General features: G+C 38.3%; 2 protein-coding genes across 3 annotated transcripts; one reads left to right on the top strand and one right to left on the bottom strand.

Moving 5' to 3' along the window:
• Nucleotides 1-3,259: 3,259 nt before the first annotated feature.
• LOC122750726 (olfactory receptor 2K2-like) lies at nucleotides 3,260-4,204 on the bottom strand. Its single transcript, XM_043997524.1, has one exon. It carries the CDS (start codon nucleotides 4,202-4,204, stop codon nucleotides 3,260-3,262), a length of 945 nt encoding a protein of 314 aa, XP_043853459.1.
• A 26,672-nt stretch (nucleotides 4,205-30,876) lies between these two features.
• RECK (reversion inducing cysteine rich protein with kazal motifs) lies at nucleotides 30,877-109,433 on the top strand. Of its 2 annotated transcripts, XM_043975561.1 has the most exons (22): nucleotides 30,877-30,992; nucleotides 42,156-42,214; nucleotides 44,916-44,990; nucleotides 46,202-46,238; nucleotides 48,480-48,565; nucleotides 52,429-52,476; nucleotides 53,712-53,753; nucleotides 67,267-67,300; nucleotides 71,532-71,729; nucleotides 74,358-74,625; nucleotides 77,122-77,301; nucleotides 78,405-78,617; nucleotides 79,383-79,519; nucleotides 83,715-83,855; nucleotides 87,134-87,322; nucleotides 87,746-87,868; nucleotides 90,157-90,328; nucleotides 94,110-94,302; nucleotides 97,953-98,163; nucleotides 98,427-98,500; nucleotides 101,365-101,520; nucleotides 107,782-109,433. In XM_043975561.1, exons 1-22 carry the CDS (start codon nucleotides 30,887-30,889, stop codon nucleotides 107,992-107,994), a joined length of 2,955 nt encoding a protein of 984 aa, XP_043831496.1. In that variant the 5' UTR covers nucleotides 30,877-30,886; the 3' UTR covers nucleotides 107,995-109,433. The 2 variants fall into 2 exon arrangements, with proteins under 2 accessions (XP_043831496.1, XP_043831495.1); XM_043975560.1 differs by lacking the exon at nucleotides 53,712-53,753.
• Nucleotides 109,434-144,179: the final 34,746 nt, after the last annotated feature.

Here is a 144,179-nt window from a genome sequence, read left to right as displayed (position 1 = left end):
TGAATGACTAAGCTATTCTAAGTATTATAAATATTCAAATCATCTACAAAGGACCTATGAAGGAAGACACTATCCACACCTCCAAAAATTGTTGTTGTTTGTCCTTTGTTCTCAAAGAGGACCATGACATCAGGAACTAATGTCATGACTTGCAAGTGAATTGGATTTAAGTGAGGCAGCGCTGAGCAAAGTCACCAAGCTCACTCTCTCTTCCAGAGCCATCTAGGTCCAGTGGCAAGATACACATCAGGAAGAGTGGAGATGGCCCCGGATGTTTAAGGCAATCAGAGTTAAGTGATTTGCCCAGGGTCACACAGCTAGTAAATGTCTGAGGTCATATTTGAACTCAGGTCCTCCGAACTTCAAGGTCAGTGCTCTATCCACTTCACCACCTAGCTGCCCATTCCAGAGAAAGAAACTGAAATATGCACACACACACACACACACACACACACACACCACATCTGTGTCAAAGAGTGGCCTTCTCTAGTGCAGGGTAGGGAGGGAGGGAGGGAGATAGTTCAGAACTTTAAAATGTAACAAAAAATAATAAAATTAAATCTTAAAAAACTCCTAATTACTGCCAGAGTGATCCAGTTTTCCAAGTAGTTTTTGTCAAATAGTCTTTACTACACTGGTGAGAGCCTTTGCATTAAGCTTTTTTGTGGTTTTTTCCCCTTCTTCAAGAACTCACATAGGATTTGCCCCCATTGTCTATTTTTTTTTTTTTGGCGGGGCAATGATGGTTAAGTGACTTGCCCAGGGTCACACAGCTAGTGTTAAGTTTCTGAGGCTGGATTTGAACTCAGGTCCTCCTGAATCCAGGGCCAGTGCTTTATCTACTGCACCACCTAGCTGCCCCCCGCCCCCCCCCACCATTGTCTATTACAAGTCCTTTTATTTGTTCCAGATTATTTAATTGGAAGAATATAGTACACCAAACCCAAGTCAGTAAATGAAGTTAAGTAAATTGCCTCAGGTTACCCAAAGTAGCAGAGTTGGGATTCAGCTTTGTATCCCCAGAGGTTAGCACATAGAAGACCCTTAGTAAGTGCTGCTTGTTGGTGACTCAAGAGGTCCCTAAAGTGCTTTGTGAGGTCCAGAGACAAAGCTGCTTCTGACCACTGGGGGCAGAAGAAGTATAGAGTGAGTGCAAGGTGGATCAGGGAAGACTCGATGGAGAGGGTAGGAATTCAGTAGGCAGAGTTGAGGAGGGAGAACATTGAAGGCTTAGAGAATGATATGAGCAAAGGCATAGAAGGCAAGTACATGTTATTTTTGCTGGGCAAAGAGCACTCTAATTTGCCCAGAGCAAAGAGTCTGTGGAGGAGAGTAATAACCAGTCAATTAACAAGCATTTATTAAGTATCTATCATATGTCAGATATTGTGCTAATCACTAGAGATACAAAGACAAAAGAAAACATTCTCTGCCTCTAAGGAACTTACACTCTAATGGGGGACACATCTATACAAAACAGCCACAAAGCAAATAGAAGGAAACCTTGGTGTGGCAGACACTAGCAACTGAGGAGCCCAAGAAAAGCCTTCTGTAGAAGATGGTCTTTGAGCTGAATCTTAAAGGAAACCAGGGATTACATGATGAAGAGGTGAGGAAGGAGAGGATCCCAGAAATGTGGGACATTTCAAATGCTATTACACAAGCATGGAGATAGGCTATGAAGTGTTCCATATAAGGAATATCAAGAAGGCGGGTGTGGCTGGACTACAGAGTGTACGGAGGAGGCAGAGGAAGAGTATTATTTCAGGGGGATGGAAAAGTAGGATGGTGCCAGGCTGGAAAGATCTTTAAATCATGAATAGAAGAGTCTGTCCTCAAGGTAATAGGGAGCCACAGAAAAACAAAGAAATTACATGACTGGACTTATGCTCTAGGAAAAATCACTTTGGAGAATAGATTGGAGTGCGGAGAGATACCGTTTAGGAAGGTATTGCATTAGTCCAGGCAAAAAGTGATGACAATCCGCAATATGATAGCCACATGAATAGAGATGGGCTCAAATGTGAGAGGTCTTGTGGAGGTAGGAATTGCATGAATGAATATTTGGGATGAGTAAGGGAGAAGTTAAGGATGACACCAAATTTACTACCTAAAAGGCTAATGGTGGGGGGCAGCTAGATGACGCAGTGAATAAAGCACCAACCCTGGATTCAGGAGGACCTGAGTTCAAATTTGGCCTCAGACACTTGACACTTACTAGCTGTGTGACCCTGGACAAGTCACTTAACCCTCATTGCCCCGCAAAAACCCAAAAAATTAAATAAATAAATAAATAAATAAATAAAAGGCTAATGGTGCCCTTGACAATAATAGGGAGTTCAGAAAAAGGAGTAGGTTTGGGAGGAAAGATACTTCATTCTGTTTTGGACATATTGAGTGTGAAAAACTTGAAGACATCCATTTTGAAATGTCTAACAGGCAGTTGGTAATGCAGGATTAAAGTTGAGGAGAGAGTCTAGGCTAGATATCTAGATCTGGAAATTGTCTAGATATCATAATTGAACTTCTGGGAGCTGATGAAGTCACCAAACAAGAATGAGATAAGGGGGCATCGTGGCAAGCTGTAGGGAGCCTTGAATGTCAGGCAAAAGAAGTAAGAATTTTATTTTAATTCATCAGGGAAAACATCTTAGAGGCAGTGACTTTTGAGCAACAAGTATTTTCTAAATGCAGGTAATACATGGATTGGCAGACACAAAGTCATCATAGTGAACATTACTGCTTTTATACATGAAACATACATGAAAAATAGGCAGAAAAGGAAACACTAATACATATGCCTTGGAATTTACTATTCTTTGTTTAAGCAAATATTCCATCGACTTATTAATAATTCACATTTTTATAGCATTGGGGATCTTACATACTTCTTTGCTCACAACAACCCTGTGAGGTAGGTAGCATGAATATTATTACGCTCATCTTACAGATAAGGAAACTGAGACCCCAAATGGTTAAGGGACTCAACCATGATTGCACAGCTAACAAGCATCTGATTCAAACCAGAAATCCTGATCTCAGATCCAGCATTTTTTTCTATGACAGCATACTGCCTCTGGGTATAACATATGTCATTTATATTGTAATACTGACCTCATTTGTTATCAGCTCATAGAATAAATATTCAAAGGTAGGGCTTTAAATGTTAAACAACTTTTTCTGCTATTCCTCAGAGTAGCTCTATTAGGGTGATCTACTCCTACAGGTGTGAAGAGATTCTACCCGCCATCAAAACCTTTCAGGTTTTTGACAAAGGAGAATTTCTCCTCAGTAGCTTTTTTGCAGCCTCCTTGACCTCCTTGTTCCTTAGACTGTAGATGATGGGATTTAGCATGGGGGTCAGCACCCCATAAAGTAAGGAGATGACTTTGTCTGTTTCTTGCGAGCTTGCTGATGAGGGTTTGAGGTACATGGATAGGGCAGCCCCATAGTACAAAATCACCACGGTCAGGTGGGCTCCACAGGTAGAAAAGGCTTTGTTTCTTCCCTCAGCTGAGTTAATCCTCCAGATGGTAGAAAGGATGAAAAAATAGGAAATACAAATTAAGAGCATGGGAATGGGAAGGAGAAGCACACTGACCACTAGCATGACCATGTCCATGAGTAAGGAACTGGTGCAGGCCAGTTTCAACATGGCGAGAATTTCGCAAGTGAAATGATCAATCACATTCCCACAAAGAGGCACCTGTAGAGCAGAGCTTGTTTCTAAGAGTGATGTGAGGCAACCAGTTATCCACGACCCAGCTGCCATCTGTATACAGACCCTTTGGTTCATGATGATAGAGTATCGCAAGGGGTTACAGATGGCCACGTACCGGTCATACGCCATCACGGCCAAGAGGACACACTCTGTGGACCCCATGGCAAGAGAGAAATACATTTGCAGAACACACCCTGAGGAGATGATAGTTTTTTCTGTGGCCAACAAGTTCACTAGCAAAGTGGGAATAGAGGAGGATGTGTAGCAGATGTCCATGAAGGAAAGGTTGCCTAGGAAGAAATACATGGGGGTGTGAAGGTGAAAATCCAGGATGCTGATGACAATAAGAGTACTGTTCCCAAGCAGCGTGATCAAGTACATTACCAGACTGAATGCAAAGAGAACCATCTCTAACTTCGGATACTTAGAGAATCCCTCCAAAACAAAATAGGTCCAAATGGTGTGATTTTCTCCTTTTACCATGTTTTTCCTCTTTCATCTGTGGATATGGAAAGAGGAAAGCATTTCATAAAATTGAACTTCATGACAGCAAATGCTATCCTTGGCAAGGATCATTTCTCCAGCTTAACTTAGAATTTGGCCAAAAAAGTTTATGTTAAATGACAAAATATTGTTGGCTTCACATCCTGTCTCTCATCTACCACTCCAGCCTTCTACCCTATACTCAAATTCCATGCACTCTACAATTCAGCCAAACTGCCTTCTTGTTTTTCTTTACACACAAAATTTCTTCTGCAATCTCTGTGTCTTTGCACAGACTGTCTTCCATGCCTGGAATACATCCCCTCTACTTCTTAGAATACCCAATTGTACAATGATCCAAGACAATCACAAAGGACTAATGATGAAGCATACAATATTGATTGAACACAGACTGAAGCATGCTCTTTTTCCACTTTTTCTTTTTTTTTCTTTTGAATACAAAATTACGAAAATGGGGATGTTTTACATAACATATATCTGATTGCTTACCACCTGAGGGAAGGCAGCAGGTGAGGAGGGAGGGATAGAATTTGGAACTCAAAACTTTAAATAAAAATGTTTATTTTTTTTAAATGAATACCTAGGGGCAGCTAGATGGTGCAGTGGATAATGCACCAGCCCTGGATTCAGGAGGACCTAAGTTCAAATCCGGCCTCAGAAACTTGACACTTAATAGCTGTGTGACCCTGGGCAAGTCACTTAACCCTCATTGCCCCACAAAAAAAAAAAAAAAAGAAAAAGAAGAATATCTAATTGCCTTCAACATTCAGTTCAAATGCTACCTGCTATATGAAGTCTTTACTTATCTCTCCTCCCCCAGCTACTAATGCCTCCTCTCTAAAACTGCCTTACATTTATATGGCATATGTTTTGTATGTGCTTTTATGTATGCATGTTATCTCCCCCCCCAAAAAAAAAGGGATGTAAGTTTTTTGAGGGCAGGGAAGTTTCATTGGGTTTGGGGTTTTTTGTATACCCAGTACCTAGCACGATACCTAGCCCATTGTTGTTGTTCAGTCGTTTCATTCTTGTCTAACTTTCATTACCTCATTTGGGATTTTCTTGGCAAAGATACTAGGGTGGTTTGTCATTTCTTTCTCCAGCTCATTTTACAGATGAGGAAACTGAGGCAAACAAAGTTAAGTGACTTACCCAGAGTCACATAGTTAGTAAATATCTGAGGCCAGCTTTGAACTCAGGAAGATGAACCTTCGTGACTTCAGGCCAAGCACTCTATCTCCTGTGCTACCTAGCTACCCCACCTGGCTCATCGTAGGAGCTTAAGAAATGCTTATTGATTGGATATTGGCCGCTTAATGAAAGTGACCTCAGGTTCAGTCTACTCTCTAGAAAATTGTGTTGTCATACTAAAATTTAAAACCCTTTAAAATGTTTCTTTCAAAATAATAATTGTAGCTAACAGTTATATAGTGCCTAATATGCACAAGGTGCTTTGCAAATGTTATCTCGTTAATCCTCACAATAACTCTGTGCAAAGTGCTACTATTATCCCCATTTTACCGTTGAGGAAACTGTGCCTAAGGTCACACACCTAATAAGTGTCTGAGGGAGAATTTGAATTTAGGTGTTCCTGACTCCAGGTCCCATCACTCTATCCACTTCACCATCTAGTTGACTCAGAGCAACTCACTAAGAAAATGAAATACTGGGGCAGATAAGTGGCGCAGTGGATAAAGCACCAGCCCTGGATTCAGGAAGACCTGAGTTCAAATCCAACCTCAAACACTTGACACTTAATATCTGGGCAAGTCACTTAACCCTCATTGCCCTGCCAAAAAAGAAAGAAAAGAAAATGTAAAATACTTTTGGAAAAGAAATATTAAAAAAATTCACGTTTATGATAGAAGCACATAAATTTACATTCTTCTCCTTCAGCCCCAGTGCATAGTGTCCTATGAAATGTCATATCTCAAGAAAAGGCACCTCCTCCCCTCCCTTCTTTATGACGGTGGAAGGCAATCACTGTGAAACATTACCTTTTTTGCCCAAATCAGTTGGTGTATTGGTTGGTCTTGATGAACTGTCTTTTGTCTTTCTCTTTTTTTTTAATATTTGCTGGATGTGACTCACTCAAGGAATGGCTCACTGGGTAGTCTATGGGGGAGGAATATATTAAAAAATGAAAATGGCATTAAAAACAAAAGATACGGGAGCAGCTAGGTGGCACAGTGGATAAGGCACTAGCCTTGGATTCAGGAGGACCTGAGTTCAAACCCAGCCTCAGACACTTACTAGCTGTGTGACCCTGGGCAAGTCACAAACCCCATTGCCCTAAAAAAAAAAAAGATACCCATAAAGAGGTTATTTTAAAAGTTTTCTCTAAGCTGTGACTATTGTTAATATGATTTTAAAAAATTAAGTCCTGGGAAGGAGGGATAGAATTTGAAACTCAAAACTTTAAATAAAAATGTTTATTATTTACTAAAAACACAAGTCCTGGAGTCTTTGTAAAAAAAAAAAATCAAACAGCAGAGGGAATCATGCTTTTCATAGATTTTACATTATTAATAAAAATTGATTTTGCTTCCTTAAGTTGCTCCAGGATTTAGAATAGTGTAAATCAAAAAAATTTGAGTTCAAAGGGACCTTCAAGGCCATCAAGTTCAACATTTCACCCCATTCAAGCGTCCTTTCTACAGCATCCCAAGAGGTGGTCATCCTTCCTCTGTTTAGTGACAAGGAACACACCTCAATCTATTTGATTTTTTTCCCTCTAATTGTTAGGAGAGGCTTCCTTAGATTGAGAGTAAATTTACCTTCCTGTAACTTCTACTACTTGATTATACCCTTCAGAATTACATGGAATAAATCCAAGCCCTGTTCCACCTGGTAGCCCTTCAGATATTTCAAATGATCAATCGTATTCTCCTATGTTTTATTTCTTCCAAAATAAATGTTTTTAAATGCCTTTACTCTCTAGCATTTTCTTTCTTTCCCTATCTTCTGTCTCCTTCCCTATTATATTGAGACTGGTACAAGTACATTGTCCTAAAAACCAAACAAACAAAAAAACCTGAAACTTGAGGCACTTTCTAACCACTATTCCATTTCTTTCCTGACTTTATAGTCAAATGGATAGGAGCACTGGCCCTGGGTCTTAGTTCAAATCCAACTGAGGACACTTCACACTTACTAGCTGTGTGACTCTGGGCAAGTCACTTAACCCCGATTGCCTCAAACATGCAGGGCCATCTCCAGCCCTCCTGATGTGTATCCAAACCACTGGACCCAAGTGGCTCTGGAGGAGAGAGTGAGTCTGATGACTTTACACAGCCCTCCCTCTCTTAAATACAATTCCCTGCAAGTCTTGACATCACCTCCAGAAGGACAAACAATAGTCACATGGTTGGTTAATACTCTTTGTTTCTATTTGCTCAATCCCAGTGTCCTATCTCAAGTGCTCTACTTCTCTGAAACCTCCTTCCCCCAGCTCTTCACACTCAAAAATTTAGAGGAAATATGTTGTATATTGAAACAACTTTGAAAATATGAAGTTCAATATTAAGGGTTCTTTAATTCACCTTTTTAATGTCATAGACATCTTTGGCAATCTGGTGAAAATGTAAGAACTCATTCTTAGACTAATGTTTTTTAGAAATCATAATTGCTGATTCTTGTTGCTTGAAAAAAATCAATTGTTTTAAAATCCATAATTGAAGGAAATACTGAGTTTCAGTTAGAGGTTAGTAAACATAAAGATGTGATTATTTTTTTGCCACTATGGTCATAGTTACTCTGAAATCTATCCATTGACCCTTCTCATGGCTTTGGATTCCTTCTTGATTGTTAGGAAGAAAGATAATGACTGAACCTATAATCTCATTGACATAGAAAACTCCCAGATGAAGACCTATCTATCTATACCCATGCAGGTCAGCACCTTTCCTACAACTTACAGTCTTAAAAAGTTTCCTGGAGCATTGAGAGGTTAAATGTCTTACACAGAGACACACGTCCAGTCTGCATCACAGGCAGAACTTGAACTTATTATACCTTTTTTTCCTTCCAGTTGTGGTTTTTCAATTCAACAAACTGCCAGAATCTCTTAAATTTCTGTGCTAAATTGTGCTATTTATGTGACTAGGTTTGAGCCTGACTTTCTGGGATTTGAGGCTCTGTGTAATTCAATAGCAATAAGTAAGTCAAAAGTGAAGATTACTTGATAGAGTTGCCCTCTTTGAAGTCGACAAAAATTTGATAATCCCAGGAAATAACATTCATCATTCTTAAAGGTTAAGAATATGAAGAAATTTAATGCAAAGACCAAACTCACATTTCCATTTCTTTCAAAACTGTTCCATGATAGAGGAAAAACTTCAAAGAATCAACTACTGAAGCTATGAGCAAATTTAAATCTTCTGTTGCTTTCTGGGGATTCCTTATAGTCCCCAAACAATTTAAAGTTTAGAGGATGAAATGTTCGAAGAGGAAAACTTCAGATGCTTTGAGGATAATATCCCAAAGAGCTCATTACAAAGAATTTCTGTTAATTGACACTGAAATAAAACAGTGAGATCCCCGTATTGCTTTCAGAGAATTCATGCTGAATTTCCTACCCATCAATCAGTCAATTGATAGGCATTTATTAAGCACTGACTATCTGCCTGTCACAGCAAAAACAGTCTCTGCCCTCAAGAAGCTTACAGTCTAATAGGGTGACTTACTGAAATATATAAATCAGTACATACACCAAAAATACATCACCCATCCAGAGTGTTTTGGTGAGTGTTTAACAACGGGCTCTTAATTTAGGGATAGCTAAGTCACAGGTAAATTACCCTAAATATATAGGCTACATGCAGGTATACTGTACATAACATCCATATTAGAGTCACATATAGGGGAATTTATAGATCCCATCAATGAGCACAGCCTGAAAAGCTGCATGAACTCCTTACCCATAACCACTGGAATGTTTTACGTCAGCCTGTTCACTGGCTAGATAGTTTTAACATTTCTGTCATGTCCCATTCACTTATACTTCTGTACCCCTAATCTACACAGATTGTGAATGGGTCATTCTTAACCATCAATCCCAAATAGCCCAACAATGGCCCAGACTAAACAGTCTTGAATAAGTCAGGATTTGTACTTGCTTCTGTTACTTTCAGTCTGCACATGAACTCAACAGTTTTTGGCAACATCTTGAATATGGGGGGGGGGGCGGTGAGAGATAGTAAGGAATCCAGGATGATTCCTAGGTTGTGAGCCTAAGGGACTGGGAGGATGGTGTTGTCTTTTACAGTAATAGGAAAGCTTGGGGAGAGATAAGTTTTGGGAAGAAAGATAATGGTTTCTGTTTTAAATATGTTGAATTTTAGATGTTGACTGGATATCCAGTTTGAGATGTCTAAAAGGCAACTGGAGATGTGAGACTGGAGGTCAGTGGAGTTTGGGGCAGGATGGGTAGATTTGAGAATCATCCATATAGAGATAGTAATTAAATTCACATGAGCTGATGAGATCACCAAGTGAAATCATATAGAGGGAGAGGAGAGCCCAGGACAGAACCCTGAGGACCACCTATGACTACAGGGTATGATCTGGAGGAGGATCCAGCAAAGGATATGGTGAAGGAGTGGTCAGATAGGTAGGAGGAGAGCCAGTAAAGAGTGGTGTCCTGAAAACCTAGAGAGAAGATCGAACCAAGGAGGGGAGGGGGTGAACAGTGTGAAAGGCTGGAGAGAGGTCAAGGAGACTGAGGATTGGGAAAGGACCTTTGGATTTGGCAAGTAAGAGATAATTGGTAACTTTGGAAAGAACAGTTTTTGTGGAATGATAAGGTTGGAGAACAGATTATAAGAAGTTAAGAAGAGAGTGAAAGGGGAGAAAGCGAAGGTACCTATTGTAGAGTCTTTTTGAGGAGTTTAACAGGATGTTCCAGAATGGTTTTTGTTTTTTTAATTAGAATTGTAAAAGCAGAATTTATGACCTGCTTAGCAAAAAATAAACAGCAGAATAGAAAAATTTAAATCCATAGTGGCAAATCTTCCCAAAGAAACCAAAGAAAGGATTAGGAATATACATATACAGAAGTGAAGGACAAGCTGCAAGAAGAGAAGCAACAAGCAATGTTAAGAAGAAAAAAAACATGGTCTCTATGTAAGCAAAATGCACCATAGATATCACTGTTTTTCAGTATTTAATTTATATTTTACAAATTTCTTAGGATCTAAATCCATAAAGAAAAAGTTGACTGAATTTCAAGACACTAATAAAATAGTGGCAGGAGGTTTTTCAGTTTTGGGTAAATCAAACATAAAGATAAAACAAAAAGGAAAATATAGAATTGTACAGAGAGCTAACAGCTCTATAGCATAAAAGCTAATGGTATCTTCTAAATGGGACAGCTAAAGAATACACATATTTCTCAGTACCACATGGAACTTTTATAAAAACTATGCATGTACTAGAGCACAGACATATTGCAAACAAATGTAAAAAGGAAGCAATAGTAAGCATATCACTTATAGACCATAATGCAATAAAAACTATAATCAGTTCAGGAAAAATAAAAATACAGACCCAAGTAGAGACTTAACAATGAAATTCTAAATAATAATGAAGTAAGGAAGAAATAAGAGAAACAATCAAGAATTACGTGAAAGAAAATAATGATAAAACAGCATACCAAAATTTCAAGGATGTAGCTAAAGCAGTCCTCAAGGGGAAACATCCCTAAAACATAAACTAACAATATAGGAAAGAAGAGAGTTAATGAACTAACATTAAAGAGCCAAAAAATAAACAAAGCTAACATAAGCATGAAAGTCAAGTATGAAAAAATTAGAGAAGAAACCAATAAACTGGAAACAAACAAACAAAAAAACCCTACATAACTGACAAAACTAAAAGCTGTTTCTTTGAAAAAACTAACAAAATTGGGGGCGGCTGGGTGGCACAGTGGATAGAGCACCGACCCCGGATTCAGGAGTACCTGAGTTCAGATCCCGCCTCAGACACTTGACACTTGCTGGCTGTGTGACCCTAGGCAAGTCACTTAACCCCCATTGCCCCCCGCCAAAAAAAACCCCAAAACCAAAAAAACTAACAAAATTGATAAACCTTTAACCAATCTGATTAAAAAGAGGATAGAAAATAAAATTTAAAAATAACAAATTTAAAAACAAAAAAAATTATCAGAACCTACATATGCTACCAAAATTGAAAACCAAAAAGAAATTGAATACCTTCAAAAATACTCAAACTAACAGAGAACCAAGTAGAAATCTTTAATTATCCAATCTCAGAAAAAAGAAATAATGCTAGCTATAATGGAACTGCTAAAGGGAAAAAATGGCCTCATGGATTCATAGGAGAATTCTATCAAACCTTTAAAGAACAATTAGTACCATTACTATGCAAATTATTCCCAAAATTAAGAAAAAATATTCTTTAAAATTGAGAAAGAAATCACCCTACCACACTTCCTTTATGAGACAACTGTAGTTCTAATACCTAAATCAGGGAAGGGATGAAGTACAATAATACTATTTCAATCAAATTATCAAAGGGATACTTTATAAAAATTGATAAAGTAATAGCAAAACTTAGTTGAGAAATAAAAGATCTAGAATATCAAAGGGAAAAATGAAAAGAAATGGGAACAAAAGCAGAGTAGCACTTCCAGGATTCAAGCTATATTATAAAACATCAGTCATCAAAACCATCTAGCGCTGGTTTTAAAAAAAACCAACAACAACAGAAAAATAAAGAGAGCAGATTAGAAATGGGAGACTTAGAAAAAAGTGGAATTCAATAACCTAAAATTCAATAAGTCAGAAAACATAAATGACTTGGGAAAGAAGTCTCTATTTGACAAAAATGTGGAAAATAGCCTGGCAGAAATTAGGCTTAAACCAACACCTTTCACTATATTCCATAATACAGTCTAAATGGATGCATGACTTTAATATTAAAGATCATACCAAGGGGGCAGCTAGGTGGTGGAGGAGGACCTGAGTTCAAATCCGGCCTCAGACACTTGACACTTACTAGCTGTGTAACCTTGGGCAAGTCATTTAACCCTCATTGCCCCGGAAAAAAAATCATACCCTAAATAATCAGAAGAGAAACAGATCATATATTGCTCACAGCCATGGTAGGATTTGTATTCTCAGCCAAACAAAGGATAGAGGCAATTATGAAAAGTAGAATAGATGGTTTTGAATACATGAAAATGAAAAGCTTCTGCACAAATAAAATTAATGTTCTTGGGATAAGATGGAAAACAGTGGAATGGGAGAAAAATCATTGTATCAAATTTTTCTAATAACAGTTTGGTATCCAAGATGCCTAAAGATAACTAAAAGAAAAATATAAGACCAAAACCAATTCTTCAATAGATAAGCAGTCCAAAGATATGAACAAATAGTTCTCAAAAGAATAATTGCAGACTTTTAACAATTATATTAAAGAATGCTCCAAATAACTAATAAGTAAAGAAATTCAAAACAAAAGAATTCTGAGGTTTCATCTAATAACCTACAAATTGGCAAAGATGAAAAAAAAGTTAATAGTATTACAGGGGATTGTAGGAAGAAGGGCACACTAGTACATTGTTGGTAGAGCTATGATTGGTATAATTTGGACAGCAATTGGAATTATGCAATTAAAGTGATTAAAATATCCATATCCTTTGACCCAGATATTCCACCACTAGGCCTATGACCCAAGGAGGCCATTGATAAGAAGAAAGTCCCATATAACCAGAACATTTATAGCAAGCATTTTGGGTGATAGCAAAGAATTGTAAACAAAATAGATGGCTATCAACTGAAGAATGACTTAACAAAATGTTGTACATGAATGTAATGGAGTTGTAAGAAAAACTATGATGAATACAGAGAAGCATGGAAAGATTTGCATGGTGGCAAGGAATTGGAAGTTGAGGGGATGTCCATCAATTGGGGAATGACTGGACAAGTTGTGGTATATGAATACAATGGAATACTATTGTGCTGTAAGAAACGATGAGCAGGAGGAGTTCAGAGAAACCTGGAGGGTCTTGCTGTGGGCTGATGATGAGTGAGATGAGCAGAACCAGAAGAACATTGTACACAGTATCATCAACATTGAGTGTTGATCTACTGTGATGGACTATATTCTTCTCACCAATGCAATGGTACAGAAGAGTTCCAGGGAACTCATGATAGAAGAGGATCTCCAAATCCAAGAAAAAAAAAAAAAGAAGTGTGGAGTATAGATGCTGAATGAACCATACTATTTCTTTTGTTTTTGGTACTGTTGTTTTTTCTATTTTGAGATTTTTCATCATTGCTCTGATTTTTCTCTTATAACATGACTAATGCAGAAATAGGATTAATGTTATTATGTATGCATGTGTGTGTGTGTATATATATATATATATGTGTGTGTATATATATATGTGTATATATATACACACATATATATACACACACACACACACACACGCACACACATATATATATATATAACACCTATATCAGATTACCTGCTGTCTAGGGGAGGGAGGGAGAAAAATCTGAAATTGGAAAGCTTGTATAAACAAAAGTTGAGAACTATCTTTACATGTAATGGGAAAAAATTAATTAATTAATTTAAAAAAAGAAAGAAAGATTTGCATGTACTGATTCAGAGAAAAGTAGGCAGGGTGCAGCTAGGTGGTGCAGTGGCTAAGGCATGGGCCCTGGATTCAGGAGGACCTGAGTTCAAATTCGGCTTCAGATACTTGACACTTGCTAGCTGTGTGACCCTGGGAAAATCACTTAACCCTCATTGCCCTGCAAAAAAAAAAAGAAAAGAAAAGAAAAAAGAAAAGTAGACAGAGCCAAGAAAATATATATATATATATATATATATATACACATACTGACTACAATAGTATAAATGGAAGAACCTCTCCCAAATAAAAAGTGATTCTTAAAAAAGTACAAAGAATAAGTATAGCTCCAAAAGAGAGATACAAGAATACACCCTCACCTTCACCCCTTCCTAGAAGTCAAAGTTCCACATGTATAGTACACTGAACAGATTTTCAGACTTTTGTGATGTATTGATCTATTTTGCTAATTTTTTCTCATTTTCTTTGATCTTTAAAAATATCATTTGCTATATTAGGTAACTCTGTGAAGAGAAAGGAAAGGGGAACAAAGTAAAATCAAATATAAAATTCTCTGGCATTGAAAGCCCTTCATGACCTGGTTTGTTCCTACCTTTTCAGTCTTTTTTCAATTTATTTCTCTCTGAATATTTTTTTCCAGCAACAGATGTCTTTTTGTTGTTCCTAACATGAAATATATCCTGACTCAGTGCCTTTTCACTGGTTCCCACCCCCCAGTCCCTACCTGCCTTCTGGTTTTATTCAAGCTAATTTAAAGTGTGGACCCAGTAAGTCTCCGTAAGAGCTTGGTGTTATTATGCCCCATATCCTAGGATCAGTTTCTTACAAGGTCATCATGGTCTCCTTTTCCCTGCCACAGCCTTAAGAGTGATGTGCCTGAGCCTCCTTAGGGACATCTCCACCTGTATCTTTCCCCTGTTATTTCCCACCTCTGTTAGCCCTTGTAGCAGGGTAAGGAGGTTGGCAGACTACTATGATGCCCCTCCCCATTGTTCTTATCTAGCTTCTTCTGAGCCCCAAGGACTGAAACATTGCATTAGCTCCTTTTCCACTGAGGGGCTGCTCTGCTCTGGACCTTATCTGATTAAGGCAGTGCTGAGTGAGCCTGGTTCTAATGAGAGAGGCAAGTCTCCATTTTCTTACACATTATATCACTAACTCTGGCACCTCAGGGATGATTTACTTAAAGTTAGGGTTTGGGCTTGTGCCCAATGCTTCTAATGAGGAAAAAGAAAGGTATTCAATTTATACTATGAATCAGGTAGTTAAATCTTACACACAAAAGAAATGCTAAACACAAATTACTTAAAAGTATGCATTAACGGAAAGATTCAAAATAGTCTCTAGTAACCTAACTTATAACTACAATTCTACTACATATCCCTGAAATTTTATTTAAACCCTATCTAAATGTAAGGCATTTGGGGGTACTGCTGAGTTGACATTTTATATCTCACCTTGGCTCTGCACTGTGTCCCTCCTAGCTGGTTTCTTGTGGAAAAGCCAAAATTAGATTTGAACTCATCCTCTTTTTGGTGATCATCTGTGCCAAGAGCACTGAAATAATTGACAGCAACTTCTCCTCTTCCGTCCAGTTACCTCAAACCAAAACATCCAGCACCACAGAAGCTTTCAAACTCATAAGGTAACCTCTAAACTTGGATTCATTGATCCAGAAATCAATATTCATTCATCTAAAATCAATAAAAAGCCATCACAGATGAGTCAACCCAAAACTCAAGATGAAGCTCATCTAGGTAGGATGTGAAATTTTGCTGCCATTCATTCACAGCCATATGGCAACTGGGGCTGGGGATAGGACAAGCTGTCTTTCCCCAACTCTTATAGGAAGGAACTCAAAACAGATTTAACACAATCCACAGCAGGGAAGGGTAAGGGATAAAAGGGAAGGGGAGCAGAGAGGGAAGGACAGAAGACATTCTCCTTTCAAAGGTCTACAGAGGCACTGTCTCTTCCAGATTATTAGCCAATAAGGTATTCCTTTATTATCTCTAAAGTGCCAAGCCCCTCTCAGTGTTGTCACATACATGGTGGGAAACATCAGGCTTCATTTTCCTCAAAGGGTACAAATGCATACCTAGTATATACCAGAATCAGGGACACCAGCATTGTACATACCCTGTTCAAACCACAGTTATACTCACCTTCCTTTCTATCCTCCCTTGCCTGCCTTTATAGTTAAGCTATAGAGCCTTCTCTTGAACATGCCAAATAAAAGGACCCATTGCTTTTTGTATCAACTGGACCATTGGATTCTTCTGGGAAGTCCTTTCAGTTCCAGTCACATACCTTGACTTTTGCGTTGTGAATACTCTTCCCCATCCTCTTTCCTCTTGGTTCCCTTTGCCCCATTTTTTCCTTTATTTCTCTGAAACATCTTTTTGAAACATTTAGCTATCTAGCTAATGGAGTACTCTAAGGGCTCTCCCATTTTGTCAGAGTAGCATGGGTAATCAAGAGAACTCCTGATCAATTTGGTGGGTGCTCCAATCTACATCATGTTATTATATGATATATAACTTTGTTTGAAGGGAGCATCTCTGGAAGAATTAAACAAGTCAATTAACCCCTGGCTGGAAAACAACCAAGAGGATGTGAGACACCTTGCTGAGAGGACACAGAAAACTTCTCTGGTTAACAGTGAAGGGGGGACAGGGTCTTTCTTAAAGATGATTGGGGGGCAGCTAGGCGGAGCAGCGAATAAAGCACCAGCCCTGGATTCAGGAGGACCTGAGTTCAAATTCGGCCTTGGACACTTGACACTTACTAGCTGAGTGACCCTGAGCAAGTCACTTAACCCTCATTGCCCCACCAAAAAAAAAAAAAAAAAGATGATTGATATCTGAGAATCAAGAGAAATAGACTCTTGTTAAAGGACCCTCCCTACTCTTTGACACATAGGAATGAACTAGAAGAAACAGCACTTCCTTTTGTGGACCCTTCTCCTTTTACCAAACCTTTCTATCCTTGGACTTCTAGCAAAAGAGGAATGAAAGGATTTCTCTTCCCCTGTTCCTCCAGCAGCAATGGTGACTTGATAGCAGAAGCACATGGCAATAGGAAACATATACTTGCCTAGGTAAGACTGAGAATAGAGTTTCTTGAACTTCCAGTTTCTGTCTACTTCTTGTGTTTCTGTTTCCTTTTTGGGGCACAGCTTAGCAACTAGAAATCCTGAAAAGACATTTCCAACTTTGGGATTACCTTGGGAATAATCTTGAATATGAGAGTTCCAGACTTTCTGACTTGGGCAAAAGTCAGCCAGAGGGAGAATATTTCCTTTTACATCCACTTTTCGAAGAAGAGAATGGACAACATTATCCTGCACCTAGAAGTATGATAAGACCATACAACAAAGGGCCCAGGGAATCTGAACCTTGCCCACCGTCCATGCTGGTTGCTTTGAATTGTTTAAATAGTACATGTTGTGTATAACTGGTATCATATCGCTAGTATTCTCAATGAGTGGGAGAGGTCCTGGAGGGAGAGGGAGAATCTAGAGCTCAAAATCTAAATTTTTATTCCTCAAAAGTATTTTTATTTTTTCCTATTACATTTATTTTTTTCAATAAGAAATATTTTTATTTAAAGTTTTGAATGCCAAATTTTATCCCTCCTTCACTTCCTCCCTCCCTCCCTCCTCCCTGAGGTGCTAAGCAATCAGATATAGATTATACATGTGCAATTATGTAAAACATGACCATATTAGTCATTTTGGATAAAAACTGAATAAAAGAAAAGATGAAAGAGAGTGAAAAATAGCATGCTTCAGTCTGTGTTTAATAGATATCAGTTCTTTCTTTGGAGGTGGATAGTATGCTTCATCATTAGTCCTTTGGGATTATCTCGGATCATTGTATTTCCAATTACATTTAAAGATTGTTTTCAACATTCATTTTTGTAAGATTGTGAGTTCCAAATATTTTCTCTCTCTTCCTTCCCTCCCTCCTCCTGAAGCCAGCAATCTGATATAGATTATACATTACAATCATGTTAAACATATTTCCATGGTAGTCATGTTGTGAGATAAGAATCAGAACAAAAGGGAAAAAAAGTAAGAAAGAAGAAACAGCAACAACAAAAAAGAACAACAACGAAAGTGAAATTAGTATGCTTCAGTCTGCATTCAGACTCCATAGTTCTTTTTTTCTGGATGTGGAGAGCATTTTCCACCATGAGTTTTTTGGCATGGTCTTTCATCATTGTACTTAGCTGAGACAAGCTAAGTCTATCACAGTTGATCATCACACAATGTTGTTAATACTGTGTACAATGTTCTCTTGGTTCTGCTCATTTCAGTCAACATCAATTCATGAAAATCTTTGCATGTTTTTCAGAAATATGCCTGCTCATCATTTCTTTTTTTGTTCCTACTCATCATTTCTTTCTTTCTTTTTTTTTCTGCTCATCATTTCTTACGGCACAATAATATGGAACTAAAAAATCGTAAATGAATGTTAAATTCTTTTTAATAGTGCATGTTAGGGGCAGCTAAGTGGCGCAGTGGATAAATCAACAGCCCTGGATTCAGGAGTACCTGAGTTCAAAATCTGGCCTCAGACACTTGACACTAGTTGTGTGACCCTGGGCAACTCACTTAACCCTCATTGCCCTGTAAAAAAAAAAATATATATATATATATATATATATATGTATGTATGTATGTATATATGTATGTATGTATGTATGTATGTGTATATGTGTATATGTATGTGTGTATAGTGCATGTTAGAGGTGAATTCAAAATATTTATTTATCAGGGCCACAAGAATATTTTACCTTCCAGGTGGAATATAATGAGCGCCTTGGCCACGTGTGTGTCTCTCTGCTTGTAACTGCTTTGTAAGTCCATTCCTTGGTGTTCCTGGGTGTATTTGTGAAAGAGTTCACTCCAGTTTTACAAGGGAGATTTTTTTGTTATTGCTACTTTTCTTACTATAACATTTCACTGGATACCTTTGTATTGAGCTAATTTTAGCCTCTGGCTATCATGTATGAGGGCTGGTGAGTAATTAGACTTAGGAGTTTAGACCCACATAGTATCTTCCAACTGGGCCAGCCATCCTCTGGGGTATTCAACCTCTGAGTATCATTTAAGGAGGGGTGCCCCCAGGTGATGCCCTTATGAGGTAGAAATTAAAATATAAATATAACTAGGAATACTTTATATTGGGTTCTACTATATTCAAGCCTTGTGGATCATTTCCAATTGTTTGTAGCCTGGGTGTGGCATTGAGCCCAATTCTCCCCAGCCATCTTTATTTCTGCTTTGGGACCGGCTTACTCACCCTACCTGGCAGGTCAGGGAGGGGTCTCCAGACACAAAACTAAAATTCACTCTTTTAGAGTTCTAGGGTTTGTAAACCAAGGCAGATGCTCTCTTTAAGGAATTTAGGTCTATCTTTTCCCCAAATGAGGAAGATACCTGGAGAAAACAGAGGTCAGTTTTCTAGATCTAACCAGAGGAAGATGACGCCTGTATATTAAAGGTTTTTTCTTTAATTAAGCAGGGAAGTTGGCTAAAAAATAGAGTGGTAGATCAATGGAATAGGCTAGGCTCAGGAAATGCAGTAGTAAATGACACTAGTAATGTAGTGTTTGATAAACCCAAAGACTCCAGCTTCTGGGATAGGAACTCAGTATTTGACAAAAACTGCTGGGAAAACTGGAAGATAGTATGGCAGAAATTAGGCATAGACCAACATCTTACACCTTATACTAAAATAAGGTCAAAATGGATACATGATTTAGACATAAGAGGTGATACCATAGGTAAATTAGGAGAGAAAGGAATAGTATACCTATCAGATCTTTGGAAAGGAAAACAGTTTTTGACCAAACAAGAGATAGAGTATATTATAAAATGCAAAATGGATGATTTTGATTATATTAAATTAAAAAATTTTTGTACAAACAGAAGCAATGCATCCAAAATTGGAAGGGAGGTAGAAAGCTGGGAAACAATTTTTGAGGCCAGTGCTTCTGATAAAGGCCTCATCTCTAAAATATATAGGGAATTAAATCAAATTTATACGAATCCAAGTCATTCCCCAATTGAGAAATGGTCAAAGGATATGAACAGGCAGTTTTCTGATGAAGAAACCAAAGCTATCTATTCCCATATGAAAAAATGCTCTAAATCTCTAATGATTAGAGAGATGCAAATTAAAACAACTCTGAGGTACCACCTGACACCTATCAGATTGGCTAAAATGACAAAAAAGGAAGATAATAAATGTTGGAGAGGCTGTGGGAAAATTGGAACACTAATGCATTGTTGGTGGAGCTGTGAGCTGATCCAACCATTCTGGAGAGCAATTTGGAATTATGCCCAAAGGGCGATAAAGCTGTGCATACCCTTTGACCCAGCAATCCCACTTTTAGGTCTTTTGCCCAAAGAAATCATGGAAGGGGGAAAGGGACCCACATGTACAAAAATATTTATAGCTGCTCTTTACGTGGTAGCAAGGAATTGGAAGTTGAGGGGGTGCCCATCAATTGGGGAATGGCTGGACAAGTTGTGGTATATGAATACAATGGAATACTATTGTGCTGTAAGAAATGATGAGCAGGAAGAGTTCAGAGAAACCTGGAGGGTCTTACGTGAGCTGATGATGAGTGAGATGAGCAGAACCAGAAGAACATTGTACACAGTATCATCAACATTGAGTGTTGACCTACTGTGATGGACTATATTCTTCTCACCAATGCAATGGTACAGAAGAGTTCCAGGGAACTCATGATAGAAGAGGATCTCCAAATCCAAGAAAAAAAAAGAAAGAAAGAACTGTGGAGTATAGATGCTGATTGAACCATATTATTTCTTTTGTTTTGGGTGCTGTTGGTTTTTTTTTTCTTTCTATTTTGAGGTTTTGCATCACTGCTCTGATTCTTTCTCTTGTAACAGGATTAATGCAGAAATAGGATTAATGTTATTATGTGTATATATATGTGTGTGTGTATATATATATCTATATGTATATGTATAGAGATATATAGATATAACCTATATCAGATTACCTGCTGTCTAGGGGAGGGGGGAGGGAGGGGTGGGAGGGAGAAAAATCTGAAATTGTAAAGCATGTATAAACAAAAGTTGAGAACTATCTTTACATGTAATGGAAAAAATAAAATACCTCATACATTAAAAAAATAAATAAATAAAAAATTAAGCAGGGAAGTAAAACATGCTCCTGGGAACTGCCCAGCCTATGTTGAGCACACCCCCCTTCCCACTACCACCATGTAATGGATGGTGAGAGTCTATATACTTTTCAAACAAAGGAAGGCAGAGAAATGGGGAGAAAAGGTGATCAAGGAGCCCTGTTCCCAAGAGGAAGGGGAGATCCAGGAGGAATTCCAGGTATCAATCAGAGCTGTAGCCCTTTGATACAAAGATCAAAATGCATTCTTGGTGATAAGCAGTTCACAATTCAAGGCTAGAGCACAATGAGATAAGAGGAGGTCTCCAAAAACCACAAGCCAGAATGTATTTGAAAGCCAATAGTCAAGAGAGTCTCTGAAGATAAGGATATCTCCTGAAGGTTCATAAACCGGCAAATGGCTCAGGGTTTGCTTCAAAGCTGGTATGAGCTTAATTGGCTTCAGAGTTGCTGATTTTCTGCATGTCCAGCTGAGTTTACTCTTGGTCACGGGAAAGGATTGTTGGTATGTCAAGCTGATGTAGGAGGCAAAAAGGGGTTAATAGAAAAACCTAAGACCCAAGCTCTAATTCAGATATTAGCTCTAAAAGGGAGTCAGACCCCAGTTAAAGGATAACTTATGCTAGGTTCTCGTACCCACAGTGATCAGTACCCATAACGGGACCATAAAGGCTCAGGTCAAAGAATAATAAAGGAAATGACAAGAGTATAGAAATTGTAATGAAAAATAGAGATATTTTGAAACTAGCCATGGGAATCAGAAAGAACCATGCGCAGAAAAGGCCAAATTTGTCCCCAGATTCACCTTATGACGTGTAAACCCCCAAAACACACCTCCACAGAAAAAGGTACCCGCCTCAGGAGTTGGCTTAGGACCCCAGGAACTCCAAATTAGGATAAGCCCTCCCTTGTACCTCCCCAAGGTGGAGATTATTATAATGACACTGATAAACAATTTATTCATACTATAAATATAACTGTCTTTTCTTTCACTATTCTAGAGATACCTTTCCACTATTCTGGTTCTCTCCCTGTGATCACTCACAGTATTGCAATAAAACTTGGGAAACTGAGTCACTGGGTCTTGTAATTCTTTTGGGACAATCAATTTGATCCCAAATTTCATCCCACATCAAAGCCACTATCTTAACTAATACAGCCAGTGCTCATACATCCCTTCTTTGATAACTGGGGAGCTCAAGCACAAATTCACTTGTAAAGGTTCAGGGTAGGCATTGGGGGATATTCTCTGCTACTAGCCATTTTAGCCCCTAAACCTCCTCCAGTATGATTTCCATTTATAAAAAGCAGTCACAATGACACCATTAACTTTTTCTTTGTTTTTGCAGGGCGATGAGGGTTAAATGACTTGCACTGGGTCACACAAGTAGCAAGTGTCAAGTGTCTGAGGTCAGATTTGAACTCAGGTCCTCCTGAATCCAGGGCTGGTGCTTCATCCATTGGTCACCTAGCTGCCCCATCCATTAACTCTTTTTTTTTTTTTTTGTGGGGAAATGGAGGTTAAGTGACTTGCCCAAGGTCACACAGCTAGTAAGTGTCAAATGTCTGAGGCTGAATTTGAACTCAGGTACTCCTGAATCCAGGGCCAGTGCTTTATCCATTGCGCCCCCATTAACTCTTAAACAAAATAAAAATTACTAAATAAGAAGGCAGGGGCAAGAACAATCATAGCATTTCCTAAATAGAAAGCAAAAGCAGGCAAAATAGAAGGGCACCCCTCCTTAACTGATACTGAGAAGTTGAATACCCCAGTTGGGTCCAAGTTCCTAAGACTAATTACTTACCATCCCTCATCAACGATAGCCAGAGGCTACAATTAGCTCAATGCAAAGGTATCCAGTGAAATGGTATAGCAACATAACAATGCATCCATAAATCAGGGTCACACTTTCCCACTTTAATGCATATTCTGTTCTAGACTGAGGAAATACATTTACAGAAACCCAGGAGTAGGGCACATCTTCCTGTGAAGGGTTTGGATATGGCACTGTTAGCTGAAAACAAAATCCGGAAATGAAATAATTTAGAAAGGGAATCCCATGCATTTAAAGGAAAACAGGATGCTGGAGTTCTCTGTTAGGTCACACTCTATACCACACATCACCAGCTCCTGTCCCTTCCTTTTTCCTCCGGATCAAACCACTTCTTAGCTACTTTCAGGCTGCTGCAGTGTTAATTAAGTAATTTGTTAATTAGCAAAGCTGCAACATTAAACTCTTTCAGTGAAAAAGTAACCCTAAACCTGGGGTCTTCAGCTTTCTAGATCTATTTCCTTGCTTGAATGCTGAAGTAGTTAAGTTCTTTCTGTGACAAGCAATTAATTCCCTTATTAAACCATAAAACTTCAAAGTTCTCAGATCTACTCTTTGGGAGCTCTGAGGAGTTTTGGGTTTTGTTGTATGTTTTTTCTCTCTCTCAAGCTGGATCGCTATGCTGTAGACAGGGATAAAGGGCAATAAAATCCAGCCAGCTCTCCTCTAGTGAGCTCCTAGCCGCTGCAGAGCCTGCTGGGCTCTTAGCTGATTCAGACCAACCTAGTTTTTCTTATCTTCTGTTCTGTCTCTTTCAAGTAGCAGGGGGTAACGTCTGCCATCAGCTCCTTTCATTGGGGGGAGGGGCTGCTGTGTCTTTTTATCCTTCAGATCTCTAGAACTCTGGACTGCTCATCTTTTCATCTCCTATGGTTCCTAAAGCCTCAAATCAGGGCCTCTCCCATGATTAGTGACCTATCTCTAACTTAGATTTAATAAACTGCAAATCTACAATTCACTCTGGTATAACAGAAATGAATATACAATTTCCCATAATTCCCAAATAGTTTTGTGATTTATAGTTATGCAGCCATAGCCTTCAAAACTTTGAAAATAGTCAATGTAGATGAACTCATAGACTACAATGTCTTACAGCTATCTTCATCTTAGGTTGATACTTGTTCTTTTGACCTGCCTTCACAGTAATCTCAGTATATTTATCTGTGGGACAGTTTTCTCTTGGGTCTTTAGAACCATCTCAAATTGCTTTTTTCACCAAATGTCCTTTTTCTGCCCATTTCAGAAATACTCATGTACAAAATGGGGCACGATTTTACATAGATATTGTCTGGTTTTTTTATTTTGGTTTGTCTTGTTTTTGCTAATTCTGGGAAATTTTCCTCAACAATTTCCTACAACATAGTGTTCAGATTCTTTCCCCTTCTCCTCCTCACCCTTCCCATTCCCCCACTCCCTTCCCCCCTCCTCCCCCCCAGCACTACCATGTAGAAGGCATCCTTGGTGTGGTATTTTGTATCTTCCTGTGAAGGTTTTGGATATGGCTCTGTTAACTGAGAACAAAAACCGGAAATGAAATAATTTAGACAGAAATTTATTAAGTCATCTAGCAGAGGGGAGAGTTGAAAAAGGTGTGTCCCACTTCCCCCAAGTGTCTGTATATTACACATTAAATAGGATTCAAACAAAGGAAAGAGGAAACAGTAGCAGATTGGCTAGCAGATAAGACATGTGAGTGCTTGAGATATATAACAGGAGAAAACTCATAGTCCTTATTTCAATCTTCAGATCTGACTGGGTTTCTGTTCAATATAACCTAAGTCCTGAATTAAGCATTAAACACATCTTAGAATCTAGGTAGCTAGCTTTCCCAGCATGGGGTTAGGTTCAAACAATTCCATAAAGTTTTCCCACAACCCTTAGAGACTTTTAAGGTGACTGAGACATAGCAGGTGCTGAATAAATTTGTGCTTTCTTAATTGATGGGTATTGTTAATAGGGCTTATCTCCATGATGAATTTGTTGGCTCCCACTGTTGTGGGCTGAGCTGTTTTAGAAGTCATCCCTAGGAGGCAGCTAGGTGGCAATTAGGTGGCTCAGTGGATTCAGGAAGACCTGAGTTCAAATCTGAGCTCAGACACTTGACACTTACCCTGGGCAAGTCACTTAACCCTCATTGCCCCACCCAAAAGAAGAAGAAGAAGAAGAAGAAGAAGAAGAAGAAGAAGAAGAAGAAGAAGAAGAAGAAGAAGAAGAAGAAGAAAGTCATCCCTTCGTATCCCTTCTTGTTGGTCAAGAAAAGGGAGCTAGCAGACCTTTTCTTACCCTTTTGTTCAGTTGTCTTTCAGAGGGAGACAGCAAATAAAGGAAGTCTTGCAGGGAATGGAGGGGGAGATGGAATTTGAGTGTCCCCTCTCCTTCTGTCATTAATGATTGCCTTAAGGCACATAATGATTGAACTGCATGTGCTCAAGGCCATATGGCTGAGAGAGTTCCTGGACTCCAGAGAACAACCAACCATAACCTCCTACTAGTTGGCACATTGGATAGAGTTCTTATCCTGGAGTCCGAGTTTAAACCTGGCCAAGTCACTCAACATCTATCTATATGCCTCAGTTTCCTCAACTGTGAAATAGGAATAATAAGAGCACCTACTTCCAAGGATGAGATATTTATAAAGTACTTAGCACATAGCTGACACCAAAAAGATGGCAGATTCAGGGCAGTGGTAGAATATTAAGGGTTCCTAGAGCAGAAGCAGAACCTGAAAGTAACCTGAAAGTAGATTCTGGACAATATCAATCCTGAACCCCAACCCTCAGGTTTGAAGAAGTTTTTGAGCAGCTTAGTTGCTTTGTGGGTAACCCCCTAATTCTAGAGTGTGGGGGTCTTGCCTTCTATCAAGAGAATCACGATCCTTGGTAATATAATACCTGCATGGCCCCTGAGGGGGATCAGTGTCAAGAGGACCAAAACCTTAATGTGGAGGAACAAAGGATGTGGACTTGGCACTCTGCTAATTGAGTGTGGATCGTTCAGCTGGGGTGGGTCTGATGGGAAGGGGCTGTCTATCTAGCAATCACAAGAGTACTTTCCTTCTGGGGGAGTCTTAGATCTTAGAGTAGTGTCATAAGTCTGTATGGGTAGCTGTGAGGTAAAAAGAGAATGCATTGGAACGTCAGGATATTGTCTTTCCTAGTTTGTTTCCCTTCCAAGGGGTAACCAAACGACTTAGTATGCTATGAATCCAGGAGGACTATCTCCTTCCTTGTGGAAAGAGATGAATTAGTGATATTTTAGTGTCACAGGGGATAATCTGGAATGGAGAAGTACTTAATTTCCTGTCATTCTTTCCTATATTCAGCAGCAAAAGCCTGTCTAAATAAATGATTTCATGCTAGGGAGGAAAAATGTAAACCTATGCACAAAACTTACACATCCAAATGGAATGTACCAAAGCATACTCTTTACAACAGAGGTGTCAAACACACAGTCCTTTGGCTGCAGGGGGCCCACAAAACTCCCGTGTGCAGCCTGAACCAGATTAATGTAATTGGGACATTTTTTTACTTGTAACATTTTAATTTATTTTTCCTCTTTTTTCTAATCTTAATCACTTTTTATTTTTTCCGGTAACATATAAAGAGAGTTTTCAACATCGTTTTTATAAGATTTTGAGTTCCAAATTTTTCTCCTTCCCTCCCCCTTCCCCAAGATGGCAAGCAATCTGATATAGGCCATATATGTACAATCATATTGAACATATTTCCACATTAGTCTATTTTTTTAAAAAGACTTTTTTATTTAAATTCTGAGTTAGAAATTCTATCCTCCCCCCACCTCCTTTCCGGGGATGATAAGCAATCAGATATAGGTTTTATATGTGCAATTATGTAAAACATTGTAAATGGAAAACATTTAACCAAGTAAACAAAAATACAATAAAACAGATAATATTACATCTTGAAACTAAGTCAATGTGTGGTCTGCAGAGATTGTTATGTATGGTTCAATGACCCCAGTTTCTATTTGAATTTGACTGATCTGCAACAAAATGAGGTGCCCAGAAGTCTGGAAATGGGGGATACTGAAAATCTTCAAAAACCTGTGTCCTGTCAACTTGTGGGAAAATAACACCACTAGAGATAGCTTCCCAGCTATCCCCATTTATATAAGAAAGGCTTCATCTCCGAGCAGCTAGGTGGCGCAGTGGATAGAACACCGGCCCTGGAGTCAGGAGTACCTGAGTTCAAATCCGGCCTCAGACACTTAACACTTACTAGCTGTGTGACCCTGGGCAAGTCACTTAACCCCAATTGCCTCACCAAAAAAAAAAAAAAAAAAGCTTCATCTCAAATGTATCACAGTCATACTTCACCAATTCTCTAGGGAGGTGATTGGTGGGGAAACAAGGTGTTATCTGTTACCTCTGCTCCCATAGCTATGGTTTGAGATCTTTGAGCACTGCCCACTGGTTGAAAGAGCAAAGGAGAAAGGGGGAAAAAAAAGAGCAAAGGAGAGAGAAAAGAGAAAGACAATATGACTCATCCCATGGTTGATGTGTTAAATTTATTGGGCCTTTTGTTATAAAGATAGGGGCTTGCTCTCATGGCCTTAGTTGGTCTCTTAAACAAAAACAACAAAAACCAAAAAACCTATCTCATAGCCTAGGAGTCCAGAACCAGAAGTCAAATAGCCATGAATTCTTTACAGGTGTTATGACTAAATAAAGAACATATTGCTGATTGCTTATATTCTGATTTGCTTTTTAAATTTCAAGACTTTGAAGCTGCTATAGATGCAGTAATCACATTAACATTAACTCAGATCTATTTATTTAATGATTCATATGTTGGGATATCTTGAATATCTGAGATAGGTCATGTGGATACATTTGTATGTATATTTATATTTTCAATACCCTGTGCCTGTCTGAGGATTGGGTGGCGCTGAGAGAAGAGGGATCAGCTCTCTTTAGGTCATTTGTGTGATTCTAGCTGAGAGACAAAAACAGGGACAGAGACAGAGAGAAAAGGTAGGTGATGCCAACCTCTCTTCAGGTTGACGAAGAGAGAAAAAGACTGGGGTATTCTTGGCAGAGACACTAGAGCGATTTGCCATTTATTTCCTTCTCCAGCTCATTTTACAGATGAGGAAACTGAGGCAAACATGCCCAGGGTCACACAGCTAGTAAGCTAGTGTCCGAGGCCAGATTTGAACTCAGGAAGATGATTCTTCCTGACTCCAGGCCCTGCACTCTATCCACTGCCACCCAGCTGCCTCGTTTCCCTTTTAACAGGGGGGATGTGGGGGGGGGGGAGGGACGAAACTAGAGGGTGGTGCTATTAAGTCTGGAGAATCTTAGGATTCTTTAGTGAGAATCGTTTTGTCAACTTTGAGTTATTTTTGAGTATAACAAACCCATGGGATGGCGGGAGGGGGAGAGCAGGACACTTCATTCTTCCACTAAGGGAAGAGTTCAATCCCCAGGGACTTGGGGGGGGGGGAGGCTAGCCTCCCAAAGAAGGGTCAGGTTCTTTTTCTCATTGTTTATGGCTCTTTAAACCTCCACTGGAGAACCCTGGAGAAAAATCACTTAAAGTTTAGGTATAATTGAAATCTAGGGTCTCCCCAAAAGACATAGAAACTTACTTAATGTATAATGTAGATCAGGTATAGGAAAGCTATTTGTATCTCCCTGAACAAAAGAAATCCTTAAGTCACAAAAGACTGATAATTATACAATGCCGAAGACAAAACATAATACAGTAGCAAATATATTCTCCCAGGGGATTGATACTTTTTTCTTCTTTTAAATAAAATTTTATTTTTTCTGATTCCATGTAAAGACAATTTATAACATTCATTTTTGGTTTTTTGTTTTTTTTAGTGAGGCAATTAGGGTTAAGTGACTTGCCTAGGGTCACACAGCTAGTAAGTGTCAAGTGTTTGAGGCCGGATTTGAACTCAGGTACTCCTGACTCCAGGACTGGTGCTCTGTCCACTGCGCCACCTAGCTGCCCCATTATAACATTCATTTTTAAATAAATTTTGAGTTCCAAATTTTCTCCCTCCTTCCCCCTAAGATGGTAAGCAATTTGATATGTTATATATGTGCATTCATGTAAAACACATTTCCATATTAGTCATGTTGTGAAAGAGGAAAGAATAAAAGGAAAAACTACCAAAAAAAAAATAAAGTGAAAGTAGTACACTTCGATCTGCATTCAGACTCCATCATTTTTTTCTCTGGATGTGGATAGCATTTTCCATCATAAGTCTTTTGGAATTGTCTTGGATCATTGTGTTGCTGAGAGGAGCTAAGTTGTTCATAGTCGATCATTGCACAATGTTGCTGTTAATGTGTACGATGTTCTCCTGGTTCTGCTCACTTCACTTCGGTTCATGTCTTTCCAGGTTTTTCTGAAATCTGCCCGCTCACCATTTCTTATAGCACAAAAGTATTCATATACCACAACTTGTTCAGCCATTCCCAAATTGATGGGCATCCCCTCAATTTCCAATTTATCACCACAAAAAGAAATATTTTTGCTCACGTAGGTCCCTTTCCCTTTTTTATGATCTCTTTGGGATACAGACCTAGTAGTAGTATTGCTGGATCAAAGAGTATGCACAGTTTGCCCTTTGGGCATAGTTCCAGATTGCTAAAAGGGTACTTAAAACACTAAGATGTGGAGCACTTCCTGGAGCTGTTGAATAGGCATTTTACTTTCACCTCAGCTTTGTTCTGTTAGAACTGCTCCCTCAAGATCTATGTGTTCTGGTCAGCCGGGACAGGTCAGGGCTTCTATTTATCATCCCTTCGAGGTTGTCTTATCTAAAATGGATACAGTTGCAGAAACTTACTACTGATGTCAGTCATCCCCACCTCAGGGAACCAGAGCTCCTGAACTTTCAATGTCACAAGGATGCCTTCAAAGGTGAGAAGTCTATTTCAGGATCACTTAATTTAGACTCATTGGACTTATATTCTAAGAGAGAGAATAACAAGCAGGAGAGGCAGCCAGGGGCCTAAGGCCCAAGCTTGGACTTGCCTAAGCAGTACATCTCATTCCAGAGCAGCTCTTCCTCTTCCATCCCACATCCCTTGATGCTGCCAGAGGAACTAAGGAATTACTGAGTTCTCAGTACTGAACCACAGTGGCCCATGGCCCACCAAAAGTAGCACAGCTCAGCTCCATACATGCACCATGAAATGTACTCCAATCAAATTCACTGCCACCCCGTCTCCTTTGTGTTTGCAGAACAAGGCAGAATTGTTGCATCTTTGGAGTCTTTTGCATTTTTTTTTTTTTGGTGAGGTGGCATAAGTTTATACTGTACCTAATCAATGTATTTGTTACCTTGAGTTCTTGTACAGGAGACTTCGATGAAGAGGTGCAGGTTCAAGGAAAGGGTCAAGAGTCATCTACTTCGCACTTTTCCTAGAGCCTAACCTGTTTATTTTTTTGTTGTAGTTTTTAAAGGTCACCGTCTTGGAAGACTAAATAACTTGGAAAAGTCAGTCTAGTCATTCAACAATCAACAAGCATCTATTAGGTGTTTACTACTAGCCAGGCACTGCGCTAAGTGCTGGGGGGTACAAAGACAGGCAAAATCCTGTTCCGCGTTCAAGGAGCACGCGTGCGGGGGGGAAAAAGTAAATGGAAACTTGCGTCTCTTTCCAGGCTTTTTGAGGGTTCCCTCCCTTGCCCTAGCCCGAGAGCTCTGAAATGAGGTGGACCCCTGGGTGGTGCAGAGGCAGTGGTAAGAGAGAGAAGCGCGCGTGCCGAGACGGGTACCAGCAACAAAGAGCAGACACCCCTCTCCCTCCCCTGCATCCCACCCTCGACTCCTGGACGCATTCCAGCCGCCAGGACTGTTAGGAATCTCCGCGAGGCCGCGGGGCGGGGATTGGGAGGCCCCGTAGCCAATCCGAGGGAGGGAAGGGGGTGGGGCCGCTTCCTGAACGCTGCGGCCACAGCGGCCAGTTTGGGTCGGGGGCAGAAGCAGCTTGGTGGGAGACCTGGCCCACCCCAGCCCGGCCCGCCCGGCCCGCACTATGGAGGAGGAGGCGGCGGCTCCGGCCCCGCGCTACTCTATAGTCCTCCTCCTGGCGGCGGCAGCTGTGGCGGAGGCCGCCGTGGGGCTGGTCCCTGGCACTTCGGGTAAGTTGAAGTGGGTTTCGGGACAGACCCCCTTCCCCAGGACTTTACCAACATGGCGGAGGGGTCTGCTCTGGGCAATGGCGGAGGGTCCCCTGAGCCCTCGACCGCGCATGGGCAGCTCCGACCCCGGCCCGCGCGGGTCGAGCCCGAGGGAGACAGCAAGGGAGTGAGGGTGGGGCCGTCCTAATCTCTTCGGGATGCTGGGCTAGGCCTCCAGTTGTAGGGAAAGCAGGGCTGTGGCGGGCCGGTGGCTCGGCCGGCCGCCTGCTCACATCTCTCCTCAGTTCGGACCTCGCACGCGAACCTCCATCTCCCGCCTCCGAGCTTTTTCCTGGCCGTCACCCGCACCTCCTCAGCTCCCACTCCCGGTTACTGTAATTCTCTCCCTTCCCTCAACTCCATCTCCAGGTTTCCCTGGCTTTCTATAAAGTCCGCGTTGAACCTTTACTTTTTGCAAGAAGCTTTCCCCCATTTTTGCTTAAATAATCATAGTCTGAGGCTACCTCCAGTTTATCCTGTATATAGTGTCCCAGAAGTCTTAGTGCAGCTTTCATCTTTCATAGAACTTTTGGGGACACCCTGAATATCTATTCTTACATAATGGTTTTCATGCTGTCTTCCCCGATTAGACCGTGAACGCCGTTAGAAAGGGGACTTACTTTTGCTTTTCTTTGCATCCCCTTAGCACAGTGCCTGGCTCACAGTAGGTACTTAATAAATTCTAGTTGCCCAACTGACTTTAGGAGACTTTAAACCTGGAGTCGACGAACAAGGATGGGGGTGATGGGGTGGGGGTGGGGGAAGTGACATCTTTATTTTCCCTGACCTGCCGAAATTAAGTTTCAGTGATTAAAAAAAACATGATTCTGGGTAGCTAGTTGGCACAGTGGATAGAGCACCGGCCCTGGAGTCAGGAGTACCTGAGTTCAAATCTGGCCTCAGACACTTAACACTTACTAGCTGTGTGACCCTGGGCAAGTCACTTAACCCCAATTGCCTCACCAAAAAACAAAACAAAACAAAAAAACAAAACCATGATTTGGAGAAGGGCTTGGTCCACAGGATTCACCAGACTGCCAAAGGGGTCCCGACACCAAAAAAGAAAGAACTTCTACCTTTGAGAGTCTGCTTTTCCCCATTCTGGCCAGGGACTTGAAGGATTTATTGTTGTTTGTATTTCCACAGGAATGGCTTTTTTTCTGAGCTGAAGAACCTCCTTCCCATCCCCTTTAAAAAAAAGAAAGAAAGAAAGTTTACTGGTCGTTGTTATGTTTTCAAAGTTGAGCAATGCTAATACTTAATTTGAATTGAGGGAGAATCCTAGCGTGGTTTTTGTTTGTTTTTTGGTGAGGACTTTGGTCTGCTTTCTGACAAGGACTAGTGCTGGTTCTACTTAGGGTGTTTGGTATAAATTTAGAATTACTTCAGAATACAACTTGAGGTACTACATATTAAAACTCACAGCTTATGCAGTAGAGGAGCACAAAGGATAGAAATGTAGGGAAGGGTTCAATATATATAATTTTGAGGGGAAAATCCAAATAAATGTCTGCAGAAGTGAATCATCGTGCTCATAGGACACTTTTAAGATCCTTAGGCATCAAAGGGAATCAATACTATACTTAATAAAGCAGGAAAGTGTACAAAAACAACATAACTTGTTTTTAAAGATAGTTGAAGCAAAAAGATGTTTGAGTTGTTAATCTGAAAATTATATTAATCTGAACAGCCATTTTTGAGTATTCTAGTCAATTGAAGTTAAGCTAACAGAAAATTATAGTTCTATATATAATGGTCTTTTACATTAGAAATTATAACTGGTTAAAGTCTAGAAAACTTTAGATTACACAATTACAGTGTCTTTTAGAAATAGCACAGAAACTTGGCAAACGTTCTATGTATTGTAGTTGTTAGGGGTTATATAACTTCTAAAGCAGATCATAGCTCTTGAGAATGTTGTCTAATAAAGATCACAGCTCTTGAGAGTATTGTCTAATAAAGATCATAGCTCTTGATAGTATTGTCTAATAGTTTTCACAACGAAAATTTATTTCAGGCAAAACTCCCAAATATTGTCAGGAGGAAAACTTCTCATGTGACCTTTTCTCTACCCCTTTAGAAAAGTTTTTATTGGTACATTTTGTTTATGACACAACAGACACCCCAGATAAATTCCCCCCTACAAAAGTACATTCCCTGAAAACAGTTTCTAGAATGTTAAAAGAAAGTAGGGCTGATTTTGAACTTGATAGTATGGTTATAACATTGACCAGAGTTTTGTTGCCCATAAATCTTTATTTAAGCTGTTGTAGTTATCATGTATTTTGCTATTTAGGCTTCATGCTTTCTTTGCGCTTTGTCAAGTCATATAATTCTTTCCTGTGTTTGTTTGAATTCTTTCATATTGAGTATTCTTTACAATGTAGCCATATTCCTTGGTATTCATATATTGATTCAGCCATTCAGTAATCATTGGGCACATGTTTTTTCTCTGGATTTTTAATATCACAAATAATGCTTTTAGGCATGGTTTTGTAAATATGTCTTTTTTTTTTTTAAGTGAGGCAGTTGGGGTTAAGTGACTTGCCCAGGGTCACACAGCTAGTAAGTGTTAAGTGTCTGAGGCCAGATTTGAACTCAGGTACTCCTGACTCCAGGGCCGGTGCTCTATCCACTGCGCCACCTAGCTGCCCCAATATAAGTCTTTTAACAATAATCTCCTTCATATAACAGTCTCACTGTTTTTTTAAATAAATATTTTTATTTAAAGTTTTGAATTCCCAATTCTGTCCTTCCTTCTCTCCCTCCTCCCTAAGGCAGTAAGCAGATATAGGTTATACATGTGCAATTATGTAAGACATTACAGTATCAGTCATTTTGTATAAGAATACTTAAATAAAAGAAAAAAATGAAAGAGTGGAAAAATAACATGCTTCAGTCTGTGTTCAGTCAATATCAGTTCTTTCTTTGGAGGTGGATAGTATGCTTCATCATTAGTCCTTTGGGATTGTCTTGGATCATTGTATTGCTGAGAATAGTTAGGTCACGGTTTTTCATCAAACAATATTGCTGTCACTGTGCACAGCATTCTCCTGGTTCTTCTCACTTCACTATACATAAGTTCATATAGGTCTTTCCTTTTGTAATTGTCTTAGATCATTGCATTGCTGAGAACTAATTCTATCACAGTTGATCATCACACAATGTTGCTGTTACTGTGTACAGTGTTTCCTGGTTCTGCTCACTTCAATCAGTGTCAGTCCACTTAAATCTTTCCAGGTTTTTCTGAAAGCAGCCTGCTCATAATTTCTTATAGCATAATAGTATTCCATTACATTCATATACCAACTTATTCAGCCATTCCCCAATTGATGGGCATTCCCTGAATTTCCAATTCTTTTCTAAAGTCTTCATTAACTTGTACCTGAACTGACAAGACCTTTCAGTAGAATAAAAACTAAAAAAAGAAAAAAAGCTCCCAAAGAATGAAGGAAGGAAGGAAGCATTTATTAAGCATATATATGCAAAGCACTGTGCTACAAACTGGAGTTACAAACAAAAGGAAGAGTGTCCTGCACTTCAGGAGCTCATTCTAACAGGAGGGAGACATCACATATGAAAGGTTTCAGTTTAAAGGTCCCATGGTCCTTAGGGTACAGTGGCAAAGCAGATGGCAATGATTAGTCTTTAAAGTGATATTAACTGACAAAAATCATATCCTTTTTTGATGTTGAACCATTTGACAGTGCCAAGGGCTTTGGTGGCAAGAACTATGTTTTCTGGGTCTTCAGCTTGCAACTGTAGCCCCTGCAGGAGCAATTGTCCAATTGCATCTCCACAGGGGTAGCTTCCAGGGTTATGACTGTGGGTACTGTGCTGGAAGCATTGTTAGTTCCAAGGCTCTTGGATCCGGCTGTCTCCATCAGTGTCTTTAAGGGGACATGATAGTTCCTGGGGGATTTGGTGGTCAAGATGGTGGTGGTTTCACTTGTCTAGAACATGATGCCTCCTCTCTGTACCTCAGGGTGCCTTCCTGCTTGAGCTAGGCTGGCTTGCCTGCCCTGTGTGTCGCAGTGTGTTGGTTGTTGGTGGGAATGGAGCACCCTTTCTCCACTGGAATTGCTTTCCTTGGTAATAGCTGGATGTAAGACCAGTGTTCTGGGGCAGTGCAACCATACCCAGGGCTCCTTTGCTTACCTGCCTGTTGGTAGCACTTGGTCAGAAGTAATTGATATTTGTAATTTTTTCTTTCCTTTATACGTTTCCTAATTTTCAGAGTCAAAAACTTGTTTGAATAGGTCAAAGTGGAGCTGTTATAACTATACAGATAACTTATTCTGATACAATAAGCACCTTTCCTTTTTTTCAAAAGACTGTTTCATTTTGTGGTGTTGTTCAGTGTTTTCCATGTTTAGGTGCTCTTTGAGTCTCAAGAAAAAGGTATTCATTGGGGCAGCTAGGTGGCGCAGTGGATAGAGCACTGGCCCTGGATTCAGGAAGACCTGAGTTCAAATCCGGCCTCAGACACTTAACAGTTACTAGCTGTACGACCCTGGGCAAGTCACTTAACCCCAATTGCCTCTCCCAAAAAAAAAAAGAAAAAGAAAAAGAAAAAAGTATTCATCATACACAGGTGAAGCTCCTCTATAGTCTAAAGTCTTAGTAGTCTAAAGTCTTTTGCTAATTTTTGTCCTTAATTCTAAATAGGTTTCAAATATATTTTATGTTACCCTCACCTCTACCTACCTTCTATTAGAAATTAGACTATCAACATAGCTGTTGACTTGGTTTGGAGGAGTTTGTATAGCTCGTTATAGATTTTCTCCTCATCCTAGTTTGATGATGCATTGGTTAGAGTGTTAGACCTGGAGACAGGAAGACCTGAGTTCAAATCTGGCCTCAGACATTTACTGGTTGTGTGGGCAAGTCACTTAACCTCTTTGTTTGTCTATAAAATGGGGATAATAATAGCACCCATTTCACAGTTGTTTGGAAGATCAAATGAGATGATCTTTGTAAAGTACACAGTGCTTGACACATGGGTGCTATATCAATGTTTGCTATAATAATAGTATTGTCATTATTGTTATTATCTGATATGTGAACTACAGTGATTTTTCTATTTCTAAACATCAGGAACACAACCACATGAAGTGACCAGATATTCCCTATTTCTTGTTGCCTTTGGGCTCAAAATGACAACAAATCTATTAACTCAGTTTTACATATACAGGATGAGAGAAGCATCCTGTGTCATACATGTAGTTTTTAAAGATGTAGCTGGTTTAGTGATTTGGAGGATCAATATGTGACAACCAAAAGAGCTCTTGCTACATTAAGAAGCATAGTTTCCATGAATAGCAAGAGGACCCTGACTATTCAGAAAGAGTATCCCATACTTTGGAGTATTTAGTTCAGTTCTTGATACCAGAAGCATATGAATAAACTGGAAAGCACCCAAGAAAGGGCAAATAGTGAATAGTGAAGGGCCTTAAGTCCTTATCATATGACAATCATTCGAAGGAACTGAGAGATGTTTAGCCCGAAGGAGAGAAGATTTGGGGGCAAAACGTGATAGCTGCTTTCAAAAATTTTAAGTTATCACATTGAAGAGGAATTAGACTTGTTCTCTTTGACCCCAGATGGCAGAATGGGGAGCATTGGGTGGAAGTTGGAAAGAGACAAATTTGGTCTTGAGAGCAGGAAAACAAGCAAACAAACTTCCTATCAACTAGAGCCATCTAAAGGGAAAATAGGTTACCGCCAGAGATTGTCGAGAAAGTTCCCCTTCCTTGGAAGGCTTCAAGTATAGATTAAAAGATGACTTCACTTTCCTCAGTGGGGGATTTCCTTTGGATATGGACTGGACTGGATGGCTAGCGATAGCCCTTCCAACTCTTTGATTCCATTACTCCTTCATTTGTATCTCCAAGGAGAACCTGTGAACTGTCTTCCTTTTAGCTATAATTTCCTTATGTAAGATAGTTCAAAGGTGCAATTAACTGGCTTTATTTATAATGAGACTCCATGTATGAAATTAGAAATTTGGACCCAATGGTCTCTGAGATCCCTCCACCTTTAGAACTGTAATCATCAAGGCTTACTGCCTCCAGAAGGATGTCAGCTTGGTCATTGGACAGGGATCTTATATTGAGTACTGAAATTGTTTATAGATGGTCTAAAAACTAATTCATTGTATTGCTTTGTTTCCTTTTCTACAACTCTGACCCTGTCACAGTAGAAGCAGAAGGGGACAGCAAAATACCGAAGGATATTTTGTGGGATTGATTTGTTTTGGCCAAATAATTTATTTTGTGATGATGAACCTACTGGTAATGAATGGGCCTTTCCAGACTGACCTAGGCTTAGCCTTGGTCAGCATACACAGGCTGTTGCTGGAACTAAATATTTGTAGAAATAATTTTTGTTCCTTTTGTTTTCCTTTTTTTTTTGTTCATACCTTTTTAAAACTTTTTTTTCAATTAGTGAAAATCCACCTTCTATCCTTACCCTACTCCTCATTGAGAAAGGAAATCTCCCCGTCTCCCCGGTTACAAATGTATCTAGTTAAGCAAAATAAATTCCCACATTGGATGTGTCTAAATATATTCCTCATTCTGCACTCTGTTTCCTTCACCTCTCTTTTTTTGTTGTTGTTTTTTGTTTTTTGGTGAGTGACTTGCCCAGGGTCACACAGCTAGTAGTAAGTGTTAAGTGTCTGAGGTTGCATTTGAACTCAGGTTGCATTTGAACTCAGGTCCTCCTGAATCCAGGGCTGGTACTTTATCCACTGCGCCACCTAGCTGCCCTTCCTTCACCTCTCTTTCAGGAGGTGTAGCATGTTCATCATGAGTCTTATAGAATTGTGGTTGGTTACTATGCTGATAAGAGTTTTTAATTTCTTTACACTTGTTTATGTTTATAATATTGTTGTCATTATAAAAATTGTTCTCCTGGTTCTGCTAACTTTACTGTGCATCAGTTCACACAAGTCTTCCCTGGTTTCTTCAAAACTCTTCTTCATAATTTATTATAGTATAGTAGTTAGTATTCTGTCACATTTATATTGTCATAACTTGTTCAGCTATTACCCAATTGATGGGTACCCCCTCAGATTCCTATTCTTTACCACCTCAGAAAGAGAATAAATATTTCTGTACATGCTTAGAGTTTGGATTACTTAGGACCAAATCCCCCACTTAATTTACCTTCCTTTTTAGTTTCCCTTCTACCTTTTTTCTCCTGTTTCTTTGTTGTATACAATGTATTTCTGTACTCACTTTGGGTATGTGTATTCTTTCTTCCATTGACAGTTCTGATGATAGTGAGGTTTATGTTTTAGCCACTCCCTAATCCCTTTCCTCCCTCTTTAAATAAATTTCTACTTGCACACTCTTGATTATATAAAATAATTTTCCCTAACCTTCCTCTCTTTCCTTCCACCTCACTCCCCCAACCCTGTATATTTTTCTCTTCCTTTCTATTCTAGTAAGATCCTCAAGACATAACAGCCATTCCCAAGCCTTCTATCTACTAGATCCTGACAATAGGGTTAACCAGAGGTTTGAATATGTATTTTCTCCCTATATCAGAATGTAAATTATTTATCCTTATTTAGCCCCTTATAATTGTTTATTCATGTTTAACTTTTTATATTTTTCTTGAATCCTGTGTTTGCACTCCAGAGTTTCTGTGTAATTTTGATCTTTTCATCAGGAATGCTTAGGAAGTCCTCAATTTCATGAAAGGTCTCCCCTCTTCCCCCCCCCCCACCTTCCCCCGGGATTATATTGAGTTTTGCTGAGTTTTTCTTGGTTGTGGTTGTAAGCCTAAGTGTAAGTGATCCTGACTGTGGCTCCTTGGTACTGCAACCTTTTATTTCTGGTTGCTTGCATTATTTTTTCTTTGACTTGGAAGCTCTGACTACATTGGCTACATTGTTTCTGGGAGTTTTCATTTAGGAGTAGCAGTTTCTTTCAGGAGTTGACCAATGGATTTTTTATTTCTTTCTTCTCTTTGCCCTCTGGCTCTAAAAGATCTAGACAGTTTTCTTTTATGACTTCTTGAAATATGATGTCTGTGCCCTTTTTTTGGTCATGATTTTCAGGCAGTCCAATGATTCCTAAATGATCTCTCCTCAGTCTGTTTTCCAGGACAGGGTTTTGTTTGTTTTTGTCTTTTGGCTGTGAGATACCTTGGATTTTCTCCTATTTTTTTTAATATTTTGACTTTGTTTTAAAATATTTCTTCTGGTCTTATGGGGTCATTGGCTTCTGTTTGGTCCAGTTGAGTATTTTCAGGGAGTTTTTGTTTGGGCAAGACTTTGTGTGTCTTGTGCTAAGCTGTTAATTTTCTTTCCAGTTGTTTTTTCCACAGCTCTTATTTATTTTCCAATACCCTTCCCTCAACGCCCCCTCCCCCCAGCATTCTCATTTAATTTATAAAAACATTTTTTAACTCTTTTTAAAAAAAACTTTTGCCACATCCTTTCCAGAAATTCTTGTGTGCCCAATCTGCATTTTTCTTTGAGACTTTGTAGATATTTTGGAGTTACTGTCTTCTTTTGGGTTCATCTGAAGTGTCCCTGTGACAACTTTTTATGATGTGTTTTTTTTTATTTGTTCATTCTTCCAGCCTGCTTCCTGACTTTGGACTTTATGTACTTTTGGAGGGAATGGCTGGGATGGTCCTGCTGCTTTTTTCTTGAGGTATTGAGCTTTGTATTTCAGGATCTTAGAGAGCTACGGCTAAGAACCTGCATATTTCTCTGCTCCCAAAAATGGTCTGATCCAGGAAAAGTTTGATTTCTGCCCTCCTGGTCTGAGCAACATGCCTGTGAGTTTAACCCAATTGGGGCTTCAGGACACTTCTACTGGAATCAGCCCTTGTCAGCTAGCTAGGAAGCTCTGATGGTTTAGAGTCACAACTCAAGGATTCTGATTATTCTTCTGCAGATTTCATAATGGTCTGGAAGCTGGAATGGAGACCCTGTTCCATTCCTGGGGTTCAACCAATACAACTGCTTTTTCTGAACTTAGTCCTTGCTCAGGCTAGGGCCTATACTTGATCTTACCCTGGATTGAACTTCTTAGGTGCAGGTCTTCTCAGTTTGCCCCAGATAGGTGAGTGACAGAGCTGCCGATTTGCAGTTGCACAAGTTTAGGCCCCTTTCTGCTGAACCTGGAACCTAGGATCTGGGATCTGGCAGCTAGGCAGTATAGTGGATAAAGCAGTAGACCTGAAGTAAGCAAGACCTGAGTTCAGATCTGGCCATAGACATTTGCTAGCTGAGTGACCCTGGCAAGTTACGTGACATTTGTCTGCCTTGATTTCCTCAATTCTAAAATGAGAATAATAATAGCACTTATTTCCCAAGGTTGTTGTGAGGATTATATAAGATAATGTGTACAGTACTTAGCAGAGTGCCTGGCATATAGTAAGTGCTTAATAAATGTTTGTTTCCTTCCTTCTTGCCCTGGTGTACAAACTTACCTTGTTCTGGAACGTTCAGTATGATTAATTCCTGGCCAGATGCTGTCCTTATTATCTACAGATTTCTCTGTATATCTCCCTATGCTGACTTGGGCTGGAAAAATGACTTTTGTGTGTGATTTTTTTTTCTTGGATTTCTTAATCAGGCTTTGGTTTGGTGTGTTTTCTAGACCTGGAGGAGTTTGGGGAAGGGGGCAGAGCTCACTGTATTTCTTCTCGCTGCTCTACCATCTTGGCTGCTACTAGAGCCAGTTGAGGTGATTATATTTTAATACTGGAACTTATATAATGGGTTGGTGGGTTTATTTTTCTTGAGGTGCTAAAAGTAATTAAACTTTGTTCTTCACATTCCGGGATTTCAGGTTTGCTGTGCAAAAGAGTTGGAAGATAAGTATCCTTGAAGTGGTAGTCAAAAAAAGTTAATTTCTCTAGAATGAGGCCACCATCAGACAATTTGTAGAGTATTATCTTAAGTTATAGGATATGATATTTTAAGAACAATATGAGCATGCACAAGGTGTTGAGTAAACCATGTCATTTTAAGAAATATTTGAAGGAATTAGGGATCCTTAGGAATTAAGAATTCTTTTCTTGGAAAAGACAGCTATTTTCAAATACTCGAAGGGAAGGTTTGTCATGTGGAAGAAAGATTAGACTTGTACTGGTGGGCAGGTTTAGGACCAGTAGGATAGAAGTTTCCGAGAAATGAATTTTGACTCAATAGAAAGAAAAATTTCCTAACAAGTAAGAGCAGGACAAAGATATATTGGATTATTTTCAGAGGCAAACTAGTTTCCTTTTGCTTGAGATCTTCAAGGGGATTATGGATTACCATTTTGTGGGATGATTCATGTTAGACTAGTTGGCTTCTGAGATTCTTTTACCTCTGAAATTTTGTGATTTTTTTTTAATAATCTTAAAAAGGTCTTAGTTTATTAACTTCTCAGGACAACTCAAAAACCAGGTAGATATTTACAGATTCTCTCCTTAGGATGCAGAGGACCTTTACAGATCACATGTTATCTTATTTCTTTGATATTTGGTTAATTTAGGATATGTGATATGTTGTTTCTTTTCTTGTTTATTAGTTTAACATTTTTAGGAAGGAAGCATACTTTATATTTTAATGAGGAAAGTAAGGCAGTGATATTAGGTAACATGCAGTTTGGAAAGGCATTTTATAAAATACAAAAACATGTAAGTGGTTACAGTATGGTAAAATTTAATGTCAAAGCCCTGTTTTCCAAACACTTGAACATAATCTTCCTTGTTTGTTCTTCAAATATATCTCCTTCTGGTCATCTAATTGTCTCTATCATTTTGTAATTTTACATTATGTTCATATCAGAGTCATCTTAGGCTGCATTAAAAGACATAGTATCCAAATAAAGGCGATTGATAGGTCTGCAGTACTTTGCCCCCATCACAGCTGCTGTGTTATGTTCATTTCTAGTTACTATTTTTAAAGAAATACATTGGTGAGCTAGAAGAAGATCATGATGGTAAGAGAGAACAGAAAACAATGCCAGTCTTTGTGAATTTTTCTAGAAATGAGAACATTGTCATTTAAAAAAAATGTTACTTTTTGTGTTCCACTTCAAAGTGGGGTATTTATTATACATACGTGTGGGTATACTCAACAGTTTGGAATTCCTTATTTTTTCTCCCTAGGTGCCTTATGTTGTTATCATGCAAAGGATAATCTAATGTGCCGTGATGTTTGTGAACAGGTAAGCTTGTACAATACTTGTAGAGGCATTTAGTTATATAAGGCTTTGAATACTGGCCTAGTGATGGACTGCATGTGTATTTTCTCAGAACCAGCTTAGCTAAATATAAGGAGATAGAAATTGGGGGGGGGGGCGCGGTGAGGCAGTGAGGTGAGAATAAAGAGCTTAGAAACTCATGGAGGAGGTAGCTGCAAGGTTGTATTCTGTGTTAGGGCAAGATGAAGTGATGGCTTCCTGAAGTATCAAACTAAGTTCTTAACTATTTAGTTTATTTTTTAAAAACCTTGTATTTTTTTAAACTTTGTTTTGCCCAGACTGAAAGTACAATGCCTACTCCTGGGTCTGATCCCACTAGTAATTAGTATGGGAACTTTGACTTACTTTATTTCCAACCTATGCTAATTCATCCTACCTTAGGCAACCTGGTGGTCCCCACTCTCAGGGGTTCATCATATTGATGCTGAATTTAGTGTGGTCACTTGATCAACATAATGTACTGTAGCTCAGAACTCCCACACATAAAAGATCTGTTAGCCTCAGCCTCCACAGTAGCCTGGGAAGGGACTATTTAAATTTTGTACCTTTATCATTTCACACTGCCAAGCATACAGTATGTGTTTAAAAAGCACAAGTTGATTATTTTACTATTTCTAGGATTTTTTTTTTATAATTTTGATACATGCACTTAAGACACGTTGTTGGAAAGCCTTTTAAGCAATATTTTGCTGTGCCAGATCAAATACATTTTTTCCTAATCATACAAAAAGCAAATGCACTTAGGTAGTAGCAAAGAACTGGAAATAAAGTAAATGCCCATCAACTAGGGAAGGATTAAATAAAATGTCATACACAATGTACACTGTGCTGTAAGAAATAGTTTGCCGAATACAGAGAACCATGGAAGGACTTACATGAAGTGATGAAAACAGAACCAGGAAACAATGCCACATTGACTACAACAATGAAAATTAAATTATATAAACAAAATAATAAAACAATAGAAATAAATTGTTGCAAAGTATGATCAAAAATGGCTCCAAAGAAAAGATATGAAAAGGCACACCTGTCCCCAGCTTCTTTGCAGAAGAGGAGTAATTGTGGGTGTGGAAAACTGCATACAATAAGTCAGATTTTTTTCAATATTTCTGGTGAACTGGTATTTTCCACTCTTATTCCTTTTTATAAGGGATGGCTCTTTGGATGGGGAGAGGAAAAGTGATACACTGTAAAATGCAGGTGATAAAAAAGATATTAATAAAAACTAATTTTTAAAAAATTCTCATACTTAAAATACTCAACACTTTCCACTTACCAAGGCAGTTCCTGCTTATCTTGAACTTACAGTACACACTTCAAAGAGCTTCTGTTTTTGATAACAGAGGAAAACTTAATTTGCAGTTGCTATTTGTCAAATCAATGATATTTTATGACAGTTACTTGACTTAATGGCCTGAGGATTGTTTGAGGATTATTATCTTTTAATTAGGCAAAGATCACCTTCCAAAGTATTTTGAACCCAGATTAATGTTAGTTTAAATTAATGTCCACTTCAGGGAACCATGAGACCATAGACAAGGGGAGTCAGTAACAAAGGAAAAGCTTCAGTGATGGTAACTTGCAAGAAGATAAAATCATGCCCTCATGAACTACAAACCTATAAGCGGCCTATCAAGCTGCTTTAAGAAATATGAGAAATTCAAGGCTTTAAGATTAGACTACAAATTTACCTGCCTACTTAGAAAAGTACAATTAGAGAATGTTTTCAAGGGGACTATTACTTTAAAAAGCCAGTCATCACATGGAGAGGAAGTGAGGGATAGCCAAAAGACCACCCACATACTCCATTGATAAGCTCTCAGTAGCAAAAGAAAAGCAAGTATTTTGGTTGGACTGTCTGTAGCAAACTTAACAGGAGGAGTTAGAGAAGAATTGCACAGATTGGGTGACATGAACACATGATGTCCATTATTTGAAGAAATCTCATATCCATGAGATCATAGCACAGATCCATTTTCATTGAAAGCAAACCAATTTCTATAAATCTGAAACATCCTTTCTATATTGACAGGTGACCTTTCGTTGTTGTTTGGGTTGAGATTTTTTTACTCTCATTCTTGAAGCTTCCTTTGAAAGAAGAGTTAATTGCTATTTGGATTAGCCTAAGATAATTTCCTATTAATTTGGAGACAAATTTTTTTCTTCTGTTTTAGAATGTTCTTTTGTTTGAAAGCAGTTTAATGGAACTATATAGGATTCTGTTGTTTTGTCTTTTCATTATCATCCTTAGCTTTTCTCCCTTATGGTCATTAAAAACAGTGTCTCAAACTGTAACATGATTATGTTTCTTGATTATTTTCTAACTAATGATTGCACAGTGTTTAAATATTAATTTTAGCAGCTATATTTGAAAGGTGGATAAAGATTTTCAGCATAGCACTTGAACTTAAGAAAAAATTGTGGGACAGCTAGGTGGCGCAGTGGATAAAGCACTGCCCTGGATTCAGGAGGACCTGAGTTCAAATGTGGCTTCAGACACTTGATACTTACTAGCTGTGTGACTCTGGGCAAGTCACTTAACCCTCATTGGCCTGCAAAAAAAAAAGAAAAAAAAGAAAAAATTGTAGATGATTGATAACTCAGAAAGTTTATGCATTTTTATTCATTGTTTTTTAAGTGCTATTGATACTTTTTTCTCAAATAGATTTTATCATCAAAAAGTGAATCCCGTCTAAGACACCTTTTACAGAGAGCACCAAGCTATTGCCCAGAATCAATGGTAAGTCTTTTAAAACTTTAACTATAATGTGTGTATGCATCTGTATTTTTTTTAAAACAAATTTAAGTATCAAGTGAAGCACCTTTATGCTAAATCATCTTCTTAATATGCTTGAGGTTTGTGTTAAAAGCAAAATGTTAGATTTTAACTTTGTTAGGTGAAAAGTTTCTACATAAATTACTAGGTAAGAGATTGTTTCATAGTCCCCTATTTCATTCTGAAAATTGTAATTACAAGTATGATAGAATTTTTAATAATGTGAAATTCTAATGGTATTTAATAATTTTCTGTTATATCCCATTGTATTTTGAAGAATTTTATGAAAACTTGAACAGTCCTAGAGAGGCAGCTCAGTGGTGGATGTAGGGCTGGCCTGGAGTCACAGAGACCAGGTTCAAGTCCTGCTTCAGACACATACTCGAGTTGTAACTATGGGCAAATTACATAACTTGTTAGTCCCTCAGGCAACTCTTCAAGAGTTTACAGGAAGGTTGCTCATCTAGATCAGAGGAGGGGGTTGGCACATCAGTGAAATCATTCTAAACTTATCCCCATCTCTCAGATGTCAGAACTAGGGACTTAAGTTTAACTTTTTACTTCTGAGTAAATATGTGGCAAAATTTAATGGGTAGAAGATGACATATAACCTCTCAGTCTCACTTTCTCTTGTTTTTCCACGTCATGGGGAGATAGTTTATTTGTCTTTTCTCAGCCTGGGTCTTGAAACTTGAGGTGGCATATTTCATTATTTTAAGGGTTTGGATCAGTACAGAGACAGGTCAACAAATCCCATTACCTACTTAGGAGACCCTCTTCAGACATGAAACTATACATTATAAAAATGCTAAATTGGTAGCAAACAGTTGACATATTCCTTTTAATTTTTGTGCTTTTGTGATTTTCAAAAAGTTAATATCTCTGTTGCTTCATTTTGCAATAGACAAAGTAGACCAATTTTTTTTTTCTAGTCTAGTTCTGACAGTTGGTCTGACTGGCACTGGGTTTTAAGAATGTTTCTATTAACTCTTGGTCTTTATACATAGCTGTATGATCAGAATAACCATTGTTTCAATCTGGAATGAATATAGTTCTGGAACAGTGAATGTTTTGACATGAACATAATTAAATTGGCAGCATCTGTTGGATATTTTTTCCAAATTGTGTGGTATTCAAAAAGCCACTAATCTTTTTTGTATATGACATGCTTTTAGGTTGACGTTTGGAATTGTATGAACTCTTCTTTACCAGGTAAAGATAAACTTGAGCACTTTTATTTTTTAACTTTGTATTCATATAATAACTATTATAATTTTTACTGAATGGCTATAGGATCTTTTGGAAGTAAAGGGTGCACAATTGATTAAATACATAGTTCTGGGGGCAGCTAGGTGGCATAGTGGATAAAGCACTGGCCCTGGATTCAGGAGGGCCTGAGTTCAAATCTGGCCAAAGACACTTGACACTTACTAGCTGTGTTACCCTGGGCAAGTCACTTAACCCTCATTGCCCTGAAAAACAACAACAACAACAAAAACAAACAAATACATAGTTCTGATCAGTGAGTTAGCCATTTATCAAGTACCTCCTACAGAGTGATATCTTCAAGGCACTTGAGCTTATTATCTAAATTGTCTTGTGTCCTGTACAATATGATTTCAAAAAATGTATAATGTACATTTGCACACAAAGAATTTCTAGGGATGTGCTGCCACTCAAGTAGGGTTAATAATGGATTTACACCTTCTTGGTGTCCTCTTTATGTCTTCTCAAGGCATATATGAATATGTCAAGTTCAAAATAAGATGGAGCAAATTTAAACAAAAAAAATTCTTAGTGAGTACAACACGATATTCAGGAGATACAGGTGTTAGTCCTAGTTCTGTAGCCAATTACCTATATGTCTTGGAACACCCTATTAAGCCTCATTTTCCTCATCTGCAAAAATGAAAGGTTTAGACTAGATGCTTTCTAAGATTTATAGTTTAAAAATTCTCTGCTTCTATTCTGTAGAGGCATCATGGTATAATAAATAGAGCACTAGATTTGGAGTCAGGAATAACTGAGTTTGAATCCTGCCTCAGTTTGGATCCTACTTAACTTTTTTAATCTGGGCAAGTCACTTAACCTCTCTGGGCCTCAATTTCCTTATCATTAAAGTGGAAGGTGGGGGTTGGACTTGATAATGACTCTAATGTCCTTTTCAACTTTAAATATGTGATCATGTAATCTTTTATAAAAGTTGGGTTATTTTATTTGATCACTTTTTTTCTTTCTACCATTTGTTACACTTTTAAAAATAACAGGGGGCAGGTAGGTGGCGCAGTGGATAGAGCATCGGCCCTGTATTCAGGAGGACCTGAGTTCAAATCCAACCTCAGACACTTGACACTTACTAGCTGTGTGACCCTGGGCAAGTCACTTAACCTCAATTGCCTCACCCCCCCAAAAAAATAACAGAAATACTTATGATTATGATAGTGTTTGATTATTTAAAAACAAAGAATAATTAGTTATATTAGTAGTAATTGACACACTTTCAGATGGACTTCTAAATGATCTACTCATTTGAGACTTCCTGAACTTTTTCCTTATATAAGGAATCATTTTAATTTAGCCTAGATATATATATATATATATATATATATATATATATGTTTTATCCAGAAATGCAGTTATGGCATTTCTTTTTTAGTATTTTATTATTTTCCAGTTACATGTAGAGATAGTTTTCAGCATTTGTTTTTTATAAGATTTCTAGTTTCAATTTTTTTTTTTCCCTCCCTTCCGTCCCTCCTGTCTTCCCCTGGACAGCAAGTAATAGGTTATATATGTTATGGCATTTCTTAAATGTTGATATGGAGGAGTAATTTTCAACAGCTGTACAGTAATTTCTCTAAATCATTACCGTTTTTTTCTTTCTCTAATTCTATCCTAATAGCTTTTCATTGGTGGTCTCTAACGTTCATTTTGACTCTACTATTCTATGATCTGTGATAATTAAAGGAATCTTTTAAAAAAATCTTAGACTGTGTTAAGTACATAAAAGGAGTACAAAGTACTATTAGATTAGATGAAGAAAAGTGCACTACTGATTTAGTGAGTGTTGGAGTAGGGGTTCAAAGTAGGAGATAGGAGTTTGAAAAACTGAGTGATTTGAGTTTTATCTTTTCCTCTTCTCCTTTCACCTAAGGGGCATACTCATCCAAAGTGAGAGATGATCAAAATCTCAGCACTGAAGGAGAATTGTAGAGGAATTAGAGAAAGAATAATTATTTTATTCTTAATATTCTAGTAGCAGTTCCATCAACTCTAAGAATTGAGAGATGGGGCTAGGCAAGATTTTCAGAATTTTTTCAAGTTCATATTTCAGTGGCTGATATTTAAGGAATATTATATACCATGTCTAGTGCCAGTTACATTTGAAGTTACAAGAATTGATGATGTAGTTACATGAATGACTGAAAAATATATGTGTATTTTATCTTAAAGGTGTTTTTAAGAAGTCTGATGGCTGGGTTGGCTTAGGCTGTTGTGAACTGGCTATTGTTTTGGAATGTCGACAGGCATGCAAACAGGTAACGTGTCTTTAAAATCTTAATTCTTATTGATGGGAGAAAGCATAATAGAGAGTTAATTTTAGCTGTTAGCTGTGAAGGCCTTTGGTCCCCTGCCCATATCATAGTTCCTGGGATGTGATACAGAAAGAACTACCTGATTCTTACTGCTCACATAGAACATTTTGCTTTGTGTCTCATTGAATTTTCAGTTGTGTGGCAGGAATTCCTCCTGCTCATATAGCATCAAGGGTCCTAAACCTTCTCTCTATCCTGTGCTTCTCTTAGTAGTCTTTTAGGGTTACATAGGTAATCTTTATGTATATACATGCCTACCTCATTCAACCAATTATTATTCTATTTAATTTGAACCTGATTATTTATATGTGACTATATAAGTGATTAAAAATTTAGTCACTGCAAAGATCAGTGCAGTGATAATTAGTATTTTCTTTGTTTTCATTCTCCCTTCCTTGCTTTTGGTTTCCTCTTCTATTGTTTTGTTTATTAATTCTTTTATTTTCAATTTTGATACTTTCTCTTACTCCGGACTAACAATTTCACATTTTTATGTTTGCTTTTAGTATATTAGTTTGCCCAATTTAACTATTAATTTGATTGTTTTTTTCTGACAACTCATTAATTATTTTATTAATATAAACATTCTTCCTAATACTACTTTGACTGTACCATGTAAGTTTGGTGTGTTGCATTTGTATTGTAATTATTTTAATGTAATATATTCTTTAATTCAACATTCAGCAAGTGATTTTTTGCTTTGTTAGATCTGCTTTATTTTGCTACATTTTCTTTTATTGATTGCTTTTTTATGGTATTATACTCTGTTAACATAATGTTTAAAATCTCTTCCTTTCTGAATTTATAGTTTCTTTGAATCCTAGAAAGTTTTTGTGAATGCTCCATGTATATTTGAAAAACTTTCCTGCTTTCCCCATTCAGTTCTCTTTATAAAAATCAAATGAAGTTTTTTTTTTTCTAGCACTCCATTTCAAGTTAAATTTCTTTCCTGTTTACCTTTTAAAAATATTATATTTCTTTAGTGGAATGTCAAAATTTCCTACTTAAAACCGATAATTGTCTTTGAAACTCAATTTTTCTTTTGAAAGTTTAGTTGATATGCCATTTGTTACATAGATGGTTTTATTGATATTCTCTAATGGTCAAGAATATTTTAAGCATGGTATAATTCATCTATTTCTTGTAATGTTTTCTCATTTGAATTTACATTTGTCTGAAATTCTAACTCTGTATTTTCTGGAGTTAGCCGAAACTTGGAAAACATTAGTTTATTTTCCCAAGTTGTGTATTTTTCTAAATTAGGTATATTTCTTGTGAACAATTTATTATTGGATTGTTTGTTGTGATCTATTCCAAAAAACTTTTTACTAATTTGAGTAGAATTCATCCCATTTACAGTAAGGCTTCTATCAGTAAATCTGATATATTCTATCATATCAAATTATTTGCTTTGTAAGAAGGCTTACAGTTTTCCTTATTTCATTAATACTATTCTTTCTTCTTAAGAATGGTAATTAATGGGGCAGCTAGGTGGCACAGTGGATAAAGCACTGGCCCTGGATTCAGGAGTTCCTGAGTTCAAATCCAGCCTCAGACACTTGACACTTACTAGCTGTGTGACCCTGGGCAAGTCACTTAACCCCCATTGCCCCGCCAAAAAAAAAAAAAAGAATGGTAATTAATACCAGTCTTATCATCTACACATACAAAACCCTAAACTCATTTCTAGTACTTTACACTTTTAATTCTGTGACTATCATAACAGCACACAAAGGAGTACAATTTAACAATACATTCAGACTTACACTTCATTATGTATGTTTGTTGCTTTTTAAAATTGTCTTCATTTTGTAACTGGGCTTGTTTTCCTACATTTCTTTGAATTCTTCATATTCTTTATGACAGTAACACTCTATCAAAATCATAATTTTTTCAGCCATTCCTCAGTTATTAGATACAATATTCATCTAAATTTTTTGGCTATTAAAATAGTATTTCTGTGAATATTCATATAGATGGTGTTGTTCGTTACTAGTAACCTGTTTGGGACATGAAGCCAACTGTATGATGCTTAATCTAGGAATACAAACATATTAAATACTTTTTTTCATAATTCTAAATTTTTAACCAAAATAATTGGATGAATCCAAAGCTTTGCTCACACTGAATAAATGTTTCTGCTTTCCTGAATCCCCACCAACATTGAGTTTTTCCAGCTTTTATAATTTTTTTGATTTGTAGGGTATAAGGTGATATCTCAGAGTTGTTTTAAGTTCTGTTTCTCTGATGAGTAATGATTTGAGTTCTATTAAAGATGATTGGTGATACTTTACATTTTTTTCAGAACTGTTTATTCTTTGACTATATATGTACTAGGACATGGCTATTGATCTTGTAGATTTGTGTCAATTTCCTACAAATTTTGATACCTTGTATAAAGATTTTTTTTCTCCTTGGCTATATCGCTTCTTGTTTCTGTGCCAGATGCTAGTTCAGTTAGATGTGTTTTCACTGGGTCAAAAGACACTATCTTCTTGGAAGCTTTAGATAGATGTAGGGGTCCTGATGTTGACATCTTCCTCTGAGGGTGCCCCTTGGTCTTCCTTGTTACTGAGGAAACTTTCTATGGTCCTCACCTTTCTCTATCGGCTCATCTTGCCTTTCTTTTGCTTGACTTAGCTCCTTAAAGTGGGGCACTGTTTCCAGGCTGCAGTATACCAAGCTTAAGAAGTTCCAGGTGGTATGATATAAGGAGAATCAGGTTCTTCCCTCGCCAGGCCTGTTTCCTGGTCCTAGATGACCCCAGACCAACTTGCCAATCAACCAGCTTTGTGTGTTGTGGTTGTTAGCTCCGAAGAGCCTGTGCCCCTCCCCCACCTGGGCCACTTCCATTCGAGGCTACCTCCTGGTTCTCAGTAGGGGTATAAAATCCAAGTTCTGCCTTAGCACCAGCATAGACCCCTGTAGTCTCTCCCCTGCCCAGGGGCTCAGCCCACTCACCAGACTGTGAGCTTAGTTCCAGACGACACTGGTGCTTCAGCTGATTCAGAGGCTCTGAGGGTCTGCTTTTCTGGTGAGGCCTTCCTGGGACTGGATCTGTGTCAGGTCGACTGTAGGGTTGGGCTCAACTCCTGTATCAGCACAACAGCTCCCTCCTTCTGACCTTCCAAGCCATTATTGGTAAGAAGATGATTTCAGCACATTCTTCTGTGGGTTTTGCTGCTCCGGGCATTTTCCTGTGGCTTTATTTGGATGTTTTTTGGAGCAATCGTGTCATGAGTTCGGGAGCTTACTGCCTTTCCTCCGCCATCTTGGCTCCGCCCCGACACTATCTTCAAAAATGTTAATGTTGATCCTCTGGGGTGAGGGTCTTTTGTGACTTGGTGTGGGTCTATACCCTTGGCTTTGTGCTTTTCAGTTTTTAATTACTGAATTTCTAATTGGTCTGTGGACCCCTAAGAAATTTAGGAGTTATTGCAAGGGGTCTGTAAAACTAAGTAGATACCAAGTATTGTCATTTTTATCTTTAGCTCTATCAAAATTTAGCTCCATCAAAAAGCATAATTCAGTTTAATAAGTGCTATAAATATATACTGAATTAGTAATATGTCTTGGACACATGATCACTGATTATGTAGATGCTGTTATGACTAATAAAATGCAAATTCTTTTAAAAGCATTACTGAATTTGTTTTAACTTTTGTTATATATTTCTTAATTAATGAATATTAATAGCATAACTGTGTATGTGAGGATCCATGAGCTTTTTGACCTTAAGGTGCCTCTACTTTATTTTGTGCTAATTAGTATTTCTCACAATTAATGGAAAATCTCTCGACTTTTAGGCTTCTTCTAAGAATGATATTTCCAAAGTCTGCAGAAAAGAATATGAGGTATGTGTTTTGCTTTAAAGTTTAAAAATAATATTCAAATACTATTAGAATCAAGAGAAGTATTATTTTTTTATCTCAAAATGAACTAGTTATGCTGAACTCTTTATTTTAGAAATTTTACTTTAGTTTCCACAAAAAATTTCCATTTACATTATTTGAGATTTATTTTTGAAACTAAGCATAAATTTTATAAGGAATATATAAATGTAATATACACATTATTTAATTTTAACTGAAGATTTTCCTCAGTAACTTTTTATTCTTTGTTTAAAAATGACCCAGTTCTAATCAGAATTTTTAAATAGGCAAAATCATCCAAGGTTCCCCACACATCTCCCTTTTTTTTACTCCATTCCCCTGCCTGATCTGTACCCATTTCTGTGGGGCTAATTAGTGTGAATAACTTAATATAGTACCTATCTTAGGAGAATTTGTATTTTAAAAGAACAAAGAGAGAACAGTACTTAGTGCAAGGGGAATATATCTTCCAGTGATGGAATTTCGATTATGTGTCACCAGTTCATAGTTAGGCCTTTTGGGCCCCTTCAAATGATACCCATCATTATAGTCTATTCACTGCCTCTGCATAAGATTGAACCTGACAAGATATGTTTAGTTGAGCTTTTCTTTTAGCTGCCTACAGCTTTCAAATTTAAAAGAGGAATGTTCCATTGTTATCCTTTGAGTATTGCCCTTCATGGGATAAGGTTATTTAATCATTTACACATAAGGACAAATACCTTCATAATTTCTTTTGGCTATATAAAATTGGGAAACCTATTAGATTCTTTTTTCTTGGGTAAAGAAAAAATTATCAAGTTAAAACTATTCTTTTTTTCTCATTCTGTTTCTGGGTTATGATCAAGATTTCTTCCTTCCAACATTAACATATAAAACATTTAAACTGAAGAGTTTTGTTCATTTCTTGTCCTTTTGTGCCTTTGGCCAAGTTTTATAATCTTTTATCTATTCTTCTGAAGACAGTTTTCAAATGAACTATAATTTATTTCTGTTCTTCTTATTGAAAGAGTACCTTTATTAAAAAGAAATGAAAGGTCCTTCTCTTTTTCTTATGCTCTTTACTTTTGAAATGACTACTATTTAATTTCTCTTGGCTAATTTGAATAATTCTATCTTCTCTCCAAATTATGTATTACACTGTCCATCTTCTGTATCTTTTCCTCTATTATGTTAGTCTGTTTCCTTCCCATTTCTGGATTTCTACATTGCCCTAGGAAGTCTGCCAATATGTGTTGATGGAGGACGGGAGAGGAAAGGTAAGAGAGATTAAAGCAACCTATGATAGAAGTCCCGAGGGTAGCGTTTTCCCAGTTTTTATTCCCTTATTTTTGTCTGGAGTTTACTAAGTTCTGGAAGGATTCTTCTCTTTACTATGAAATTTTACCTTAGGGGTTTTTCAGATTCACTCAGTCTCCATTCTACTAATCATATATATTTTAGAGATGCTAAGGAAGGGAGCAATTGAATACTGAAAGATCTGCAAAGGGAGATAAGATGAAGAAACAACAAATAAGACCTAAACCAAATACAGAATAATTTAGAGATAACATGGCATATACCAAATAGCCAGTGTAACTATATTTATTGAGAGCAGACACAGTTGGACATAAAAATTTGGGAAACTATCCTTCTTAGGACCCTTCCCCTTTTAGATGAAAGAGCCATGTAGAGGTCATTCACATATGCAAACTATATCCCATTGTGAAATTCTCTAGGATATTATAATTTTTCAAAGGGCTTGTATTCTCATTTGGTATAAGGGCTGGAAAGTTCTGAAATAACTAATGCCAGAGAGGTCCAGATAAATGGAACAGCTATATTAGGTTGCATTGTTAATTGTTAATAAACTGTTATTTTGTTGGATGATGTTTAAAAGTAACTGATAGGGGCAGCTAGGTGGCGCAGTGGATAAGCACTGGCCCTGGATTCTGGAGTACCAGAGTTCAAATCCGGCCTCAGACACTTGACAATTACTAGCTGTGTGACCCTGGGCAAGTCACTTAACCCCCATTGCCCCGCCCCCCCCAAAAGTAACTGATAAAAGGTTATAAAGGGTTTGTGTAGGTTTCTTTTATGCCTTAAAAATACAAAAACAGTACAGAAGGCTTGGTGCAAATTAAAGCAACCAAATTAAAAAGAGCTATAGCAAAGTATGAGTTAATTCTCAACTAAGTAAGGACTAATTATTCAGATTTTTAATTATCTAGGCCCAGCTTTTTCCAGCTTTGTCTCCCTTGGACTTAGCTATTTTGACTACCATTAATATGTAAAGATTAGTGAAAGAGAATGGCTAAAGTCTGTTCATTTATCTACTTGTAAGTAATTTGAGCAAGAATTTTAGAGGAGTGAAAACTTTTACTAAAATAAGATTTTTGTATTTTACATATCCATCCTTTTGATATAAATAGCAAGATTATTTTCTGTAACACTTCCCATGATTGAAGCAATGTACTCGTATTTCTTAAGGGCCTTTATTTAAAATGTATAATATTGGATTTTTGGTATTTTTTTAAGCTATAAACTTTTTCTTCCTCTCTTTCATTCAAAATAGCCAAGTACTGTGCAGAGTATAAGAAACACAGTGAAAATAACTAGAAGACAATATGAGAGCATATAATAAAGTAATATACTAAGTACAATAATGTACTAAGTGTATATTTCAATGACCAGGAAATATTCTACATCTGAAATATATTGGGAGGAATAAATCATTGTTGGCTAGGATTATCGTTGAAAATTCAGTGAAAGAAGTGGGGATTGAGATAGTTTCAAGAATGACAATATAAGTAGTTTATTCAGTAAGAAGTGGTAATCATTGTATATTCATTCTTACTGAAGAGTAACACAAACAAATCCATTGTTTTAGAAAGATTAGTCTGGCAGAACACCCTACAAAAGATGTTTGGGAAGGGCATGGACTGTAGCACAGAAACCAGCTAGGAATCTTGGAGGTATTGTGACAAAGGAAATGAAGGTAAAGGAATGAATTTGAGAATTTGAAGAGAAAATAAATAGGACACAGTAACAGACTAAATATAGGAGTAGAAGGGATGCAAGGAATAGAAAGTGATTCTTAGCTTGAGCATGATTGATTGATAGACATCCACAAATCTATACCACCAAGCTTGTAGATGATGCATTTATATTTAAACATTGTGTGTGAGGTTATTGGGGGGAGAAGGCATTTGGTAATATGGGGCTCTGGGGATCAGGGCTCAGCTTTAGAGTTATCAGTTTAAAGGAGTCATATTTGAGAATGGAAGATTTCACTAGGGAAGAAAATGTAGAGATAAAAAAACCAAGAACAGCGATTAGGGGTTTGCCTGGGTATGGGAAGAAAAGTTAGCTAAGAATATAGATATTGAGCCAAAATCTAAATATTAGAAAGAACTTTATAATAAAATTTAGAGCCATCCCAAAATGGAATGGATTGCCTAGTGAGATAGTGAGCTACCCCATCATGGGAATCATTTGTTCAAGTAGAGAATATAACACACGTGTTAGGGGTGTCGTAGGAAGAATTTTTGTATTGAGTAGCAAGTTCAACAATTTATTTGAAGCCAGAAAACATTTATTAAGGACATATTATGTGAAGATTGGGTAATACAGGAATTCTCTCATTATCATTTCAAATGTGTGACCTGAGATGCCACACATTATATATCCCTTTTTACCATTTGAAATATTGCTGATATACATTCAGAAAAGAATGGAGTTTTCATATAGAGGCTGTGTTGAAGTTTATTTTTGCATGATCTATGGAAAAAAGAATTTATAAATTGAATTAATAGAGAAATATAAGTGACATACAGCATATGTTTAACTTGTTTAAGAAAAACAACTATTTAAATCACTTAAATACATCATTTATAGGCAAATGGATGCAGTAATTTCACCAAGACCTCTTGTTGGAAATTTAAATAAATTATAGCTTGCCAGAGCTGGTAAAAACATATTTTCCTAGATAAGCAAAAAACTTTAAACTGAAAAGGAAAGGGAAGGGAAAACTGCATATAGATAGTCACCAAGCTAAATGTAGTACAAAATAGATACAGTGTACCACACAAATGACAGTGTCAGGAGATTTCAAAGAATTCAAACAGGGGAAAAGTTAGGATCTTGTGACCTAAAAATCCACAGAAAAAGTCACCCTAAACAAGATGGTAAGCACTAAAGAATGAAAATTCTAAAGACATAAGGAAAGATACAGCTGAGGAAAAGGGAAAATTTTCTAAAGAGACTAGTATGGGTACACAGTGAACTTGTCAATTAACAGATTTTTTAAAAGAAAGTGAGATAAAGGGTGAATAGAAAATAATAATGGCATATCCTATAAAAATAGTGTGATGAAGGACTTGGGCCAGGGGGAAGGCTAAGGAAAGATTATTTATTTTGCTTTTCTAAGGTACACTGGGAGCAATGGGGAAAGTAGCATAGCTAACATTTAAGTCAGTAAAACCAGGGGTCAGCTCCGCTCCTGACACATGTTGTGTGACTCCAGACAAGTCACTTAAACTCCCAGTACCCCAGACATCTCTCTAAGGCTATAAATTGGGGGAAGTATAATTAGATAGCATTCTGTCTTTTTGAATCTCAGTTTTGCTTGTTTCAGTCATCATCTTCTAGTACTCTGAAGTGTTCTGTAGGTGTCCTACTATAATAAAAGGATATCACAATAAGCAAAACATTGCCCCAACACTAAGCTTACCCCAAACCTTCTAGGATTTTTCCTCTTAGAAGTTAGATGCAAGAGTACAAATATAATTGTATTGTTGTTTATTTGTCTTCTTTAAAACAGTTTAGTTTCCCCACAAGGTGAGACCCATACCCTGATCTTAATCATTTCAAGATAAAATCCTCCCAGCAGGCCCTCTAACAAGGCATTTGCAGAAAAATGGAAAGACAGGTGCTGGGGAAACTGATTTATTGGAAGCAAAAAAAAAAAAACAACTATGCAGAAAAAACAAAACTCAAGGCATGAAGACTATGATGATCAACAAAGTTAGTGAGTAGAGTTAGTAACAACTGCTTTCTCCTACATTTCCCATGATTCAGGTTTTGCTGATTCTAACCAATATTTCTCTTTAATTTGAATTTTGAAAATTTTACTATATTTGCTTACATGTAATTATTTTAGTAGGGAGGGTTATATGACAGCATTCGAGATTAATACCTTCTTTTGAGATGCCATTTAGTTTTCATTCATAGCTCACCAAAATGTAATCTGTTATGTGCTGCCAAATTCTGCCCACTTGAGTAGGAGGCATCTCCATTTGGCATTTTCAAATGGTTCATTGTGATTGGGAATTCCTGTCTTCAGTCTGTATTAGGGTTTGGGTTTTTTTGGGGTTTTTTGGTTTTGTTTTGGGGGGGGGTTTGGTTTTGCTTCATTATAGGACTATTTTGTTTGTTCTTTGGGAGTATTTATAAGACTATACCTGGTTTTTTTGTTTGTTTACCACCCATGGATAAATAATGAGGAGAGAAGTTAGAATTTAAGATTGAAGCAAAATCTTAACATTTTATATGGTGATATGGGATGCATGCCTACAGTAGGGGTAAAAGGGAAAAAACCCATTTCTTCTTATTAACAAAGGTAAGGGTTTTAATTTGATAATTGAAAATAATTTTTTTCCCCTCAGTAACAGAGTAGGTATAATCAAGCTGATTTGGTTAATGGAAAGCTTCATGAAATAAAACTTAACAAATCCCTTAAAAGATATGTAGCCTTAAAATAGTGAAATTGATTTTCAAGTGTGAATCAAGGTTAGCCTCTTTACTTTTATTGTCAGACCTTGTTCATCTGTCTATAGCATCATATCTATATTAGCATTACAAATGCCTATTAAACTTCTAAAGTATAATATTGATTTGTCAGAGGATTTTTTTTCTCTCAATCCTTCTTTCTTTCCCAAATCTTTCTCTGGTCTATTCTTTACATTCTCTTTAGAAATCTCTTTTTTCTTCCTTTCTACTTCTAGCCCTCTTCTGTACTTGATGCTCTTTCAATAAGGTAGGTAAAAGAATACCTCAAAACATGCAATATTAGGTATATTGGAAAAATAATATTTTATCACAAACATATAAGATTTTAAATAAAAGACTTCACTGAGCTCTTGTATAGTAATATAAATATATGCAATAGATAGTAGTTTAAAATGTCTGAGAGCTGTCAGCATGTTAGTGGCCTGCAGGGCCACAGTATGGCCAGTAGTGATTTAGTAAATAAACTCAGAGATAGGAGAAATAATTTACCCTTGACTGGGTGTAGTCATTCTGCTTTTTTAAAAAAGTAGACTAGGGGGGTAGCTAGGTGGTACAGTGGATAAAGCACTGGCTCTGGATTCAGGAGGACCTGAGTTCAAATGTGGCCTCAGACACTTGACACTTACTAGCTGTGTGACCCTGGGCAAGTCACTTAACCCTCATTGCCCCGCCCCCCCCAAAAGACCAAAAAGGTAGAATATTTACTATTTATATTTACTTTTCATTATTTACATAGTTATATTTTTTTATTAACTCTAAAAAGCATCAAAAGTACAAGTAAATTATAAAGGAAAAAGCTACTATACATGCTTTTCTTGTTTAAGGAAATGTTTCAAAACAAGTAATGAAAAAATGATTTTTGTTATGTAATGTTTAAAATTATGTTCATTTTAAGTGGATGCATTTGCTTAGAATATTTTCACTGTCCAGAATTTTAATCCCTGCAGCAAGAGAAGAAAAAAAATTTTTTTTTAATTGCTTCTAAGTATGCAAGATTACTCTTAGATCTTCTTTGGTACTAAGTTGCTTATCAGACTTAGACATGTATGATTGTTTTTGTGACGTATTTTCCAGAAGATAGCCTTAGTGTATTAGCCCAAAATTTATGTTAATTTTTTAAGTTGGGGTTAGAGAAGCAAAAAAGGAGACTAATATAAACATGGCAAATGGAAAATGTCCAATTTGATTATTAGGCCGTTACCTGCAGCTGATGAGCTCCAAAAAGAGCGAAACCAATTAGGTCCTGCAGTACTGGCTTTAGCATAGATAAAAAATCTTGGTCCTTCTTAAGATTACTCTCAGCTTTTTTTTTTGGTATGTCACTTATTGTACTATACTTGTGTGTGTGTGTGTGTGTGTGTGTATTTTAGGCAGTTAAATTAAACACAGGTTCTTGTTTTAGAAAAGTTATCTATTAAATGTAGAAAATCTATGTACATGTCCATTAGTCAATCTATTTAGAGTCAGTGAAAATACCTCCCATAAAGACTTTGTAAAAGAGTTATCTATAAATTTGCTTAGAGGCAATTCAAAAACATATTCCTACAATTGTATAAATACTGAGTTACTGCCCAAAACCATAGAAAACAAATCTCTCTGAGATTTGTTCTTAATTCAAATTTGGTTTTCATTTTCAGACTATTAACTATCATACTTAGGATGGGTGTAGTTGACTTAGTAAAATCAGTTGTTGTTTTGGATATATTCATGCCATGGAGTCTGATTCTTTTGCTTTTTGTATTTTTAGTTCCATTATAATATCCTTTTTACTAGCTACTAATCATACCAGAGAAAAGCTTAAATTCTGGTTTTTGTAATTACTTTCATTCTCAAGGCCAATTATCTTGTTTGGAGATGTTACCACAGGAGAAAAAAAAAAAACCTAAGAAACTGAGTTCTTGGTCTAAAACACATAATGTCAGCTATACAAGAAATTTAACTATATCTGTGAAATGCAAGCAATTTTCTTCAACGTAGTTAAGGCAGAATATTTTAAATAGTCTTCAGAATAAAAGTATAAAATATTTATGAACTTATTATTCTTCCCTTCTGTGGACTGTAGCTAACATTCATTCTTTAATCATCACATTACTGAAGGTACCAAAAAGTTTTACACATTTTTAAATGTATGCTATTTCCATTATTTAAATGGATGATCAAACGGGGAGAAGAGGATCTGGAATGGCTGAGATTTCAAGGGGAGAAAGGCACTAGACAAAGGAGGAACTGGGACAAGTGAGAAAAGTAAGAAGAGTTGGAAAAGGAGAACAGTTGAGTTGGTTGGTGAAAGAAACAAAAAAACCCCAAACAAACAGCAGCACATAGATATTGAGGTAAGGAAGTTATGCCAATATAGTCTTAGTCCAAGTTGTTACTATTAGCCCAGTCTCTCTTCAAATGAGTATTATTTAAAGGAATTATTATGATCAGAACAGGTCTTAAGAACGTCACCTGTATCTCCACTTCCATTGACTAAGAGATTTTTTTCCTTCTGTTAGCTTCCTTTAGGTGAGCCCAAATATTTAATTGGATTATAGGTTTACAGATGGCAACATTTTGTGGCATTTATATAAGTATTAGGAAAATATCTCTGGAAACAGATGGTTCTAGGAGCACAAGAACAAATGCTGTATTGCTGCCTATGTGGAACATAATTGAAGTCTTATTCTTGAAGCTATCAGGTCAGTGTTCTGTTGAGATCAAAACATTCAGTCAAATGCTGAGTTTTACTGAGGTGGGTATTGGAAATAAAACAAAACATTCTACCCTTATACAAAATCATTGTGGATTCATACCTGGGATGCTGAGTAGTACTCTAGCCTAGAAAAAAGCAACTAAGGTGATCAAAAGTATCTTGGTTATTTAGAGGAACTGAGTTATCATTACAGACAGGTTATAGACGAACCTGGCTTTTTGTCACATTTTGCTGGAGATTTTCATTAAGTAGAGCAGAAAAAAGGATTATTTTAGTTTCCGTGTAAATTTTTTTAAAAGAGAGACAGCATAGGATAGTAGATAACCAGCCTCTAAGACAAGAAGTCCTAGGTTCAAGTCACATTTCTGACAATACAGTCTTTTAACCCTGGCCAAGTTGTTCCCAGTGTCTCTAATGCTTGTGAGTTATGGAGGAGTCACAGATCTGCAATAGTAAGAGTTTCCTCCTTGGAGTTGCCTGTACTAATGAAATCACAAGCCTGTGTAAATAATAATAATAATAATAATAATTGTTATTATTACTATTATAACCATTTTAAAATCAACATAAACCTGCAGTTTCGTTTTTCTACCACCATTTGAGGCACTGATGCATATATACTATGGTAAAGAGCAGCATCTGTTTTACCTAGGCTAGATTGGTTCCTTTCAGGAGATAAGAAGTCTATCCTCAGGATTTGGTTGGTTTAGGGAACTAGGGTGTGAACCATTGACATGGTTTTTTTGTCACTTGAGGCATAAAAAACCTAGTCTAGAGGGATTTGATGTCCCTGAAGTTTCACAAAATTCCCATTTCCGTATCTTTCTCACCCCAGTATTGCCACCATGGATAGTGTGCTTTTGCACTATCCTACAGAGGGGAACAGCAACCACTTTAAATCAGTGATTGTATCCTTTTTAATCTTGTATTGTATTAAGTACATTGTAAAATGAGATGGAGAAGGGAATGACAAACTACTCCATTATCTTTGCCAAGAAAATTCCAAATGGAGTCACAAAGAGTAGGATACAAAAAAAAACAAACCAAAACAAAAAAAATCCTGAACACATTTACTTTTATTGAATTTTACATGTTCCATGCATTCTCATCCCAAGCCTGAATCACTGGACTGGCTTGAGCTAGATACAGCCCAGAACATATGGCATTATTTAGTAAGATTGACCCTATGGCTGATCTTGTGGCTTAAGTTGGAAAAGGAATATGGGAAGGCCAGATAAGGTAGGTGGCTGCTGATAGAATGAGGGGTCTTCTATTGACCCTGTAGGATTAGACTAAGGATGATAACAGGATAAGTAAAGGCATATATCACAGGCTTATATACCCTGGCCCTTGCTCAGTTTTAGGAAGGCTGAATCACCAGCATAAGGAAAATGAAAGTAAATTGTCTTGGCACATTCAGCAATTAGAGGTAGATGTGGATGTACTTTTGGTTTTTTATGTATCGTGTCTTGAAAAGAGATTCTTAAAAACTTAACGGCATAGGCAGAGGGGTGATACTGATGGGAATGAGGACCAATAAATTGTTGGTGGGAGAATATAGTCTCAAACAATAAGGTCTAACTGGAAAATTTGTTAATTCCATCTGAGCAAAGAGATGGGAATGGGAATTAGGATGAGAACTAGGAACCCAAACCTGATGATAAAAGAACCTTAGATTTATACTATTACTAACCCCAAGGAATGACTTTCTCCACAGGCACAGGAGGATTGGAGGAGGGGTGGGTGGGGTTTCACCACCAAACAACTTGGAAAGTTGCAGGAGAAGTTCAAACAGCATTGAGTCATTACAACAACAAATGGTAGGAAAATGGTTCAATGGGGCCAATGTAGGACTCAGCTGCTTGATTCTATCTGCTTAGGGAATTAGAGAAAATTTAGTTTTATGAAGTCAGATGAATCAAAGTCAGATGGGGATTGTCCTTTGTCCCTTTTTGGGTAGCTAAGATTGGGAATTCTTCATGCTTGGCCCCATAAAGATGAGTTCCCTTTGTAGCTGGTTCTCCAGTGGGACTAAGCAAGGGAGGGAGTGAAATTCCTAAAAGAAATGGGTTTGGTGGATTTCATATGCTGTTCCACCAAGGCTTCATATACCTTATGACCAGTTAGTAGCAATTAAATCCCATCTTTTGGGGAATTCCACATTTGAATATCAGGCTTTAGCTTTGGGCCTCCCCAGCCACACCACTGAACAGGTTTGTTCCACCAACTGGTGAAATTTGAGCTGGAGATTGGTACAGCTGTAGCTACTGCGCATGTAGCCATCCATATAAGTATATGCTATGAGGAAGGCAGTGGGCAGAGGGGGACGATACTTTCTCCTTTAATAAGCTTTGGATGTGGCTTTTGAAACAAGTGATTGATAAGAAGATAATTATTGGTCTATGGGAGTGTGAAACTATTGGGAATTCTAAGATCAGAGCAATGAGATCCTTCTGTTCCACCCAAACTTAATCCAATAGGTCATGTATTCAGCACATATATTCCAAACACTGTGCTAATGGTGGAGGATACAAAGAAAAGCAAAATTATACCTGGACCTCAGGGAGTTCACATTTTAATGGGGGAGACAACATATAAATACCTACATATGTACAAGATACATATGGATTAGATGGAAGGTGACCACAGAGGAGAAGGCACTAGCAGTTAGGTGATGGGAGGACATATTGAAAGTAGGATTTGAGCTGAGTCTTGAAGGAAGACAGGGATACTGAGAGTTAGAGTTGAGGAAAGGGAACATTCCAGATATGATGTGACAGCTAGTGCAAAGGCAAGAAGACTGAAATGAAGTATTGTATATAAGGAGCATGAAGAAGGCCAGTGCATAGAACGTGGAAGGGAGTTTTCCCGAAGACTATAAATGTAGGAAGGGGCCAGGTTTTGAAAAGCTTTAAATGCCAAACAGAAGAGTTTATGCTTAATCCTAAAGGTAATAGGAAGCCACTGGAGTTCATTGAGCAGGGCCAGAGCCCCCATTCCACTTGGTCATTCCAGGCTACCCAAATCTTTGTATCTAGACTTGAGGTTCTCCCAGGACTGATTATTCTAACTGTAAAACAGATATATGTTTGGGTCACGATAGTTTAGAAAGGGGAAGGGGTTGCCAAATATATAAAGGTAAAGGGTTCTTGAATATTAAAAGTCTAGCCTCAACAGGCCCACAGGAGTACCTCAATTTCTACTGGGGATTTTTGGGAAGCAGACCGTGGAGGGAAAGCATATCCTTATTTAGCTGGAAGTTCTCCTCCATCCTGTCTGGGCCAGAGTTGTGGTGGCCAATAAGAATGAGTATATTATGGGAATGGATATTAAAAGTTTTGAGGAGTTAGACCTTATATGGATAATAATTTTTATTCTTGTTACCAGTCATAGGACCAACAACATTAAATAAAATGGTGTTCTGGGTGAGAATGGGGGTAAAATACTGAAATATATCTCTTTCCTAGTAATAGAAATGAAGGAGACTGGAATACTTCACTATCCCAGCTCTTCCCATGGGTAAGGCAGAAGGCTGATTCTGATATTAAACTATTTTCAAAGAGCCCATCTGACTTTAGAGTTGGAAGGAGCTATGGTAGAAACAAGGACATCAGGTCAACACTGAGAAAAAAATGGGTAAATGTTTTCAGATGATTAGACTAGTCAAATGTCAAGCAGTGAAAAGTAAAAGTGGGAACTAAGATAAGGATTCTTGTATCTGGAAAGATAGGAGTATGATCAAAATCTAAATTATGAAGGGTCTGGAGGGAAACAGTGGTCAGACATTATCAAGTTCAGTAGAGTAGAATTATGTACCCTTTTATTCATTAAAGAGGTAAATTTAGAACAAATAAGAGGAAGTGCCACTTTATGTAGTGGAAGCAAAGCTGTTACATTCTTTGGTCCAAGAGGTGCCATGGTTTGAAAATATAAATAGGTTCAAAATAAATTTAAATGAATTTATGCAGCAACTTCATGATAAAAATCATTAAGGGAAATTTTGGGTTTGGAAGTGGGAGGGATGGACAGGAAACATCCCTGGTCTTTTAGGTTGGCATCAAGGAAAAAAGTCATGTCCTTCCTTAAATTCTCTGATGAACCTTTTTTAGACTGTATGAATCCTGAATCTAGCTTCACATGGTTTAAGAGGCCTTATGCATTAGTGGAAATAATGCTATACTTTTAAGGAAATATCCAAGTTCAAATCCCACCTCAGACATTTACTAGTTGCTTGACAGTTGCACTTTTCTCCAGGGTCCATTCCCTGATAGACGTTGCTATACCTTTCTAGGGAACATGATTGTGTCACAATGGTATAAAGCAGTGGGTTTGTAGTTAGAGAACCTGACCTGGGTTTGAATCCCAGCTCTGCAACTTAACTACTAGAATGAGGGGGCTACATCAGATGACTGTCAGGGTCCTTTCCAGCACTAAATAGTGTGAACTTCTCCTCTTCAGCTTCCTCATCTTTAAAATGAGGATAATAATTCTTGTAATAACTACCTCAGATTTGTGGTAAAGATCAACTGATGTACTGTGTGGAAAACTGTATAAACATGTCAACTATTATTATTTCTTATCTTAAGGATAAGTATCAAGAATCCAGATTAACAAACTACAGGACTATTAGAGGGACTTGAATGGCAAATGGTAATGATATGAACAGTACAAAAGACTTGTCACTTCAGAGGGAAGCAAAGAAATAGCAATTTTGTACATAAAAGAGAAGCAATATAGACTATGTAACTTGGAAAAAATATAAAACTATCAGCAAAACTTAATTCCACTATTTACAGAGACAAAAATCAAAGGAAATGTCATCTCACACTTTATAGGGAAGAAATCTGCTAACAGATGACTGAAGAGGCCAAAGTTTTTAATAGTTTTCTCATGAAAAAGTTAACAAAAACCACATAAGCAGAATCAGTTCCAACTGATGAGAGAATGAAAAGTCAAATTAGAAGAGGAAATAAATGAAAACTACTTTTAAAAATAAAAAGCACTATATTCAAACCAGCTGTATTAATATAGATTAGCATTATTGGAGGAAATGAACAACATTAAATATTTTTCTTCCTACCACGTTTTGTTTGCAGAGATCTCTGACCCATTGCCCTAAATAAATCCGTTGGTTCTTCTTTACTGCAAGGCTTTGTTTAAAGTCATGCTGAGTCTTTTCTTTCAAATAACTCTGTCATACATCATATTTGTGGTTTTATTATAGTTACAAGGCAAAGTCCTCTTGCCTTCATTTTCTTTCTTCAACTATAAAACTTTTCTAATTTCCATTTGCTTTTTGCCTTTAGGCGTATTATTTGTCTTAGCTTTACTCTTCTATATCAGGGCCTTTTGAAGTTCAGCTAATAAACCATTGCCATCAACGTGTCTTTGTGGATCTTGCTCTTGAGTTTGTTGTTGTATCTCTGTTGTTGCTTTTCCCATCTTTACATTTCATTTATAGTTCATTTACATTCTTTAACTTTAGTATAGCATTCTAAAAAAAAAGAGCACAGGACTGAGAGGAAAGGTGGGTCTTGGTGACAACCCTGCCAATAATGATCTGTATAACTTTGGGCAACTAGTCAAGTATTCATTAAGTGCTTACTATGTGCTTAGATCCTGGATAAAGCACTTAACCAGTCTAGACCTCTGTTTGTTCATCTGAAAAATTCTGGACTATACAGAATGATTTCTCAGGTTTCTTCCAGCTCTAACGGTCAATGAAATACATGTTTCTACAAGTGTCTAAAATATTTGCATTCAGTCCTCTTCTTTATAATATTTTATGTGAATTTCTATGATTTATAAGATTATGCAGGAGTACTTTGGTGTAAATTATTCCTTTAATTGACCTGTATATAGTTTCCATTATGTTGTAATAAAACTACCTCAGTTTCTTCATGTACAAAATGAGAGTTTCATTAAGATCATCTCTAAGCTCCCTGCTATTGCTACAACTTTTTTAAAATCCCATTATGATACCTATCTTTATACATGGATTTGAAAAGAGTATGGTTTAAATCAAGCTGCTAAAAATAACCAAGTATAGTAAAAATCTGATAGAACATAGCCTTAAGGTAAGTGATAGCTCTGGCCTGTACCCGTGTTTAAAATTCTTGTTATCCATCTTCATTTGTTAAATGTTTTTAATATAAAGTTTTGGATCTAAGATATAGCTAAATATTTTATTACTTTCATGTCATTTATGAAATAGAATAAATTAGCATGATATTAATGTGCAAAGTTGTGAGACCTATTTCAGAAATTTCATACTATTATTAATTACTGGGATTTGTTTTTATTTACAGAATGCCCTTTTCAGTTGCATTAGCCGAAATGAAAGTAAGTATTTTATCTAAAGTTATACAACAAAAAATAAAAGCAGTTCAGAAAACACTATTTAAGTGCTATTTATATTGTCAGAAGCCTTAATGCTGTTGTTAAGATCAAAAATTAAAATGAATGTGCAGTAACAGGATTCTTTTCATGATCAAAATTCAAATGTGTTAGCTTATTAGGCCATATTTTCTCTGGGGAACTCAGAGCAATGATATTTATAATATCTTTTTGCCCTAAAAATAGATCTTTGAAGGAGAAAGCATGCAAGTATTAGAAAAAGACTATTTAGAGGTAATTAATGAATAAATAAGATCATTCTCAAAAGCTGAACCTATCCTCTCTTGAAGAATGCTTCCTATAACACTTGGTGTTCTCAGGTGGTCTTTTCCACCACAGTACTCTAAAGGTCAACTTTTAAAAATATATATTTTTCCTTTATTCCTTTTATTTATTTTCTAACTTGGTTTTTTCTTCCTCCCAAGTGACCTGTCTCCTACCTTTGCCACTAGCATAGTGTTACTGGTTGCAGGCTAAAGGAATGAAGGCTGTCGTACTGATCATTCTTCTGGACAAGTGGTTCTCAAAGTGTGATCCAGGTTCCTCACTGGCCCCCACCCCCGCCCCTCTCCCTGAGACCTTTTCAGGGTGTCTGCAAAGTCAAAACTATTTTAATAAAAATAGTAAGATTTTAATTTCTAAAGCAAAGCTCTTTGGGGAGGAATCCTCAGTAATTTTTAAGAGTATAAAGAGTTCCTAAGACCAAAAAGTTTGAGAACCATTGCTAGATACCTCTCTAACGTTCTTTTAGAGGCTCACATCACCCTTGATTTTTCTGAAGAATAATGAATGCAGAATAGTGTGATGCTGCAATTTAATATTCTGCAAAGGAAAAAAATCCATAAGTTAACAAATTATGTATTTCACCTATCCACAGGTCACAACCTTAGCTATACAAGATATAGCTAACAATCAATAAGCAAAAAGCCCTTGAGAAGCCAAAATAGCTGTCTCAAAACTCAAGTCTCATGGGAGATAAGCAGGCCCTAATTCAGAGACTATTTTTATTTTAAACACAATTCTAACAAGCCTAGTTATCTGGTTTCCCAGTTCATGCAAATTAGAAGCATTCAATTAGAAATAGAGAAAGGTTTTGTTACAATAATAACAGTAAACAAGTATAGCTAGTAGCTGCTACCGAGAGGAAAAACTATAAAAAGCAGATCTGTGAGTCAGTATTGAGTTATATAGTTCTGAACACCAGGGGGCAGGGATGTGCATAATGTATTTTAGAAAAACTAATTTCATTGCTTTTTCTAAAAAGTGCTTTGGTGTTTAAAACAGTAGGTTTTAGTTATTTAGAAAATTCACTTATGTGTGGAATGCTTCATTCATTACTCAAGAATCCCAGATAAATGAGGCATTATTAAATCAGTTTTTCACCTACAAAGTACTTGTACCTATACCTTCTCTTAGGAAAAAGGAAATAAAAGGGAGTAAAAGAGAATGAGTTCAGTTTTAGACATATTGAGTTTGAGATGTCTCTGGCACATCCAGATATAAATGTCCAGTAGGCAATTGGTGATATAGGATTGAAACTCAGAGGAAAGACTGGAGCTGGATGTGTGTGTGTGTGTGTGTGTGTGTGTGTGTGTATAGAAGTAGGAGTCATCAGTCTACAGATGATTATTAGATCTACGAGAGCTGATAAGGTCACCAAGAATGCAGAGAGAAGAGTAGGGGGCCTAGGACAGCTTCAAGGAACACTTATAGTTGGGTGTGACAGGGATGATGATCCAGCAAAAGAAAGTGAGGAGTAATCAGTTGGGCAGGGGGAGAATCAAGATTGTAGTGCCATAAGAGCCCATAAAGGAGAGAATATTAAGGTCAGTAGTTTCAAATGCATCAGATAGGTCAAAAAAGATGAGGACTGAGTAAACATGATTTAATTTGACTGTTATGAGATCATTGGTAATTGTTGAGAGAGTAGAATCTGTTGAGATTGGGAACCAGTTGAAAAGGATTTTGAAGTGGATTCAAGAAGAAGCAGGGTCACTGAGTATGGGTTTTTTAACCTTTTTAGGAGTTTGGCTGAGAAAGAAAAAAGAAATATAGAACGATAGCTTGACGAGATGGTTGGATCCAGTGAAGCTTTTTAAAAATTGGGGCAAACTTAGGCATTTTGATGGCAGTTGGGAAGAAACCAATAGATAGGGAGAGATGAAGAGGGTCAATGATTGAGGCTGCAGTCTGTTGAAGAAGCCAAGAGGGTGATAGGATCCAGTTCATATGTAGAGGGAGTGGCCTTGGCAAGAGGGGCCATCTTCTTGTTAGAAACTGGGGAAAAGGAGGACAATATAGGAGATGATGGTCAGGGTGGGGTTGAGATAAAGAGAAGGGAATAAGAGGGAGCTCCTGTTGTATGGTCTCAATTTTCTCAGTAAAGAGGCAAAGTCCTTGCTGAAAAAGAGGAAGGGAGGTGGAAGAAGCTTGAAGAGAGAAGAGAAAGTTTGGAAATGCTTTTGTGGAAAGTGAAATAAGGAATCAATTAGGAAAGAATAAGCAAAACATCTTTGAAAGATTTAAGAAATGTGACCAATGCAGTGACCAGTCGTGACTGAAGAAACTATGCTGAAAACCTCTTGGCAGAGAGGTAATGGACTAGAGGTGCAGAAGGAGACATTTTCAAACAGTAAACAATTTGATCTGTTTTGCTCGACTATACTGACTTGTTACAAGGAAGTTACAATAATTCAAAATAAGAGAGTCAAAACATTTTAAAAATAAACAAGAGAAGGGGCAGCTAGGTGGTACAGTGGATAGAGCACGAGTCCTGGAGTCAGGAGGACCTGAGTTCAAATCCAGCCTCAGACACTTGACATTTAGTAGCTGTGTGACCTTGGGAAAGTCACTTAACCCTCATTTCCCAACCAAAAAAAAAAAAACCACACACACACAACAACAAAAAATAAACAAGAGAAGAAGGAAGTTCTGAAAGGGATATAGACAAGAATGGCATTTGTTACTGTTGCATTGAATTTAATATCTTTGTTTTTTAAAAGACCAAACTCAAAAAAACAAAACAAAAAATTCAAAAAAATTTTTTAAAAGACCAAACTGTAATAGAAACTTATAGCTTTATATACTGTTGTTCTTTGTATATGGAAGCATTAGTGTTTGTGGGTTTTTAAGTTCATAATAAAAATCGGTTTTGGGTGATTACTGAGTAGCTGAGCCAAAACAACAGGTACTAGTTACTGTTTCTTGGAAGTACACCAGGAACTATACCACTCTTCACTTAGCTTATACTTAAAGATCTCTAACATTTGGTTTGATTTTTTTATTAATTATTTCTAAAGGTTAGATAGTATAAACCAGAATCTTGTCCTAGTTGCTACTTTACATTGTTCCTTGGCTTTCCTGCTGAGCCTCCCCACTCTCCCATTACCCAGTTCTAGTAAGTAGCTTACTTTTTGAATATGACAAACATTAAGTGATAAGTCTATTGTAAGGCTCGCCCCCCAACACCCTAACATTTCTTTATTATCTACATCATATACCCTTGCTAATTATCTGAATTTTAACACCCTTTCCTTTATTTTATCCTTGCTTCACTGACTCCCAACAAGAAAAAAAATCCCTCTTAGGTTCATCATCTGTCCAGAGATCCCTCCTGTATTTATCCCTTGCAACTTTCCTCTGCTAAATCTTATGCCTCCCCTCTTCAACCCCTACTTTGTCTTTTGATTCTTCCCAAGTCCCCCAGGCCTAGTATTTCCAATTCAATACACGAGGACATTTTTTCTATTTTGCCGTGTATTTTTACCTTGTCCTTTTCTATTCAGTTGAATCTCAGTGACAGTTACCACTTATAGCAAGACTGAAACTTCTTCCCCTTCTAGAGAGTCCTAATGACAAGCTTCAATTAGGAATCATGCAAAACTACATAACAGTTCCATTAGGAACTTCTTTTTTCTTATTGGGCTTCAATAATTACCATTATAAAATTTTCTAACTTTACTATTCACGAACATCTCTTGTAGCCACTATATGTCGATCTAACAGTTTTACTTTCAGGTGTTTACTTCTTGTAAGATTTCTCTATAACTAGCATTTTATTTTGTTTTAAACATAGAAAGGCAACAGTTTCATTGTCTTGTATTATCATTGTCACAGTGGCTTTATTGCTAATGAATGTATTTCCATTTAAATTTCTTACCTTTTCCTCCCTTTCCAGTGGGCTCAGTTTGTTGTAGTTATGCTGGTCATCACACAAACTGCCGGGAATACTGTCAAGCCATTTTTCGAACAGATTCTTCTCCTGGTCCATCTCAGATCAAAGCAGTCGAAAGTTATTGTGCATCTATTAGCCCACAGTTAATACACTGTGTGAACAACTACACCCAGTCTTATCCAATGAGGAATCCAACAGATAGTAAGTAAAATAAGAGTGCTGTTTTCTAATGTCATGATTTATGAAATCTTTGTTGACAAATGAGATAATATTCTAAAAGAATTCTGAAGTCTATACTAGCTAGGTACATCAGCACAAATGAGCTGCAGTGGACTGAATTCCCACCCTGGAGTTCCAAAACTGATGAAATCATAGGTCCAGAAACCCTCCATTTGCCCATCCCACTCACTCCCCCCCAAAAAAGGTTATGAATTTTTCTAGAATTTAGGTAAATGTACATTATTATGGAGAAGCATTTTTAATATCTACTTAATACAGTATACTATAAGAAATATTTTGACAGTAATATGAGGGAAAGATATCCTGTGCCTCAGGAGCTTTCTGGCTCAGAGATGAGAAGAGAAACAGAACATAGTCAGAGATAAAGATAGCTTTGTTGTTGTTACTACTAACAATAATGATATTACAACCACTTACAACAATCACAGCACTTTACAGTTTACTAATCCCTTTCCTTTTATTATTTTTCCCATTTTACACGTGGGAAAACTGAGGTCCAGCAAGATTAAGGGACTTGCTATTGATCAAATTGCAGAAGGGTAATGGGAATGTTCTGGAAACTCTGGTCCCCAAGTCAGCTCTTCCACTTTCTGTGTTACTCTAAGTAAGTCCCTTCACTTCTCTCATTCTTATTTTCTTATACTGTAAACAGTTAGATGAATGATACCTAATATCCCTCCAGTCTTAAATCTTATGATCTGTCTTTCCTATACCATGCCACCTCATCTCTTGTCAGAATGCCTGACAGTTTACCCATTAGTTTAATCTTTCCTATATGATTTTTTATAAGGGATGGCAGTAAGCAGCAACACAGTACCAAGTTTTACTTCTTTTCTTGCCCACTCTCTAACAGAAATATTTAGACAGTGAAGTCATCACAGACAGAAACAAAAGAAAGTACATACCAGACCCCCAAATTGGTAAATTAGGAGCTATAATCATAAAAATAAACACTAGCCCACATGTCCAGGTTCTGAATCAAATGGTCAGATGAAAACCAGGCAGTAGATATGAAAAATAATGAAATATCTTCAGAATTTCTGTAACTTTTAAAAAAGTTTTCCTGGGAATCTGTGGAGGAATTCTCAGTATTTTTATTTCAAGCATATTCTAGCTTAAGGATATAGAAGACAGAAGTAGATGAGAATGGGTGGGGCCTAGGGTTGACCTTAATTAACGGGACTGGGATCAAAGCAGATTTAAAGAACTAAATACAATGTTGGTAGGCTTAATGATTTTCAAAAATTTTTTGTAAGTCTGACATTTCCTAGGAAAGAAATTAGAAATGAAAACTCATCCGATTGCTGATTTTCAGACTATTCTGTACACTTCTTTTATTGTAGTTTGCCTAATGTATATCTCTTAGAATGTCACCTCCCCTCCTGCCTAGAAATTTTCAGTGGCTCACCCTTTCCTTAAAAATAAATTCTGTAGAGCACAAAGTTTTAAAAAATCAATGAGAAAAATAATAATGAGCAGGAGGAGTTCAGAGAAACCTGGAAGGACTTATATGAACTGATGCTGACTGAGAGGAGCAGAACCAGGAGAACATTGTACACAGTAACAGCAACATTGTGTAATGAACAATGATGATAGACTTGACTCTTTTTAGCAATGTAGTGGTCCAACAATTTCAAAGAACTTCATGATAGAAAATGTTCTCAACATCCACAAAAAAGAACTGTGGTTTATGAATGCAGATTGAACTACTTTGGGCTGGGGTTTTTTCCCTTCTTTTTTTGAGGTTTTTCCCTTGTGCTCTGACTCTTCTTTCACATATGACTAATGCAGAAATATGTTTATGTGATTGCACATATATAACCTATATTAGATTGCTTTCTGTCTTGAGGGGGAGGGAGGGAAAGAAGGGTGGGAGAAAAATTTGGAACTAAAAATCCTATGAAAACAAATGTTGAAAACTATCCTTTATGTAACTGGAAAATAATATATTTTTAAAAATTAAAAAAAATAAATTCCTGGACAGCTTAGCTTGACATTGGACGGCCCAGCACAGTGTGGTCTGATTTCCTTTTCCAGGACTATCTCTTACTTCTCTCCCTTACCTTACACTTTAGCCAGACTAGACTACTCTGGACAAGTGCTGAGCTTTTTTGCAAGGCTTATACCTGAAATGCCCTTCTCCTTATCTCTACTACTTAGAATCTCTACCTATAGTCTTCAAAGAGCAGTTCATGCGACAACTCTTCTAGAAAGTCTTCCCTGATTTCTTCTCTCCAGGTGATAATTATCTCTAGTCTAAACTCAACACTCTAAATTTTTATTCATTTGCAGTCTAACATAAACTATTTGTAGCTTATCCATATTAGATTGTAATCTTCTTTAGGGCAGGAGCGGTTTCTTCCCTGATGCCTAGTCTAATCTGTGGTCAAAGAACTAATTGAGGGGCAGCTAGGTGGCACAGTGGATAAAGCACCGGCCCTGAATTCAGGAGTACCTGAGTTCAAATCCGGCCTCAGACACCTAACACTTACTAGCTGTGTGACCCTGGGCAAGTCACTTAACCCCAATTGCCTCACTAAAAAAAAAAAAAAAAAGAACTAATTGAGCCTTTCTATTCCATCAATTTAGGTTTATATTGCTGTGACAGAGCTGAAGACTATGCCTGCCAAAATGCTTGCAAGAGAATTCTTATGTCAATGAAGACAGAACTTGAAATAGTTGATGGACTCATAGAAGGTTGTAAAACAATGCCTCTGCCACAGGATCCACTCTGGCAATGTTTTCTTGAAAGCTCAAGGTCTGTTCACCCCGGTGTCACTGTATATCCACCTCCTTCAACAGGTCTTGATGGAGCCAAATTACATTGCTGTTCTAAAGCAAATACTTCCACGTGTAGGTCAGTATCTCTTTTTCTTTATTAAAGCTACTGGACAGAAACACAATAATAAATGGCTTTAAATAGCAAAAGCTTTAAAGAAATATCTATGGTCCTGCAGTTATAATATCATAAAGACTTTGGGGCAAAGACTGGAAAAAAGCAGAATATTTAGTGGTCTCGTACCTGAATAATGTTTTCTTCAATGAATTTTAGAAGTATGACCTTGAATATATTACTGTTATGTTTGTGAATGACTGCAACAAAGATATCATTATACAATCTCCCTTTACAGCAAAAAGTTAATAATAGTTTAGACGCAGGAGATAGACCAGACAACCTCCCAGGGTTCTATGAGTGTCAGTCACTTCTTCCATTTTTCCTTCATGATGTATGATGCCATTAGGATATTCAGCTTTTGCATTCTCTCTCCAATCCTTAACTTCATTATCAGAGACTAAAAACAGGAATTGCTTTGCCTTAGGTTCCATAAGTAGATTCTGAAAGTAGAAAAAATATTTTTAAAGGATCATAGCCTTTCCCCATGAGAACATGATTACAATTTTCATATACTGAAATCAATCTATGATATCATCTATTTTCATGATCATGTGAGACTGTTCTAAGTCCTCACATAAATTTGCTATGTAATGTGTATAAGGTCTTCCTCACCTCCTGAAGTCATAAGAGGACCAGTAGAGCATTCATAGTCTGCCTCTTAACCCTGTCTTCATAACCAGTTCACCTTATTTTTAGATCACATATTTTGCTGGTGACATACTTTACTCCTGTTCATATTTGAAATCCATTATTTGTGATACATTGTTTCTGCTTATGCCCACCATGTGCAATCTCTGTTGCCCTTCGTATGATAGTCATTTTCAATTCATCAGAGACTTGTGTTTCTATATATCATGGCTATATAGCATATTAAAATAAGGGCCCTTTGTTTCTGGGAAAAGTTTGGAGTCATTTAAGGAGTTTTATCATTTCCTTGAAGGCAATTCAGCCTCTTCCTCTCCTTCCATTTAATTTTGAATCCAGTAGTATCCATTGTACAGTACAATTTTAATTTCATTCTAGATACTTCCTAGACTTTGTTGTTTGTTAGTCATTGAGCATTTGTTAAAATGCAAAGTTGTTTTCATTGTACAAAAGTTTACATTGTACATGTAAGCCACCTTGGGATCCTTAATAGTTATATGTCTTTGAGGGCAAAGTCACTTCTGTAGTGAGATGCAAGTACATTTCATATCTTGATTCTTTTGGAGAACCTCTTAAATTTAAATAACACTGCATGTTACTAAAAGGCAAATTCTATTATTAGACAAAGAACTTAGCACACAGTTGTCTTTAAATTTATAAACAGTCTTTTGGATGCAAAAGATGATAAAAGCTGATGTGCTCAGTAATCATCCAGATTGCTTCTTTTCTCACTGTGAAACATGAGAATATATACTGAAGCCAGAGATTTGAAGAAAATGCTCCCTCTCTTCTTTTAGATTGTTTGGCTTGAATTGGAATAGGAACTAAACCTGTATTGACTTTGATATGGGGAAGTCTCCAATGAGGAAACTTCCTACGCCAGTGCAGGTCAGCCCATTCACTGAAGCTTAGACCACTGAGAGGTGATATGATGGGCCCAGGGTCACACAGCCAGCAGGGCTTAAACTGAGGTTCTCTTGGTCTTCTCCTACTGAATTGGTGGTGCACTCCCCTCCCCCACCTCCTAACCCAGGTCAAACAGAATTAATGTAATACCTGGAACAAGAAGCTGATAGGTCAGTCAGCTCACAGTTTCCCAAAGGGCTTTGTGTCACCTAGGATGCTGTTGTGTCATGACCTGCACATGAGAGTAAAGGCCCTGAGGATTTATAGGAATCCCATTTCTTGATCACCAAGTTTGTTAATCAGGCTTATTCATGGCTGGACAACCATTCTGGAAAGAAACCTGAGAGCCAAGCTGTAGCTTTCCTTAGCTATAATTAAAATTATTATTCTGACAGTATTTTCTTCCTTTATATTTCATAAAGGCTTCATCCTAGGGTTTTGGTTTTAGATAAGTTAGGTATTTATTTGTATCTGTTGATTTCATTAGTGTAGAAAGCTCCAGGGAGCAACATCCGATGACTAATTCAAATTGGCAACTTTTCTGCAACTTAGGTTCTTAGAACTACTTGGGACACTGAGAACTTGGGACAATAAGTGATTCACCCAGGATCACATAGCCAATATGTATCAGAGGCAGGATTGGAGTCTAGCTCTTCTTGACTCCAAAACCAGCTAGCTCTCTACCCATAACATCATGTCCCCTCGTGTCTATTTCTACATTCATATATATATACATTTTCACATATATATTTATGTATGTATATGTTGTCTATATTTGTGTGTATATATATACATATATACACACACAGAGCCTTTTTGAAATGGTCTTTATGAAACTATTATCATACATTGTATTTTAAATGTTTATCTAACTCTTCTAATTAGCCAAATGCAAATATGTTTCAGGGAGCTGTGCACTAAGCTTTATAGCATGAGCTGGGGCAATACACAGAGTTGGCAAGAGTTTGATCGATTTTGTGAATATAATCCAGTAGAAGTTTCCATGCTGACCTGTTTAGCAGATGTTCGAGAGCCATGTCAGTTGGGCTGTAGAAACCTTTCTTACTGCACTAATTTTAACAACAGGTAGGAAAGAAGAATATATGGTTTTTAAAGTATTTCTCATGTTTTAAATGAAAATAAACTTTTATTGTAAGTTTTTTTTTTGTTGGTATAGAATTAGTAAAAAAACCAAATCCCTAACCAGACTAAATTCTTATTTGGTTATAAGAAAATACTCCTTTTGATTTCCTCCTAAGACTAAAACGGTAAATCAAAATGGTAAATCAGCTTTCAATTAGAAAATATAATAGTCAGATTTTTAAAACACGGAAAATGCATCATCAGGCTATTAAAGTTCTTTAAAGTATACTAAAGTACACTGAGAATTTAAATGTAATGATATAGCCATTTGTTCCAACCTGTAAACAAACCAGGGAATTATTGTACAGGGTCTCTGAATTCCTATGTAAATCTGTAAATCAGCTATTCCTTTTTAGACAGAATAAATATTGTCTCACATGAATATTTTCATTTGTATATAATTGTGACTAAGATTTTAAATTCATTTTTAAATTATACTGAATTTATAGGAACGTTTTTGTCATGTATTTTCTCAATCAGCGAATCAGTACATTTTTCAGAGCTTTTTCACTTCAGGATGATACATATTGTGATCTTGAAATTACTTTGAGTAAGTGTATTATGATGTTTTTACAGTTGGTGTTAAAATATTAGGAAATAAAAATCTAGCTTAAAAATAGGAAGATAAGAGGGCAGCTAGGTGGCACAATGGATAAAGCACGGGCCCTGGATTCAGGAGGACTTGAGTTCAAATCCAACCTCAGACCCTTGACACTTAACTAGTTGTGTGACCCTGGGCAAGTCACTTAACTCTCATTGCCTCCCCCCCCCCCAAAAAAAAAAGAAGGAAAGAAAGAAAAAAGAAAAATTGTGTCATGTCAACCAAGGAAAGGAAAGTACAGTTATATCTCAACACTCTATTTTGTTCACCTAAAGTCTCATATAATTTTGTTTGCCTTTTCTTGTGGGGGTTTCATATGTTTTTCCATGGACTTAAATTCATTTTTTCAGCGTTGCATTGTGTACTTGCACTGGTATTGCTGTAATTTGCCATGGTCTTTGAGTGGAAGGAACACCATTGTCACCACACATGACTTTCTTTTCAGGCCAACGGAGCTTTTCAGGAGCTGTAATGCACAGTCAGACCAAGGGGCCATGAATGATATGAAGCTATGGGAAAAAGGAAGCATAAAAATGCCATTTATAAACATACCTGTTCTGGACATTAAAAAATGTCAGCCTGAAATGTGGAAAGCAATTGCTTGCTCCCTGCAGATTAAACCTTGTCACAGTAAATCCAGGGGAAGTATTATTTGCAAGTAAGTCTTTTGTTAAAGGCTAAAATTCTAGCTAGTCTGTCTAAAATATCTAATGAGTGTTTGCTAATAATTTATAAGCTTTAGCAAGAGTTAGACTTTTAAGCATTTATTAAGAAGAATAAGAATTTGGTAAAGAGAGAGAGAAAGGCCTACATTCATCTATCTATTAAAGGGAGAGCGCATTTCTCGTCCACTCTCCGCCAGAGTCCCCAGGAAAAAACCCCAGTCAGAGCGCCAGGCTCTTTCTTCTTCCTCCCACCAGCAAACGTCACTTCCTGACGCCAAAGAAAAGCCGCATGGCCTTGCCCTCTGAGGCCTTCTCATGGTGGAGCTTTCCTATAGTAAGTCTCCAGTAGGTGGCATCATTCCAATTATTACACTTTTAAAGTAATCTTACCATGACAGTGCAGAATCAGAATGTTCATTATTTAAACAATAACTACTATAGTGAGAATTTACCTTCTGCTAAAGCACTTTGAGGATCTAGGATTTCATCACGATGGAAATTCCTTCCCTGACATAGATTGTAGCTCTTCTAGGCCTTAATAAATGATTTTTGTGAGTTGCCGCAGGGGTACTCTCTTCATAATAAACTTCTCCAAACTATGGATCATAATGATGTAGTTTGACAGTGATATGTGTTGGATAGTGTAGGCAGGCGATCCCTTTAGGCATTCACCCACATGGAGCTGCACCCAAAGAAGTCCTGGGGTTGATGTGAACACTGTGATTTTGTGATTTTGTACACGATGTTCTTCTCTTCAGATCTGATTGTATAGAGATTCTCAAGAAATGTGGAGATCAAAATAAGTTTCCTGAAGACCACACAGCTGAAAGCATTTGTGAGCTCCTGTCTCCTACAGATGACTTGGAGAACTGTATACCTCTAGATACATATCTTAGTAAGTAACATTTCTGTATGAGAGTTCAAATAAGCTTCTTTTATGTGACACAAAAAATTTGTTAAAAAACTGATTATAAATTCTTTTTTTGTTTTTTATCTTAAAAGAATTTAGTTTTCAACATGTTTTTATCAGATTTTGAGTTCCAAATTTTTCTCCCTCCCTCCTTTCCGTCCCCAAACCAATCTGATCTAGGTTATATATGTACACTGATTATAAATTCTAATTGGCGTTTTTAATCTAGAAAAGTATTTTTGACATGCCATTCCTACAAATGTAATCAGAAAGAAATGACCTTTTATTATTCCTATTTCTCTCTTAGTATTAGAATTCTTGGTCTGAATCTGATAAAGATAAGTAACATTTGCCTACTAGAATTTATATCTTAACTAGGCAAGGGATCTTGGCCATTAAATAGATTTCTATTAGTGACTCGTATTGTCTCAATAGCTTTCATTATTAAATTAGAGATTTGTTATACTAATAAAAATATTTTGGATCTCTAATATAATTCAATTATACTTTTTGAAAATGAAAACTTTAAAAAATCAAATCAAGAGGGGCAGCTGGGTGGTGCAGTGGACAAAGCACCAGCCTTGGATTCAGGAGGACCTGAGTTCAAATGTGGCCTCAAACACTTTACACTTAGTAGCTGTATGACCCTGGACAAGTCACTTAACCCTCATTGCCCTGAAAGAAAAATCAAATCAAGAAAAAAAGTGAAAATAATTAATAAAATACAAGCAATGCAGGTGCACCAAAGTTTAAGCAACCTCAATATCTGAAAATCCAGATTTTCAGATAAATAAGTCTTCCTTCATACTCTTCTCCTTTATACATTTGACATTACAGAGAAACTGGACTAGTTGCTTATCGACCTATCTTGGACTGCTCATTCTCAGCTTTGTCATTCATGCATACCATCTCTCCATGACCAGGACAGATTCTGTTCATTTCTGCTTGCTGAAACTCCTTTGTTTGCCCTATTCTGCCTACCTGCCTGCATGTCTGCCCCATGTGTCTCTCTGTCTTCAGTCCATCTGTGCTCAGTACCACACCCCTCCTTTACTTCCTCTCAGTTCCAGCCAGGTCCCCATGTGGCTGGCCCTGGCCCCCATGTGCTCCTCCTCTTGCTCTGTCCCCAGCCCCAGCATGTCCTTGAACTATGTGCCTCCATAGGCAGGCAGTCCCCTTCCTCCTTTCCTTCCTCCTTTAGCCACAGCTGCAGGCAAATTTGCATTATGTAAAATTGCTTTACATAGAGGTCTGTTTACTTAAAGAAAGAACTATCTGTATGAAATGATCTGTTGAAAATCTCTATAGTCCTGCCTTTTGGTTGAATGTGCATCGCAAGAACCAAAACTTTGGGAAGTAGGTCAAAACTAAATTTCCTTCAAAAAGTCAACAATTTTCAGTATTAATAAAATGTTTTTAACTGGAAACAACTTCTGAAGCCCCTAAAATTGGAATGATCCTAGCAACTAAAATCTTAAATTTCCACATATGGTATTCACCAACCCCCTGCTGACTACGCAGGACCCTCAACCCTTTGATCTGTGATGTACTGTACTCTATATCTGTAATAACATTATTTTTAAATGTAACTAGAGCTGGCAGCAGCAGTAACTACTGTGAAAAGTCTTTGATTTTTCAAAATGAGAATATACTGAATATGGGGGGGTGATATTCCTTTGAAATCCTAAATTCTATGAGGAATACTGTTCTGAAGAATGAATTTATTACATATCAATTTCGAAATACTATTGAGTGGATTGTAATTAAGGAACCTATACTTGTATAAATTATAATTTATCTGGAAAATTACTAGGTTGAAATTAGGACAGAGGCGGAGACAATCATTAGATAAGCTACATATGTGTGTATTTTTCATATATGGAAGTTTTGATTTATTTGAGTCAGTCATCCCACCCCACTTAATCAACAAAACACTCTGCCTCTGGTATCTTTAATAGTTGAGAGTGTTTTTATTGAATCATTCAAAAGCATTAAACTAATGAGCACCCTGTGAAACCAGCATCAGTCCAGATTCTGACAGCAGTTCTGGCTAAGCCTTAAGAGGAGAGTGCTTTGGAGTCCCCCTCTTGGGGCTAGGTGTACATTAGTTTAATGCCTTTGACTAAATGGTTCAATAAAGATACTAGACTCTTAAAGATACCAGAATCACAGTGTTTTGTTGGTTACTTTAAGTGGGGAGGAGGAGGGCTAATTACTTGGCTGTCTCAATTAACACTCACCCATACATCTGTGGGGCCTAGGAGCAGCTTGACCTGTCTTCCCTGTCTCAGACCCGGGAAGGCTTGGGTTCATGCCTACTCCTGACACCCTGGCCACATGACTGTGCTGTTCTCTTGCTCAGAATCCATTTCCTCTACGATAAGATACAAACACCAGAACCACGGTGTGGTTCCACCTTATTTCACATGTTCTCCATCATGAACCCCATCTGCCTTCTCCTGCCTCTCTGAATTTTCACAAAGTACCCTTGTGCCCAGAGTGTACCACCCCCTCATTTCTGCTTCTTAGAATCCTTACCTTCCTTCAGCTTTGACCACCTTCTTATTAGTGTGCGTTCCTTAAATTGCCTTTTATTTCTCTGTATCTTCAGTATATCCCTAGTGGAATATGAGCTCCTTGATGCAGATGATGCTCATTTTGACTTAGTATTCCTGGTGCCTAGCACCATATAGGAGCCAGTCTTGTGATTAATTGAAAAAGCTCTTTACCAATGAAGAACTAAACCTATTCTGAAATTTACCGTTTTAGAGCAATGGTCAAGTGCCTTAACTGGAAACAACTTCTTCTGAAGCCCAGTCTGGGACAGAGGCAGAATTTGAACCCAGGTTTTTCTGACTCTAAGACTGGCTCTCTCACACTGCCTCTCTAAACCCTGTTGCAGTTTTACTTTGACTAAAAGTGAACAAGGTAAATAGGAATCAAAAAGACAAATGAAAGTGGTGGTTGTTTTTTCTCTCCCTGAACTTTTAAAAAATTGCCATCAGTGAACACAAACATATGGATTTAAAATTCTATTAAATTTTTAATTAAATAATTTTGCACATGGTAGATGTTTAATAAATGTCTGTTGAAATGATTATGGAGCTGGGATCTGAGTCAGCATGATTCAGCATAACAAGACAAATGGAATTAGTGAAAGGATTAAATGAAAGCACTTGGCTTGTTGTGGGCACACGGAAAGAAAGCCAGCTGCTGTTGGCTCCCCTCTATGAGAGGATGTCTCAGTGATGTCTAGAGAAGGTAGCACAAAGTTTGCATCTTTGATCACCTATTTTGTAGTGCCTTATGTTTTAGAGAGATGATCATAAAAGAAAAATCAAGTATAAAACCAGGTAGGCAATATCCAGATACATGCAGACTGTTAAATTGATTACCTGCCCATTTAGAGGCTAAATACTGCAAAAAGGAAAAAACATTTAGGAAATTGTAAGTTACTTGGATTTCACATGAATGTCCTGCACATCCTATATTTTAGCAGAGATACAGCCTAATTGCTCCTTTAACATCTTGAGTACAATTCAGCAAACATTTATTAAATACCTACAGTTAACATATGATACACAGAAACCTAAAATAAGCACCCTAGAGAGGTACAAAAACAAAGTTCTTTTTGATGTCTGAGAAGGAAAGGAGGAGACCACTATGAAGGGATCGGCTTCCCAAGGAAGGTAGCATTTGAGTTAGGTTTTTAAATTATAGGCACATATATAACCTATATTAATCAGATTGTTTTCTGTCTTGGGGAGTGGGGAGGAGGGAAGGGAGGGAGGGAAAAAACTTTGGAACTCAAAATCTTATAAAGACAAATGTTGAAAACTGTCTTTATATGTAACTGGAAATAATAAAATACTTTTAAGGTTTAAAATTATAGGCACAAGGAGGATGCAAGACACATTCGCATTTACTGTATAAACTAGGTATATCATCTAACTTACCATAATGAGTATGGCCCATGGTAAAATGACTTCCTTCTTGGACATTAGCCCTTTTTAAACCAAATTCACTAATGAACCAAAACTTCAGATTGGTTAGCCAAAAGTCCAGCCAAGCTCTCTATTTATATTCATTACCTTATTTTTTAATTTAAAAGAGTATTCAGAATTCATAGGCCTCCATTATTCTTCTAAGTCATTTAACCTATTGACTATTGACTTTTCAGGGCCAAGTTCCTTAGACAGCATTGTGGAAGATGTAACTCATCCCTGTAACCCAAACCCTTGTTCTGCTAATGAATTATGTGAAGTGAATAGAAAAGGATGTCAGTCTGGTGATCCATGTCTTCCTTATGTTTGTGTTCAAGGTAAGTAGTATGGGTTCATTTGTTCTTAAGATTTTATAAACTAAATATATAAATAAATATAATTATTTTATTTTTAAATATAAATATTTTATAAATAATTATATAAATTATAAACTAAATTTATACATTTTTAAAAACTAAATCACAGATGATAGGACTTCCTCCCAAAAGACCTTCATGCTAATTTTCTACACTTTCCTTGAAACTTACTTTCCCTCTCCTTATACTCTCAATATTTCTTCCTTTTTCTTTCTCTGAAGTTCTTTTTATTTTAAATTTTAAAATCTTAAGTGACAGTTTCATCAATATAATCTACTTATTGTATCCATAAAATCAGTATTGAATGAAGTAGTAATATAAAACCTAAAAAGTTTGCTCAGTAGAATTTTTTCCAGCCAGTACTTCTTTGCCTGCTTTAAAACTATTTGTTTATTGCACTATTTTTCTCATTTTATCTATTTTCTTTCTTTAAAAAAAATTCTTTCCACATACCTTTTTTCTTTGCTATGTTAGTATAACCATCTACAAAATAAATGAAGAATAATCTCCAGAAGAAGAATCATTAAGCCAGCAATGAAGTCCATTTTTTATTATGTCTCAAAGGATAATTCTGAGGCTACCATGTGGTTTAGCGTAAAGAGCACACGACTAGAATCAGAGGACCCTGGTTCAAATCCCATCTGTGTTTATCCTTGGGTAACCTTGAATAAATCGCCATTTCCTCATATGTAAAGTGGTGAGGTGACTATATTTATTTCAGATGAACCTTCTAGCTTGAAATCCTTTGGAGGATCTGGTGCAATAGAAAGGTCAGTGGATTTGGAGTCAGAGAATTGGGTTCATATACCCCCTGTGTCACTTACTGTGTGACTTACCTGTGTGACCTAGGGAAGTCACTTAATCTTGCTGGGTCTCAGTTTCCTTATCTGTAAAATTAAAGTGTTGGACTAAATGGTTTCTAAAGTTCCTTCTGACTTCAAAGCTATAATCCTGTGATTAATTTGTATGGTTGATAAACCATGGAATCATGATAGAACTATTTAAGATCATGAATTAGCAGACATTTTTATTTTGTACATTGAGACCAAATTTTAAAAATTATATTCAGAGAAACACAGACCTTTTAGGAGTGAATCTATTTTCAGAATTCTTTGATTCATCCATTTAACTTAATTGAAAAGTTTATTTTTTGAAAACCAAGAAATCAAGCCACTTTTGTTTTTTGGTTTTTGTGGGGCAATGAGGGCTAAGTGACTCGCCCAGGGTCACACAGCTAGTAAGCGTCAAGTATCTGAGGTCGGATTTGAACTCAGGTCCTCCTGAATCCAGGGCCAGTGCTTTATCTACTGTACCACCTCGCTGCCCCAAGAAAGCCACTTTGGGATAGGAAAGTGCATACACACACACATACACACAAATAAATATACATACATATACATGTTTAGACACAGGAAATTTTCATTATTCTTAATCCCACCCAAATATTTGCACTCATTAAAGAATTCCAAGTTCCATTCTTAAATATTTTTACATGCTTATTTTTCAAATACTTGAAGTTTATACAAATAGTTCTTGCTTTATGTAAATTTCCATTGCAAATTCAACTTTACATAAAGAAGTCTAAAAAAAATCCTCATTCCAAAAAAACACCCTTGTTAACTTTACTGTACAGTACTGTGTTCTTTCTCTCAGCTTCTGCCCCTCAGTTTGGTACTCTGCAACCTCCCACCCCCCCCCTACCAAAAAATAACCTAAAAGAAACCCCCTCCAAGTGAAAGCAGAATGGATGTGTGGAGACTGCCACCTTCACCATATCAGGGGTTTAGCTTGTGACCTCCAGCACTGAGAGAAGAGACTTTTGTGCTGCTCTGCCCTCCTGCCCAATTGTCCAACTCTGTGTGTCTGTGTCCCATCCATCTACACTTGGGTACTGTGTTTGTCCTTGGCACCAGCATGTTGCCCATCTTCTCCTGTCTGTGTCCATGTCCAGCCCCCAGTCGTTCTCCCCCCCGCTCCCCGCCCCTTCACCCCATGTGCTCTTCCTCTTGGTTCTGATTCTGGCCCCTGTGTGTTCCTCCTACTCTCACTTCTCTGTCCATGGCTTCCATATGTCCTTGAACTGTATACTGGCCCCCTCCCTTCACAAGCAAGTGGCCCCCTTCAGGCAAATTCATATTGCATAAAAATCACTTTACATAGAGGTCTGTGGAACAGTCCACTTATATAAAGTGAAAACTGTCTATAATACTTTTAATTAAATCTTTTAATCTTCCCCCAGAATGTAGAGAATGTGTACATTTGCACAGGGTTAGCACTAAGCTACAGTAATCTTTGAATGGCTCTCAGCCATTACTTACTACTATATACGGTTTAATTTAAGGGGGCTTCAATGATTCTACTCTCAGCCTTATACCCCAAGGAAGTCAGAGACTGAAACAAATCTCTATTGCATACCCAAAACTCTAATATATGCCAATGCTGCCATGAATACAGAATCATTCTTTGTGAAGCTAATAACTAGAAACAAAATAGATGACTGTCAGTTGAAGAATGTTTCAAAAAAACCCAGTAGCATATGAGTGTAATAGAATACCATTGTACAGTGTGAAATAGCAAATACGGAGATTTTATAGATATAGAGAAAGACTTGCATGAATTGATAGAGAGCAAAATAAGCTCAGCTTCCTCTTATGCAGAATGAGGACATTGGACTAGAGTTGACCTCTAAGGTCCCTTCAGCTATAAATCTATGACCCTGTGGTCCTAAGCAGAACCCAAAGAACCACACAGATAATGATGCTATTGGTATACAGGAAAAGATCACTCAAAGTCGAATTGTGAGTAATTTAAAAGTCATCAAAGATAGTGAAACAACTCTTGCTCATGTCAGGGAAGCATGAAGGACTGTTATAAAAATGCTAAATAGATAGTCTTTGTATCTGGCATTTTTGCTTAATGGGTATTCTTTGTCACAAAAGAGCTCAGTGCAGGGTGAGGGGAGTGGTGTGTAGAACAGATTTTTCCTCCAGAAATAACTGTAATGTAAATATAAAGTCAATCAATAAAATGTATTAAAATTAAATTAATTTGAGAGGGCTAGAAGAGACATTTTTGGCTAAGGATGTTAAGGCAAATGTCCTGGTCTTATGAAAGTTGTTTTTATTCCTTATAAACCATATATAAAAAGATAAACATAAAAGATATGTTTTGACAATGTTTTATAAATCACAGGACAACAGCTTCTTTTTATTTTGCTAAGTTAATTTTTCTTTGCATAGGTTGCAAATTAGGAGAAGCTTCAGATTTCATTGTCCGGCAAGGAACACTTATCCAGGTACCATCATCTTCAGGAGAAGTTGGTTGTTATAAAATTTGTACTTGTGGACAAAGTGGACTGTTAGAAAACTGTATGGAAATGCATTGTGTAGACCTGCAGAAGTCTTGTATTGTTGGAGGGAAAAGAAAAAGTGAGTGTTATATGTGTTTCATAATTACAAAGACTTAGGCTAGATTAAAAATAAGTCATATGAAAAACTTTTTTAATAGATGTGGTGCTGAGTGGATTCTGTATCCAGCAGTGCCCTAGAAGAGATTGTAGCCATTCTGCAAACCGACTATTTCACATTTTGCCATCCTCCCAAATAAAATGTCATGATGTCATGTGTTGTAGAAGGTAGAAGGAAAAATGAATTTTAAACATTAAGTTTTTGGGTGTTGAGGCACTATGGGCATGCAGAATAGAACAGATTTAACTTAGTATCAACAATTAAAAATGTTTCAAGAACTTCCCTCTTAATTCTACGTCATAAGACACACTACTGTCATTCTTAAACACACAACATGTTCCTGGGTGTCCAGTATTCACAAACATTCTCATTCTTTTCTGTAAGGCCACGGAACATCTTTTAACATAGACTGCAATGTCTGTTCCTGTTTTGCTGGCAACTTGATATGCTCTACTCGCCTGTGCCTAAATGAACACAGCTCAGAGGATGATCGCCACACATTTACAGGTAATAATTTCAAATCATAAGAAACAAGCTGGTCCTTCAGAAATCTTGGACCTGGGTTTTTTCCCCCCTTGTGGGAGTTATTCCTGAAATTTTGGTACCAAGGTAACTGGGATGTCAATAATTCTCAAATATCAGATAGAATTAAAAGACATGTGACTCACAAATTTAAGGACCATTAAATAATAGGGAAAGAAACAGAACCTAAGCCACTTAGCTGGGCATCAATTTTTTCATTTATAAAGTGAGGAAGTTGCACCAGGAAGATTTCTCAGGCTTCTTTTAGCTCTAAATTTCCAGAAGGAGACATGGTGGAAGTACTTAAATGATTGGACTAATTTTAGTTAGGTTGTACCATATTGCGTAGTTGAATGTCTACTAATGTATGATCACTAAAGAACTAATCATTAATCAGGCCCCTTTGGAGACATGTAACAAAGAGCCCTTGTTTTTGAAATTTTTTTCAACCTTTGGAAAACATTACCCAGAATTTACTAAACCAGGAAATTTTTTCACCGTTCCTCAACAACCTAAGTGTGTCATGTTTGACTTCTAATGCCCAGACTTTGCAAAAATAGTCAAGTCTATTCCTGTTAACATAGCTGTCAGAGACTTGAACTTAGAAAGCTGACCTTGAAGGTCACCTCGTTCAGTCCTCTCACTTTATGGATAAGATAACCTCAGAGGTGAGGTGACTTGCATATAATCAGCAGACACAGGATTTGAACTGAAGTTCTCTGACCTAAGCAGGCATCTTTCCGACCACACCTTGCTGCCTCCCTGTGCACCTGTGTCCAGAGAACTCACTCAGGTCCCCTTTTTTCCTCCATGTACTCTATCATCTTAGCAAACATGGCAGGTTATTTCTGTCTCTAGTTGAGATTAAGGCCTTAGTCTCTTTAAGCACCCACTTCTCCCACTTCTGTATTTCCAGGTTGAAAGAAGACAAAGGAGCTGCCCTGATGGCTATACCTTAGTAGCTCCTCTCTCCTCCCACCTAACTGATTTTGGCCTGGAGAGGAGGCAGTGCCAGGGCATGGAAAAAGACAAGTTTTAATTCAGTTGTTTTTTCATTCATGTCTGATTCTTCATAGCCCCATTTGGGTTTTTCTTGACAAAGATATGAAGGTGGTTTGCCATTTCCCTCTCCAGCTCATTTTACAGATAAGGAAACTGAGGCAAGCAGGGCAAAGTGACTTGCCCAGGATCACGCAGCTAGTAAGTTTCTGTGGCCAAATTTCAACTTAGGAAGATGAGTCTTCCTGACTCCAGGCCTGCCTAGCTGCCCAAAAAGACAAGTAGGAAACCTCATTTGCAGTATTTCTTTCTTCCCTGGAGGTGGCAGCAGAGAGAGGCCAGGATTCCAGAATGCTGTGTTTGGTTCTGATTTTACCATTTCTCATTCCTTGACTTTGCTCAGCTCACTAGCCACTTAAGCTGTGGGCAGACCAAGCCCCGGCATCTCTACTCTGCTTTATATTACCATTTATGGCCTCAGTCTCCTCATCTATAAAAAGAAGGGTGGACTAAATAATCTCTATAAAGGCCTAAAATTCTTTTTTGTTTGTTTGTTTGTTTGTTTTTGTTTTGTTTGTGGGGCAACAGGGGTTAAGTGACTTGCCCAGGGTCACACAGCTAGTAAGTGTCAAGTGTCTGAGGCTGGATTTGAACTCAGGTACTCCTGACTCCAGGGCTGGTGCTTTATCTACTGTGCCACCTAGCTGCCCCCAAGGCCTAAAAATTCTAATCATTTCAAGAGTTATAATTTGGGAGTACTGGGTTTTAGAGAGAACTAGATCATTTTGACCAGAGAAAGCAAACAGGATAATATAAGCTCCTTTCTTGGGAAGGAATTATTATTGATAATATTCTGGTGTCTTGAAGTCTACTCCTATCTCTGTCAGGTTTCAGATCTAAGGTTTTAAACACCTTCCACTCCAAAGGAAGAACGAAGAAGCTTCATATTGCCCAAAGGATTGTCAGCGTACTAGGGAATTCAACAACACTCTGCCCCCAACTCAGGAAAAGGAGGCTAGGAAGAGAGGATGAAGGGGATGAAGCAGGCCGTTGGAAAGCTAGTTGCAGCACCCGCCAGCTCTCCATTTCCTCCGTCCCAGCTAGTAGCAAGTGTTGCCTGCTCATCCATCCTCAGATGTGGTTGGGTAGTTGTTTTAGAGCAGGGACAAATGTGGGGAATTTTGAAGGGGAGAACATTTTCCAGGATTTTCTAACCACAGCATTTGTGGGAAATATACAAGTAAATGTGATGATTGTCATCTCATTCTTTTCAGGTCTACCCTGTAACTGTGCAGATCAGTTTGTCCCAGTGTGTGGACAGAATGGACGCACTTATCCAAGTGCATGCATTGCACGATGTGTTGGACTTCAGGACCATCAATTTGAATTTGGATCATGTGTCTCTAAGGATCCATGTCATCCTAATCCCTGTCAAAAATCTCAAAGGTGCTTTATAAACTTCATACTATATTTTTCAAATGATTGCTTTTAACAAGTAGGACATAATACAGTAAAACTTTATTGTGCTGAGACTTCATTTTTAGGGAAGAGAATTAAGAAGTCTATGGAGGGGCAGCTAGGCGGCACAGTGGATAAAGCACTGGCCCTGGATTCAGATGGACCTGAGTTCAAATCCGGCCTCAGACACTTGATACTTACTAGCTGTGTGACCCTGGGCAAGTCACTTAGCCCTCATTGCCCCACCAAAAAAAAAAAGAAGTTTATGGAAAAGCATGCTCATACTTGTTCTTTAGCGCTTTGAAATCTACCTTCCAGTCTGGGTTTAAAGTAAAATTTAAGCAGGATTTAATAGTGATTTTCTCTTTTGGGGGGGACAAAAATCATTTAATCAATCTGACCATTCTAGAGCCTTTTAATTTCCTTTGAGACAGCTACGATTTGAGTTGTTTCACTGAAGCTCCTAAATCACAATAATGCTATTGGTTTCTTACCCAAATTTGGAATTTAAGCAATTATATATCATTCCTGAAAGTTCTTTTCCATGGTGTTGTCAGGCTTTTCCCCCATGTTAAAAGAGAGAGAGAATTAGCCAGCCATTTAGAAAACTTATAATACCTTAGAATCTGAACCAGATTCCCCTAATTCTAATCTAGACTTTAAGTTCTAATTTTCATATTAAATTCCTGGTAATCATTTCTTATTGTTAATCAATATAAGCAGTACTAAGTGTTACTTTTTTCGTACTAATTTTGAAATCATTCTTTAGATTATCTGGAGCTAAACTATAACTAACACTACTATCATTTACAAATCCAAATCATATCACAAAAATTTTACAGTTCTGAAGGCATTTTGTGGTTTTAGGTAAATTATGCCCAAATTAACATAGGTAATTTCTCCTTAAAATTTAAAATTGAGACTCTGTTCTTTAATTTTTTTTCAATTTAAATTTTTATACATTGTATAGGTTTATTGGCAGAACACTGGCCATCAAGTGATTAATTATTTTGGCCATAATAAGTAATTAATTCATTCATTTGACAAATATTTAAGAAATACCATCTGTGTGCCAAGCCAGAGGAACACAAAGACAAAAATGAAAATAGTCTCTGCCTTCAAGGAGCTTGCACTCTACTCCTGGAAAACAGTATGTACACAGATGAATAGATAACAGATATATAGGAAATATGTGAAGGAGTGAGTGCAAGTGAAAGGTCTTGTGTAGGAGTTGGCACTTGACCCAAGCTTGAAGGGAGCTAGGAATTCCAAGAAAAGGAGATGAAGAGAGAAAACATTCCAGGTGTAAGGGAACAATCTATACAAAGGCACAGTCAATCAGTAAACATTTATTAAGCACCCGCTATGTTCCAGGCACTGCGCTAAGGTTGGGGATACAAAGAGACAAAAGATGGTCCCTTCCCTCAGGGAGCTCAAAATTTAATGGGGGAAACAATCTGTAAACCAACATGTACAAAGTGAGCTACGTACAGTATAAATAGGAAATAATTAAAATAGCGAAGGCACTAAAATTAAGAAGGGTTAGAAAAGATTTCCTGTAAAGGGTGAGATTTTAGTTGGGACAGTAGTTGTAGTAGAGGAGGGAGAACATTCCAGGAATGAGAAACAGCCAGAGAAAATGCCTGGAGCCGAGAGATAAAATGTCTTGTTCCTGGAACAGCCAGGAAGCCAGTATCACTAGATCAAAAAGTGTGTGACAGGGAGTAAGGGATAAGAAACCTGGAAAGGTAGGCAGGGGCTAGGTGATGAGGTGCTTTGAATGCCAAACAGAGCATTTTGTGTTTGATCCTGGAGGTAATAGGGAGCCACAGGAGTTTATTGAGTAGAGAGGGTAGTATGGTAGGACCTGTGCTTTAGGAAAATCACTTTGGTGGCCGAGTGGAAGATGGATTCAAGTGAGGAGAGACTTGAGGCAGGCAGACCCCAAGAAGGCTATTGCCTGTTAGTCCAGGCATTGGGTGTTGCCTGCATCTGGGGCAGTGGTGGAGAAGAGAAGGGGCTTGAGAGATGTCCTGCACAGAAGCAGGACATGAAATACTATGGATAGAATAAGATAGTTTGGCTGAAATGTGGAATTCTTGAGGGCAGTAATATCAAAATCTCTCTGGAAAGATGGCTGGCACCAGTCAATATAGAATTTTAAATAAGAACTGTCTAAGTTCTTATTTTATGCTTGTAGTAATAGAGGAACACTGGAACTTCTTGAGCAAGGGGTAATATGGTCAGGCCAGTGAGGAAGATGGAGAGGAGAGTGACTGGGGAGAGGGAGACAGTTAGGAGGCTATTGCAATGGGCCAGATGATGGAGACTTGACATAGGAGTGGGAGTTGGCGGGTGGGGGGGGTGGGGACACAGGTAAGAGAAGTTGTAGAGGTAAATCACAAGATTCAGAAACCAATTGGATATGCAAGGTTATTGTTATTTGTCTTTCATTCTCAAAGAGGACCATGACATTGGGAGGTGGTGTCATGACTTGTAGTGAAGTGGATTTAAGTGAGGGAGGGTTGTGCAAAGTCATCAACCTCACCCTCTCCTCCAGAGCCATCTGGGTCCAGTGGCAAGATATTCATCATGAAAACTGGAGATGTCCCTGGATATTTGAAGCAATTGGGATTAAATGACTTACCCAGAGTCACATAGCTAGTAAATGTCTAAGATGGGAACTCAGGTTCTCTGGGGCCAGTGCTCTATCCACTGCACCACCTAACTGCCCCTGTATGCAAGGTAAGAGAGAGTGAAAAGTCAATATTAACTCTAATGTCATGACTGGACAACTGAAAGGATATGGTCTCTTCACGAGGAATAGGAAAGTTAAGATGAAGAAATGATTTTAGAGGAACTGTGATGAGTTCCACTTTAGTCATGCTAAGTTTCAAATGCCCAAGGGATATACAAGAAGAGGTACCTAGCAGGCAATTAGTACTGTGCCACTAGTCATGCTCGTGAGAAAAAGAAAAGTCGGATAGTGTATATTTGGGGGTGCGTGTCATCTGTATGGAGAGGATGATTAAACACAGTGAAACTGATATCACCAAAGGAGAGAGTATAGAGAAAAATAGTAGAGGGTCAAGGACAGAACCTTGCAATTACACCCACAAATAAGAGGTGCCATTTGGTTGATGATCCAATAAAAAAGACCAAGGGGTGGCCAGACAGGTAAGAGGAGTACCAAGAGCTATCCAGGTCATGAAAACCCAGGGAGGAGGAAGTAACTATGAAGGAGTGAGTGACTCCAGGACTGAGAAAAGGCCATTGGATATAGCAATTAAGAGATTGTTGGTGGGGCAGCTAGGTGGCACAGTGGATGAAGCACCGGCCCTGGATTCAGGAAGACCTGAGTTCAAATCTGGCCTCAGACACTTGACACTAGTTTTGTGACCCTGGGCAAGTCACTTAACCCCCTTTGCCCCACAAAAAATAAAAAAGAGATTGTTGGTAACTTTGGAGAAAAGTTCAGATGAGCTGGTGGAGTCAGAAACCATCTTGTAAGGATGGGTTGAACAAACATCCCCTAAGGTATAGAAAGTTAGGATTGATCAGGTACAATATGAAAGCCTTTGAACTGTATTGAAGGAGAGTTTAATAACATTTGGAGAAATCATGGATCTTTTTAAGTATCAAAGTATAAAACTTCAGATTCTTAGATAAATCTAAATTTTGATTAAGTGTGTCAATAATTATTAACTGTCTCCAAAATTAGATGTAATGAATAGTTCTCTGTAATAGAGGTACTTTCATTTTTTTTTAGATGCATACCAAAACCTCAGGTTTGCCTGACCACTTTTGATAAATTTGGGTGTAACCAGTATGAATGTGTGCCTCGACAACTCAACTGTGACCAGATTCGGGATCCCGTTTGTGACACAGACAATGTAGAACACAACAACCTGTGCACTTTATACCAAAGAGGAAAAAATGTGTCTTACAAAGGTCCATGTCAGGTACAATTAATGGCTTTTCTTTTCTTTTTTTAAAAAATTATTTTATTAAATTTCTAACAAACATATATATTATTTCTAAGAATGAAATAAGTGTAAGCTTTTTGGAAGCAGAGGTAGAAGTACATATTTTGGGGGAACAACTATCAAACAATTGTTGAACTAGTGAGTTAGGTAATTTCATTGTATTCATCAATGAATGAATATGTTTTTAGAGGCAGCTAGGTGGTTCAGTGAATAGAGCTCTAGGTGCCTGGAGGCTGTAAGACCTGAATTCAAATTTGGTCATGGACCTTACTAGCTATGTGACCCTGGGCAAGTCACTTATCTGTCTTAGTTTCTTCAGGAGTAAAATGAGATAATATTTGTAAAGCACTTAGCACATAGTAAGTAACTAGTGGTTAATAAATGCTTAATCCCTTCCTTACCCTTTTTTTTTCCTTTTCTTTTTTTTTTTTTAGTGAGGCAATTGGGGTTAAGTGACTTGCCCAGGGTCACACAACTAGTTAAGTGTTAAGTGTCTGAGGCCGAATTTGAACTCAGGTACTCCTGACTCCAGGGCTGGTGTTCTATCCACTGCGCCACCTAGCTGCCCCCTTTCCTTACCCTTTTAAGGTTTAATTTAATGCCAAAATGTTTGTTAGCTTCTTCCTATTTCTGAAGTCATCCTTCATTTGCATCTGTATTATTGGAGTCAAGATATACTGTGTTGGCCTAAATAGCTCATACCTTAAAATGAAATCTCATCCAAAAGAAATAAAAAGATGTACACTAAAAAATAATTATGTAAAATTACAAATGTAACTTAATTAAAATATTTCTTTAATATTTGTTACTTGTGATTTTGTTTCCTTACTACAGTTATAAGTCACACTAGGGCTTTTATACAAGCCAGATCCAGGTTGAGAAGTACAGCTTATGCTCTGACAGTGCAGTACATCAGTGATGAAAATACCAGGGGTGCTTCCAAAAATAGGGCTCCCTTCATTAGGAGCCACTCATATCTGCTGCAAAATAAGGGATAAAAGAAGGATTCTTTTCTTTGGGCTGTGATCTTGACATTTAATTCTGTTACCTTATTCCTTCATCCTCTTCTGGAGTCATCACATGACCTTCAGCCAGCTATTTAGAAAGCAAGAACTAGTTTTCTATAGCATAAAGAATCCTAAGATACAAATTATAAAATAAGTAGGCAAATTACAAGTAAATGTCTTAGTTGTAGAATCTTAACTTTGGCCAACTTAAAATATCTCCCTGGTTCCACTTCCTTCCCTCTGCAACTAGCTTTTCAGGCTTTTGTCCTTGAGAAAGGTAAGGTCCTTCAATTAGGTTACACAAAATAAGCTTCAAATGGTTGACCCCCACTCAAGTTAACACCCACGAATATTGGTTCTTTCTTACACTCTAGGTGACACAGATAGTCTTTTCCAAGACCCCAGCCTAAAATGAGTGCAATTCTGATTGAATTTGTGCTTTGTTCTTATTTTGCAAACTTTCTCCCCTTCTTTTCCTATTGGTTCTTCCTAGTTAGGATTTTCACTTACACTTCCCCAGAACCTGAGTCCACTTTGTCTACCCCTCCAGAATTCTCTTTTCTGCTGGATCCATTGTCTTATATGAGTTTGCAGTTATAGAGCAACTGCATTTAAATAATATCAAAACCACAAATATTTGGGGGCATTCATCACTTAATATTCATTTTATAAATGTACATCTCAAACCATAATACATATAAAATAAGTGAACTGAATACTGCTTTTGTCTTTTTACAAAATAATTGTACTTATTGTGCACAAAGGAAAATAACTATAGTATGCTATCATTCCAGATTCAGGCACATGGTCACGTTACATTAAATAACTAGAGCTCTTTTTTCTCTAATCCCCTTAGTTTTAGCACACAAAGTCTTGACTTTTGTAACTAAATTACAGTAACATGGCAAGATCTGTGAGAAACATAAAATTAGGAGGGATTTCTGCAGGCCCAATTCAGCTGCTTAAGCAAGCTTCCCTTCTGCTGCTGTTGTAATTCTTGCATATGATTGCTTGACCTGTTTTAATGTAGAAGTATCTTGAAGCGATTTTGAAGATTAAGATTAAAATGAAAATGCCAAGCAACTGAAATGTTTCTTCTGCTCCATGTGTAAAGAAGATGCATTTCTCCAACTGTTTTATTCTCAGCAGATTACAATATACTACCAATTGCCCAATATAAGCTTGCAACACTATGAAATGAAAGTCTTTATAGTCAGAATATAGGATCATAGGATTTAGAGTTGGAAGGTATCTCAGAGATCATCTCTTGAGTTCAGCTCCAACTTTTTACATTTAAGGAGAGTGAAGCCCAAAGAGTTTAAATGACTTGCCAGAGTTCACCAGATTTTGAACACAAGTAATAAAATCACAGAATCTCACACTTGAAAGGTACCTCAGAGGTTATGTAGTCCCACATCCCTGCAAGAATACTCTTTATAACATCCCCAGAAAATGGTTAGTCTCTAGCCATTATACTTAAAATCAGCATTTTCTCCAATAGTGTATTTTAAGTCTATAAGAATTAAGAGTATTTTTTTAAATTTTGAGACTTTTATGAAAAAGGTACCTATCAATCTACTTGGAATGGATTAGATGAAGCCAATCTTGAGGCAAAAATAAAATGGATGATGACCATTGGTATTATTATCAATAATTCGATTCATAATCACACCATGCTTGGCATTTATATAGTGTTGTACAGTTGTGATATACTTAGCACTTTATTTTATTTGTTGGTTTTGGCAACCCTGTAAGGTAGTGTAAGTATTATTCCCATTTTACAGACAAGGAAACTAAGGCCCAGAAAGATAGAGTGACTTGCCAAACATCATATAGGTAGTTAATCTGCACTTGTAGAACTAGGTTTTCTGACTCTATATATGGTGCAGTGGCACTGTAATTCTTTTCCCTCCCTTCATGTGTTTAGGTCATTACATAACAATAAACATTGATCTTATATAATTTTGATTCTATGTGTCATGCTAGTTCTAGAATAGAACTGCCTTAAAACTTGATTCTGTGTTTCACAGTGACAGAGTAGACTTTTTAATTCTTAGTGATTAAAAAATATATAAATAAGGAGCAGCTAGGTGGCACAGTGGATAGAGCACCTGAGTTCAAATGTGGCCTCAGACACTTAACACTTACTAGCTGTGTGACCCTGGGCAAGTCACTTAACCCCAATTGCCTCACAAAAAAATTATATATATTTATGTTGGAACATTTATGATTTGCTCATATTATTGTAGAGAATAACTAATGAACATCAGCAAAAACACCCTAATGCAGGAAATAGCATTTTATATAAAATTTTATTAGTTATAATTGTGTATAATTATAATTTATATTAGTTATAATTACATATAAATTAGTTCACAGTAGATAAATAATCAATAGAGTCAGAGGGCAGTGAGAAAGTAATCTTCGCAGAGCAGTGCTTCCTGTCTGACCCAAATGGCTACTGTTTGGCCTACTGGTAAAATGTAGAGTCTCTCTCTGGTATTTGCCTCTGTGCCCTTTATTTTTCCCATGGAAAAAAATATATTCTCTTAGGATCCTGTTGGTACTGAAAAGAATTCTGCATAATTAAAATTAAATGCAAATCATTTTTTCTTTCAGCCCTTTTGCAAATCAGCAAAACCCGTTTGTGGACACAATGGTGAAACCTACAGTAATGTATGTGCTGCCTACTCTGATCGGGTGGCAGTGGACTACTCTGGCCCCTGTCAGGCTGTAGGAGCTCTCTCTGAGTACGGCTCTTTCACAGAGTGTGCTGCAGTCAAATGTCCTCCTCTCCCAACAACTGGATGCAAACCAGTCATCTCACCTGGTGGGTTCATGAAGGTTCATACGTGTCAGTTATTGGCAGTTCAAAATCCAGATTGTATTCCCTGCAATATTGCAGTAAGTCCCATGGACTAGATCTTTAAAATTGCCCTTCTTTCCTTTTATCTTTAATGTGACAGCTCATGTCACAGGTCATACTTATACTTCCATCACCACATAGATAGCTTTGTACAGTCTCACATAGAAGCTGATTATTGACCAAAATGTTTTCGGTTTGCTTTATTTTCGTTTGCTTCTGTTGTACAGGTGCGTGTTGTCCATTGTGTGCAGGGATGTTAAGAGTTTTATTTGACAAGGAAAAGTTGGATACAATTGCTAAGGTAAAAAAAAAAAACTCAATAAAGAAAATCGTAGAAATTTTGGAAAAGCCACATCTTATTTTCAAAACAATTTTGTAAACTCACTTTAACAATTAAGATTTTAGTTTTATAACTCAGAAAAGTAAACTTTTCATAGAACATTTAAGCCGAGGACATTAGGTACCATCTAGGCCATTTTACAGAAATGGATGCAGGTCCATTGTTAATCACTTGCTCTTTCTTCAACCATATTTGTTGATAATGAAAGGACAACATAGTACTGATTTGGGTCATTTTGATATCTGTAATTAGCAAACAGCTTGGGGTACACAATGGCCAGGACATTGTCAGGATGTGTCTCTCTCTGCTGGCAGTTTTGACCCCAGGCTAATTTACTTATATGACTTGTGACTGTTCTCACTAGGAGGAGCTGTTAGTCCAGCCAAAGCCACTTAAAATCCAGAGGGTGTTAACACTAAGCAAAGTTTATCAATTTGACATCGTTTTAGTTATGGTAATAGCATCTACTGAGGACTGCTACATCTAATAAATAAACCATCATGCTAAGGACCAAAGTCTTGATTATTGATTAATACTAGGCAGTGAATGTACAGGTAGCACAATATAGATAGATAAGAGATAGCTATGAAAGTAGTTGGATAGAGAACCATTTCTGGAGTCAGGAAGTCTCGGGTCCAAGTCTAGTCTCAGAACATTGTGACTTTGCACAAGGTAGTTAATATGTCAGTGCCCCAAGCATTACTTTAGAACAGAAGGTACAAACTATTTGCTCCTCCTCCATTAGACTGTAAGTTCCTTGAGAGCAGGAATTTCCTTTTGCCTTTCTCTGTATCTTCACTGCTTAGTATAGTGCCTGGCACATAATAGGTGCTTAACAAATGCTTGTTGATTGATTGATCTAAATAAGTGAGGGAAGTTTCTGAGCTGAGATTTCTCAACAATGATGAAATTACCAAATGGAGAAAGAATGATAGTCAATAACAATCTATTAAGTGTGGTAAGTGCGAGGGATACAAAAAATGGTAAAAGACACCTCTGCTCTCAAGGAGCTCAAAATCTAATGGGGGAGAAATATGCAAATAACTATGTACAAACAAGCCAAATATAGGATAAATTAGAAATAATCAGTAATGGGAAGGCACTGTAATTAAGAGGAATCAGGAAAGGCTTCCTGTAAAAAGTGAGATTTTAGCTGGGACTTGAAGGAAACCAGTGAAAGCAGAAGGCAGAGATGAAGAGGGAGAACATACCATGCTCATGTCCCATGAGGGGAAAGTCAGAAAAAGTGCCCAGAGTCAAGAAATGGAGTATCTTGTTCAAGGAATAGAAAGGAGGCCCATGTCATTGAATGGAAGAGTATGTAGGGGCGGGGAGGATGGGAGGAAGGTCCAAGAAGACTGGAAAGGGAGGACCAGGTTATGAGGGACTTTGAATGCCAAAAAGAGGATTTTATATTTGATCCAGGAGGTGATAGGGAGTCACTAGAGTTTATTAAGCTGGACTTGGGGGCAGCAAGGGGCGGGATAGTATGGTTAGACTTGCTTTTTAGGAAGATCATTTTCACAGATAGAAACACTCTTTAAAATTTAAAGATCACTTTACTGGGGCAGCTAGTTAGTGCAGTGGATAAAGCACCGGCCCTGGATTCAGGAGAATCTGAGTTCAAATCTGACCTCAGACCAACCTGGGCAAGTAACAACCCCCATTGCCCCACCAAAAAAAAAAAAAGATCACTTTACCTAAGCTGATTGCTATGTGGGGAAAACAGTATGGGCAAAAAGTGCTACAAGCCAGAAGTGGTGCTAGGTTTGAATCCTGAATGTTAGTTAGATATCTGTGAGCAAAATACTTAACCTCTCTCTTTTCTTATCTACAAAATATGACCATTAAGAAATACTTTTGGGGCAGCTAGGTGGCGCAGTGGATAGAGCACCAGCCCTGGAATCAGGAGTACCTGAGTTCAAATCCAGCCTCAGACACTTAACACTTACTAGCTGTGTGACCTTGGGCAAGTCACTTAACCCCAATTGCCTCACTAAAAAAAAAAATACTTTTGTTACCTACTTCAAGGTTGTTATAAAGAGGCAGTATGAATATGAGTTATTTCAGAAGTATAACCAGAAAGGTTGATGTGTATCTTTTCCATACAAACTTCATACATAAAGACTTTCCCTATGGCATATGACTGCATTAATGATCCACTTCCTATGTTTCACAGTTAGCCTGATACCTTTGCTCAAAAAACATCCACATGCCAGCATGCTGACTTTTGTTAGGAGCCCAGACAGAATAGAATAAATCTTTCAAGTTAAGCTCCCAAAAGTCCAAGAATCCCATGATTCTAGGGCTCCAAAGAGTCTTAAGTAGTTGTATTTCTTCTCCTCACAAAATGAAGCTCCCCCAAATGAGTGTCCATAGAACTAACTTATTTTTTCATCATAAAACTATTCCTCATTTAAGTTGTCTACTGTATATACAACTTTTGTTTCCAGTTATGCATAACCCTCCTTTTTCACCACTGACTCTGGGGTAAGACCCCAAAATGTGCATGCACCAATGCGCAGACCCACAGGTTTTGAATAAAATACATTTATATATAAGTCAGTTATTGTCTTCCTGTACCCCTAGTCCAAAATACAATTTCTTTCCAAGAAATTACTTTTGATAGATTTCTTCTTGATAGTTTATATGACTGGGCATATACAAAAGGGCCTCCTAATACAAGTAGCTATGAGACTGAGTTTAGTTTAGTTTAGTTTAGTTACCAGAAGGACCTCATTGTAACATAGTCTGAACTTGCAAACTAACGAAATGTATTTTTGTATGTGAACGAGTACTACAAATTAAAATTTGTCTTTTTCTAGGTAACAACCAAAAAACCCATAACTGTTCTGGAAATACTTGAAAAAATTCGCTTGCACATTTCAGTTCCACAGTGTGATGTATTTGGCTACTTAAGCATTGAATCAGAAATAGTGATTCTGATCATTCCTGTTGATCATCATCCAAAAGCATTACAGGTAAGATTTAGCATTGAGTTGTGATGAAATACACATTGCTGGGCTTCTGTTTATATTTTAAAGTTAGCATTATAATTTGTTTCTTAATTGGTAATTAAACCTTAAATTAATTAACTTGTGGTAAAGTGGGAAAAGGGGGGGCAAAAGATTCTAAGAATCATAGTTTTTAGACATTCTATAAAATTTTGCTATTGGTTAGTTATTGGAGGAATTCAGCCATATCTATATTGACATTGTCCTTATAAATTAAACAAGAATACAAAATGCAGGGGCAGCTAGATGGCACAGTGGATAGAGCACTGGCCCTGGAGTCAGGAGGACCTGAGTTCAAATCCGGCCTCAGACACTTAACACTTACTAGCTGTGTGACCCTAGGCAAGTCACTTAACCCCAATTGCCTCACTAAAAAAAAAAAAAAGAATACAAAATGCAGCCCAGGAGAAGAGTGACTCATAAACTCACCCAGGTGTGCCAGTATATCATGAATATTTTCACCAAGAACAATTTGAATGGTGGATAGAGTACTAGAAAACCACTGCACATTGGCATGAGAGCTACCAACATAGGAATCATTTTAGGATGAAAGTCTAGTCATAACTGTTTTCTAGTTAAAACAAAAGTCAAAACCAGAACCAGATTAAAAGGAAGTATAAATGAGTTCTATAATTGTATACCACTGTATAACTGTAAACCAGCCCCTTTAAACTATTGACTCTGAAAACGAGAAATGGATAAAAATAAAGACTCGTTCTTCTTCCTATTTCTTATAAAAGTTTAAACAATGGAGAACACTTGACATAATAGGAAAGTAAAAAAAGGCCAGAAACCACAGCCAACTTATACTTGTCAAAGGCACACAAGCTTTTTTGGTATACAAGCTGTGTACAAATTAATTTGCAAAACATTGTAGAGGAGAATAATAATAGACAAACCAAGTGATAGCACCTCACAAAACAGTGAAGAGCAGTAAAATGAAACTGGAAACAAGACAATAAATAAATGTGAAATAAAGCAGATTTTTCAGTCTTTCTGTAGCAACCTATATAAAAATGATATAAAAATGTGAACTATTATCACTACTACCTTATGTCACGTGCTTCTCATATTTATACATTTATCCTATTTGATCCTCTTAATGATTCTGTGACTAATGAATGTGTACCCACCACATTCAGATATGAAGTAGAAAAAACACTCAAGATGAATTTGAGAATAATTCCTCAACTAAATAAATATGTAAGGAAATATGAGCTTGAGGCAACAATTTTAAAAGCATTCAGATTAATTTTCAAGGTATCTCAAGAGGAAAAATGCAAGAGTGGAAAATACAATTTTTTAAAGTATCAGAAAAAAATTTAAAAGTTAACATGCTTGCTTTCTCATTTCTGTAAATTTTGAAAATTGCACATGTATAAAGGATATCATTGACTAACATATGAAAAGGGAATAGTCAGGATTCTGCAGATGATTGGATGAAAAATGAAATAAAAGTATTTATTTAATGCTGGGTTACAAATACAAAAGGAACCCAGCTCCTGCCATCAAGGAGCTTACTTACAGTCTAACAGGAGAAGACAGATACAGAGGGCGAGGAGTGGTAACCAGGAAGGAGTGTTTTAATTTGAGAAGTCACTGGGAGGGTGAGTAGAACCATAGGACAGTTGACTAACACACCGTTTCCAGCTACAATGGAAATATTGATTAAATTATGATCCCATAGCTAGAAGGGGCAGCAGCCAGGCAGCAAGCCTATATATTGAGGAGTAGAATTCAGAGAAAGGTGGGAAACTTTATAAATTGATGAAGAATGAAATAAGAAAAACAAGGAGAACAATACACATAAATACTACAATTATGCATGTGAAAACAACATGAAAAGGCAGCTGAACTCTGATTATTTGTCATGACTAATCTCTGCCTGGAGAATAGATGATCAAACACCTCTTTCCCCTCAGTAGAGAGATGATTGATCCAGGGGTTTGGTCTTTCCATACACATATCTTGTATAGAGTTTGCAAATATACGAAATGAGCTGGACCCAAAAATGAAAAGGAAGAAATTAGGCTATGTCAGAGATGTCACATTCAAATGAGGCCTGCAGAACTCCTGGTGTGGGGCCAGATTAGGTTAAAATGTAATTGGGAAATGTTTAACAAAATAAATAAAAATACAACATTGTTGTAGTACAGTTGTGTCCTACTCTTTGAAACCCCATGGACCATAGCATACCAGGCCCTTCTGCCCTCCACTGCCTCTTGTAATGATTGGAATGACGCCACCTGCTGGAGACTTACTGTAGAAGAGTTCCGCCCATGAAGCGAAGGTCTTTGAGGGCAAGACCAGGAGTCTTTTCTTTGGTGTCAGGAAGTGACGCAGGCTAGTGGGAGGAAGAAGAAAGAGACTGGCGCTCGGTCTCACTCTTTCCTGGGGACTCTGGCGGAGAAGGGAGCTAGAAACGTGCTCTCCCTTTAATAGATAGATGAATGTAGGCCTTTCTCTCTCTTTACCAAATTCTTATTCTCCTTAATAAATGCCTAAAAGTCTAACTCTTGCTAAAGCTTATAATTTATTGGCGACCACTCATTAGATATTTTAGACAGACTAGCTAGAATTTTAGCCCTTAACACTCTCAAAGTCTTTCCAAACTCATTTTTGTTGTTTTCATGATACTGTCTAGCCACCTCATCCTCTGCTGTCCCCTTCTCCTTTGCCTTCAGTCTTTCCCAGCATCAGAATCTTTTCCATTGAGTCTTGTCTTCTCATTAAAAGGCCAAAGAATTTATGTTTCAGCATACAATATAGAACATGTTAATTTATGGTTTTCTAAATCAACTTGTGGCCAGAGGAATCACCATCTATTTGAGTTGGACACTACTGGGCTAGATCACATTTAAGAAGTTTGGCAGTGCTTTTAACAATTCTAAACTACACACACACACACACATATTATATACATATACACATACACACTGTGAGATTTAAAATTGGATACTAGAGCATTAACCTCCCCTATTTAGCCTTTCCCTTCTTTATCTCCCAGACTAGTAAATGGAAGAAGCTTCTGATCTCTAGTTAGAGCTTTTATTGTTTGGAAATTACAAGGTGATGTTGATTAGAGGGATAGGAAAGCAGAAATACAAAACAAATAGTCTTAAGTCTAAGTTTAGTCTATATTCCGTATAAAACTCACCAAAACCCAAGGCCACTTTTGAGAGGGAGAGCCGCATCAAGCACGTGCTGTTATGGCGGGCCGGGCCGAGTCCAATCTCCGTCAGCGTCTCTGTGTGCCACACCAGTCATCGGACCAGGAGAGCAGGCAAAAGACCTCACTTCCGTTCTCTCCTTGCCTTTTAAGCTCGCACCCCGGAAGTAGAGTGCCTAGCAGGCGGAGGTGAAGTACACGGCACGGTCTCCTCCCCAAAAGGGTGGTCCTTTAAAAAACTGGCATCTTTTCGTATTCACTAACCGACTGCTAAAAACTTTTTTACCACAACACACATATATATATACGTACATACACACACACACACACATATATATCTATATATATAATATTCCCAGAAATTCTATATCGCTATGACTTAAATTTCATGACTATTACCTCCAGGATCAAATATAAAATCCTTTGCTTGACTTTTAAAGCCCTTTATGATCTGAACTTGGACCCTTCCTGTTTTTCCAGTCTGCTTACATTACTCCACATACTCTGCCATCCAAGAACACTGTCTTTTCCCTTTCACAAGACACTCCCACCTCTCTACTCCAGGCATTTTCACTGGCTTTTTCCTGTGCATGAAATCGTCTTCCTCTAGTTTCTGCCTCCTAGCTTTCCTTCAAGTCTTAGCTAAAATTGCACATTTGGAAAAGTCATAGAATAATTGAAATCATTGCTTGATAAATGTCACAGATCCATCAATATAATGAACTTCATGCATGGTAGGAGCATTCCCTATTTATCTAGCTTAAGCTAGTTTCCCTTTAAGGAGGCAGGGAGATTCTTTTTTTTTTAAATAATAAACATTTTTATTTAAAGTTTTGAATTCCAAATTTTATCCCTTCTTCCCTCCCTCCCCTCCCCCCATCTGAGGGCAGTAAGCAATCAGATATAGGTTATCCATGTGCAATTACATAAAACATTACCATATTAGTAATTTTGTATAAGACTTGAATAAAGAAAAAAATGAAAGAGAGTAAAAAGTAGCATGCTTCAGTCTGAGTTCAATCAATACCAGTTCTTTCTTTGGAAGTGGACAGTATGCTTCATCATTAGTCCTTTGGGATTGTCTTAGATCATTGTATTGCTGAGAATAGTTAAGTCATTCACAGTTCTTCATCAAGCAATATTGCTGTCACTATACACAGTGTTCTCCTGGTTCTGCTTACTTCACTATACATCAGTTCATACAAGTTTTTCCAGTCCTTTCTGAAAGCATCCTGCTTGTTATTTCTTATAGCACAATAATATTACATCACAATCATATATCACAGCTTGTATAGCCATTTCCCAATTGATGGACATTAGACAGGGAGATTCTTGGGATCATTAGATTGGCTTTCTTGCCACAGGATGCCTGAAAGGTCCAGCTTATAGGGAGTTGTCAGAGATCTTAGCAGAACCCCCAGTGCCTTGTAGGGACATTTTTCTGACTTACTGTGGCTTGTTGGTGTGGAAATGCAGAAGCAAAAGGGAATAGCTATTCTATCTAAGTTCTATTTGTATCCTTAGCAATGGCATCCTTTTTATTTTTGTTATTAGCATTATTGCATTTCATGGTCTACATGTGTCTCATTGCATTCTTTTTTTTGTTTGTTTGTTTTTTTTGGTGGGGCAATTGGGGTTAAGTGACTTGCCCAGGGTCACACAGCTAGTAAGTGTTAAGTGTCTGAGGCCGGATTTGAACTCAGGTACTCCTGAATCCAGGGCTGGTGCTCTATCCACTGCGCCACCTAGCTGCCCCCTCATTGCATTCTAACCAACAGTCTTCTGAATCCCTGTAATGGCCTGAATTAAGCCTAACTCAGAATATTTGGTTGGTTGGCAGAATTTGTACGTAATGACTTTGTGGTTAAATTCCTTGTTGAAGAAGAAGATGGGTAATATGGAAAAAATGGAACCTCAGGTGATTGGATGAGCAGTCACAGGACTGGTATCCAGTGGCTCTAGTGTTAAGGGTATATGATGGGGTGTCCAGTCAATGTGACTAGAGGGAAGCACCCACTGACTCAATAGGATTAGTGCAGTGGATATTGAAAGGAGTATGACAGGGAAAGTAAACATGTCCAGTATAAGAAGAACGAAGTTAAATTGTCCTTGAATGTTAGGCAGTTAGAGGCAGAGGTCAATGAAGTTTTGATCTTTAAGATAACTTGAACACAGAGGAATGGCTTCCTCTATTAAGAGGACAGGTGAACAGGCCAGGATTTTACATGCCCAGGTCTCTCAGGCTTTAATGTCCTTTACAAACACTCCATGACAATGCCAGAGGCTAATGCTTCTAGTACCAACCCCAATATTTTGCCATCTCCTGCTAGCCTGAGGACTTAGCTCTTTAAGAATGCTCTTTTTTAGGGCAGCTAGATGGCGCAGTGGATAGAGCACTGGCCCTGGATTTAGGAGTACCTGAATTCAAATCTGACCTCAGACACTTAACACTTACTAGCTGTGTGACCCTGGGCAAGTCACTTATTGCCTCACCAAAAAATAAATAAATAAATACAATAAAATAAAATGCTCTTTTTCCTGGTTCATCGGTGACTGTGTTTGTTGTAAGAAGTATATGCACCTGGACCTCAGCAGCCATTAATCCGGTAATAGCAAGTCCTTCCAGTTGTGAGTGGCATAACTGGTGTATGAGAAAGCCTTGGGGGACAGGGGAAAAAGTTTTTCATTTATGCTGATTCCTGGGTAGTAGCCACAGGTCTAGAGAAAACTGAACTGGAAAATTAAAGGTTCTCGGCTTTGGGGTTAGAACCAATGAATGAATTTTGCTGTTGATGCTCTTATGAAAACAGCAGAGAATGGATGTGGGAGCCATTAAACTATCTGTGTCCCAGTGGATATGGAACCGTATGATTTCCTTAACTAAGGACAATGTAGGTGCTTTTGATCAATAATGCCTCTTATGCTAATTGAAATATATACCTTTGAAGCCTTATCCAGAATATGCTTGTTTCTAAATTTGGCAGGATCAATTTAAAACTTCCCTGACCTAATGTGATTGTACTTTTTCACGATCTTATTTTTTTTCCTTCTCTTCCCAGATCGAGGCTTGCAATAAAGAAGCAGAAAAGATTGAGTCACTGATCAATTCTGATAGCCCAACTCTGGCATCACATGTTCCACTTTCAGCACTTATCATCTCCCGGGTGCAAGTTTCAAGTAGCCTTCCATCTGCTAGCACAAAAATTCTGCCTCTCAATTGTCCCTTTTTCCTCAGCCTTGTACTTGCCTTAGTCGTTTTGTATTGCACATAACTGCTTACAAAATGTGCAAAATGAATCCTCCGTGATAGGTTTCTTTATTGTAAAAGACATTCAGGACTGATAGCGTTTATTATGGCAATCACCAAGTTAAAAGCACATGTCACTTCAATAATTTACCACACAGTATTTTTCTTTTTTTAAGTAATATTTTTCATTATCAAATCTTTTACATTTTTTACACTTATGAGATAGAAAATGGGTCTTCAAAATAACATTTTAAAAACTAGATCTTTGACATTTCATTACTACATGAACTTGATCTGAAATTTGCTTAGAGATGTGCTCTACCATTGGGAAAATCAGTCTATCTGGTGAATGGGAAGCTGTTACCCACCTTAAGGATGGTTTGGGGTTTTTTTTGTTTTGCTTTATAAAAGGATTCACTTCATGGAAGGATTCCTTGCTGGGTTCCTTTAATAGGAAAGTTCCCCCAGTGTTTTTCAGTATTTGTTTACATATCAGCTACTTGAACCAGAAGCTTAGATACAAAGAAATATAGTGTTACTAAAGTCACTGCCAACAGAAATGAAAATGAAATATTTCTGAAATGATCATGTTAAGTCAGTGGAAAATGTGAGACTCTAAAAAAATTCAATTGACAGCTATACAAGAACATATCTATTAATTTAATAACAAGATACCCTTCTATAGTTAAGTGTCTCATTATATCCTATAGCTAGGTATGTCACTGACATGTTTCTGACTTTTGTGAAAGGGAAGTCCTGTAAAGTACATAAAAGTAAGATTTTTTTTAAGCAATAAAGAAAGCATCCTGCCTCATGCAATTTCATATGACTCAAACCTAATTTGGGTGGAACAGTCAACTGAACCGACAGGGTTTTTAAACGTCAGTCTTAAAACAAACTGCTGCTACTTAAATAATTGCCAAAAAGTGAAGTAATTAATTTTTTGTGTAAATAATACATGATCCTTATATTCCTTATATTTTATTATGAAGAAAACTAATAGCCATGTTTTTTAAGATGACAATCACAAATGTTTATCCGGTACTTTTTTTTCCATGAAGATGCATTCTGTCTTTATAGTATGTCCACTGTAGATACTATGTGTTATGCCTTATTCTTGTTGCAAAATTTTTAAAAATTGTTTTTATATATAAACATATATGTATAGATGTTATTCTAAATATTAAAATGTCTTGCATGTTGTTTATTGAATTTTACACTTTATATGTTTAAATATCTGAAATAAGCTATACAATTTAATACTTATTTTATGCACCTGAATTTAGATTCCACATGAAGTATTTTTTTTCAGTATTAGCCAACTATTGAAGAATATATGGACATAATTATTTTTTTGCCAAAATGATGTTTAAAGTAGGCACTTTGGGAATATCCATATGCTAATGTAGCATGTTTGTGTAACACTTGCTCTTGTCTGTATAAATGTCTTCAATGCAATGTACTAGGCAGCTTTTCTATTTTAATAAAACAATTTTTATTTTCTCATGTGTATGAATAACTGGAAAATCTTATATAAATTCTTGAAATCTAAAGAATCTAAATCATTAAAATAATCAGAAGTGAACAAAAGTACTTTTCCCCGGAGGAAAAGGTCCTCATATGATATCAAAGTTTTTGGAAATTACCCTGGTTCTTAATAGATGAGTTAAGGCCAAGTGTCTGATTTAGAAAGCAGTGTTTCAACATTTCTTCTAGGGGAGGGTAATCAAGAGAAGAGGTTTGTGGGAAGAAACCACTTAGCCTCTGACCTCAATTTCTAGTTGTAAATTCCTAGTACATAAGTGCTTAATAAATGCTTGTTGATTGATTACCAGTTAGTTCCCACCCCATTCAATACTTCTTGTCTTTTTCAACTATTATATATCTGGGAAAGGGGTAAGAACATCAGGGAGGTAGAATGGTTCAGACTTTGGTTCACCTACCCTGGCTCCAATCAGTTCTTTTTTTTTTTTTTTTGCAGGGCAATGAGGGTTAAGTGACTAGCCCAGGGTCACACAGCTAGTAAGTGTCAAGTGTCTGAGGCTGGCTTTGAACTCAGGTCCTTCTGAATCCAGGGCCAGTGCTTTATCCACTGCGCCACCTAGCTGCCCCCCACTTCATTTTTTGCCAACCCTGACATTAGGGAAGTTCTTCCTTCAGTATGTTACCTTATATTGGCTGTTCTTGCTTCAGCCTAACCTTTGACCATCTTGCCACATCCTTAGTCTGCCTTTCTTCGAGTTTCCAGAGAAGTTAAAGATCTGGGGATTGTCAGTTGTCCTCGCAGCTTTTCCCATGACAATCTACCATCTGCAATTCATGCATGTGAAATCCCTTAGGGTTACTGGCACCATGGCTCATTGGCTCAGTAGTATTCCTCGATGATCATACCTGGTAGTCAGACTCAGAATAATATCAGTTAACAGTCCCATAATGTCTTAAATAGTAAGTTCCAATAATCAGTACTGCAAGTGAATTCGAAAGTGCAAATGGGAATGAGACTTATACTATCATTAATTCTACAGTGACAATAGAAAAACTGATATATGTATGGAGGCTAGGCTAAGAAGGAAGGAGTAAATATTTGATTTGAAGGATCAGGACTTTGGGGAGGAGGGCCTAGAGCATCAAAGGAGCAAAGGAGAACAAAAGGGTTTTGTTCTACTAGAATGCTCAGGTCCTGATTGTGAGAGTATAGCACTGTGGGTCAAGAAATCTGCATTCTAGTTCTATTCTGCCTATGACTCAATAACTTTGGGCTTAAGTTTCCTTAATTGTACTACGAATGGTTTTGTTGTTGTTAAATTGTTTCAGTCGTGACCCTATTTGAAATTTACTTGGCATAGATACTAGAGTAGATTGCCATTTCCTTCTCCAGCTCATTTTACAGAGGAAGAACTGAGGCAAACAAGGTTAAGTGACTTGTACAAAGTCACACAGCTAGTAAGTGTCTGAGGCCATATTTGAATTCAGGAAGATGAGTCTTCTCAACCTAAATCCCAGCACTTTGTCCACTGCGACACCTGGCTACCCCATGAATGGTTTGGATTTCGCCAAATTATATAATTCAGGGCTTCTTAAACTTTTTTCATTCTCAACCCCTTTTTGCTGGAGAAATTTTTCCACAATATAGGTATTTAAATAGGTATAAATAACCTTTTACTGTAGCCAAATATTTTACTACCCCAACATTCAGTTTTGTGAACCTATATAGGGTCAAGACCCACAGTTTAAGAAGCTAGGATATAGTCTATGGCTAAACTCCATGTTTTTATAAGCATCCATGGATTGAAGATGAAGATGTTAAGCAAAGAAAAAAGAAGACTTTGGGAGGTAGGATAGGAAAGCATGATATGATGTCTTCAATTTTTTGAAGGACTGTCATGTGAAAGACATTAGACTCATTGTGTTTACCCTAGAGGACAAAATTAGGAGAAATGGGCAAAAGTTTCAGAAAGGTGCATTTATGTTTGATAAAAAAAAAAGTTTACTAAGGATCACAGCTGTTCAAAGTAGAATGGGCTGCCTTGGGAGATAGCGTTTGCCTTCATTGGGTGTCTTCTAACAGAGGATAGACATCCATTTAGCAATGCAAAGTGACTAGATCAGTGTTTCTAAGTCTTATTTGGCTGGAACAACACTTGGATTTGAATTTCATAAATGCTGGCCTTGAGGATCTAAGGACATTAAGTACCCTTCAAATAATTAAAAATACATTGGGCATATTTTATAACCAAATAAAGGATGTTAAGCCTATTTTATATTGAAAATGTATCACACAAATATTTTCATTATTTCATAATTTTAGAGCAAAAATGTCAGCATTATCTAATAGAATCCCTTTTAACATTTTAGGGAATTCCAAGGTTATTTGGAACATACTTGGCAACACAAAATCTGTATTGTAAGGGACCTCAGATACCACCTAATCTGTATAAAAAGCTTCCTTTATTGTGTCTAACAAGGGGTCATCCAGTTTCTGCCTGAAGACCTCAGGCGAAGAATACACTTTCTCTCAAGGCAACCCATTGCATTTTTGGAAAGTTCATACATGCTATTTTCTTCCCTTCCCTTTTCTGTCTTTTCATTTTATCTTTTTGTGACTGGGTCTCCTTATCTCACCAAAGCTGGAAGCAAAATAATCATTTACAAGCCAATCCCATTGCCCCATTTCCAACCTGGGCCTGTTTGCCACTCGTTAAGTAGCCTTGTGGCAGCTCAATGCAGATTTTATGTTAACAACCAATCTCTTCCTGGAAAATAGATGATAAAACATACTACTTTGCTCTCAGTAGGGAGGTCAGAGCCTATGGCTATAGAATGTTGCATATACATGCTCATATATCTTGGTTTTGCTTCATGGATTCATTTGTTACAAAGAAGAAAGTGGAAGTGGAAGTGTGTATGTACAACAGAAAATGACATATAAAAACAAAAGACATCCAAACTTTAAAAAGACAGAGAGAGAGAGAGAGAGAAATAGATAGGCTTTATTCTTTTATGCCCTGTCTTCTCCCATTAGTGGGCAGGCAAGTCTTTGTCCTTTACTTTATTCCTAGCACTTAGCACAATGATAGTAAGTCAGTAAGAGTGTAAGTGCTTAAGAAGCTCTTGCTGACTTAATAAAATAGGTAAAATAGGAGATAATTTCACCCATCAAAAACAAAACAAATAAAAACTACCCGAAAGGCCTAACCTACTTCTCTGGTATTACCTCTTTCTTCCACCCTATTGACTATAATCTATCATATATTAATCAGTTCAGAGATTCATTCAGTGTGCGGGACTGCTAACACACTATGCAAGTAAGATATTTTACAAAGTCGATTTAAATTATTACACTAAATGACTAAGTCAATTACAAAATTCTCTCTTCTTTAGTTTATTAGTTTTTCTACTTCTTTTGTCCATTGGTTTTACAATTCTTAAAGATAGTTTACTGTTCTTTTATCCTCTAGTCCTGCCTAGAACTATTGTTAATAAGTGTTTGTTTTCTCTCCCAACATCCAGCCCAAACTGAACAAAAAGGGGGAAAAAAATCCTTTAAACAAACATACATAGTCACACAAAGCAAGTTCCCACATGAGTTATGTCCAAAAGTGTGTATCTCGTTCTACATCATGTGCCCCCGTGGATGGCTTGCTTCTATACTGGTCCTCTGGAATTGTGGGTTGTCATTGTCACCTCAACCTTCTAGAGCAGGCGCTAAAACAGTCAATTCCACCCTTGAGCTAGTAAGAAGATATCATAGCATCCGCTGCTAAGTTCTTTGGTCTGGGGCAAGTCATAACCTCTGTGGGCCCATTTTATCTTATGTAAATTAAGGGGGTTGAACTCAGTGGCTCCCGCCAATGATCTGAACCCTATCTTTGCAGAGCACAACCGCCTTTTACAACTACGCAGCCCTTGGCGATGCTCTGGCGCCCCTTTGAGGCGGTGTAAAGGAAGGAAAGGCAAAGGAATCGGGGGCAGAAGCTTGAGGCCTAGGGATGGAAACTGGCAAACTGTTACCCTTGGTAACCAGGTTTCCTTTTGTCGGAGATTGAGAAGACCAGAGGGACGAGGACAAACCAGGACCGGCTTCTTTCTTACCGAAGAAAGTGGAAAGAACCAGCTTTAAGAAAGGTCGCCATGAATGCCAGAGAGGGGCCCAACGATCAGAAAGGGCAGAAGGACTTGAACAACTCCAAGGTGCCCAACGAGGACGCTCCCAGCGTGTCCATCGAGGACCTGAAGGTGAAGGGCCGCCAGGTGCGGGAGAGCAACTTGGAAGTGATCGAGGAGCCACGAGTGTGCTTGGGTATGGGTCGGGAGATAAGGGCCACTGAAAAGGAAACGGTCGATTTGTCCATCGAGGACTTCAAGATCCAGGGCGCGGAGACCCTCTTCCAGGTGCTCCAGGACTACGAGAATAAGGACAGGAATCTGAGGCTGAGTAAGGGATCGCTGGACTACACATCCGACGACGAAGCCCGGGTCAAGCTCGCCGAGCAGTCGCCGCCCGCCGACTCCCTGAGCAAGGTGAGGCTGAGCGAATCGGACCTGGAGCTGCTGGAGGAAGAGATCGAGCCGCCGCCGCCGCCGCAGAGGAAGAGCAGCGAGTACCGGCACAAGGCCGAGGGCCTGCTCAAGCTGGCCGATCACTTCAGGAGCAAGAGAAGGGACTTCGCGGAGGAGTTCGCGAAGCCCCAGGCCTCCTCCAAGGGCAGCCCCGTGAAGCACTACCACGGCAAGACGCGCGCGTCGTCCATCGGCCTGGACGCGCCGGCCCTGGGCCTCGCCACGCCAAGCAGATTAGTGTGGCTCGGGAACTACGACGACAGCAGCGACGACGACGACGACGACGACAACGACGAGGGGCCGTCGACCGGAGGGAGCCGGAGAGCGTCGTTCCGCAAGACGGAGAGCCCCGAGTCTTCGCACGTCAGCTCCCAGAGCGGCTCTCAGCCCAGCTCCCAGCCCAGCTCCCAGCCCAGCTCCCAGCCCAGCTCCCAGCCCAGCTCCCAGCCCAGCTCCCAGCCCAGCTCCCAACCCAGCTCCCGGCCCAGCTCCCAGCGCAGCTCCCGGCCCAGCTCCCAGAGCAGCTCCCAGCCCAGCTCCCAGCCCAGCTCCCAACCCAGCTCCCAGCCCAGCTCCCAGCCCAGCTCCCAGCCCAGCTCCCAGCGCAGCTCCCGGCCCAGCTCCCGGCCCCCCAGCTTCGACCTCGACCGCTCGCAGTGGCATTTCCCCTTCACCTACTTCACGCCGCCCGCGAGCTCCCGGAAGCTCCGCCAGAGCTCCCTGGAAAGTCAGGAGAAGGAGGAAGAGGAATCCGAGAAAAAGGACCAGGAGGAGAAGGGCGACGATGACGACGACGACGACGACGACGACGACGACGACGACGACGACAACGACTGGCTCCTGTACTACGACGAAGGTGAGTGCCCGACCCCCATCCCCACTATGCGCCCACTCGCCCAGGCGAGTCCCAGGGAGCGACGCCCCGAGTAGGCCCCTTGGAGGGGCCAATACCTTTCCTTTCCTCCTCTTTTTCTTCCCTCCTCCTTTCCTTCCCTCCCACCCTCCTTTCCTCTCTTTTCCTTTCTTCCTTTCTTTCCTTCTTCCTTCTCTTCCTCGTTCCCTCCCTCCTTCCATCTTTCTTTCCTTCCCTCCCTCTTTTCCTTTCCTTCTTTCCTTCCTTCCCTCCTACCCTCCTTTCCTTCCTTCTCTCTTTTCTTCCTTCCTTCCCAACCTGCTTCTTTCTCTCCTTCCCACTATTCCTTTCCCTCCCTTCTTTCTTTCTTCCCTCCCTCCTTCTTTCCTCCCATTCAGTAAAATAAACATTTAGTGTTAAATTTTATGATAATAGCCTCTTATATAACTTTAAAGTTTGCAAAACATTTTACATAGGCTATTTCTTTTGATCCTCACCAGAACTGTGTGAAATAGATGTGGACAAAACACGTGAGGGAGAGATGGCAGAGATAAATCACACATGGACCTCACTTTAGGGAACTCCCAATCTTGTAGTCTTGACAGAAATGACATATATTTGCACTTCAGCAAATAGTAGGCACCTAATTAATGCTTATGGATTGATATAAATATAATACAAATGAGAAGACAGATCTTGGCTAATAAAAACAAAGAACTGTGAATGACAACAATTCTTAGCAATACAATGATTGATCCAAGACAATCCCAAAGGACTAATGATGAAGCATACTATCCACCTCCAAAGAAAGAACTGATATTGACTGAACACAGATTGAAGCATACTATTTCTCACTTTCTTTCATTTTTTCTTTTATCAATTTTCTTATACAAAATGACTAATATGGTAATGTTTTATATAACTGCACGTGTATAATCTATATCTGACTGCTTACTGCTTCATGGAGGAGGGAGGGGAGGAAGGAAAGGAGAGCTAGAATTTGGAACTCAAAACTTTAAATAAAAATGTTTATTATTAAAAAAAGAAAGAAAGAAAAAAAATGGCCAAAAAGAAAAGGAGGTACAAAAGCTAAGTGAAGAAAATAATTCTTTAAAAATTAGAATTGGAGGGACAGCTAGGTGGCACAGTGGATAGAGCACCGGCCCTGGAGTCAGGAGTACCTGAGTTCAAATCCAGCCTCAGACACTTAACACTTACTAGCTGTGTGACCCTGGGCAAGTCACTTAACCCCAACTGCCTCACTAAAAAAATGTTTTTTTAAATATATAAAAAAATTAGAATTGGGCAAGTGGAAGCTAATGACTCTATGTAAGTGTTAAGTTACCTCTTTGGAGGTGGATAGTATGCTTCATCATTAGTCCTTTGGGATTGTCTTGGATCATTCATCGTATTGCTAAGAATTGTTGTCATTCACAGTTCTTTATCAAATAATATTGTCTCTGTGTACAATGTTCTCCTGGTTCTGCTCACTTCAGTTCATACAAGTCTTTCCAGGCCTTTCTGAAATCATCCTGCTTGTTGTATTCTTATAACACAATAAATATTCCATCACAATCATATACCACAGTTTCTTTAGCCATTTCCCAAATGATGGACATTACTTTGATCTCCAATTCTTAGTCACTACAAAAACAGTTGCTATAAATATTTTTGTACAAAGGGGTCTTTTTTCACTTTTTGGGGATGTCTTTGGGATATAAACCCAGCAGTGGTATTGCTGAATCAAAGGGTATGCTCAGTTTTATAGCCCTTTGGGCATAATTCCAAATTGCTCTCCAGAATGGTTGGATCTGTTTACAACTCTACCAACAGTAGATTAGCATCCAATTTTACTTTTTAAGGAGTTCTTCAGTGGATTTTTGTACCTTTTTTTTCCATGTGGCCAGTTCTGCTGTTCAAGGAATTCTTCTCATCATTGGATTTTTGTGCCTCTTTTTCCATTTGACCTCTTCTGGTTTTTAAGGTGTTTTGTTTTCTTCATTATTTCTTTTGTGCCTCCTTTACCAAGCTTTTGAGTCTTTTTTCATGATTTTCTTGCATCACATTTCTCTTCCCAATTTTTCTGCTACCTCTCTTACTTGTTTTGTTTGTTTGTTTGGGTTTTTTGTGAGGCAATTGCGGTTAAGTGACTTGCCCAGAGTCACACAGCTAGAAAGTGTCAAGTGTCTGAGGGTGGATTTGAACTCAGGTCCTCCTGAATCCAGAGCCAGTGCTTTATCGACTGCGCCACCCAGCTGCCCCCTCTTACTTGTTTTTTAAAATCCTTTTTGTGCTCCTCCATGGCTTTAGGCCATTTCATATTTTCCTTTGAAGCTTTGAATGTAGGAGTTTTGACTTTGTTGTCTTCTTCTAAGTGTGTGTTTTCATCCTTGCTGTCACCATGATATCTTTCTTTAGTCAGGATATTTGCTCATTTTCCAGCCTATTTCTTGAATTTTAACTCTGTGGTAAAGTAGGATTCTGCTTCTGGAGTGGAGGGGGCACCATCCTAAGCTTCAGGATTTTTGCACAGCTGTTTTCAGAGGTTAATTCTGGGGACCTGTAAGTTTTCAGTTCTTCCAAGGTGGTATGATCTAGGCAAAGGTGTATTTACTACTCTCCTATACTGTGTGCTGATCTGTGAGCAACCATACGCATACTTTTCCACCCTCAAACTGTGACTAGGGTCCCTGCTGCCCTTTGGCTTCAAGCTCTGGTGTTCCAGTGTTCCTCCTGGCCCTGAGACTTTGACCCAGATCCAAGTATGTACAATTCAAGAGTCCTGCCTCCCAATGCCAGCAAAGGGACCCCTATATTCTCCTTCTAGCCAGTTGTCTGACCCCATTACCATCTGTGGGTTGAGAGATCCAGAAACTGCCACTGCTTCCACTGATTTAGTTGCCCCTAAGGCCTGCTCCTAGTTTGCTGGAGGTTGGTCTGCCTTGGCATGGCCTCTGCTGGACTGCACTCCACTCTCACCTTGGTGCAACAGACCTTTCCTGCCAACCGTCTAAGTCGGCTTGAGTTAGAAAATTGTTTCTATCTGTCCTTTTGTGGGTTCTACCATTCTAGAATGTTTTGAGCCATTATTTAAAGGGATTTGGAGGGGTTTAGGGGTGAGCTCAGGTGAGTCCCTGCCTTTTTGTTGACATCTTCGCTCTTCCTCCTAGATTTTGTTTTGTTTAGGACTAATCCATCATTTCATCTACACTCCTTCTAATTTCCCATCCCTCCTTTTCCCCTTTCTCTCCCATTTTCCTGTTAAGTGAAATGGATTTTTTTCCCAGTTCTCTGTGTGTATATATATTCTTCCTTTTTTTTCATCAATTCAGATGGAAGTGAACTTCAAAAGTCAGTCTTCCCCCCCCCCCACACACACACCTTCTTCTCTTTGTTTATACAGATACCAACTTGTAAATGGTTTAAGATTTTTTGAAACAGGATGTCTAGGGTCTATTTTTTGGTCATGGTGTTCAGGTAGTTTAATAATTCTTTTTTTTTTCCAGGGCAATGAGGGTTAAGTGACTTGAGCAGGGTCACACAGTTATTAAGTGTCAAGTGTCTGAGGCCCAATTTGAACTTGGGTCCTCCTGAATCCAAGGCTGGTGCTTTATCCACTGTGCTACCTAGCTGCCCCCTAGCTTTATAATTCTTAAATCTCTTCTTGATCAGTTATCTAGGTTAGGTCAGTTGTTTTTGCTAGGAAAAACTTAACATTTTCTTCAATTTTTTTTTCAGCCTTTTGACTTTGTTTTAATATTCCTTCTTGCCTCATAAAGTCATTGGCTTCATTTGAATTTTCAGGGAGTTTGTTATTTGGGAAAGATTTTGTGCCTCTTGTGCAAAGGTGTTAATTCTCTTTCCAGTTATTTGTTTTTTGGTGAGGTTTTTTGTTTGTTTTTTGGTGAGGCCACACAAGCTAGTAAGTGTCAAGTGTCTGAGGCTGTATTTGAACTCAAGTCCTCCTGACTCCAGGGTCAGTACTCTATCCACTGCACCACCTAGCTGCCTTTCCAGTTATTTGTTGTATGGCTCTTATTTATTTTCCAATTTTTTCTTCAAGTACTTTCATTCTATTTATAAAAACACTTTTAAACTCTTTTAAAAAACAACTTGTCACTTCCAGGGGCAGAGCCAAGATGGCAGAGGAAAGACATTAAACACACAGAGCTCCTGGCACAATTACTCCCCAAAACAGCAATAAAACAACCCCTGGAGCAGCAAAACCCACAAAAAGATGTGCTCAGATTATTTTCCAGTCAAAGATAGATTAGAGTGGGCTGTGCTGGGCTGTAAGAAGAGTCCAGCCCCATGATCATGCCGACATAGATCCCAGGCAGGCTGCACCAGAGAAACTTACCCCCAGCCTCCAAATCAGGTGCAGCACTACTGTCTTCTGAAACTAAGTTTATGGTCAGGTGAGAGGGCTGAACAGCTGACCGGGGCGGGGGGGGGGTGCAGAACAGGGGTGCCTGTGGGATCTAAGGAGGAATTCAGCTATCCCACCCCAGCAGGGAACCAGGAAGAAATCTTGAGTGGTGGGAGGCCCAGGTAGGGGTGCAGGCTTATCGAAGCTAAGAACCACAGCACACAAAGTTCTACTGGCTGGTTAATTAGCAAGTTAGCTTGAGGTTATCTTCAGACCAGAGAACAGGCCAGGTAAGAGAAAAACCTGACCTCCCTCAAACCAAAACACCTGGGACCCTCTGAAGCTTGGGACAGTATAGCTTGGAAGTAGGGCCCCACTGTAAGAGGGAGTTAAAAGTCAAATAAAAGATGGCAAGATGAGCAAGCAAAAAAAGTTGAGAACTATAGAAAGTTTCTTTAGTGACAAGGAACATCGAGGTGCACCCTCAGAAGAGTATAACAACCTCAGGACCCCTACATCCAAAGCTTCAAAGAAAAATATGACTTGGTCTCAGGCCATGGAAGCACTCAAAAGGGACTTTGAAGAGAAAGTAGTAGAGAGAGAAGGAAGATTTAGAGAGGTGGAGGAAAGAATGGAAAGAGAAATGAGAGTAATGCAGGAGAGTCATGAGAATAAAGTCAACAGCTTGAAAAGCCAAATGGAAAGGGAGATACAAAAGCTCTCAGAAGAAAATAGTTGCCTAAGAATTAGGATTGAACAAATGAAAGCTAGACACAGTAAAGCAAGACACCAAGGCACAGTAAAGCAAATCCAAATGAATAAAAAAATGGAGGGCAATATAAAATATTTCCTTGAAAAAACAGCTGACCTGGAAAATAGATCCAGGAGAGATAATTTGAAAATAATTGGACTACCTGAAAACCATGACCAAAATAAGAGTTTAGATTGCATCTTCCAAGAAATTGTCAGGGAAAATTGCCCTGATATTCTAGAAACAGAAGCTAAAATAGAAATTGAAAGAATCCACCAATCACCTCCTGAAAGAGATCCCAAAAGGAAAACCTCCAGGAACATTATAGCCAAATTCCACAGCTCCTCGGTCAAGGAGAAAATATTGTAGTCAACTAGGAAAAAGGAATTCAAATACTGTGGAGCTACAATAAGGATAAAACAAGATCTAGCAGCATCTGCATTAAAGGACTGGAGGGCATGGAATATGATATTCCAGAGGGCAAAGGAACTGGGACAACAGCCAAGAATCACGTACCCAGAAAAACTGAATATTCTCTTTCAGAGGAAAAAAATGGGACTTCAATGAAAAAAAGAGGGCTTTCAGCCATTTGTGATGAAAAGACCTGAACTGAATAGAAAATTTGACTTTCAAATATAAGACCCTGGAGAAGCATAAAAAGGTAAACAGGAAAAAGAAATCACGAGGGATATTAAAAGATTAAACTCTTTACATTCCTTCATGGGAAGATAATACTTCAAACTCATAAGAACTTTCCCATTAAGGAATACACAGAAGACACAGGTCTGAACTGAATATGAAGGGATGATATCTGTAAAGCATTTTTTTTTGTTTATCCTTGTTCTTTGTGGGGCAAACAGGGTGGGGTATTTTATGTGTGAGATTTAAAATTGAATATAAGAGCATTAAACTCCCCCTTTAATTTTTCCCTTATATATCTCCCAGACCACTAAGAAAAAGAAGCCTCTGAGCTTTAATCAGTGAGGGATTCGCTTTTATTGTTTGGGAATTAATTAGATAATAAAAAGGTGATACCAATTAGGGAAATAGGAAAGTAGAAATACAAATGAATAATCTTAGATCTAAGCTTAGTCTATATTCTTTAATAAAACTCACCGAATCCCAGCACCGAACACCAGACGCGTGTGCCTCCACAGCTAAGCTGAGAAGCCAGAGTGAGAGAGCCAGAGAGCAAACTTCCGTTCCACTCTCAGTTTTAAGTTGGCGTCCCGGAAGTACGGTATGCTTGGCCATGGCTCTCCGGGCAGCAGCAGGCAGGCGCACTGCCGTTTGTCGCAGTCTCCTCCCCAAAAGGGCGGTCCTTCAAAAGCTGCTTCAGGAGCATGCGCTCAACTCTGAAATGATTAAGCTAAAACTTCTGTGTTTTACCACATTCCCCCCTTTGTTTCATTTGAAAAACGAATGAGTTTGCTCAATGAAACAGCCAAAAATAATATCCTATGCTAGCTAATAATATGTTAATATCAGTATAGAAAAAGGGAGAGAAAAAAGTTTTGTCCAGAGGGACAGTCCCTCATGAATGCGACGCTTTGATGTTGGTCTTGCAGAGGGAGGGCCTCTGCAGAGAGTACATGTTACAGATGGTATATAATAACAGAAGGAGATAACAAAAACTAACAAAACAAAACTGTTCATATAAAGTCTCTGAGTTCTCTTGTCTTCTTGAAGTGGTAAGATGTCATCAGGAGGAAGCTGGATTTTGGTCTGGAAAACTGGGCTCTGGACTCTGGACTCTGATCTGGAAAACCGGATTCTGGACTCTGGTCTGCAAAGCTGGATTCTCTTCTTTAACTGTTTGAATTGCTGGATTTTTATTAAACCTTAGCATAGCATTGTCTTTTTTTTTTTTTTTTTGGCTGGGCAATAGGGGTTAAGTGACTTGCCCAGGGTCACACAGCTAGTAAATGTCAAGTGTCTGAGGCCGGATTTGAACTCAGGTCCTCCTGAATCCAGGGCCAGTGCTTTATCCACTGTGCCACCTAGCTGCCCCTAGCATAGCATTGTCAATTATCAAATTAATAAATTCCATTACATCCCCTCCTTTATATAATAGAGGGTCGAGGTAGTTATACAATCTATAACACTTTTTACCACCATGTTTCTGGATCAAAGCCAAATTTAGTATGTGTTCATAGGTTATTATATTCTGTTATTTTTGATTGTTGCCCCGTTTCTTGAAGAAACAGAGTGGGAACTGTAATGATTGGAATGATGCTACCTGTTGGAGACTTACTGTAGAAGAGCTCCACCCATGAGGTGAAGGTCTTTTCTTTGGTGTCAGGAAGTGACATTTGCTTGTGGGAGAAAGAAGGGGGAGCCTGGCGCTCTGACTTGCTCTCTTTCTGTGGACTCTGGCGGAGAGTGGAGCTAGAAATGTGCTCTCCCTTTAATAGATAGATGAATGTAGGCCTTTCTCTCTCTCTTTACCAAATTCTTATTCTCCTTAATAAATGCTTAAAAGTCTAACTCTTGCTAAAGCTTTTAATTTATTGGTGACCACTCATTAGATATTTTAGACAGACTAGCTAGAATTTTAGCTTTAACATATGTCTGGGACCAGATTTGAGCTTGGGGCCTCCTGGGTCCAGGGCTGGTGCTTTGTCCACTGTGCCACTTAACTAACCCATGATGACATCTTTAAAATAGGGTTGAGGGGTAGGAGGAATGCACTGGGGGAGGGGGAAGAGAAGAGGTGGACTGGAGAGAGGTAGCTCATATGAAGGAAACAAGAAAAAGCTTATGATGGGGAGGGGAAGAGGGGGAAGGAGTGAGGGAGTGAGTGAATGAGTGAAACTTACTATCAGAATTGGCTCAAAGAGGGAATAACATACATACTCAAGTGAGTATAGTAATATATTTTGCCCTGAGGGAAAGTGGGAGGGGAAAGAGAAGAGGGGAAGGAAGGAAGGGCAGATTTGGGGAGGGAGCAATAAAAAGCAAAACACTTCCAAGGAAGGTGAAGATGTTCTGCATAACTGCACATGTATGACTTATATTGAATTGCTTGATTTCATAAGGAGGGTTGAGGAGGGAGAGAGGAAGAAAGTTCAGGACATAGAATTAGCTCAAAGACCTTAATCTTATCAGAGTGGACTCAAGGAGGGAATAACATTCACACCCAGTTGGGAGGAGTAATCTATTTAACCCTACAGGAAAGTAGATGGGGAAGAGGATAAGGAGGGAAGGGTGAAAGAAGGGAGGGCAGAGCGGGGGAGGGGGAAGTCAGAAGCAAAACACATTTGAGGAGGAATAGGGTAAAAGAAGATAGAAAATAGAGTAAATATAATGGAAGGGAAATAGGATGGAGGGAAATAGTTATGATAGTTGACTATAATGGCAAAACATATGGTATCTACTTTGCTGGGCTATTGTGAAGAAAATTCTTTGTCAGGTTTAAGGTACTACATAAAAGTTATGACGAATAGGATGCTATCAGAAAACCCTGGAAAGATTTCCATGAACTGAAGCAGAGTGAAATGTACTGTATAGAAAAGTAACAGCAATAGTGTAAAATGATATGCTGGGAAGCACATGATTATTTTCAGCAAGGCAATGATCCAATATAACTCTGAAGGACTTATGAAAATTGCAATCCATCTACAGAGAAAAAACCAATGGTATCTGGAGAAAAAAAAAAAACTTGTCTCATTTCTTCCTAGAATTCTAGTTGTTTGTGTCCCAACTGTGTTTTTCTTTGAGGCATTGCTTATAGATATTTTGGAGTCATTCTCTTCTGTGTTTGTGCCTTGAGTGTCCCCAATACCGGAATATCCCATTATTGTGTGGTTTATTTTTTGTTTGCCCATTCTTCCAACCTACTTCCTGACTCTGGACTTGATCTTAGGGTTGAGCTCTGCCACACTTCTGGAGAGAAAGTCTGGGCTGGTTCTGTTGCTACTTTCTTGGGGTATTGAATCTTATGTTATTCCCAGATTGCAGGGCAGGCTGGGATCCTCTTGCAAGCTCTCAGTGCTTCCAAAGGCATCTGGTCCAAGGCAGATCTGATTGCTGCACCTTTGGTATGAGATCTGTAAGTTCCTGAGCTGGGTTTAGGTCTACTCAAGAATAAACTACTGCTGGAGTCTGTTATTGTAAGCCAGCTGGAGAACTATGTTGGTTCAAAGTGGCAGAATTGTAGATTCTCCTTTGGTCTGGGTTCCTCTCTTGGTTATTCCTCTCTAGGTTAGGCTAGATGCAGGAAATTAGACCCTTCTTTGTACCTAGGTCTGAGCCACAATGCTGCTATTGGTTTCTGAACTTCCTCCTTTCTTGGTATACCTCCCAGGATCCCTCTAAGTTGTATGCTTACTCACTCCATTGTATGTATCCTCACTCCACCCTGAATTTTTTACCCAGAACTGGGTAGTGAGTGACAAAGTTGCTAGTTAGCATCTCTCCCTGTAGCAGTGCCCTGTGCAGGTCTGAGGGTACCTTAGAATGAGTCTGGGATCTCCTTTTGTGCCAGTGCACAGCTTCTCCCTAAGCACTGCAGTAGTTCACCAGGAAGGTTCTCCTGGCCCAACCCTGTCCCTAATATATACAGACCTCTCTCTGTCTCCTCTGCTAACTTGGGCCTTTTTCTGAATTTTTCTATCCTGATTTGTTTAGGTGCATTTTATAGATTTCTTTGGAGATGCTGGAGATAGTAAATCAGCTGCATTTCTCCCTTCTACTTTGCTATGTTGGCTTGGGTCATGATTTTGTTTTTGTTAAGGAAGTAGCATAGAAAGGAAATTGGATTGAGATATGGACTAAATCAGTCTTGAACTATAGCACCATCTCTATTCTTCTTTTTGCCACACTTTTACTCTTTCTCCAATAAAATATTAGAAGCCCAAATGTCTTTTATTACCCATAGACCTGCTGTAAGGATTCTGTGGGCAGCTAGATGGCACAGTGAATAGAGCTCCAAGGTGGGAATCAGGAAGATTTGAGTTCAAATGCAGCCTCATTTGTGACCCTGGGCAAGTCACTTAACCCTGTTTGCCTTAGTTTCTCATCCATAAATGAGCTGGAGAAGGAAATGGCAAACCACTCCAGTATCTTTGTCAGGAAAACTTCAAATGAAGAGTCAGACACAACTGAAATAACCAAACAACAAGGATTCTGAATGAACAACTTTATCTTTATTTATAACTCATTGTTCCCCTCCTACCTGTCAGATAATTCTTTTCAATCTCTTTTGCTGGGGAATTATCCTTTCCTTCTGTTGTAGAGATTTGTTCCTTTTCCTAAATGAGTCAGAGTTAACTTGGGGGTCTGTAGAAAAGAAATGAAAAAAAGAATTAGTCAAAATTCTCCTAATACTTCCTACATTTAGCAGCAATTACCCTCCAAATGAGTAATTTTATAATAAACCAACTACCTCACCCAGACCCCAAAGTCAGACCTTATGATAAGAGGTTTATTGAAGGATAATCTTTGTAGGCAATAGAGGACTCAGTAGTGGTGGAGCTAAGATGGAATGCTCCCCCTGTGTCATGAGTTGGCTCTCTACCAACTGTTGGCATTACAGACTGGTCTCAGATCAATGAGGAGGGGGTGGAGAGAGGAAAGGCACCAGTGCTCCTTTTAGTCTTGTCAGTGTTGGCTTGCTTACTTTAACATCAGTCAGCACAACCATGTAAGTACCACTAAAGAGAATGGAAATGGGAGTGGTAGGAAGGGGAGATAGCTACTCAGTGGCCATAGTTTTCCAGTTGCCCAGGGTCACACAGAGAGTGACACATGCTCTCATTTACCCAGTCTTATAAACTTGGAGTCATACTTGACTCCTACCTTTCTCTCACCCCCCCACACACATTTAATCAGTTGCCCCAAAACTTGTCTCAGACTACCTTTTATATTAAAAAAACAAAACAAAACCATTCCTGATAATTTAGAAGAATGGTTTCAGTTTTCTGTTCCCAGGAATTCTAGGGTAGGGATTGACTGAGGGGGATAGGAAGCCCAGGATTGTTCTTCAATCTTATCTCTAGTTAGGATGGAGAAATATTATCTCTAGGAACTGAAGTGCTACAACAGAACTACTTCTTGTAGGCTGAAATGAGCATTATCACAGTTTTGGAAACTAGGAGAGATCTTCCCAACAGCTTAAGAGTATAACACAAAGTCTACAATTGAGATAAACTGCATCGGTAAATGGAAACAAATAATCACTGTATCCTAAGGCGTTTTCTAACTATATTGAGTATAGCCAAGGGATATGAATGGCCTCTAGGAATATTCTTTTGCTGAAAGGACAATTGAGCTTTTGCTTTAAGGAATTAACTTTTTTTTAAAATACTCTTTCCCAATTATATGTGAAAACAAAATTTTAACATTCATTTTTTTAAAATTAGCTCCAAATTCCCTCCCTCCCTTACTTTTCCTCTCATTGAGAAGGAAAGCAATTTGATATAGGTTATACATGTGTAATCATGCAAGACATTTCCATATCAGTCATGTAGTGAAAGAAAACAGACCAAAAAAAAAAAAAAGAAAAAGAAAAGTTAAAAAAAGTATGCTTTGATCTGCATTCAGACTCCATCAGTTCTTTCTCTGGAGGTGGATTGCATTTTTCATCATAAATCCTTCAGAATTTTCTTGGATCATTGTATTGCTGAGAATAGCTAAGTCAGTCTCAGTTGATCATCAGACATTGCTGTTACTGTGTACAATGGTCTCCTGGCTCTGCCCACTTCACTTTGCATCAGTTCATGTAAGACTTTCCAGGTTTTTCTAAAAACATCCTGTTCCTCATTTCTCTTAACACAATAGTATTGTATCACAAATCATATACAGCTTGTTCAGCCATTCCCCAGTTGATGGGCATCCTCTCAATTTCCAATTCTTTGCCACCACCAAAAAAACTGCTAGAAGTATATTTGTGCATTGCGTAATTTAAAATTCTAAATGTGGGTTCTAATCTGTCCCCCCAGTTTTGGGGAGAAACTGACTAAAATCACTAATAAAGGAGTTTAGGTTCTTTAAGGGTATATTGAAAGATATTCCTTGATGAAACACACCGTATGCTAACAAACAATATGTAAATAACAATATAGGAAAGAGAAATATTGAGAACAGATTTCTTATAGCCTGTAAATCCTCGCCTTCCTAAACCTCTCACTTCTGAAGTTCCCTGCCACCAAGTCGATGTCTCCCACCAAAAGAGAAAGAACTCGCTCACCAGTGTCTGCTTCCTCCTTCATGTTCCCCTCCCAGAAATGGGAGGTTCTTCAAGCTGATTGGCTAGCGTTATTCAAATTCATTGGTTCACTGGACCTGAAGGTGGTCTCCATGTAAAGTTCAATGTTTTTGGCTTCTGAGAACAATACCCTCTTAAGTACCAGCCAGATGTGCTTACAATCTAGTAAGCTAGTCAGTAGTCAGTCGCTCTTCCCCAATTCAATCAGTTTAGATCAGTCTCCAGGTGGGCCCCTGAGTATCTGCTAAATCCCATCTACCACATTCCATTATCTTGATACAACATATAGGTCTTTTCCTTTTTTAAAAAAAAATCTCTCTGGGATACAGATCTAGCAGTGGTATTGCTGGGTCAAGGGGTATGCAGTTTTTAAAAAATAGCCTTTGGGCATAGAGTTCCAAATTGTTATCCAAAATTGTTGAATCAGTTCACAACTCTACCAGTAGTGCTTTAGTGTTCCAATTTTCCCTCCAGAACCCCCTCCAACATTTGTCATTTTCCTTTCCTGTCAGGTTAGCCAATCTGATAGGTGTGAGGTGGTACCTCAGTGTTGTTTTAATTTGCATTTCTCTAATCAGTAGTGATTTAGAGCATTTTTTCATATGACTACAAATAGCTGGTATTTCTTCATCTGAAAACTGCCTGCCCATATCCTTTGACCATTTATGGGGAATGACTTGCATTCTTATAAATTTGACTCAGTTTTCTGAGACATGAGACCTTTAGCATAAAAACTTGCTATAACTTTTTTTCAGTTATGATTACTGTGTATTTCCCTCCATCCCATTTTCCCCATTTATCCCTCTCTCCTTTTATTTACCTTGTTTCTTCTCAAAAATGATTTGCTTCTGACCACTACCACCTCTCCTAGTTGACCTTCCCTTCTATGAGCTCCCCTTCCTTCTCTTATGCTCCTATTTCCTGAAGGGTAAGATTGATTTCTACACCCAACGGAGTGTGGATGTTAACCTCTCTTTGAGCTAGTTCTGATGAGAGTAAGGTTCAAGCATTGTCTACCACCCCATCTTCCCTTCCATTGTAAAAGCTCTATCATGTCTCTTTTATAGGAGACCATTTACCCTATTCTACCTCTCCCTTCCCCCTTCTCCCAGTGCATCCCTCTTCCTCACCCCTTAATTTTATTTTTTTGATATCCCATCATAATCAACTCACATCCATGCCCTCCATCTATGTAAATTCCTTCTAACTGCCCTAATTAGGAGAAGGTTCTTAGGTATTACAGGTATAATCTTCCCATGAAGAAATGTAAACCTTATTGAATCCCTTACGGTTTTTCTTTCCTGTTTACCTTTTTATACTTCTCTTAAGTCTTGTATTTGGAAGTAAAATTTTCTATTCGGCTCTGGTCTTTTTATCAAGAATGCTTCAAAGTTCTTTATTTCATTAAATGTTGATTTTTTTTCCCTAAAGGAACAGACATATCTTTATATACATTATAAACAGAATGACAGACACTAGATATTATGGAATGTATGTTAGCATAGTTTTGTTGTCTCTACCACACACACACACAGAGTAAGTATAGCTGTTCCCCCAAAGCTTTACCCTGAGCTGTCATCTCTTTCAAGATCCTCTCTAGTACTGATCTCATTAGCTCTCATAGGTTCAGTTATGTTTTCTATACAATCTACTCCCAAACTAGGTCCAGCTCTGGACCTTCTCTTTAACTCCATTCCCATGTTATAATTTCCTGCTGCATATTTCCAGCTGAACTTCCTATAAGCATCTCAAACTTAACATGTCCCAGACATTTCTCCTCAAGCCCGTCCCTTTTCCAAATTTCCGTATAATAATAATAATATCGGGGGCGGCTAGGTGGCGCAGTGGATAAAGCACCGGCCCTGGATTCAGGAGGACCTGAGTTCAAATCCGGCCTCAGACACTTGACACTTACTAGCTGTGTGACCCTGGGCAAGTCACTTAACCCCCATTGCCCCGCAAAAACAAAAACAAAAATAATAATAATATCTAGTATTTATATTGTGAGATTTAAAATTGGATATTAGATCATAAATCTCCCCTACTTAACCTTTCCCTTAATTTATCCCCCAGACTAGTAAATGGAAGAAGCTTTTGGTTTTCTAGATAGACCTTTTATTTATTGTTATGGTAGTCACAAGGTGATGTTGATTAAAAGGATAGGAAAGTAGAAACACAATACAAATCGTCTTAAGTCTAAGCTTAGTCTATATTCCTTATAAAAACTCACCAAACCGAAAAGGCCACCTTTGGAGAGAGACTGTCTGTGCTGCGCCGTCAGGAGCCCCGCCAAGCAGGAAAAAGCCTCACTTCCGTTCTCTCCACCCCGGAAGTCGAGTCCCCGCAGGCAGTCTGACGTGCGCAGCAGGCGGACTGTTCGTCTCCTCCCCAAAAGGGTGGTCCTTCAAAAACTGGCGTCTTTCAGTTATCCTAACCGACTGTTAAAAACTTTCATATTTTTTACCACAATATCATACTTTAAGATTTGCAAAGCCCTGTAGATATGTTATCCCATTTGATCCTCACAACAGTCCTGTGAGGTAGTTGCTGTTATGATTTTCATTTTACAAATAAGGAAGTTGAGACTGAGAGAAGTTAAGTGACTTGTTCAGGGTCACACGGAGAATAATTCATCCTCTCATTTACCCAGGTTCACAAACTTGGAGTCATCCTTGACTCCAACCTTTCTCTCAGCCTCCCATGTCTAATCAGTTGCCTAGTCTTATTGATTTATTTCCACAAATCTCTGGAATGTCAGCTCATTACTTATAAGGCCATCATGCCTGCTAGTACTCTAGTTCAGACCTTTATAATTTCTTTCCATAACTATTGAAATAACTTTATAATTGGTTTCCCTCCCTTTAGTCTTTTCCTCTCTTCACTGTGCTTTCCACACAGCTACCAAAGTAATATTGCTAAAATAGAGGCTTGACCATATTAAAGTCCTTCTTAATCTCTAGTCTGCCTTTCCAAGCTTATTGCACATTAATCTCCTTTGTATATTCTGCATTCCTCTTCAAATTGTCATGTATATATTATTGTACTTCACATATTATATTTCTTTTTTTTTTTTTTAGTGAGGCAATTGGGGTTAAGTGACTTGCCCAGGGTCACACAGCTAGTAAGTGTTAAGTGTCTGAGGCCAGATTTGAACTCAGGTACTCCTGAATCCAGGGCCGGTGCTCTATCCACTGCGCCATCTAGCTGCCCCCACATATTATATTTCTAAGGAAGATATAAGCTCCTTGAGGATAGAGAGTGTTTTCCCTTTTTATCTTTCAGTCAGTCAACAAACATATATATTAAGTGCCTATGTGCCAGTCATCAGGCTGGGGACATAAAGGCAAAAAAATGGAAAGAGTCTTTGCCCTCAACAAGTCTACATTCTAATGTGGGAGATCACACACACACTACAAATAGAGTAGATAGAAGGTGACCTTAGAAAAGAAGGAACTAGTTATGGTGTCACCATAGCAGAATTTTGAAGCAAACAAGGGATTCTAAGAAAAGGAAGTGCATTCTGGGCATAGGGAACACAGCCAGTAAAAAAAGTCAGAATGTGAAATGTGTCATTTGTGAGGAATAGCAACAAGATTCATTGGGTGGGACTGAAGTGTGAGAATATATGATAAAGTGTGAAAGTTAGTTTTGGGGCCAGATTGTGAAGGGCTTTAAAAGCTTTTTTTTTTGTTTGTTTGGTTGGGTTTTTTGTTTTGTGTGGTGTTTTTTTTGTTTGTTTTGGTTTTTGCAGGGCAAAGGGGGTTAAGTGACTTGCCCAGGGTCACACAGCTAGTAAGTGTCAAGTGAGGCTGAATGTGAACCCAGGTACTCCTGAATCCAGGCCCAGTGCTTTATTCACTGCACTACCTAGCTGCCCCCGAAAAGCTTTATTTAAAAACTTTTTTTTGGGGGGGGGGGGCGCAATGCGGGTTAAGTGACTTGCCCAAGGGTCACACAGGTAGTAATGTCTGAGGCCGTATTTGAACTCAGGTCCTCCTGAATCCAGGGCCAGTGCTTTATCCACTGTGCCACCTAGCTGCCCCAAAAACTTTTTAAAAAGAGTTTATATTTAATTTTGGAGGCAATGGGAGTCCTTTGTATTTCTTTGAATATGGGAGTGACATGATCAGACCTACAAATTAGGGCAATCACTTTGGCAGTTGTGAGCAAGATAAATTGAAAAAAGTAGAGATGAGTTAGGGTTACCATTAGGAGGCAATTGTGATAGTCCAGTCAATCAGTAAACAAGGAATTGTTAAGTATCTACTATGTGCCAGGTCCTGTGCTAGATGCTAGGGATACAGATACTAAGAATGAAACAATTTCTACTCTAAAGGTGTTTATGAGATCCTGAATAAAGTAGTGATTGAATAGAGAGAAGAGAAAAGATAAAGGAGATGTTGTTAAGGAGGTAGAATCCATAAATCTTGGCAAATGATTGAAAATGTGGAGTGGAGAAGAATTTAAAATGGTCAAGATTATAAACCTAGGTAAATGGAATGAAGGTAGTGCCTTCTACAGAAATGGGGAAGTTAAAAAAGGAAGGGTTGGGGGAAAAAGATGACTTCACTTCTGGACATATCAAGCTTGATATGCCTTTGGGCCATCAAGTTTGAGACTGTGGGATATGTGACACTGGAGCTCAGGATAGAGACTAGAGCTAGATATCTAGATTTGAGAATCATTGGCATAAAGATAATCATAAGAACCAAGAAAATGATGAGGTAACCATGTAAGGGAGTATGGGAGGAGAGGGCCCAGGATAGAACCTTGGGGTTATATTTACAGTGAGGGGTCATCACAATACAGATAATGAGCCTGCCAAAGGTACTGAGAAGGAGCAGTGAGACAGGAAGGAGAACTGAGAGAGAGTAGTATCATGAGGATGCCCAGGCCAGCCATCTTTTCATTTCCCACCAGCTGCCCTCTTCTGAACTTTTTCATGCTCTGAGAACCTTTTTGTTCTGGAAGATCACTTCAGCCCTAAAACTAACACCATATTAGTACCCTGTATCCCTGGGGCCCCTTCCTCTAACTGGATAGATCCTCTCAGAACCTTCATTTAAGGAGGGCACCCTAGCCAGCTATCTCTTCATTTCCCACCCAGTTGCATTTGTCTGGACACTGTGGGATACAAAGAAAGACAAAAAATAGTCCCTGCCCCACCACCCCACTCTCAGCTTTCATTTGTGTGTTGTCTTCCCCCATTACAATATGAGCTCCTTGAAGGCAGGGACTATTTTTTGTCTTTCTTTGTATCCCTATTGCTTAGCACAGCAAAGGCTTGCAATAAATGGTTATTAACTTGACTGAGTCCCAGAGGAGAGTCATAATGCTGCGGTGGGATCAAAAAAGATGGGGGTTGAGAAAAGGACATCAGATTTGGCAGTTACGAGACAATGATGTGGTTAAAGGATATGAATAGGCAGTTTTCAGATGAAGAAATCAAAGCAATCAATAGTCATGGAAAAATACTCTAAATCACCGTTCATTAGAGAAATGCAGATTAAAACAACTCTAAGGTATTACTTTATACCTATCAGATTGGCTAACCTGACAGAAAAGGAAAATGACAAATATTGGAAAGGATGTGGGAAAATGGTGGAGTTGTAAGCTCGTCCAACCATTTTGGAGAACAATTTGGAACTATGCCTAAAGAGCTATAAAACTCTGCATACCCTATGACCTTGCAATACCACTACTAGAGCTGTATCCCAAAGAGATCAGTGAAAAAAGAAAAAGGACTTATATGTACAAAAATATTTTTGCCAGCTCTTTTTGAGGCGGCAAAGAATTAGAAATTGTGAGAATGCCTAATGATTGGATAATGGTTGAACAAGATGTGGTATATGATTGTAATGGAATACTATTGTGCTATAAGAAATAACAAGCAGGGGGCAGCTAGGTGGCACGGTGGATAGAGCACCGGCCCTGGAGTCAGGAGTACTTGAGTTCAAAGCCGGCCTCAGACACTTAACACTTACTAGCTGTGTGACCTTGGGCAAGTCACTTAACCCCAATTGCCTCACTTAAAAAAAAAAAAAAGAAAGAACAAGCCGAATGGTGTCAGAAAAACCTAGGAAGACATAGGAACTGATGCAAAGTAAAGTGAGCAGAACCAGAACATTGTACACAGTAACAGCAGTATTATATGATGATCAGCTGTGAATCACTTAGCTAATTTTCAGCAATTCAGTGATCCAAGACAATTCCAAAAGACTTATGATGAAAAATGCTATCCACCTCCAGAGAGAGAATTGATGGAGTCTAAATACTGAATGAAATGTAATTTTCTCACTTTATTTTTCTTGGTTTTTGACAACTAGCTGATATGGAAATACATTTTGCTTGATTTCGTGTGTAAAATCAATATCACATTTCTTACTTAATGAGGAAGGGAGGGACAAGAGGAACAGACAGAGCAAGGGGGATGATTAGGTGGAACAATCTGCTGGTAATAAGACAAATGGGAATGAGAACAGGGGTTTTTGTAGAAGAATTGGTCTTAGAAAGAACAGCCACATCTTCATCAAACTATAGTAAAGAAAAGATAATGTCAGAACAGTGAGATGTGTAGGAAAGAGAACTCTCCACAAATGGCTTTGATTTTTTTTTTTAGTGAAGTATAAGACAAAGATTGTCAGCTAAAGGTCTGCCATGGGGTGCTGGAGGAAAAACAAGAAGATATGAAAGAGCTTCTGGAGGAGTAGTGTAGGGAATCAGGTAGGAATAAAAGGATTGTCTTACTTGAGTGAGGATCCATTTAGATTAATAATAATATTAACAACAATATAACATTTCTATAGTACTTACTATGTGCCTGGCACTGTGCTAAGCACTTTACAAATATTATCATATATAGAAAATATAAATGTATAGATAACATACATTTGTAGTGGACCAGTCATCGGGAATTTTGTGACTTCTTTCAAGTCTCTTAAGCAGCTTGTGAGTAAGAGTGGCTTTGCTGACTTCCTTCACAGCCCAGCTAAAATCTTATCTTCTACAGATGTCTTTTTCCAATCCCTCTTAATTCTGGTGCCTTCCCTCCACTGAGTGTCTCCTGTTTATTTATTTAGCTTGTTTGTACATAGTGATTTGCATGTACCTCCCTCATTAGGTTTTGAGCTCCTAAAGGAGAGGGTATCCCCAGTACTTTGCACAATGTCTGACACATAATAGACACTTAATAAATGTTTGTTGATTGATTATCTAGATAGTGGTAGTGATCCAGGATTGGAATTTGGCAAGCTGTGAACATCAGTAGGACAGGGGGAACTGTGGATTCATGAGCAGAAGATAATGTAGAGTTGAGCTGGTGAATTATAGGGGTGAGATTAGGAAGAGTGGCAAGTGAAGTTAGAAGGTGGGGGACAGCCAGGGAGAGTTTTGGGGGTGGTGGGATGGAGAGAAAATATAGCCAATGCTAGTGGCTAGGGATGCAGTGCCATCTGGGGAGAGCCACATGTCTGTAAGTTCAGATAGATGGAAGAAGCCAGACAGGAAAAGGTTTATAATGAAGAAAAATATTTATGTTTGGAATAGAATTTATAGAGGGCACAATGAAGGAGGCATCACAAGGCTGGAGTAGAACTTGGGAAGGATGGAGGTGAATAGTGAAAACCAGGAAAAAATAGAAAAATAGAAAAAACAGGGAAAGCAGAACATGGGGAGGGGCATGGCAGCCAATAATTCATCATCACAGGGATTGGAAGAGAAAGAGGTAGGATGAGTTTGTTAGGTCCAGGACACCAGTGACACTCCTTCCCTTCAGTGATCTTCCCAGATTCTTCATGTCTCTGCTTGGACTTGAAGCATATCTTGACATGTCTTTGTCCCCCCAATACCTGTACAGTTTAATATAGTACTGTGAACCTCGAACTAGTATGGACTTAATAAATAAATATTTGTTGATTTTAATTGAAAGGAGATAGCAGGAGCACCTTTCATATTTAGAAATCATAACATTTATGAGGAGCTCAGAGAAGATTCTTTAAATGTTTTTAATTGGCAAAAGAGATATATGCCAGCAATTGTGGGGGGAAATAAATGAAAGCAGGTCAAGAAGAGAAAAGAAGAGAATTATTAGAGTTCAGGAGGTTAGAGTGATGAGATTGAATAGTAGTATAGGAAGAAAAGGCAAGGCTGATGAAATGATTAGGCAGAATAAACTGTTTTGAAAACTGTTTAAATATTTTGAATTAGATAACAATACTGGTGAAGGAGCCAACTGGCTTGGCAGTGAGAGGACTGACATAGTCAAAGCAAAAGTTAGAAGCTTGATTTTTAAAATAATGGGGGGCGGAGCCAAGATGGCGGAGGAGAGGCTGTGACTCCCACAAGCTCCAGATAAACCCGTCCATTCACGCCCAAATAATGCGGTAAAAATCAAAACCCAGAACAGCCTAATGCACATAAGAACAGAGTGAGACTGTTTCTCCGCAAAAGAGGGCAATTCTGATCACCTACTGATCAGGCTGAACAGCTCAGCGCGCGGTCCGGACCCAGCTGGGGACAGTGCTTCCAGCACATGTCAGAGTCTTCAGCACCAGCAGCTTCTGAGGCTCCGATCACAGACTGGTGAGGGGGTTCGGAAGTAGGCCGGGGTGAAGTGGAAGCAGTATCTACTGGAGTTGGGGCAAAGCACCCTGGGTCTGAACCAGTGGGCTGAATCGAGTGGTGGTGGCCCAGTGGGGGAGGGGTAAAAGCACGCCAAGCTTCCGACCATAGAGAATCAGAGCTCAATCAGACTTCTGTTTCTGGGTCAAAGAGAAAGCGGCTGTGATTACTCACAAGCCAGGCAGGCTGAGAAGAAGCCCAATCACCTCCTGGGCCACACTGTAGCACGAACGGTGTGTCCCGGAAGCAGTGCTACACTTTAAGGAGTAAAAAGCCAAGAAACAGTAAGCCAGCATGAGTAGGCAGAGAAAGCAGAAGACCATCGAAAACTTCTTTGGGGGAAAGGTAGACCACAATACATCCTCAGAAGAAGATAATAATAGGGTCAAAGATCCAACATCCAAAGCTTCCAAGAAAAATATGAACTGGTCTCAGGCCATGGAAGCTCTCAAAAGGGACTTTGAAGAGAAAGTAGGAGAGATAGAACGAAGATGTAGAGAAAGAAAGGAAGGAATGGAAAGAGAAATGAGAGCAGTGCAGGAGAGTCATGAGAAAAAAGTCAACAGTTTGAAAAGCCAAATGGAAAAGGAGATTAAAAAACTGCTGAAAATAATTGAACAAATGGAAGCTAGTGACCTTATGAGAAACCAAGACACAGTAAAGCAAATCCAATTGAATGAAAAAATAGAGGGCAATGTGAAATATCTCCTTGGAAAAACAGCTGACCTAGAAAATAAATCTAGGAGAGAGAATTTGAAAATCATTGGACTACCTGAAAACCATGACCAAAACAAGAGTTTAGACACCATCCTCCAAGAGATTGTGAGGGAAAATTGCCCTGATATTCTAGAAGCAGAAGCTAAAATAGAAATTGAAAGAATCCACTGATCACCTCCTGAAAGAGATCCCAAAAGGAAAACCTCCAGGAATATTATAGCCAAATTCCAGAACTCCCAGGTCAAGGAGAAAATATTGCAAGCAGCTAGAAAAAAGGAATTTAAATACTGTGGAGCTCCAATAAGGATAAAGCAAGATCTAGCAGCTTCTACATTAAAGGACTGGAGGGCATGGAATATGATATTCCAGAGGGCAAAGGAACTGGGACTACAGCCAAAAATCACGTACCCAGCAAAACTAAGCATCATCTTTCAGAGGTAAACATGGAACTTCAAGGAGAAAGAAGACTTTCAGGCATTTGTTATGAAAAAACCTGAACTGAATAGAAAATTTGACTTTCAAATACAAGACCCTGGAGAAGCATAAAAAGATAAAAAGGAAAAAGACTTCATAAGGGATATTAAAAGATCAAACTGTTAACATTCCTATATGGGAAGATAGTACAGAGGACACAGGTCTGAACTGAATATGAAGGGATGTTATGTTTTGTTCTTTGTGGGGTGTCTTATGTATGGGGCCGGATTTGGGCTTGGGGCCTCCTGGGTCCAGGGCTGGTGCATTGTCCACTGTGCCACCTAACTAACCCATAATGACATCCTTAAAATAGGGTTGAGGTGTAGGAGAAATAGACTGGGGGAGGGGGGAAGGGGAGAGATGGTCTGGGGAGAGGTTGTTCACATGAAGGAAACAAGAAAAAAGCTTATGGAGGGGAGGGGAAGAGGGGGAAGGAATTGGGGAGTGATTGAACCTTAATATCATCAGAATTGACTCAAAGAAGGACTAACATACATACTCAAGTGGGTATAGTAATATATTTTGCCCTGAGGGAGGGGAGGGAGATGGGGGGGGGGGAAGAGGGGAAGGAGGGAAGGGCAGATTCTGGGAGAGAGTAGTAAAAAGTAAAATACTTTCAAGGAAGGTGAAGATGTTCTGCATAACGGCACAAGTATGAAATATTGAATTGCTTGATTTCATAGGGAGGGTTGAGGAGAGAGGGAGGAAGAAAATTTGGAACATAGAATTAGCTCAAAGACCTTAAACTCATCAGAGTTGGCTCATGGAGGGAATAACATTCATACCCAGTTGGGAGGAGTAATCTATTTAACCCTACAGGAAAGTATGAGGGGAAGAGGATAAGGAAGGAAGGGTGAAAAAAAAGGGAGTGCAGAGTAGGGGAGGGGACAGTCAGAAGTAAAATACTTTTGAGGAGGAATAGTTTAAAAGAAGATAGAAAATAGAGTAAATATCATGGGAAGGGAATAGGATGGAGGGAAATAGTTATGATGACCTTGCTGGGCTAATATGAAGAAAATTTTTTGTCAAGTTTAAGGTACATTATTTAGGTTATGATGAACAGGATACTATTAGAAAAACCTGGAAAGACCTACATGAACTGAAGCAGAGTGAAATGCACTGTATACAAAATAACAGCAATAGTGTAAAATGATCTGCTGGGAAGCCTGTGGTTATTTTCAGCAAGGCAGTGGTCCAATATAACCCTGAAGGACTTATGAAAATGGCAACCCATCTACAGAGAAAGAAGTGATAGTATCTGAAATAGATGGAAACACATTTTTTTAATTTTCTTTGTTTTTTCTTTTTTGGTGAGGCAATTGGGGTTGGGTGGCTTGCCCGGGGTCATGTGGCTGGTGGGTGTTGGGTGTCTGGGGCCAGATTTGGGCTCGGGTGCTCCTGGTTCCAGGGCCGGTGCTCTGTCTGCTGCGCCACCTAGCTGCCCCTGGAAACACATTTTTTTAAAAAATGTTTTTTCTCTTTGACAGTTCCTCAGTCTGAAGTTTTGGGAGTTTTTTGACTGTTTTTTTCTCACAACCTAGCTAATGTGGGAATGTTTTCCATGACTACTCATGTATAATTTATTTTGAAATGCTTGAGTTCTAGTGGGTGGGGGGTGGGAATAGAGGAGGAAGAGAAGTTGGAACAATTTTTTTTTTTAATTGATGTTAAAATTTCTTTTTACATATATTTTGGAAATTAAAATTCTATTAAAAAATAACTCATGTATATAGTGCTTTAAAGTTTGCAATGTACTTTACATACATTTAAAGTGCTTTATTGATATCCTTTGTTTTTATAAACATTTCTTTAATTTCCAGATACTCCCTTGTAAGAAAAATAATTTAAAAAGAAAAAAAGCAGTTCAGCAAAACTGACAAAGACCTCAACTTAGTCCTATAATATATGTGTAACATAGAACCTTGATTTTAAAAGTAACCAGCATAAATGAGTAGCTATCGATAGGTTATACTGTACTCCCAATATTCATTCAGGATGGGCAGAATGGGTTATGTTTATAACAGATTTAGAGGATTCATGCATGCATTTTTGTAATTTGTTTAAATCAGAGTGAATTTAATTTAGTCTCTAGAGCTTCTTGGTTTTGTTTTTACATTATAATATTTTCCAAGTCCAGAGTACGAACAGGAAAAAGTCTTTTTGTTCTAAACTTCATTAACCACCAACAAAAACAAACATTTAAGGAAAGCAAAAAAGTTTTTAAATAATAAAAAATGATCATACGTGAAACTCAAACACTTAAAAAAAAAAGCCTAGTAATTCAGTGCTACTAGGGCAGAGATTGGAACAAAAACAAAGAAAACCTTGAATACTATGTCAAGAAGGCCTGGACTTAGTTCCTTAGGCACCAGGGAGCAACTATTATTTCCTACAAATACAATCTGTGATGACATTAAAGGACAACAAGTTCCACCTCTTTCAGAGGTAGCAAGCCATGTCTTTCTTTAACTTTCTTGTGGTAGGGTAAGGATTATAGGTGGACACCCTTCCTCAGTCAGAGGCAAGAAGGAAATAAATATCAGTTAACATCTTTCAGAATCAGTTAAATCTTGGCAGAGGATGTGCCTCATATCTCAGGGCTTCAGTTTCCTTATCTGTAAAATGAGAAGGTTGAATCTCTAAATCCCTACCAGGTCTTATAATTTCTGGTTCTCTGGGTCTATGAATTCTGTAAATAGCAGCTAAGAGCAAAAGTGAGATAGGACAGTCACCTGTGTTAAGGGCTAAAATTCTAGCTAAACTGTCTAAAATATCTAATGAGTGGTCGCCAATAAATTATAAGCTTTAGCAAGAGTTAGACTTTTAAGCATTTATTAAGGAGAATAATAATTTGGTAAAGAGAGAGAGAAAGGCCTAGATTCCTATCTATTAAAGGGAGAGCACATTTCTAGCTCCCTTCTCCACCAGAGTCCAGAGGAAAGAGCCCGAGAGCGAGCGCCAGTCTCTTCCTTCCTCCTCCCCCTAGTCCACGTCACTTCCTGATGCCAAAGAAAAGACTCCTGGTCTTGCCCTCAAAGACCTTCGGTTCATGGGAGGAACTCTTCTACAGTAAGTCTCCAGCAGGTGGCGTTATTCCAATCGTTACACCTGGGTTGGAGTGAGGAAAAGGAGGGAGAGAAAATCTTGGAGTTTCAGGTGAAAACAAAGTGGTTTAAAAAAAAAAAAGCCTTCTGTCTAGAGCATGCCAATGAAAATTGTCTCATAGGCCATAAGACCTTCTAGTTGTCGGTTCCTGCTTTTTTTAGTATGATTTTTATTCAATTTTGCATATTCTAAATGAATTCGTCCTTCTCATTTCTGTGGTCACATTCTTGGTTTAGATTTTCATTATCTCACACCTCCACTGTTGTGACTCTTCTTGCAGTTTTCCTGATCTTCTTGACTCTACTCTCTTCTACCTCCAATCTACTTATATCCCATTGCTAATATATTCATTCTTTCTAAAACATAGCTGTGTTGATAAGGCTTGTCTATTCAAAAACTATCAGTTACTCCCTGGGGTCTAAGGAACCAAGTTCAGCATAGTATTCAAGGTCTTCTATGTTTTTATCCCAGTCTCTGTTCTCGTCACATCAAATTACTAAACTTTTAAAAATAATTAATGTAGTTTTTAAAAATTCTGAACTTAACACTTTCCTTTTTTTTGACATTTGTGTGTACACATCTACACATATATACAAACAGAACAGAACACAGAAGGAAGATTGTATATAAAATTGAATCTCCATTTTATACTGTACACTTTTTTAAAGTATATAATATTACATGTTACTTTCAAAAATTTCCTCCTTGTTTGTGCTTCCTTCTAAGCTTCATTCTGTTCTTTTCTGTTCATTTTACATAAATGTTTCAGTGGTTCTTTTTTAGGGAGGAATGGGGAACTAACTTTTTATTGCTAACTGACACATTCCCCTTCAACCCTCAATAAACCTCTACAATTAAACAACAAAAACCTTGTAACAAATAAGTAGCATCAGCCAAAACAAATCCATACAGTAGCCTTGTTAAAAAATATATGGGAGAGGGGGCAGCTAGGTGGCGCAGTGGATAAAGCACCGGCCCTGGATTCAGGAGTACCTGAGTTCAAATCCGGCCTCAGACACTTGACACTTACTAGCTGTGTGACCCTGGGCAAGTCACTTAACCCCCATTGCCCAGCAAAACAAAACAAAACAAAAAAGCAAAAAAAAAAAAAATATATATATATATATATATATATATATATATATACATATATATATATATATATATATATATATATATATATATATATATGGGAGGGGCAGCTAGGTAGAGAAGTGAATAAAGCACCGGCCCTGGATTCAGGAGGACCTGAGTTCAAATCCGGCCCCAGACACTTGACACTTACTAGCTGTGTGACCCTGGGCAAGTCACTTAACTCTCATTGCCCCAGAAAAACAAACAAACAAATCCCTTTAGAAGAGAGTTTGAAAAATATATATGTCTTCACACCTTGAATCCATCCTGACTCCAGGGCCGGTGCTCTATCCACTGCACCCAAAAGATTCTGGGGTTTTTTTGGTTTGTTTTTGTGGGGCAATGGGTGTTAAGTGATTTGCCCAAGGTCACAAAGCTAGTTAAGTGTCAAGTGTCTGAAGTCGGATTTGAACTCAGGTTCTCCTGAATCCAGGGCCAGTGCTTTATCCACTGCGCCACCTAGCTGCCCCTCCAGGTACTCTTAATACTCCTTGTGGTATAGCTATTTTTCCCTCTTTGGTTCTGCTTGTACTTGTGGAGTTGCCTCTTTGGGATTTAATTCTTAGGAGTCTTTTGACCCATAACATTCCTTTGTTGTGTTCAGGATCCTTTTCTGTTTACTTAAATCTTTATTCTCACTTCCTGGTTTGGGCTTTTGTTCTAAGACCAGCTTCCACCCTCTCTTTCTCTCTTTGGTGGAGAGGGTTGGCCCTGTTTGTTCCTGTCTTTGATTTTCTGGGTTCCTACCACTGGCTTTCGCCTCTGCTGGTATGTCTTTACTCAGAACTGATAGGTTATAGCCCCTTTCTATCATCTTAGATCAGAGCACTACTGGCTTGGTGCCCTGGGAACCATCTGTGGTCAAAGCACTGTGGACTTTTGTCCACTGCCACCCTCCTGGCATTCTGGTCTTCTGGTCTTCCAGAAACAGAGCCCTGCAGGCCTCAGGTGCCTCTGGAATTTCCCTGGTCACAGTCTAGCAACTGCCTGGTCTTTCTGTGTGCAAGCTGGCTTCATTCCAGGGACTCATCTTCCAATGCCTACAGGATTCTGTCTTTTTCTGTTTTCCAAGCCTCATATGGTAAAAAAAAAAAAAAAAAAAAAAAAAAGCTTTTTTATTGCTCCTCTTTCAGTTTCAATCATTACTTGATCTGGTGACCTTTTGAGATCTTTATGGAAGCATATATGGAATGATCTTTCATGTAGTCATTCAGAATCACTTCTGAGTTTTTTAAAATGTTTGTTGATATTTGTCAGATTTATGATATTAAAAAATATATTTTTTAAAATGAGCCATGTTACTGCCTCTTCATTTTAACAGGACCTTGGCTATCATCCGAACAGATCGTGTCCCTTACAACAATAAGTATGCATAAAGCTTGAGTCAGATGTGACCAAATGTTGCCAGTACACACTGGAGCCTGAATTTGTAGCCAGTGCTGATATTCTGTGGTGTAAATGTACAATGCTCACACTGATAATTTAACAATTGGGCTCTTGCAGACAGATTAGAGATGGCTACAGGATTACCCCTGCTTTGTATTCACTGTTTTCCTAGACTATTTCTCCATCACCATCTCCCAGTGACCTCTCTTCTTTTTGAAGTCCTCATAATTTATTTTTACCAACTTCCAGAGAGAGGTGGTTCCACTGACATTAATGGAGTGAATAGTTTACTATAATCGTCTTGAGACTTTTTTCCTTTTTTTTTTGTCTGTTTGTTCCAATCCAGTTCATCAAACATTTATTAAGCACCTACTTTTTCAAGAAACTTTTCAAGATAACTAGGGATACAAAACCAAAATTAAAAATAGTCCATTTTTCAGAGCTTAAATTCTTCTAAAAGATAACATGTAAACAGATAAATATATGCATGACAATTTGAGTAGAAGAGAGTATGCACCAAAGACAACAGATATCATCAAATCCCTGCCATTTAAGATAGCTCATGAGCTAGCACTGAAGGAAGCTAGGGATTCTAAGAGGCAAAAGAGAGGGACTACACTCTAGGGATAAAGGACAGCCTGTCTATAAAAAGGCATCAAGGTAAAGATAGATATACTGAATTTAAGGAACAAATGGGCCATTTTAGCTAAAACATAGAGTGCAAGATGTATAGATCTGAGGCATATAATCTCCCCACAGACATAAGAGTTTGGAGAAAAAAATAATCCTAGCAAGGGGACACTGTACTTGCCTCTAATTAACTGAATACAGTGGTTCTGGTTACCCTCAAGCAGATTTAGGCTATCACCTGAGAGAGTTTTGCTAGGGTGTGGCCACTTCACATGCTATCCCTTCTAGGTCTCAAACCCATCAATGAGTTAGGAGGATACCTACCCCAGGCATATGAAGACTTTTCTTAGCAGAATGGGCAGATGAAAACAGTTTGTTCCAGTGGCCATGACAGAGCAACAGAACCCACTAAAAGATGGTGTGAAACAATTTTCTAGCTTAAGATAACTTTAAAAGGTGTGTCTCACTTGGGTAAAAAAGGAATGCAGCCCTGGATGGTGTCCAGGCAAGCTAGCAGGAGGCTGTTAGCCATAGCACAGATCAGCAACTGAGGCCCCTTGGTCCAGGCTCAGAAGCCTAGTGGCACAGCTGGCCAGCTGTGATGCCTTCAGACCTAGCACAGAAGGCAAAATGCCAGCCCCAGAACCCTGGTACAACAGGTGTGACTAGACCAGGCCACCCCAGCACCCAGATGTAGAAAGCCAGTGACAAGGCTCCTAGCCCCCAGCACAAGAAGCTTGGGACAGTGCCCCTGTGCCCCAGGAGCAGAGCTCAACTTTAAAAGTTACAAAATAGGCTAAAATTGAGCAAAAAAGGCGGGGGGGCAGCTAGGTGGAGCAGTGTTATGATAAAGCACTGGCACTGGATTGAGGAGGACCTGAGTTCAAATCTGGCCTCAGACACTT

This window comes from Dromiciops gliroides, chromosome 1 (genome assembly GCF_019393635.1).
Source record: "Dromiciops gliroides isolate mDroGli1 chromosome 1, mDroGli1.pri, whole genome shotgun sequence".
NCBI lineage: Eukaryota > Metazoa > Chordata > Mammalia > Microbiotheria > Microbiotheriidae > Dromiciops > Dromiciops gliroides.
The sequence above is the reverse complement of the archived record's forward strand: the minus strand, read 5'-3'. Positions and strand labels throughout refer to the sequence as shown.

Coding starts and splice junctions, on each gene's coding strand:
- LOC122750726 (XM_043997524.1), bottom strand. CDS start 4,204: ATGGTAAAAGGAGAAAATCACACCATTTGGACCTATTTTGTTTTGGAG.
- RECK (XM_043975561.1), top strand. CDS start 30,887: ATGGAGGAGGAGGCGGCGGCTCCGGCCCCGCGCTACTCTATAGTCCTC. Junction 52,477..53,711: donor TCTGCAGAAAAGAATATGAG/GTATGTGTTTTG, acceptor ACATTGCCCTAG/GAAGTCTGCCAATATGTGTT. Junction 77,302..78,404: donor TGCACTAATTTTAACAACAG/GTAGGAAAGAAG, acceptor CTTTCTTTTCAG/GCCAACGGAGCTTTTCAGGA.